At 43.8% G+C, this 141685-nt stretch overlaps 8 protein-coding genes across 25 annotated transcripts in view; 2 read left to right on the plus strand and 6 right to left on the minus strand.

Annotated features, from left to right (window-relative positions):
- Positions 1–1069: 1069 nt before the first annotated feature.
- On the minus strand, positions 1070–9537 carry ZNF502 (zinc finger protein 502). The gene is given in 4 exon segments (XM_036333103.1): positions 1070–3835; positions 3838–3942; positions 8077–8166; positions 9160–9537. Coding segments are annotated over 3 exon segments (1605 nt in total). The 5' UTR covers positions 8111–8166; positions 9160–9537; the 3' UTR covers positions 1070–2369.
- A 7879-nt stretch (positions 9538–17416) lies between these two features.
- On the minus strand, positions 17417–31127 carry ZNF35 (zinc finger protein 35). Of its 3 annotated transcripts, none has more exons than XM_036333105.1 (4): positions 31019–31127; positions 28718–29032; positions 26925–27069; positions 17417–22203 (listed from the first exon to the last, which is right to left on the minus strand). In XM_036333105.1, the coding sequence occupies exons 2-4, from the start codon at positions 28907–28909 to the stop codon at positions 20957–20959; spliced, it is 1584 nt and encodes a 527-aa protein (XP_036188998.1). In that variant the 5' UTR covers positions 28910–29032; positions 31019–31127; the 3' UTR covers positions 17417–20956. The 3 variants fall into 3 exon arrangements, with proteins under 3 accessions (XP_036188998.1, XP_036188997.1, XP_036189000.1); XM_036333104.1 differs by having other exon boundaries at positions 28718–29029; positions 31019–31124; XM_036333107.1 differs by lacking the exon at positions 31019–31127 and having other exon boundaries at positions 28718–30832.
- Positions 31128–36336: 5209 nt separating this feature from the next.
- LOC118668318 (zinc finger protein 197) lies at positions 36337–51384 on the minus strand. Of its 2 annotated transcripts, XM_036333101.1 has the most exons (6): positions 51284–51384; positions 45281–45750; positions 43962–44109; positions 43105–43196; positions 42729–42855; positions 36337–38929 (listed from the first exon to the last, which is right to left on the minus strand). In XM_036333101.1, the coding sequence occupies exons 2-6, from the start codon at positions 45668–45670 to the stop codon at positions 36624–36626; spliced, it is 3063 nt and encodes a 1020-aa protein (XP_036188994.1). In that variant the 5' UTR covers positions 45671–45750; positions 51284–51384; the 3' UTR covers positions 36337–36623. The 2 variants fall into 2 exon arrangements, with proteins under 2 accessions (XP_036188994.1, XP_036188995.1); XM_036333102.1 differs by lacking the exon at positions 51284–51384 and having other exon boundaries at positions 45281–46440.
- A 3520-nt stretch (positions 51385–54904) lies between these two features.
- Positions 54905–65961, minus strand: ZNF660 (zinc finger protein 660). Of its 2 annotated transcripts, XM_036333113.1 has the most exons (5): positions 65844–65961; positions 64698–64796; positions 63694–63785; positions 62172–62280; positions 54905–59013 (listed from the first exon to the last, which is right to left on the minus strand). In XM_036333113.1, the coding sequence occupies exon 5, from the start codon at positions 58833–58835 to the stop codon at positions 57840–57842; it is 996 nt and encodes a 331-aa protein (XP_036189006.1). In that variant the 5' UTR covers positions 58836–59013; positions 62172–62280; positions 63694–63785; positions 64698–64796; positions 65844–65961; the 3' UTR covers positions 54905–57839. The 2 variants fall into 2 exon arrangements, with proteins under 2 accessions (XP_036189006.1, XP_036189007.1); XM_036333114.1 differs by lacking the exon at positions 62172–62280.
- Positions 65962–69396: 3435 nt separating this feature from the next.
- Positions 69397–86181, minus strand: LOC118668317 (zinc finger protein with KRAB and SCAN domains 7-like). Its single transcript, XM_036333100.1, has 8 exons — positions 86095–86181; positions 82965–83481; positions 77832–77997; positions 76325–76416; positions 75145–75271; positions 73341–74078; positions 71849–72586; positions 69397–71095 (listed from the first exon to the last, which is right to left on the minus strand). Exons 2-8 carry the CDS (start codon positions 83361–83363, stop codon positions 70002–70004), a joined length of 3354 nt encoding a protein of 1117 aa, XP_036188993.1. The 5' UTR covers positions 83364–83481; positions 86095–86181; the 3' UTR covers positions 69397–70001.
- Positions 86182–89431: 3250 nt separating this feature from the next.
- LOC118668662 (zinc finger protein with KRAB and SCAN domains 7-like) lies at positions 89432–95455 on the plus strand. Its single transcript, XM_036333843.1, has 2 exons — positions 89432–89663; positions 93320–95455. Exon 2 carries the CDS (start codon positions 93331–93333, stop codon positions 94768–94770), a length of 1440 nt encoding a protein of 479 aa, XP_036189736.1. The 5' UTR covers positions 89432–89663; positions 93320–93330; the 3' UTR covers positions 94771–95455.
- Positions 95456–101343: 5888 nt separating this feature from the next.
- ZNF445 (zinc finger protein 445) lies at positions 101344–119072 on the plus strand. Of its 4 annotated transcripts, none has more exons than XM_036333122.1 (7): positions 101344–101471; positions 108219–108776; positions 111083–111251; positions 111625–111701; positions 112199–112325; positions 112830–113012; positions 113668–119072. In XM_036333122.1, exons 2-7 carry the CDS (start codon positions 108348–108350, stop codon positions 115842–115844), a joined length of 3162 nt encoding a protein of 1053 aa, XP_036189015.1. In that variant the 5' UTR covers positions 101344–101471; positions 108219–108347; the 3' UTR covers positions 115845–119072. The 4 variants fall into 4 exon arrangements, with proteins under 4 accessions (XP_036189015.1, XP_036189017.1, XP_036189016.1 ...); XM_036333124.1 differs by having other exon boundaries at positions 112830–112940; XM_036333123.1 differs by lacking the exon at positions 101344–101471 and adding an exon at positions 101603–101791.
- A 7725-nt stretch (positions 119073–126797) lies between these two features.
- Positions 126798–141685, minus strand: part of TCAIM (T cell activation inhibitor, mitochondrial) — a 22186-nt gene continuing 7298 nt past the window's right edge. For 9 of the 11 annotated variants that reach the window (XM_036333128.1, XM_036333132.1, XM_036333134.1 and 6 more), the window contains 9 exons: positions 140458–140593; positions 139727–139880; positions 138128–138380; positions 136549–136671; positions 134590–134687; positions 134231–134322; positions 131480–131712; positions 130765–130896; positions 126798–128376 (listed from right to left, as the gene is read on the minus strand). In XM_036333128.1, the coding sequence (XP_036189021.1) occupies positions 128136–128376; positions 130765–130896; positions 131480–131712; positions 134231–134322; positions 134590–134687; positions 136549–136671; positions 138128–138380; positions 139727–139880; positions 140458–140593 (1462 nt within the window). In that variant the 3' untranslated portion in view covers positions 126798–128135. Of the gene's footprint in view, positions 128377–128873; positions 129053–130764; positions 130897–131479; positions 131713–134230; positions 134323–134589; positions 134688–136548; positions 136672–138127; positions 138381–139726; positions 139881–140457; positions 140594–141685 lie in introns of all 11 variants that reach the window. The other 2 variants (XR_004971629.1, XR_004971630.1) reach the window with 2 other exon arrangements.

The raw sequence follows: 141685 nt of genomic DNA on the forward strand, positions 1-141685 counted from the left end.
TTTCTATCAACTATACATATTTTTATGAGCATAGGGTTATTTTGCCCATAAGGTATTTTATTCAATTATAAAAAAATTGCCCTGTGCCAGGTTTTGAGAGCATGCCTTCACAGCTGGAGAGAGAAGTGTATGTGATATCTCTCCCACATTCCCACTAATGGTAATTAATGGCTCAAACCAATGCTTACAAGGCAATTGCTCCTGAAAAGTCAATGCTGAGTTCCAGATAATCAACCATTCGAGAATCAACTTACTTTCATGGTTTTTATAGCCATATTTTAGGAACTGCATTACGCTACAGATTAGAGAAATGATTTCCTGTCAAAGGCCATCCTCACTTCATCTTCCAGAGCTGAATTTCTGGGTAGCAGTTAAGAACATAAAAAGGGCCCTAACCGGTTTGGCTCACTGGACAGAGCGTCGGCCTGCGGACTGAAAGGTCCCAGGTTCGATTCCGATCAAGGACATGTACATTGGTTGCGGGCACATCCCCAGTAGGATGTGTGCAGGAGGCAGCTCATCATTGTTTCTAACTCTCTATCTCTCTCCCTTCCTCTCTGTAAAAAATCAATAAAATATATATTTTTTAAAAGAACATGAAAACGGGGTTAGAGGGGAAAGCGGTCCTAATATATGGTGACAGGAGATTTGACTTTGGGTAGTGAACACATGGTGCAATATACAGATCTTGTAACACAGAAACCCAAACCTGAAACCTATATGTTCATGTTGACCAATGTCACCCCAATAAATTTAATAAACAACATGAAAAGGACTGAGGAATCAGAGAAAAACATGCTCTATCTCTCAGAATAAAATACCATCAGTCAGTGGTAACCTGTGATATTTTTATTTTCAGGAATTTAAAAAAGGTCATCTCTCAAACTCTTTCCCAATGTAGCTCATGAAAAGTATTTCCCTAGATCAGTGATGGCGAACCTTTTGAGCTCGGCGTGTCAGCATTTTGAAAAACCCTGACTTAACTCTGGTGCCATGTCACATATAGAAATTTTTTTGATATTTGCAACCATAGTAAAACAAAGACTTATATTTTTGATATTTATTTTATATATTTAAATGACATTTAAAAAAGAAAAATCAACCAAAAAAATGAGTTCGCGTGTCACCTCTGACAGGCAGATCATAGGTTCGCCATCACTGCCCTAGATACTCCTAATCTGTACCTAAGGGTAAATATCCAGGACAACATATACCCAATAAAATTAGAAACACCTGATATCTAACAAATCTGTATTATACCACCAGTGGCATAATTACATGAAACCTAGCCCTCCCAACTAGTGACCAACACTTTCATTAGGTCTGGTGCAGCATCCCCCAATTCCAGCCAATCTAAAAGTCTGTCTTCCTTCTTCGCTAACACTTTCTTATCCTTAAAGGCAAACAAACTGAGTCGAATCCCACTTGGTTTAGACAGTTAATCTTAGTGGGTTCCTCTCCGATTCCCTGTGAACCAGTAACCTAGCCAGATTTATAAGCTCAAGAGAAAAGTGTACACCTCTGTCTAGGCCAGTGGTATGCTGATGGCTTGCTCAGGCATAAGCAGGTTTCCTGCTCTGTGGCTTATGATCACTAGCCAAGCACAGGCCATTTCCATCCTGGATAAGCTACTGTTCCTTTCGAACAGAGGTTGGGCCTTCCTCCCCATGGCCTTCCCAGAAATGGCATCATTCAAGAAAAGTCTCTCTTGACCTATTTCTTTCCTCAGCTTAAGAGGATCAGGAAAGATCTCCCTCATTCTGATAAAAGCCTTCTTTACCAACGTCTATGTTGAGATCACCCGTTCTTGGTCCATATCTCATTGGTAAATGAATATGGACCATCTTTCACTTGTTTCTGTCTCCCCTTTATGGGACCACTTCCACAGGCTGAGCAGCTTCCCTCACAGTAACAGGGTCAGAGCTGTCTCAGAAATCTAGAGGCTACTTAGCACTACCTCAAACTGCTGCCACTTTCAAAATGACAGTGTTTGGAAAAGCATCTAAGCCAACTGATGAGTGAACATACATGATAATTTGGGAAGCTAGGTGAGTGTAGTAAGGGAAAGACAAACACTAACTTAACAAATGGCACCTCAAGGTATGAGAGTCACATGAGAAGAGAGGAGTGGCAAGCAGCAAGGATTTATCTGAAAAGCAGGAACTTCCTTTCTACCCTGTACTCCCAGATGCCCACCTGGAGTAGGCTCTGCATTCTCCAAGCCCCCACATATATTTCTGGAAATACTCTTATGAGGGCAGCATTTAAGGCTACTTCATCCTTCCTTCCAGGAACTATACCTGCCCCCACTTCTCAGCCAGATTCCTAGCCACTATTTCTTGAGAAACTGCCGTTACCTCATGCCAGGTTCATTCACCACTGTGAAGTTTCTGATGTCTGAAAAGCACTGAACTATGTCTGAAGAATTTTCCACATTCAATGCATTCATAAGGCTTCTCACCAGTGTGAATCCTGTAATGTTCGCTAAGGTGTGCATACTTGCGGAAGGTTTTCTCACACTCACTACATTTAAAGAGCTTCTCACCAGTGTGAGTTCTATGATGTTCAGTAAGAGATGAGCTATGAGCAAAGGCTTTCCCACATTCTTTACATTTATAGGGCTTCTCTCCAGTGTGAATTCTCATGTGCTGAGTGAGGCAGGTATTCTGATTGAACCCTTTCCCACATTCATTGCATTTATAAGGTTTTTCTCCAGTGTGACTTCTCTGATGCCGAATAAGACAAATGCTCTGAATGAAAGCTTTACCACATTCACTGCATTTGTAGGGTCTCTCCCCTGTGTGAATTCTCTGATGTTTCGTGAGTGGGGTACTCTGAGTAAAAGCTTTGCCACATTCTTTACATTTATAAGGTTTCTCTCCAGTATGAATTCGCAGGTGTTTAATAAGGGATGGACTCTGACAAAAAGCTTTTCCGCATTCCTTACATTTATAGGGTTTCTCTCCAGTATGAATTCTCTGATGCTGAGAAAGATTTGCCTTTGTTTGAAAAGTTTTCCCACAATCATCACATTTATGGGGTTTTTCCCCCGTGTGAATTCTCTGATGTTGTATAAGGTTTGAGTGTTTACGAAAAGAAGAGCCACATTCATTGCATGAGTAAGGTTTCTCACCAGTGTGGATTCTCTGATGATGAATGAGGTGTGTATTCTGATTGAATGCCTTCCCACACCTATTACATTTATAAGGTTTCTCTCCAGTGTGAATTCTCTGATGTTCAGTGAGATGTGAATGACTGCGGAAGGAATTCCCACATTCATTACATTTATAAGGTTTCTCTCCAGTGTGGATTCTTTGATGCTGAGTAAGAAATGATCGGCAACGAAATGTTTTCCCACATTGCTCACATCTGTATGGTTTCACTTCAGTGTGAATTCTTTGATGCTGGACAAGGAATGAACTACAACTAAAGGCTTTCCCACATTCCTCACATACATAGGGTCTCTCTCCAGTATGAGTTATCTGATGTTGAGTAAGGGATGAGCTCTGAGTAAATGTTTTTCCACATTTGTTACATTTCCAAGACTTTTTCCGAATGGAGAGGGTTGAGCATTTACTTTGATTTGAAATCTCATTGGTGTGTATGCCACTTGTCTCCCACTGATGTAGACTATCTTCTGTAGAAACCCTGAGATGAGTAACAAGGCTTGAGGTCAAAAGCAACCTCTTCTCAAAATTATATTCTTGGCTCATCATTTTAGGAAGTGCTTCCTTTCGGATGAAAGTTATTCCCCCAAAACCTTCTTCCTGGAAAAAGCATGACCTGGGCACCTCTTCAGGAGAGTTTTCCTTGATGCTCTCACATGCATATTTTTTTCAAATGTAGAATCCCGGGATTCATCCTCTTGGAGCCTGTTTCCTACTGTCCCCGGTGACTCAATTTCAGAGATATCCTGCTCTGGAGCAGACTTGTTCACCCAACCTGAAAGAAACCATCAGAATCAATCTCTCTTATGCATGGCAAAGTGAAGGCCCTTGAAGTTCTGGGACCTAACTTTGCAGGTCTCAGTAAAAAGCAAGTGGGACAACTAATTCAAAGTTGCAAGTGGTAGAAGAGATCTGTATCAGGATAAGGTGATCACCATTAATTAGGAATTCCATGGAAAGGGCAGCTACAGACACCCAGAGAGTGAGAGAACCAGAGACAATGGAGATAAGGGGAAAATAACAAACAACAACAAGCTAATGATTAGGGCAAGACAGGAAACATGGATGTTTTATATCTAAAGAATGGAGGATAGTGGGAGAATGTAAAATGGCAAATCCTGGGAATGAAAGAGATAAAATGAGTACAGGGGAAAAGTTGTCCCCAAGAGATACCCAGTTCTATCCCCAACGACCCTAAAGAGATGATAGTTTTATCGCCTGAGCTTCATTCAGTTTCTCTTGTAAAATTTCCAAAGCCCTGCTGCTTCTCCCACTGGTTGTACCTTGCTAACTCACCTGGAAAAATCTCTCTTCCAATCTCTCTTTTCAGCTCCTTGCATATTCAACATCCACAAATCTTCTCCTTGCTTTAATTATAAAACACTTCAAGGTTGGAAAACTGGGAGCCCTGCTCACAGGGAAACAGGTAGAGATGGGATATCACTGTCCCAGTAGACAAAAATGAGAAAGAGCTGTTGCCTAGGGAGACTAAATGACTCACACAAAACTTGTCAGGTGAGCAATGTGACTGCATCAACAAAAATCAGGGTTAGCCTATAGCATTCTAGGTTCACAAACTCCATCTGTCAATTCTCCAAGAAGTGACAGCTAGACAGAATGATATTATAACAAACACTCAAGTAATTGATGAATAATTAAGAATATTATTTATAAAGATAATTAAGAAGTGGACAGAAATATTCAAGTTAATATGTATCTGCTGTCCATTATACAATAATTTGTATGAAAAGTCAATTAATAAATTGAGAAGTTGTATGGGAGTCACAACAAGGCTAATGCATTAGTCTGATCCAGCCCTGCCGGGGTAGCTCAGCAATTGAGCATTGACCTCTGAACCAGGAGGTCATGGTTCAACTCCTGGTCAGGGCAATCTCTCCCTCCCTTTGTGAAATGAATAAAAGATATATTTTTTAAAAGGCTTCAGTTTAAATAAAACACTTTGTAAAGTAATTTTTTTACTTATAAAAGAGTTGAAAAAATAAAAGTAGTTTCTGTTGTTTGGAATGTCAAAATTCCAAAAGCTTATCCAAAAATATCTCTTCATATTCTTCATATAACCTTGACATGAGAAGTAGAATTGGCAGCATTAATTCAAGGAAAACAGAGACTTTTTTTTATATATACCATAATTGAAAGCTCAGAGGCATGAAAAAATAGACTGTGCCTGGTGAAGTACATAATCAGGCTGGTCCTGTGGACTTCTCAGGTCTGCCACCAAGATACATGTCCTTGACCAGAATCGAACCTGAGACCCTTCATTCAGTCCATGGGCTAATGCTCTATCCCCTGAGCCAAACCAGCAAGGTTGAAGAATCAATTTTTATTTTAAATTGAAATGTTTTTAATGCTAAAACTTAAGTCCAGTAAAGGTGCAGGGGAAGGAAGTTTCTCACACATTACCGGTGGGAATGTAACCTGGTACCATCTTTCTAGAGGTATTTGGGCAATAAGTATCAGATCTTAAACTTGTAGATTCATTTGCATTTGTGACACAGTGATCACCATTTTGTGGGTGTATGAACTAAGAAGAGAATACTCATTATGAGTATACAACACCTGCAGTGTATCTCAGAAGATGCTCAAAGTTATGGGTATATGTAATAAAAATGCCTATATTGTTTGGCCCACTAATTCCACTATTAGAGCATTCTCATAGTAAAGTAACTTTCCAGAGAGGAAAATGACTGAATCCTTTCATTAACTGCTAAAAAGAAGAAAAAAGCCCTGCAATGTTGTAGGAAACACAATTTTCTATCGATGAGACACCGAGGCTTAGCAAATTATAGTATTTCCACTTGGTAGAAATTATATAGGCATTAAGATTAAAGTAAAATATAAAAATAAGTGACCAATTGGAAAAATACTTATGGAAAAATGCAGGATATTCAAAATTCAAGTACAACATAACATCCTATATGTTAAAATATACATATGCCTAAGACCAAGAAGGAAAATTAATCTTCAATCACTATAACGATACAGTAAATTATGAATGATTTTGCCCTCTAGTTCCCAAATTTCTTCAATTATCACATTTTGTCTTATTTTTTAAAAACTAACTTAAGTCTCTAACTATGTATCACACTGTTAACCATGATCATCTCTGAGGAATAAGATTATGGTAAAATTTTGCTTTAAGGCCTATCTTTTTGCAACACTTGAAAGTATTCCAACCAAATAAACAATTCTTCTAATGAGAAGAAAAGTGAAAAATATAATCAGAGAAAAGCACAAAGATTTATGTACAAAGATCATCCTCTTACTATAATTGTAAAAAAAAAAAAAAAAAAAACAGGCAAAAACCACCAAAGTCATATAAATATGACATATTTTGGAACTATTAAAAATCATGTTTTCAAAGACAATTCATGAGAAAATACAATATATTAGAATAGGATACAAACAGTAAAACAAAAAATATGCACACATATACCAACATTAGTAAGCATTCAATAAACAGAAATTATTATTAATACACAGATATTTACAAACACACACACAAAGGATGGAAGAAAACCCATCAAATGCTAACACACCGATCTCTAGGACATTTATTAGGTTACTTTGTCCTTTACACTCTCTTATATATTTCACTTTCCCTACAATAAACATGCATTACTTTTATAGTCAGAGAAATCATTCTTTTGAAAATGACAGATCTCACCATAAAATAAAAACAAAAGGTAGATCCAATGGATATGGTATTGGCCTCCCATTCAGAGTAAGATTAAAGTGGATTAGGAGTCAGGAAACTTTGCTATGTCATAGCCCATGTAATTGGGCCTACACGATAGGATATTTAACTGAAAAAAGTGACAAATTAGCCGTAACCGGTTTGGCTCAGTGGATAGAGCGTCGGCCTGCGGACTGAAAGGTCCCAGGTTCGATTCCGGTCAAGGGCATGTACCTGGGTTGCGGGCACATCCCCAATAGGAGATGTGCAGGAGGCAGCTGATTGATGTGTCTCTCTCATCAGTGTTTCTAACTCTCTCTCTCTCTCCCTTCCTCTCTGTAAAAAATCAATAAAATATTAAAAAAAAAAGTTTAAAAAAAAAAGGTGACAAATTACATAATGTACATGAGTTCTTCCAGCTCTAACATTCTGTAAATCCTAGATAAATGACTTAATTAATGTAAAACATTTATGGCGATCTGCCACAATATAAGCACTCAACAGGAGTTAAGAGTTATTATGTTTAATCCTAAGGCCTAAAGAGAAAACAGGTTGGAGACAATACTCCCTTCTCCAACTGTGGATCATCGTAGCTGTCAGCAGTTTGTTTCTGTCAAACTGCAAACTGTTTTCTGTAAAGGGCTATAAAGTACGTATTTTAGTCTCCTGTTTAGGTTATATGGCCTCACTCTCTGTCACCACTCAACTTTGCCTTTACAGTCTGAAAACTGAACTAGAAATATGTAAACAAATGAACTTATCTGTTTTAATAAATCATTTTTAGCCCTGGCCAGTGTGACTCAGTGGCTAGAGTGTCGGCCTGTGCACCATATCAAGGGTACTATCTTGGTTGCAGGCTGATCCTCAGCCCCAGTTACAGGAGGCAACCAATCAATGTCTCTCTCTGGTGAGGATTTAAAAAAAAATTTTTTTTCATTTTTTATTTTATTTTTTTACAAAAACATGAACCACAGATGACCTACTCCCTGGGAATAAATTCCTCAGAAAGGAATTACAGGTGTTTCCACAAATGCCTAGTGTGGAATAATCTGAGTGTTGGTGATTTTAAGATGCTAAAAAGACTCTGTTTGAATCCAGACTTGGGCTTCGATGGGTATCATACTGAAAGGTAAAAGGAAATAAGCTTTAAATAGTTTCACCCTGTTAAAAGTAATTGGGAAGCTACAGGAGTATAAAACACAGCAGGACTCTTACAGGCACTACTGGAGAGGACTCTGCTGGCATTCATGGAGGGATACCTTGACTTCGACTTTTGAAGACTCCGCCGGGTGTGCTCTGCCTTTGCTGCTGCAGGCACAGAGAATACAAGTCAGATATCATGTCACTGAGTCTAAGACACTTGACTGTTCCTAAGAAAATGAAAAATCACTACCAACTAAACTATGGTATGAGTACAGATGGTAAAAAATAAAGAAGTACAGATGGTGAGGCTCATTCTGATATTATAAATATTAAAATGTGGGAGGAAACAGTAATTGGGCGTGGGCTTCACCCTCTACCTTGTAAGCTTTCTCCCCACTGCCATCTCTTCATCCCCTCAAAAATTAGCTGAAGTGTTCTGGGCAAGCCAGGTAGCTTTTTTCAAGAATTTGAAACCACAATTCTTTCACTAAGATCACACTTACATGTACTCTTCTCTGAAGCCCTTCTTGAATTGGTCAGTTGGCCAAGTACCATTCACCGAGGCTGCAGTTGCACAATGGATTTATCTCTGCTGCAGCTTTCGGGCATTTACTAGCAACTTATCTATTCTCTGTACCTCAATTTCCTCTTTCAAAACTACAGATAATAAGTTACTGAGAAGGTTAAATAAATTAGCACAACTGTTTCCAACAGTGTCACAAACACGCGCGCGCGCGCACACACACACACACACACACACACACACTTCCAGACCGGACGTATCTTCTCATTTGGCAGGCGCCAACGTCACTCTTTCTATGACCTGAATTCTGCGTAATATTTGGCAATAAGCAGATAGTAAAATTTTGATGGAAGACATTGACGTCTGCATACATGCTGTAACATACAATCTGTCAACTGAGCCTTGGAAAGGAAGGCAAGGATTACTAGACAGTCTAACTTCAGAGATCAACCAACAGCCTCTGTACCCCGTGAATTACATAACCAAGGTCTCGACACCCTCCACCGCGTGGGCTTAGCAGTACCTGCCGTCTCCTATTCCACGGTCCCTACAAAGCTTCTGAGCTGCAGGACTAATTGGGGGAGTAGGTGGTATCCAGACCCAGACCCGGGGTTTCGTTTCCGACCATTTACCTATCACTCAATCACCCGTTCGTTCACTCCATCTTCTCAAGCGTCTCCTCTGGGGTGGGCCCGCGGCCGGGTGCTGGGGCCCCGTGAGAGCAGCGCTGAGGCCGCCGGGAGAACGAGGCCGGCGCAGACAGCAATGCCGGGAGAAGGGGAGAACGAGGCCGGCGCAGGCTTTCTCTATAACCTCCGGCCCTCCGCCGCGCTGACACCCCTCTCTGGGCCCCGCCCTCTCACTGGGTTCCCGGAGTTGCCCCGGGGCGGTTACTGCGGTGCCAGCCAGGCCTGCAATCCCCGGGCGCGGAGAAACCTGCCTCGGCCGGAAGTGCAGTGGCGCGGCAGGAAGTGCGTCACCAGCGGCCCCGACACCCTCCCCCTTGCGCATCTCTAGGAAGCAGGAGGAGCATCTATCTCCCCAAAAGCCTTAAAGAAGGAAATTTAGCCCTGGCTGGTTTGGCTCGGTGGATAGAGCGTCTGCCTGCAGACTGAAGGGTCTCAAGTTCGATTCCGGTTGGGGGCACATGCCCGGGTTGTGGGCTCCATCCTCAGCGGGGGGCGTGCGGGAGGCAGCCAATCAATGATACTCTCTCATCATTGATGTTTTTCTCCCTTTTCCTTCCTCTCTGAAATATGTGAAAATGAATTAAAAAATAAAATTTATTTTTTTAAAAAAAAGGTATTCTGACCTGGTTTCCCTCCAGCTGCATCCTGATATCCCAGAAATACTACGTTGTCCCGGAACGCAGTGAGGACCTCGTCCCTCATTAAACTGTAGATGGGGCATTAGGGCGGGAAAGTGTGCTGGGTAGGAGTCACAATGGACCATCTCTGTAAGGGACTAGTAGATCCCACCTGCTAAAAGCCCCTGATGAAGAACCTTGAATGATCTACTTTTTAGTTAGAATAATGGACAAGTTTCCCAATCTAGGCCCCCACACACTGAAGTGTTACCTGAAGGGACAGTAAACACCGTTCACCACCCCACCCCAGCCTCTGGCAGCCACTCCAGCCCCAACAGCTGTTGGGTTCAAGGGCCATCTAACTGCTCCTGCCACACTCTTACCTCCTTAGACATCCCCTCACAGCTGCTCTGGCCTCAGGGTCACAGAACCATCTGGCTCCTCCCTTAGCAGTGGCTCCTTGGACTTCATTCTAAACAGATTCTACCTTGGTTGACCCGAGTTATGGCTTCACATCTTCCCTCTCTGACCTGTTACCATCCCCTCATCAGCCAAGGCCTCTGCTTATTACTCTCGAAGTTTTGGGTGAATATGTAACTCTCCCAGCAGTGGTGACGGATTCAGCCCAGTTCCCGGGGAAGGACTGTGCTAGACTGACGCCTTTGCTGGCTTCAGTCTCTGCCCAGTTCAGGGCCCACCACCACCAGGGGGCAAAAAGGAATGGCTGCTCAGAGTCTCCGGTCCACATCTATGCCAGAAACTGTACCCCCTGATCAACTGTGAAAGTAAAAATGTCTTTCCAATCAACTAAGGCTTCGTTTTCTTTTACCCATTCCGACCCTGTCCTCCAGCAGAAATATGGCAGGTCTGTGCAACTAGGCAGCCTTTCAATGGTTACAAAGACATTTCAAATCCACTTCATCCTAAGCTTAAACCCGAGTGGAGGTCGGGGGAGAACTGATGTTCAAAAGGGTTAGGGATCTGTCCTGGGCTGTTGATGAGTGAGGGGCAGGGCCAACCTAAAATGCTGCTTCCCCACCACAAGGTCTGAGAGACTCATCTTGTCCCGAAACATGGCCTGGTTTATGCCCCATCCACCCAATGCCAGATAAATCAGCTGGGCAGGAACGGAGGGTCTCAGGGTCTTGGAAGCCACCCAAGGATGGTCTGCTCCCCTCCTTTTCAACCCCTTCTGCCCCAAACACACACACACTGTCTGATTCCTTTCCCTACCATGTCTCCACTCTTCCCCTTCCCCATTGCCTATATTTCCCTTGCAGGCCCTGGCCTCATCCCAAACACTCCCATCACTCCCCATCCTTGTTGCAGTCTCCTCCTTCCCCTCACTGACCTCAGGCTACAGCCTCTCCTTTGTTTTCCCTCCCAAAGCTTGACTACAGCATCATCCTCCCTACCCATCTCTACCCTCACACCCCTCAGCATACCTTTGCTCCTCAGGATCTTCCCTTTTCCTCCACCAGCTGCCCTCTCCCCTGCCATCCCAATCCCCACCCCATCTCTAGCTCACCAAATGAGGAGACGGGCTCAGTGAACCTGCCAGGGCCCTGGCTGCAGGCTGTTGCTGGGCAGCTCTAGGGAGGTGTCTTCATCTGAGTTCCTCCCACTGAACCAAGGGGAAAAGGGGCGGAGGTGGGGCCAAGACCCAAAGAGGTCCTTACTCCAAAATGAACTTCAAATGGACCTACCTCAAAGTAGACTAGTCAAAGGGTTATGCCATGGAAACTTGTATAGTCTTGAAGATGGGAAGTCTTTGATTTGACACTAAACTGTAAGTATTAAGGTAAAAGGACTAACTATAAACTGGGGAAAATATTTGCAACACATATGGCAGATAAAAGAGTAATTTCTTTACTATAGTTTGTACAAATCATTTCTTAAACAGATCAACAACCCAACAGAAACTGTTAAAGAACATGAACAAGCAATGCAAATTCAAAAAGAAAATATACATGGCTTTTAAGCACGAGACACGATAGCCAGTTTCACTCATAAATGAACGTAAAACATGAGGGCATTTTTCATTTATCAGATCAGAAGTCCAAACAATAGTTTTACAGAGGACTCAGGGAAATGGGCATTTTCATACACATACTGGGAACCACAGTTGCATTTCTATTGAAGTATCAAATGCCCTTACCCTTTATCCATTTATCCTGCAAAGTGGCACACATACCAAAGGAGAGTGTGCCGGGATATTCAGCATGTTGCTGTTGTCATAGGAAAAGACAGGAAAGAAACTACATGTCCACCAACAGGGCACTCGCTACATGAATCACAGCACATCCACACAATGGAAGGTCACACAGCAGTGAAAAAAAGAATGAGGTAGATCTTATATAGGCTAATATAGAAACATCTCCAAGACATACGAAAAAGCAAGGTATAGGCAATGTGCATCATAAACTCCTGTGTGTAGGGAGGGGGTGTGATACAGAATATTGCAAATGCATGGACTATCTCTAGAAGGATCATCAATTTTTATTTTTATTTTTTACTGAAGTTATCTCTGGGCTGGGAGACTTACTCTTCACTGTTTGCTTTTGCACCACAACTTTAGATAAGGAGAGGGGTCCCTGGGGACACACTGAGGAAGTAACTTGGGAGAAAGGGGCTTTGGCTTCAGAGTTGTTCTAATCCTGACTGTGACTCCTGGCTTTGTAAATGGGATAAAAAGACTTCCCTCCTGAGGTGAGGGTTAAATGAGATAAAAGTCATATGGCATTTAGCATGGTGCCTAGCACACAGGAGCCCCTCAACTAATGGGGTGGTTACAACCTTGGGTTGCCTCCCTCGTCTCCTCCCAACATCACAGTTATGTTGGCCACTGTGAACACACAGGGTGGCCTCACTGAGGCCCAAGGAAGCCAGGGACGGTCAGGTCTGGGCAAGGCCCCATTTGTCACAGGTCACATCTCACCAGGATGTGGAGGCCTGGATTTCTGGCTTGGGAATTTTGCTTCTTGCCCCTAAGGCCTACTCATTCCATCTGTCCTTACTCTGACCCCCTGCCACTGATTAGGTCAGAATCCCACGGTCTCTTCTGGACTCTGACAAAAGCTGTCTGTGTGGTCTCCAGGGTTTCCTTCACCAGCCAAGCCTCCACACTCTGCTGCTCGCTCTACATATTCCACACTCCACCAGAACATCTCACCACTCTGCACAGCCGTGATCTTCCCCTTTTATTAATTCCCCCTTTCCTGATAAAAGATTCAGGCTCATTGTAAAAAATGTAGACAATACAGGAAAACTTAACCACTGTTAATACCCGATGTACTTATTTCCTTCAGATCTTTTCTATGTGTGTACAATTAAGAAAACTGGGTCTCAGTCCCAGCCAAGTAGCTCAGTTGGTTGGAGCATTGTCCCAATACACCAAGGCCACGGGTTCAATCCCATGAGGGCACATACAAGACACAACCAATGAATACGTAAGTAAGTGGAACAACAAATTGATGTTTTGCTCTCTCTCCCTCTCTCTAAATTCAATAAATAAAAATTTTAAGAAACTGGGCTCTCTTTTAATTTTGTAGTTCTGCATAATTTAAATGTTCTTTAAATTATGACTTTTAGTGACTGCATAATTTAATCATTCTATTACTGGTCACTTTGGTTGTTTTCAATGTAAAATAATAATTGACAGCCGAAACCGATTTGGCTCAGTGGATAGAGCGTCGGCCTGCGGACTGAAGGGTCCCAGGTTTGATTCCGGTCAAGGGCATGTACCTGGGCTGCGGGCACGTCCCCAGTAGGGGATGTGCAGGAGGCAGCTGATCGATGTTTCTCTCTCATCGATGTTTCTAACTCTCTATCTCTCTCCCTTCCTCTCTGTGGAAAATCAATAAAATATATTTTAAAAAAAATAAATAAAATAAAATAATAATTGACAAATATATAAAGCATTGTTACAATATTCACTTTCAGGATAACTTTCTGAAAGGGCACTACTGTATCAAAGCATAGCAACATTTTTTTTTTAATATATTTTATTGATTTTTTACAGAGAGGAAAGGAGAGGGATAGAGAGTTAGAAACATCGATGAGAGAGAAACATCGATCAGCTGCCTCCTGCACACCCCCCACTGGGGACGTGCCTGCAACCAAGGTACATGCCCTTGACTGGAATAGAACCTGGGACCTTTCAGTCCGCAGGCTGACGCTCTATCCACTGAACCAAACCGGTTAGGGCCAACATTTTTTTTAAAATGGTTGAGCTTTCCCTAAAATGATAATGGGTTAAAATGGTTCAAAATGTATGAATAACGATGATGGGATAAGATAAGCAAATTTCTAGAAGATAGAAAATGGGTAGGTGATCACTGAGAAAGCTGGGTGGAGGGAATACCAGCTTGGGACACTTGCTGAGGGCAATACAACTGAAGGAGGTAATACAAGTGAAGGGTGGGAGGGAAGTGGGGCTGCAACTAAGTCTGTACTAAGCCTTGATACCCTTCCCTCCCACTCCTAGAGAAGCACTTACAGCATCCAATCTCCAGACAAAAACATCAGAGAATTTTTTGCTAAAGAAATGTAAGAGGCCCAGACAAAAGATACCTTCGTTCTGGCATTTACAGGTTTCGGGAAACAACTTGCTCCCTACCAGTCATTTTAAAGGGAGCTAATCCCACTCCCACTGAGAGGTCTGGACTGGGCTTTCCATACGTACATACAAGTGCATCAGTAAAAATCATCATGTATTTGAGGAAAGTCCCCAATGAGTGAATAAGACAAAGAGACAAAAAGGACTCAGGCAGGGCATGAAGGGGGTGAGGTAATTCAGGTGACAGGAGAGGTTTTGTTTTTTTTTTAATATATTTTATTGATTTTTTACAGAGAGGAAGGGAGAGAGATAGAGAGTTAGAAACATCGATCAGCTGCCTCCTGCACATCCCCTAATGGGGATGTGCCCGCAACCCAGGTACATGCCCTTGACCGGAATCGAACCTGGGACCCTTCAGTCCACAGACGGACGCTCTATCCACTGAGCCAAACCGGTTTTGGCCAGAAGAGGCTTTTAAGAAAACTCTTGCCCTAGCCGGTTTGGCTCACTGGATAGAGCGTCGGCCTGGGGACTGAAGAATCCCAGGTTTTATTCTGGTCAGGGGCATGTACCTTGGTTGCAGGCACATCTCCAGTAGGGGGTGTGCAGGAGGCAGCTGATCGATGTTTCTCTCTCATCGATGTTTCTAACTCTCTATCCCTCTCCCTTCCTCTCTGTAAAAAAATCAATAAAATATATTTTTTTTTTAAAAAGAAAGAAAACTCTTAATTAGAATACTCAGATTTGAGAGGCATCTCTAAAATGAGGATAGTATGCTACAAAAAGAAACAAACATGAAAAAACTTAAAAACTAAACTAATTACTGCAAAATTGAAAAAATCACTAGAAAGGTTGAAAAATAATCAAAGTACTCTACCAGAAAATGGCAAAAGACAAAGAAATAGAAATAATCGAGAAAGTAGTTAAGGTTCAATCCAGAAGGTCTAACATTTGATTGACAGGAATTCAGGATTAACAGAAAGAGTAAAAATAGGGAAAAAATATATATGGAAAGGAAGAACTGCCAAATAACACAAGAAGAAAATTTCCAAGAGTAGAAGTACCTGAGTCACTAAATTGAGAAATTCCAGCAAGAACGTTAGGGAATTGAGTACACCCAGGATAAAGTGGAGACTTTAAAAGCTTCCAGCCTTAGAGCGAGGGAACAGGTCACAATGATGCAGATACTACTTACTGATTATCAAAGAAGTACGACTCAGACTGGAATCAGACATCCACAAACTCCTGAGGAAAATTTCAATCTAGAATTCCAGAGCCCGTCAAACTACCAATCAAGGTGAGGGCAGAGTTTGAGACATGGCTATGGTACTGGCCTCCCATTCAGAGTAAGATTAAAGTGGTGAGGGCAGAGTTTGAGATAGTTCTTACATTTATAGGGTTCTCTCCAGTATGAATTCCACAACTTTGCCTCTTTCTTGACAAGTGACTTGAGGATGCGCTGCAGTAAAATGAGGGAGTAAGGGAAGAAGGAGGAAGAGATGGAATTCAGGACACAACAGAGCCCTGTGTATCAACAGAACTGAAGGCAGAAAGACCATCAAGGATGGACAAGAGTAGGAGGCTACAGGTATCAGGAAGGCAAATACACGGGGAAAAAAGGGGACTTAACAGAGTAACTGGATGGAGAAGCTGAAAAAACACTGATGTACTAAAAGCAACCAATACAAGCAGGAAAGAAGGCAACTAGAAACTTCTGTGAAAACAAAACGCTGTTCCAAAATGGAAATATAACCAGAGTAAGCTACTCAATCTGCAGTGAACAACATGTACACTGTCATGAGTCATACTGCTTATTTTCAACTTCTAAAACAAATCAAAAAGCATAGAAAAAAGACTAACTATGGTTCCAGAACAGAATTCAAGAGCTTTCAGACGTGACATTGTCAGAGGCAGAGACGTAGAAAAGGGAAGGAGAAAGGGACAGGGTGCATCCCACATCTTACAAAGTGGGAACTGAGATTGTGTTTACAGTTAATACAATAAAAACGAAGTATGCAAATATAATAAATAACTCATTTTTTTCCATTATAAAATTCTTGTTCCTTATAGGAAATATGTAAATTACTTAAAAAAAAAACTTTTAATCACCCATAATTCAATTCTTCACAGGACCTGGGTTTGAACCTAAACTCTGCAATTTACCATCTGTATGGCTGTGAACAAGTCACTTAACCACTTAAAAACTTTTCTTCTATTTCTTTTAGGTAATTTATCTATATGCTTTTTGCTAGTATATGTATCATTATATAAGAAATGTACTATGTACACAATTTTGAATACAGATTTTTTTCATTTCAAAGCATAAAGTAAAACTCTGGATACATATCATGTCATGCTCTTCTATATTTCTAAATATATTTCTAAACATGCCCTTCACCATAGGACGAGAGGTTTCCCAAATCTTGAAAGAAACCTAAGTATGCTAAGTAGGCAGGGCTGGGCGGAGTGGTGGTGAGGTATTACAGGCACCGAGGACAGGGGGAGCAAAGGCACACAGAACAGCCAGCACATGCCTCCAGGCCGCAGTAAAAGGTGCACAGGAAGTAGAGGGTAGGGCAGAAAGAGACTATGAAGAGCTTAGTAAATCCCGTTAAGGGATCCAAACAGTTTCTCACAAAAGATGTGAGAAGAGGGTTTGCTAGACCTGTTTGCTCTGGAACCCAAGGTCTAGGACCATGTTTGCTACAAAGACAGTAGATAATTTTGTATATGATACACAGGAAGCCAGGAATGCCTCCTGGAGTTCTAGTCTGGGTGCTGGACCATGCCATGATTTGCTAAGGGAGGGAAGCCAGAAGCAAAATTCAGCTACCTTCATTTTTTAAAATGTCACTGGTGATGAATGTGCATCCCCAGGTGAGACTTTAGGCCCTAGAGCAGTGGTTCTCAACCTTCTGGCCTTTAAATACAGTTCCTCATGTTGTGACCCAACCATAAAATTATTTTTGTTGCTACTTCATAACTGTAATGTTGCTACTGTTATGAATCGTAATGTAAATATCTGATATGCAGGTTGGTCTTAGGCGACCCCTGTGAAAGGGTCATTCGACCACCAAAGGGGTCGCGACCCGCAGGTTGAGAACCACTGTTCTAGAGTATCCATGGATTGGCCTCAGGGAGCCTAAATGTCCCTGAAGTGAGCACAAAACTGAATGTGCCATCTGCATGTCTCCAGAAGAGGATCCACAACCTCCATCAGAGTCCCAAAGGGGCCGTGACCTCAGAAAGGTCAGGCACACTGGATGGAGCAAGTGGAGAAGCGACAGACATGGGAGGACACCTGCCTCGGCAGGAAGAGATGGGCTCCAGATCACAGAGGAAGGATTAGCTTTGCCCAAGCACACTTCTTCCTGAGCCTGGAGAAATTCACAGCCAACTGTGTTTGCGTATGCGTGTGTTGATCAAGTCTCTCCCCTACACTCCCAAAGTACATCCAATCGCATTATCACTTTCACATCACCGCGCTCCACTTAATCCACATCTGTTGGTCTCATTTAAGAATGAGGACAGGTTTCCCTGCTCCACCCTTAATGCCCATCACTAAGCCTGGCTCTTTGACAACTACAAGTCTGACAGCTCTTAATACAAAGAAAATGAGGCTTCAAAGCTCTCATCCACTTCTAGCCAGCCAAAGGAAAATGGAGAAAACCCCAAACGGAAGCCAGTTCTGCCAATGAGGATAGTCACTCCTCGCCCACCAAACTGTACAGAAAAAAGCGGGAGGTAATTTATTTTAGGATTGGAATTGAATTGGGAGGAAGAGTTATTAGTTGGGGAAGAGTACCTGTCTAGTACTCAATCCACTAGGTTAACATGATTTGTGCAGGATTGGGGGTTCTGAACCTGGGTGCAGGTCTGTGAAGTCTCAGATCTGGAGATGAAATACAAGCAGAAATCTAAAAGGTCATGTTGATAAATGAGGAACAGAAACACATGTAAAACCTAGTCTGCTCATATAAATACTTGATACATTCACTTAAAATACAAATAAAGTAAGTTAGGTCACAGAATCTTAACAAGGGTTAATAGAAGGACCCGAGGGCAGCCAATGGTTTTGCTGAAACCACTTAGAACACTGCATCTCCAGATCTTCCATCCCCGCCTCCCACCGCATTGGATTACACACACCTTGGCCTGCAGGCTTCACTTGACTGCAGTGGCTCATTACCTTGGTTGCACAATGGATCCCCTTCAGAGATTTCAAAATACGAGGCCTGGGAAACAGAAAAATTTTTAAAGAGCCCTAAGTGATTCTGACATGTAGCCAAGGCTGAAAACTACTGCTTTACTGCAAGGTTTGGTCACCAATTCCCAAACCTAGCTTTATATGCCAACCACCTGGGTGGCTTTCTGAAACACCTATGAATGGAAATCTTAAGCCAGGAAATTATAATCATCCATGACTGAGTATTCAATTATGAGGATGAATATACAATGTGAAGCTAAAACAGTTTACCTGTCTTAATGCTTAAAAATTCAAGGTGCTATCTTCCAGGAAAGTACACCATTGGCCTCTTGTGCTATCTTCAAGGTCAGAGACTTATCCCAAAACTTCACACTTGCTCTCCTCCTTTTCAGCTTCCTGATCGTGGTCAGCAGAGACATGTGGTGTTAACGCTGGGTCTCTCCACCCCCAGACAGGGGAACACAGAAGCCACGATCAGGATCAGTGAGCATTTTTTATTCTTACTTTTAAATCCTACTGATTTCTTGTGTTTGTGTCCATATGACTTAGAGTGGCACTGGGAAAGGAAGTTGCATGTGCTTTGATGAGACTATGTTGGAAGGGAGAAAAAGAGGAGCTGAATAAGCTTTCTTGCATATGTCTCCTGTATATGAAAGTGCCCTATAAACAAAGCCCCATGTTGATTAACATTCAGTCTTGCAGAAATGAGACAATAAATGTATGCACCAAACTGCTTACTACTAGGTGCAGCATTTATAAATGCTCTTACATGCTGAGAAGGGTGGTGGTGGACAGACCCAGAAATCAGGAGACTTAAATTCCAATCGGATTTGCTACTGGTCACACTGCCTAAGGCACACCCTGAAATCTGTCACCATCCCTACCTAAAAATAGACTACACACCCCTTTCTCAGGTTCTCCACAGATCTGGGTGGGGATTACAGGTGGTTGGACAAACAGCGTGGCAGAACAAAGAGAATCTGGATTTAGGTCTTAGATTTGAACATTTGTCACTTGTTACGTGGCCTTGCTTTAAATGACCACTCACAGGTAAATGGGGCAAACCCCTCTTTCAGTGTTGTAAGGATTAAGGTAATGATCTATGTAAAAACATGAGATAAGTGCTGGGTTCATGTTATACATGAAGGTACACAAAGAATAAAATTCTATATAAATACAAGGCAATATTACATAACTCTAGTTATTGCATAGTTTTATAAATAATTTTCCAGGAGTAAAGGCTCAGTGGTAACAAAGGTACCTTACCTTAGCCAGTTTCTTCATCCTTCCAAGTTTTCATATTCCAATACCTTTGAACTTCTCCCAAAAAATCAAGACCTTAGGAATTCCACTCTGACCCTCCCTCTCCTTCCCTTTCCCTCTTTGGCCCTCTCAGAATTAGAAGGGCTCCATTTTTTCTTCTAAAGACCACAGAGAAAGTGAGAAGGACACTGACTGAGCCAGTTGGCTGGGCCTGAGCAGTGAGCAGAGGAAACATGGGCAGGCTCTAGGCCAGCTTGTTCTTTGACTCCCCTACCTGGGATGGGGCCGTCAAGAGCAGCTCACTGAAATGGAATGCAGTGGGAGCTGTGGGTTCTTTGGAGAGCTGTTCATCTTAGCAAATGAGTACAGCCCAGCAGCATCTGTGGCCCGTGTGTAATCTCCATCAAACCTCAAGTGCTCGGCCATGCAGACTCGGGAAGGGTCAGAAGAGACTCACCAGAGCTTTCCCATCCAAGGTTCATGAGGTATAGAACGAGGGAAACAGCCATTTTCCTACTTCTGTCCATCTGAGGAGCAGTAGACAGTTAGTAGGTTTAAAAAATATATTTTTAATTACCTAGGGAATGGAAAGCTTATAAATATTCATAGGTGGGTTGTTGGTGAATTGCTACCCCAAGTGGTTTCCTTAACTAGTCACTGCTTAACCCCAAATGCTATGATACAAGGTTCAAAGCGCCAGAATTCCACCAGGCAGACCTATACCAATAAACTGCCTGTTGCTCAAGAAATTACCAGTTTAAAAAAAAACAAATTTAGTTTAAAAATACCTTTCCCCAAGTGGAATCTTCACCATTTAGCTTTGTATGACCCATTTCTAAGAAAGCCACATTCTATTTCCGACACCACCACATCTTAGGGGACAGTTAAAAACAAAGTCCCAGCCTTTAGGGGCTTAGCTTTCATTTTCTTTAAGTCAGCCTCTGAAATGCTTGTGTTTTGTGCTGCACTCCTGAAAACTATTATCTTTAAGACCGTAGCAGGCCTCATTTTTACAAAGGAGGAACACAGCAGTGGTGTCTAATTAGGGGGGTAGCAGGTATGATCAATGCCTGGAGATCTTCCTCTTCCTTTACGTTACTCAACGAGGTGGGTTCTGTGGTGTCGCATGAGGTGGGAGTTGGAAATGAAGGCGGCACCACACTTCTCACACTCATAGGGCTTCTCCCCCGTGTGGGTTCTCTGGTGCACAGTGAGGCTCGACCGCTGCCTGAAGGCCTTGCCACACTCATTGCATGTGTAAGGTTTTTCCCCATTATGGATTCTCTGATGAATGAGCAGGTACGAGCTGCAGGTGAAGGCCTTCCCGCACTCATTACACACGTAAGGAAGATCGCCACTGTGAATCCTCTGGTGCACGATAAGGCAGGAGAGCTGACTGAAGGCTTTTCCACACTCGCTGCAGTCATAAGGTTTCTCTGCAGTGTGGATTCTCTGGTGCACGATCAGGTGTGAAAAACAGCTGAAGGCCTTTCCACACTCTTTACACTCATATGGCTTCTCACCCGTATGGCTTCGCTGATGCACAATAAGATTGGCACTCTGGGTGAAGGCTTTGCCACAGTCATTACAGGCAAAGGGCTTCTCCCCGGTGTGGATCCTCTGGTGGACAATGAGGTTGGAGCTCCGAGTAAATGTTTTCCCACACTCATTACATTCATAGCATTTTTCTGTAATGTGGACTTTCTGGTGCCGAGCAAGTTGTGAGCTGTAACTGAAGGCTTTCTCACATTCACTGCACTTGAAGGTTTTTTCTAAGGAGTGGATTTTTTGATGGACAGTCAGGTTTGAACTCTGAGTGAAGGCTTTCCCACATTTGGAACAAACATAGGGTTTCTGTCCAGTGTGGATTCGCTGATGCACAACAAGGTTGGCACTCTGAATGAAGGCCTTCCCACACTCGTGACACTCAAAAGGTTTCTCCCCAGTGTGGATCCGCTGATGCACCACGAGGTTAGCACTCTGACTAAAGCCTTTCCCACACACACTACAAGTAAAAGGTTTCTGCCCAGGCTGGCTTTTCTGGTTTTTAACAGGGCCAGAACTACGGTTGTATCTTTCCCCAGATTTCTGACATTTCTGGTCTTCTTCTTCTTTGAAGTTTCCAGGTACGTGACAGTCCTTCACTGTCACTTGCCTGAAGTCTTTCTTTTCCCTCTTTATTCTCTGCCCCTTTAACATGTTCCCTTTTTCGAAGGCTTCTTCGAACTCAGGTCCTTGAGAGTCAACTTTCTGGATCCTTCCTGATATCGTGAAGGCTTTTTCTGCTTCATCACATATTTCAGTTTTGGGAACCAATAATTGTGGGTTCTTGGTCTCAGTACCTGAAACAACGAATACAAGTGTCAGCTTTTTCTAACCTAGAAAAAGAATAAGATCATAAAGTCATAAAGGTGAGGAGGTCTGTGACTTCAGTGTCTGTAGAAGGGCTTCATTCAAAGAAAGAATCACCTCTGGCCCTGGCTGGTAGCTTGGTTAGTTAGAACGTCGTCTCAATATGCCAAGGTTGTGGGTTTGATCCCTGGTAAGAAGGAACCAATGAATGCATAAATAAATGGAACAACAAATCAGTTCCTCTCTGTCTTTCTTACTTTCTCTCTCTCTCTCTCCCTATAATAATAAAATTAAAAAAGAATCCCCTCACATGCCACCTCTCCTCTGTAGGTTCCTCTGCCTGGCCTATGATCTCCCCCACACCTAGAGCAGAGTCCACTGATTCATGGTCTTTCCAGCACTTCCATTTCCCTCCACTAGACATTTAACACACGGCCTTATGCCAGGGAAGCCATCTCCAGACAGGTCTCCTCTGGCTGTCTGATGACTGATCTCACAATTAAGACCAGTTCTGCAGGACACCAGTCTGTCCCCAGGCTTGCCTTCTTACCTTGTCCACTTAGTGTGAACCTGCTTCCAACCCACCAGTTACTTAGAGAGATGCCCTACCTGTGGATGAAGATCTGGGCAACTTAGGCTTTTGTATATGAGAATGCTGCATATCAGAGAGAGAATAAGATGGACAGAAAGGGCCACACTGGCCAAACGCCTCCAAAACATTAAGTGTAGCAGAGCACTTAAGAACATGAATTCTGGCTCTAACCGGGTGGGCTCAGTGGATAGAGCGTCAGCCTGTGGACTCAAGGGTCCCAGGTTCTATTCCAGTCAAGGGCATGTACCTTGGTTGCAGGCACAGCCTGACCAGTGGTATTGTGGGTCACAGTGCTGGGACCAGAAGGAAAGATGAACCTTAGGGTATGGCAGTTGCTATGGTAATAGATGGCAACACTAGAAGGGACTAAAGACGACTGGGAACAGAGTAAACACCTTACCCCCGATGTCGAGGAAACAGCCTCGCCTTTGTCAGGGAAAGATGACCTTTTCGATTTAAGTGTAAGACATGAGGTAACCTGCTCCACAGTGGCAAAAAGTACCACGAGAACATCAAAGCTTCCTGAAGCATTAAAACTCTGACTAGCCCTGACCGGTTTGGCTCAGTGGATAGAGCGTCGGCTTGCGGACTGAAGGGTCCCGGGTTCGATACCGGTCAAGGGCATGTACCTTGGTTGCGGGCACATCCCGGGTGGGGGGTGTGCAGGAGGCAGCTGATCTATGTTCCTAACTCTCTAACCCTCTCCCTTTCTCTCTGTAAAAAATCAATAAAATGTAAAAAAATAAATAAATAAAACTCTGACTAGTTTCTGGTTGCTCTACATCAAGCATATCAAACTCACAGTCCGCGGCCCACAACGAATATTTTTGCGGCCCAGCCAAAATAATGGTATGTAAACCATAAAAATACTGGAGGAATCCAAAGGAAACAAAATCTCAGACATATGCCGAAGCAATTTCTTCACTGATACAGCTCCTAGGGCATTGGAAACTAAAGAGAAAATAAACCAATGGGACTACATAAAAATAAAAAGCTTTTGTACAGCAAAAGAAACCATCAACAAAACAATAAGAACCCCCACTGCATGGGAGAACATATTTGCGAATGTTATCTCTGATAGGGGTTTAATCTCCAACATTTATAGGGAACTCTTACAACTTAACAAAGAAAGATAAACAATCCAATAAAAAAATGGGCAAAGGACCTAAATAGACACTTTTCAAAAGAGGACATTCAGAAAGCCAAGAGACATATGAAAACATGCTCAAAGTCACTAATCATCCAAGAGATGCAAATCAAACAACAATGAGGTACCATCTCACACCTGTCAGAATGGCTATAATCAACATATCAACAAATGACAAGTGCTGGAGAGGATGTGGATAAAAAGGAACACTTGTGCACTGCTGGTGGGAATGCAGACTGGTGCAGCCACTATGGAAGACAGTATGGAGTTTCCTCAAAAAACTAAAAATGGAACTCCCATTTGACCCAGTGATCCCACTTCTAGGAATATATCCCAAGAAACCAGAAACACCAATCAGAAAGGATATACGCATCCCTATGTTCATAGCAGCACAATTTACCATAGCTAAGATTTGGAAACAGCCTAAGTGCCCATCAGCAGATGAATGGATTAGAAAACTGTGGTACATCTACACAATGGAATACTACACTGCTGTAAAAAAGAAGGAATTCTTACCATTTGCCACAGCATGGATGGAACTGGAGAGCATTAGGCTAAGTGAAATAAGCCAGTCAGAGAAGGATAAATACCACATGATCTCACTCATTTGTGGAATATAATGAACAACATAAACTGATGAACAAGGACTGATCCAGAGACGGAGAGGCATTGATTGGACTGTCGGGCCTTGGAGGAAAGGTAAGGGAGGGTGGGGGTAAAGGGGAGAAATCAACCAAAGGACTTATATGCAAGCATATAGGCCTAACCAATGGACACAGACAATGGGGGAGTGAGGGCATGAGCTGGGGGGTAGGGGATAACGTGGGGATAAGGACACATATGTAATATCTTAATCAATAAAAAATATATTAAAAAAAATTCAATTTGCAAAACTTGGAGCTTACATAACCATGAACCACAGACAAAGCACAAGTGTTCTCATGTTTATAAAAATATTTCAAGATGTTTGAATGAACTAAAAATAAGTTATGCATAAAGGCTTAAAAATTGGTTTTTAATGTAAAACTTTAATAAATTCAACATTGCCGAAACCGGTTTGGCTCAGTGGATAGAGCGTCGGCCTGCGGACTGAAAGGTCCCAGGTTCGATTCCGGTCAAGGGCATGTACCTGGGTTGCGGGCACATCCCCAGTGGGGGATGTGCAGGAGGCGGCTGATCGATGTTTCTCTCTCATCGATGTTTCTGACTCTCTATCTCTCTCCTTTCCTCTCTGTAAAAATTCAATAAAATATATTTAAAATAAATAAATAAATAAATAAATAAATAAATTCAACATTAATCAATATACAGAAAACTGTAGACACTCTCTCTCAAACTTTGAAAACCCAGTAACATGTCACAATTTCCAAAGCACTTTCATGTATATTATTTTAGCACCAAAATGAAGCTTCTCCTTCACTTGAGTGGGAGCCACAAAAGGGCAGTGTGTCTTATTTACTGCTGTAGCCCCTGCAACAATTGTCCTGCCTAGCACAGAGGAAACTGGCCCCCAATCAACCCTGTACATATCGAATGAATGCACTGCATTTACAGAACAGGAAATGGGGGTCCAGGAGCGAACAGATTTGCTCAAGGCCATATAATTATCAGAGGCAGGGCACCAACTACACTCAGATCTCTCTTACTTCTCAGAGCTCAGTGTTCTTGCTCTGACCTGCTGCTGTGGAAGTGGCTGGCAGCACAGAACAGTAAGTCTTAGCTGGGAACAGAGTCTTGAGGTAAGAGGCAGAGAAGGAAAATAAAGGCCATTCCTGGCGGACAGGTACAGTTGTGGAAGTTAAGACTATGAATGACTGATAAAGCAAGGACACAGAGAAAAAATGTTACACAGGGGAATACATCAGAGAGAATGGAATAGAAAGCAGAAAGTGAACAGAAGCTGCGAAGAGTTTGGGGAATAAGTAAAAAACGGACAAGAAGATGAAAGGCGGAGATCCCAACCTTCCTCACAACACTGGTGTAAGAACGTGAGTTGGACCACAAAAGCCTGAGGAACTGGCTAGTAAGGAAAATGGGTTCAAAATATTCAGACTCTGCCCTGTACCAGACAGACTCATAAAGTTGAGTGCCCAAAGGAGCCTTGGTAGATGTCCAGGGTTCGCTTCCACAACAGAGGACTCATGGCTACCACATTCTTCAGCCAGTTACACATCACTCCCTTGGAAAGCCTCTGCCACTGCTAGTTAGATATATAACACTAGAGGCCCGGTGCACGAAATTCATGCAAGGGGCTCAGCCCTAGCGGCCCTGGCTGGCTTGTGGCCCTGCCCACTGGTCATTCTGGAAGGTCGTTCTAGAACAGCCGTGGGCAAACTATGGCCCGCGGGCCGGATCCGGCCCATTCGAAATGAATAAAACTAAAAAAAAAAAAAGACCGTACCCTTTTATGTAATGATGTTTACTTTGAATCTATATTAGTTCACACAAACACTCCATCCATGCTTTTGTTCCGGCCCTCCGGTCCGGTTTAAGAACCCATTGTGGCCCTCGAGTCAAAAAGTTTGCCCACCCCTGTTCTAGAAGGTCATTCTGCTGTCCGGTCTAATTAGCATATTAGCTCTTTATTATATAGGATACCTCCCTTTCCTAAGTCCCAGCTTAGAGAACCAGATGATAAACCACCATATCCTTCATGAGGACCTAGTTTTGAACACCATTACAGCTGACACTACTGCTCAAAAGCCTCTAGAATGTGTAAGAAGTTCTAGGAAAACAGAACATCTCCAGGGCATTTTCTCAAAATCACCAACCTATGCTAAACATAAAGTATATGAAGAGGATGTGTACCCATATGTGTGAATAGATATGAAACCTGCTCAACAATAAATGTGATTAAAAGGTGAATCTGAAGTCCACCTGTGTTTGGTGTCTTGAGACTCTATGCAAAATAAGCCATCTCCTGTGACAAATGCATGGGCACCTTTCAGCATTCTGAATCAGGCTGAACTTACCTGGGGAGGTCATGCTCCCATGAGTCTCCAGTGTCTCGCTCTCGGCCAGACTCCCTGATAACGAGCAGCTGCTGAGGGTTGAAGCAGCAGGCACCTCCTGCGTGGCTTTCAGGACTACCGCCATGTCCCAGAACATACTCTGCCCCTAGAGACAGGCAGGCATAGGGGGGTTTATGAGAGGATGGTCACTGGGATCAGGGGGTGGAGGGTAGTCAGGTATGACGACAGCTTTTGAGGATGAGAATGTTAAGTACCTATTCCTGGAAATGATAAAACAAACAACCTTCCCCCCACTTTTTTTAAAAAACTGATTTTAGAGAGGGAGGGAGAGAGAGGGGGTTGGGGAAGAGAGAGAGAGAGAGAGAGAGAGAAAAAAAAAACATCCATCATTTGTCTCCTGTATGTACTCTGACTGGGTACTATATACCAACCTTTTTGGTACATAGTACAACATTCCAACTGACCCGGCCAGGGCTCCAAACATTATTTTTTTATAAAAAGGAACAGGAAGTTAAGGAAGCCAGTCTTTCCTAATCCCCATGATGAGTTAGGCAGAGAAGCAAGCCTGCCACCTTCTTCCCTGTCACTCTGATTTCACCTCAGTGCTCACTCTAGCATCCAAACTTAACTTGCCAGTGAGTGCATGACAAGACAAGAGAGCACATGGGGAGGCTTTCCAGAGTAGAATTTTCTGAGGTCTAAAGATCAAAGATCATATTATTAAAGAGGCTTTGGGGAACCTCATCTGGCCAATGATGGCAAGGGGTGTGTTTGAAAACACAAGGACAACAGTGTAGTACAAAGCCTCACGACTCTAAGTGTCCTTTGCAGTTTAAAAGAATCACATCACCTGAGAGCTTGTGAGAAATGCAGACTCTCAGGTCACACCCCACACCTGAATCAGAATCTGCATTTCAACAAGACCCTGCCACAGTGATTCCTATGCATGTTAAAGTTTGAGAAACAAAGGTCAGAATGATCAAATCCTGACTGGAATCAGCTAGAAGGTGTTTTTTTTTTAAAATATATTTTATTGATTTTTACAGAGAGGAAGGGAGAGGGATAGAGAAAATAGAAACATCGATGAGAGAGAAACATCAATTAGCTGCCTCTTACACACCCCCTACTAGGGATGTGCCCGCAACCAAGGTACATGCCCTTGACCGGAATCGAACCTGGGACCCTTCAGTCCACAGGACCATGCTCTATTCACTGAGCCAAACTGGTTAGGGCCAACTAGAAGGTTTTTAAAACTGGACAAGTCTGGGTCCTGCCCCCAGATACTGATTTAACTGGAATGCAGTATGGCATGGGCATCACAGTTTTATAAAAAGCTCCCCAGGTAATTCTGTGTAGGAAAGTTTGAGAACCACCAGTTTATAAAGTACTAGATGCCAGCCATGGCCGGTTTGGTTCAGTGGATAGAATGCCAGTCTGTGGACTGAAGGGTCCCAGGTTCAATTCCGGTCAAGGACACATGCCCAGGTTGCATGCTCAATTCCCAGTGGGGGTGGAGGCAGCCAATTGATTTTCTCTCATCACTGATGTTTCTATTTCTCTCTCCCTCTCCCTCCTGTTTGAAATCAATAAAAATGTGTTTTTGTTTTTTTTTAAAGTACTAGATGCCACATCAATCAGAAGAGAATGCTCCTTTATGTTCCAAAGGACTGAAGTCCAGAGCTCCAGCTGAGAAACAAGGCTCCAGGAGTGGCAGCAGAGGGACAGCAGCCCCTCTGAAACCCCTGGAGATCCTTCGGTCTCTCCTCCCTCATTCCTCCCAGACCATTATTTACCTTTTCCTCCTGCTCTGCCCCGTCAAGGCCTTCCCAGGGATCCTCTCCAGGAACCCCGGCTTTGATGTCCTCAGAATGCACTTGTTGGCTGGATGCCTGACCTAGGAAGCTTTCCTCTTCTTCCTCCTCCTTTTTCACTGTCACTGCGCCCCAAGGGGCCAGGGCCATGGCCTCTCTCAAATCTGCAGTCATCTTCTCTGCTTAGCAGAACTCCTGCAGCTGAGGGCTGCCCAGCAGAGGTCAAGCCCCATCTAATCTTTAATTTCAACAGTATCTTCTTGAGTTTCCTCCCAGGGCCAGGATGAGTACCGTCTACTGAGAAAGCAGAAAACGTTGTTAGCATCAAGCAGATGTTTGCCTGGCTGCTACCAAGCCCACTGGCCCATTTCACCAGTGCCTAGACAGGGGCCACTGCAGCACAAGGTCTGCTCTACTCCTCACACATAGGATGGAAGGGGTTGGACTGTAAACAGGTAATTTGTCCCCATGATAATTACACTGCAAACAGCTTTATATAATGTCTATTGATTTTTTTCTGATTATAAAGTTGATACATTTTTATTGTAAAGACTTGAAAAATACAAAAAATGATTAAGAAAAATCATCCCTGGTTCACCTCCAAAGAGGTAACCACTGTGTATGATAGGATATATTTCTTTTAAGAGAAAACTTCCAACCACATTGACAATTATGAGAAGTTAAACTTTTTGTTTTTAACTATGAGGATTCATATTTTCACAATGGTCACCATGGGGTTTTTCTGTGTATTTTTTTTTTTTTAAGAAGGGACATGACAACACAAAAATTTTAGTGCCAAAGGTAAATAATAGAATGATAATAGAATAATAGAATAATAATCTCAAGAAAAACCTGGGAGCCTAGACACCAACATATTAGGAGTGGTTATCGCCGGGTGATGTGATTACAGGTAGTTTTGAGGTTCTTTTTGCTTGTTATATTTTCCATTTCTTCCAAATGTCCCCTGAGACTAAGTATTAGTCTTAAGATAAAGAAGATTTTTTTCATGTTGCCATTCTTCACACTTATCATTTTTAGTAGCTACACAATAACCTAGGGTGTTATCATTCCCATTGAAAAAGGATCAATACAGAAATACACAGAATTAAATATACACACACACACACAAATTAGTGATCAGTCTACTTAATCTTTTCTCTGTACTGCCATACACTATATACACCTTCACACTTACTGTTTATTTTTCCACAACACATTAGATCATATATGTATACTGTTCAGCAACCTGTATTGTTTTTTGAACTCAATTTCTATATTTCACAATAGTCTAGTAGTCTCAGATAGACGTTTTAATGTAAGTACATTCAGAGCTATCTCATTCTGGCATAGTACTCTCAATTATAGCGATAATTTACTTAACCATCCCTAATTTATGAACCATTGCTTCAGCAAAAGGAGTTTTGATTGTTTCCACTTATTTTCTTAGTAATAATTAATGCTAAGATTTTTCTGTGCAAACAGAATAGAGGAATTACTGGTTGAAGGAATTTATGATTGACATGTACTGTCAAATTGCTTCCTAAAAGGACCACACCAAATCACACCACTAACTTAACAGTACCCTTTCATCACAGCCAAGCCAACAGGTTTGTTTGTGCTGTTGTTTTTTTTAAGTAACACAATTACCTTAACATTTTCGTTGGTTATGAAGAGAATGAGAGATTTCTATTCCCCTGCAGATGCTTTATTAGAATAAAAATGCTTTTACTAACCTTTTGTTGCTACTGAATTGTTGCTACTGAAGTGAGCATATGATTTTCCCCACGTGTTAACTTACTGTATACATTGAATTTCTTGAGTAACGCAATACTTGCACTCCTGCAACAAATTTTAATTCTGGAATATTACTCTTTCCTTGACTAGCCGAATTCTAGGTAGGAAGACCCTTAACACTCGTTTCACCTGTGACTAAGCAAGATTGGCCACTCTGAGTCCTGTCATCAGGCTGCTGAGCACACTCAGATCGGCGTCCGGCCCGTGACAGCACCGAGTCCCCATCCAGGGCTTTCCTTCCCATGTCCTTTCTTTCCAAACGTGGCAGCCCCTCTCCTCCATCTCCAAGCCCCACGCAGCCTGTTCCCGGTACGCCCGGCTCCTGGGAGGTTCGTGTCCCACCTCCCCGCGGCCAGGCCCTCCGTAGGCGGCAGCCGGGTTCCCGAAGCGCTGGGGCGCGGAGCCACCCTCGGACCGGGCTGGGGTCCCCACCACAGGGATGGCCCCTCCCGCGCCCCCGCCGCTCGCGCCCCCCCCAACCCAGCTCACCGTGCGCTGCTGAGAGGCCGGGCCACAGCACTCATGGGCTTTGGGGCCTCAGGCCGGCGGGCGGAGACCCCCTCGGCTAGCGGCTAGCGGCGCCAGAACAATGACCGGACAGGAAGTGCCTCGGGATGGGCTTCCGGCTCCCCAAGTCGCCATGCCGGCCTCTCTAGGAATCTGGGAGGTGCTTTCCTCTCGATGGGTATCCTATATTGCTGCGGATCTGGGATGCGAGCAAAAGCGCTCAGAAAGGGGGGTGCAGGGAGGGTGGGCATCTGCGGGCTGACAGGGGCAGTTAAACGAGGCGAGCACCCAGGAGCCCGAAGCTACAAAGATTTAATCCGTAGAAAGCCCTGATAATTTTGCTCCAAATGTTTTATTTTGAAATTATCAAACAGGTACAGAAAAGTTGAAAGGTACAATACCTGTAGCCTCCATCTGGACTTAATCAACCTTTGCTACGTTTGCTTTGTACCATACATACTGAAAAACATTTTTTTGAAAGTGGTAAACATCAAAACACTTCATCCCAAATACTTCAATATTCATCCTTTCATAATAATATTCTCCAAACACCATCATTATAGGTAAGAAAACTAGTAATTTCCTAATATTGTTATTCACATTTTCCCAACTGTCCTAAAATACATATTTCATAATTTTGTTTTTCCAAATCAGTTTCCCACACTGCATCACACTCCTTAGTCTCTATTTTTACTTTTTATTTTGACTTAAAGATTCACAGGAAGTTGCAAATATACTAGCCTCCCCAAACAGGTATATCTTACATAATTATATAAAACTCAGAAAATCAAGATTGGTACAATGTGTGTGTATAATTCTTGTCATTTTATCACAATATGTATAGATTTGTATAATCAACACAATCAAGATACACACAACTGTTCCAACACTTAGATTTCCCTCCCTCTCCCCTGCTCCCTCCCCACCATTCTCAACTTCTGACAACCACTAATCTGTTTTTCACTTACGTAGTTTTGTCATTTTAGAAAATTATGTAAATAGAATTATACTTTTTTACCTTTTGAGATTGGATTTTTCACTCAGCATAATTCACTTAAAATTCACTTGAGTCATTGCAGGTATCAATAGATTACTCCATTTTATTGCAGAGTAATAATTATTTCATCATATAGATATACCAATTTGTTTAACCACCCACTGAAGGACATTTGGGTTACTTACAAATTTTGATTATGAAAAAAACTGCTATGAACAGTCATGTACAAGTCTTCACCTGAACGTTAGATTTCACTTCCCTGGGATAAATGCTCAAAAGAGCAATACTGGGAAGAAACTGCCAAACTATTTTCCAGAGTGGCTGTGCCATTTAACATTCCTGGCAAATGAGATCCATTTTCTCCACATCCTTGCCAGCATTTGATGTGAATACCATTTATCTGTTTCCAAAGCGATTCTGTGCAGTTATTTTTAACTTGCATTTCCCTAATGACTAATAATGTCAAACAACTTTTCATTTACTTATTTGCCATCCATACTTTGGTGAAATGTATGACTTTTGCTCATTTTTAAATTAAATCCATTTACTGAGTTTGGAGAATTCTTTATATAGTCTAACTACAAATCCTGTATGGATGTACGATTTGTAAATATTTCATCCTCTTAAGAGACTTTTACTATATTTTACTTCTTGAGTTCAGAGAGGGAGAGGGAGAGAGTGACAGAAACATCAATGATGAGTCATTGAACTGCTGCCTCCCAAACACCCCTGGGCCATCTGCCCTGACCTGGAATCAAACCATGACCTCCTGGTTCATAGGCAGATGCTCAACCACTGAGGCATGCCAGCCTGGGCCTCTCAAGAGTCTTTTAAAGAGCAAATAATTTTTTCCTCTTATGGAGCATGTTTTTTATAAAAATCTAAGAATTCTTTGCTTAGTTCCCAATTATTCATTTATTTAGCCTATGGACATCCAATTGTTCCAGCAGCATTTGCTGAAAAGTCCCTCCTCTGCTGAATTCCTTTTGTATCTTTGTCAAAAATCAATTGGGCATTTGTGTGAGTCTATTCCTGCCTTAGCATCTTATTGCTCTTTGGTATCTTTTTTAAAAACATGTATTTTTATTGATTTAGAGGGGGAGAAGGAAATAGAAACATCAATGATGAGAATCATTGATCAGCTGCCTCTTGCACACAACCCCACTGGGGATCAAGCCTACAACCAGGACGTGCGCCCTGACCAGGAATCGAACCGTGACCTCCTGCTTCATAGGTTGATGCTCAACCACTGAGCCACACTTGCTGAATGATCTTTAGTATCTTTTAAACACAACTTCCTAATTCACATTTTATACCTTTTACTGTTAAATTTTATACATACTGTATATAAAAGCAGAGAACAGTACAATGAACTCTCAATACTCATCCAGCTTCAAAGATTATCACCTCTCCCCTTTTCATCGTCATTTTGAAGAATACAGTGCAGTTTTCTTGTACAATATCCCACATCTGAATTTGTTTCTCCTGATGTCATTTATCTTGTTTTTCTGCTTCCTGTAGGTCCTGTAAACTGGCAATTTGGTCCAAGAAGCTTGATGAATTCAGGTTATACTTTTAGCTTATTGCATCCCTATGAGGAGGCACATTATATGGGTTGTTTCAGCCTTAATAATGTTGCATTTTAATTGGTTAAGAGGTAAATGCTAGTTTTCTCCATTCTTAAAGAACATTTACCTTTGTAATTATTACATAATCCGGGGTGATTCTTCTGCAGCATGGATATAAAACAATTTCATATTCATTACCTTGTAATAACTTCATGAGGTATTCTTCCTCCTGCTTAACAGATGAGGAAATCAAAGTTCCAAGAAATTAAGGCATTTGTCCAAGTTGAAGAATCTAACTCATAACCAGGTCTTAATTTTTAACCTTGGGCCCATTCCAGTATTCACTTTTGGGTACCTTCATTCTAATGAGGAACCAGCCCTCAAGGAAATTTGGAGTTGAATTAATAATTATTATAATCAACATACCACTTCAATACTACTGGTAATTAGGAAACACAATCCTGACATTAATAGTCCAGCTGCAGAATTAGAGTTTTGAGAATGACAACATAAAATTATCAACTCAAAAATACAGGTTGAATTAAATTTACAAATGTACAAAAGGGAAAACTGAACAAATGGTTGCTTTACAGGGAATAATGGACCTAACGGCTCAGAAATGTATTCTGAATTGGTTTAATTAGAGCTTGAAGGGCTTGTTTCTTAAGTAAAAAGCTATCTCATGTCAACAATGATAAATTGAGGGCAATGCCAGGGATAATCAGCTCAAGGGTTGGGGTTAAGGCAGGGGTGGGCAAACTTTTTGACTCGAGGGCCACAATGGGTTCTTAAACTGGACCGGAGGGCCGGAACAAAAGCATGGATGGAGTGTTTGTGTGAACTAATATAAATTCAAAGTAAACATCATTACATAAAAGGGTACGGTCTTTTTTTTTTTTTTTTATTTTTATTCATTTCAAACGGGCCGGATCCGGCCCGCGGGCCGTAGTTTGCCCACGGCTGGGTTAAGGGCTTTTCCCTATGAACAAGGTAAGCAACACAGGACTGCCCTTCCATTCTGATACTCTACATACACTAGGTTTCAAATTTGAAGATTGAAAAGAAATTGTTTGCATTGGTATCAGTGTTAATGGGTGGATATATTATTTTCCCACAATAATTCAGTATTATTATGTAAAAACAAACTAGGGCAGTGGTTCTCAACCTTCCTAATGCCGCGACCTTTTAACACAGTTCCTCATGCTGTGGTGACCCCCAACCATAAAATTATTTTTGTTGCTACTTCCTAACTGTAATTTTGCTACTGTTATGAATCGTAATGTAAATATCTGATATGCAGGATATATTTTCAGGGGTCACGACCCACAGGTTGAGACCGCTGAACTAGGGTCTATTAACTCCCTTAAACATTTAAAAAATCATTTTCCAGTTGTTCAAGCAAACAACCTAAAATTCTTTTTTTTTTTTTAATTGATTTTAGAGAGAGAAGGAGGGAGGAAGAGAAACACTGCCTGGTTGCCTCCCATATACACCCCGCCTGGGGATCAAACCTGCAATCTAGGTATGTGCACTGACCAGGAATTGAACTGGCAATCTTTTGGTGTATGGGATGCCACTCTAACCAACTGAGCCACCAGCCAGGGTTCCCTTAAACATTTTTTGTGGGAGGAGTTAATCCTTACCTGAGGATATTTTTCCATTGATGTTTTTTTAGGGAGAGTGGAAGAGAAAGGGAAATGCAGAGAGAAACATCGATGTGAAACAAACAGACTGGCTGCCTCCTGCACAAGTCTTGACCAGGGCCCAGGCGGGGGAGGAGCCTGCAACCAAGGTACGTGCCCTTGACTAGAATAGAACCTGGGACCCTTTGGTCTGCAGGCCGATGCTCTATCCACTGAGCCAAACCTGCTAGGGCCCTTTAAATATTTTTAAAGCTGTATTTTTTACATCTTCTTAGAGAGCTAAATTCCAGTTAGCTATATACCACATTTCATCTTATTATAAAAATGAATGCCTTTTGAGGTTCACAGAGTCTGAATATTAATTAATGAACAAATATTACATTATGCCGTGTTCTAGACTGTGACTATAACCCTTTTATCCAACTTTACTGTCAACTAAATTACTTCACGAAGTACTTTCACAAAGATTCTTTCAGTTAACCCTCTTAACAATCCTGTGAGGTAGGCATTATGGTAATATTTGACTGACAGAGAAACTGAGGCTTACATGCTGACTCACACATTGGTAGTAAGAGAAAGGGCCAGGACCTAAACCTAGGTGTTCTGATTCCAAATCCAGTGCTCTTCTTGTATTATCCTCAAACAGCAGGCTCTTGCTCACCCAACTCCATGTCTGACATGTCTCAATCATATTGTCCATACAGACTTTCTGCAGCAGTAATTCTATCTTTAAAATGTATAATATACACATTTTCAGAAACTTCCATTTTTTAATACAAAGATATTTTTGCTACCGCTTATAACATCATTACATCCCATAAGACATAAATCCAATTTCTTCAGAGTCCTCAATTGCTCCAACGTCTCTTACTGAGTCATAATGAATGATCTGGAACAGAGTACAGTGGGGCCTTGACTTATGAGTTTAATTCATTCCGTGACCGATCTCGTAACTCAAATTACTCGTAAGTCAAATCTTAAAGTGAACGAGTGAGACACGTGATGCTGGGCTGATATTGTGGTGTTCACTGTGACGTTCGCTGTGCCAACTAGCGGTGGGGTATCTGAAGCTGGCTCGTAACCCGAATTTTAGCTCGCAACTCAAAGCAAAAAATCGGCCGAGAGACAGCTCGTAACTTGAAAAACTCGTTAGTTGGGACACTCGTAAGTCAAGGCCCCACTGTATACTTTAACTAGAATTTGGTTTGATTTTCTATTCTTGAAAATCTACAATAACCTTCTTTCACATGCAACTCACTTGAATATAATAGAGGCAATCACAAATTCTTTTAAGAACCATATATTGCCATTTCTCCAACAGTTACTTAAATAGGCAGGAATTCTATTCCATTTTACATGACATTACATTTTCTGAATCTCTAACTTGGACTCAGCTCATTGGCATTTTGAAGCCAAGAGAATTCTTCCATGGTATGGATTTTTTGTTGAAGATGAAGGTTTGAAGTTTGAGAGAATTCTTTGTCAGACTCATCACATTCACAGAGGTTTTCAACTGTATGAACTTTCTGATGCACAGAAAGGTTTTTCCGTTGCCTAAAAACTTTGTTACAATCATTACACCCATATGGTTTCTCCCCTGTGTGGATTCTCTGGTGGCCAACTAAATTCCTCTTAGAAGTAAAAGATTTTCTACATTTCTCACACTCATATGGTTTTTCCCCAGTGTGCATTCTCTGATGTACAACAAGGTTTTTATTCTGACTGAAGTCTTTTCCACACTCATTACATTTATAAGGTTTCTCTCCAGTGTGGATTCTCTGATGGACCATAAGATTTCTGCTAGAAGTGAGGACTTTTCTGCATATATGACATTCGTAGGTTTTCTCCCCACTGTGAATTCTTTGATGTTCTATAAGGTTTCTGTTGTAAGTAAAGCCTTTCCCACACTCACTGCATGCATAGGGTTTCTCACCAGTGTGGATCCTTTGATGGGCTATAAGGTTTGAGCGGTAACTAAAGACTTTCCCGCAGTCACTGCATTTATAAGATTTTTCCCTTGTGTGAATCCTCTGATGTCCAATGAGGCTTTTCTTCAGAATGAAGCATTTGCCACACTCATTACACTCATAGGGTTTCTCACCACTATGGATTCTCTTATGTTCAATGAGATTTCTGTTAGAACTGAAAGCTCTTCCACACTCACGGCATTCAAAGGGTTTTTCCCCAGTGTGGATTCTCCGATGTACCAACAGGCTTGAATTGTAACTGAAAGCCTTCCCACAATCCTCACATTTGTAGGCTTTTTCCTGTGTATGAAGTTTCTGATGGACCATGAAACTCTTGCTCATAATGAAGGTTTTCCCACACTCTCGACATTCATAGGGCTTCTCCCCACTGTGGAGTCTCTCGTGGTCAATCAGGTTTCTGTTAGAACCAAAGACCTTGCCACAATCTTTACATTCATAGAGATTCTCTCCAGTGTGAAACCTCTGATGTAAAATGAGGCTTTTCTTTAGAATGAAAACTTTCCCACATTCATTACATTCATAGGGCTTCTCCCCATTGTGGAGTCTCTGGTGGTCAAAAAGGTAAGCACTCTGAGTGAAGGCTTTCCCACAGTCAGTACATTTATAAGGCTTCTCTCTGCTATGCATCCTCTTATGGTCAATGAGGTTCGACTTAGAATTGAAAACCTTCCCACATTTTTTACAACCAAAGGTCTTCTTTTCTGTGTGTACTCTCTGGTGTAAAAGGAGGCTTTTGCTTCGAATGAAAACTTTTCCACATTCTTTACATTTGTATGGGTTCTCTGCACTGTGCAGTCGCTGGTGGTCAACAAGGTAAGTGGTTTGAGCAAATGTTTTTCCACATTCATCACATTTATAGGGTTTTTCCCCAGAGTGGATTCTCTGGTGCAGAATGAGGCTCTTCTTCAGGATGAAAGCTTTCTGACACTTGTTACATTTATAAGGTTCTTCCCCTTTGTGGAGCCTCTGGTGGTCAATGAGGTAAGCATTCTGAGAGAAAACTTTTCCACATTCATTACATTTATAAGGTCTCTCCCCAGAGTGGCGCCTCAGGTGTATAATAAGGCCCGAGTGCCTGTAGAAGCCCTTTCCACACTCCTTACATTTATAAGGTTTCTCCCCAGTGTGGATTCTCTGATGGTTTAGAAGGTAAGCACTTTGAGAGAAGGCTTTCCCACATTCATTACACTTATAAGGTTTCTCCCCAGAATGGTTCCGTAAATGCATTAAAAGGCTTGAACGCTGAATAAAGCCTTTTCCACACTCCTTACATTTATGAGGTTTCTCACCCGTGTGGATTCTCCGGTGGTTTATAAGATGGGAGATTTTACTGAAATGTTTACAACACATGTCACATTTATAAAACTTCTTTCCTTCAGTACCCATTAAACTTTCAGAAAGAGCTGAATCTAAAGTCAAGCTTTCTCCAAATTCCTTCCACTTCCGGCGTCGTTTTTCTGGTGGAGTCCTTTTCTTCTTGTCTCGCTCATAGAGAGAACATTTCTTCGATGTATCTCTTTCACTTGTTTCATTTCCCCACTGACTTGCCAAAACTTGCCATGCACACTCTTTCTCAAAATCAAGGACCTGGGGAATACCTCCTGGAAGTCTTTTTGATGTTCCTTTCTGAGAATCTGCTCTTTGAGATATGCTTGACTTTGCTGTTACCTCCTCATTCTCAGTCATGGTCTCCCATTCTGGTAAAAAGAATAAAAGTGTCTGTGTTAGTGAGAACAAATCTTCAAATGACTTTAACAAGCTAGAAGGATACACGTTTATATGCATACAAAAAGGAGAAACTCTTCATTAAACGCAGGTTAAAAACAGAATGCTATATTGACAGAATGTTGTAAATGGATTAACAGAACTCACTCTGAGATGCATCTAATGCTTTGTCTTCAGGGAGCAGCTAAAAATATCTATTAATGTTGAAAACATAGATGCAAGGAAGAATGAGAGAGAACATGCTATTTTATATAGGTGGTTCAGACTTGAGGAACAGGAAGTTGAATGGAAAAAGAAGAATCATTTGGCTTATAAAAAACTGTCTTTTTATTTTCTTCTTGCTAGGAAGATGGGAACTCTAGAAATAAAAAAAAAAGGAAAAGAAAAAAGAAAATATACCTAAGGATTCTGAAAGGCAATCTTAAAATTTGGCCCTAACTGGTTTGGCTCAGTGGATAGAGCGTCGGCCTGCGGACTGGGGGGTCCCAGGTTCGATTCCGGTCAAGGGCACATGCCTGGGTTGCGGGCTCGATCCCCAGTTGGGGGGCATGCAGGAGGCAGCCAATCAATGATTTCTCTCATCATTGATGTTTCTATCTCTCTCTCCCTCTCCCTTCCTCTCTGAGATCAATAAAAATATATTTTAAAAAAAATTTGAAGAGTCAAGTCCATAAACATTTTATAATTACTTGAAAGTAATTAACCTGAGGAAAAAAGTCCATTAAAAAGCAACTTGCCCGGGTCGGTTTGGCTCAGTGGATAGAGCGTCGGCCTGCAGACTCAAGGGTCCCGGGTTCTATTCCGGTCAAGAGCATGTGCCTTGGTTGCGGGCACGTCCCCAGTGGGGAGTGTGCAGGAGGCGGCTGATCGATGTTTCTCTCTCATCGATGTTTCTAACTCTCTATCCCTTTCCCTTCCTCTCTGTAAAAAATCAATAAAATATATTTTTTTTAAAAAATAAATTAAAAAAAAATAAAATAAAAAGCAACTTAATGCTGCCAGGCCAGTGTGGCTTAGTAAGTTGAACAGCGTCCCATGCACCAGGAAGTTACCAGTTCGATTCTGGGTCAGGATGTCAAAACAATTCAATAGGGAAAGAATGGTATTGAGAAAACTGAATAGCCATATGTATAAGAATGAAGTTGGACCCTTACCTTACACAAAAATTAATGCAAGATGGATCAAAGACCTCAATGTAAGAGCTAAAACTAAAAAACTCTTAGAAAAAACAAACATAAATCATCATGACCTTGGATTAGGCAATGGTTTACTAGATGACACATGCAGCAAAAGAAAAAGTAAATTGGAATTCACCAAAATGAATAACTTTTGTGCTTCAAAGACTATCACCAAGAAAGTGAAAAGGCAACTGACAGCATGGAGAAAATACTTAAAAGTCATATATTTTATAAGGTACCAGCATATAGAATATACAAAGAATCTGAATAGACATTTCTTCAAAGACATACAAATAGCCAATAAGCACATGAAAAGTTGCTTAACATTATTAGCCATCAGGAAATGCAAATCATTTCAGACAGACTAGGATGACTATAATCAGAAAGACAGATAATAACAAGTATTGTTGAAGATTTGGAGAAATTGAAACACATATACAGTTGGTGAGAGCGTAAAATGGTGTAACAACTTTGGAAAACAGTTTGTCAATTCATCAAATGATTAAGCGTTAAGAGTTTCCATGACCCAGCAATTCCACTCCTAAGTATATATCGAAAAGAAATGAGAACATATGTACACACAAAAACTTGTACACAAATGTTCATAGCAGTGTTATTCATAATAGCCCAAAGGTGGAAGCAACCTAAAGGTCCATCAGCTGATGAACGGATCAATAAAATGTTATATATCCAGATAAACAAATATATGCCCATAAAAAGGAATGAAGTATTAATATGCTGCAACGTTGAGGAACCTTGGAAACATTACACTGGGTAAAAGAATTCAGTCATAACAGACCACATATTGTATGATTCCATTTTTATGAAATGTCCAGAATGGAACTGGTTGTAGTTGTCTCCATCTCAATATCAAGAAGCTTATGCCATTCTCATACCAATTACTTTACTTTGCCTTATTATTCATTCTATGTTCATCTCCCAAACCATGGTAAGCTACTTAATGACAGAATCACATCATTTCCACAGTTGCCACTACATGATAGATGTTTAATGTGAAAGTACAAATAGCTAATAAATTTTTTAAAATACTCTTTAAAAAAATAAAAATACTCTTACTTTATTACTAATCAAAGAACTCCAGTTGGGAATATATAGATACTATAACTTTTAAAAATTATGTTAGCACCATAGCTGGGTAGCTCAGTTGATTAGCCTGTCATCCCCATATGCCAAGATTGTGGGTTCGATCTCCTTTCAGGGAACCTTAAAGAATCAACCAATGAATGCATAAATAAGTGAAACAACAAATCTGCTCTTTCTCTCTCTCTCTCTTCCTCCCTCCATCACTTTCTTCCTCCCTCCCTTCCTTTTTCCCTACCTCTCTATCTTTAAAATCAATCAATAAATTTTTTAAAATTATAATTGCAACAATTTAAAAGAATGAGATTACTCAGCACCAGTGAAAGCAGAACAAAAGGGGCATTCTTCTGTACTGACAGTAAGAGCCGGGATGACAGTGATCACTATGGAAAGCAATTTGGCAAGCAAGAGCCTTAAAACAATTCAAACACTTAGTCTAAGTAATTCTGCTTCCAAAAAAATAATCCTATATAATAAAAGCCTAATATGCTAAGTGTCCAACCATTCAACCAGTTGCTATGACATGCACTAACCATCAGGGGGCAGATGCTCCGACTGGTAGGTTAGCTTGCTGCTGGGGTCTGGCCAATCAGGATTGGGTGAGATGGGCTGGACATGCCCTGGAGTCCTCCCCAGCTGGCCAACCTCCGGTGGTCTCTCCCCGGCCAGCCAGCCCCAGCCAGCCCCAATTGGCCCTGATTGAGACTGAGCAAGATGGGCCGGACACGCCCTGGAGCCCTCCCATAGTCTCTCCTTGGCCCCAATCATGCAACGGTGGGGTCAGCCAATCCCCGCAAGCCAGGCCAAGGGACCCCACTGGTACACAAATCCATGCACCAGGCCTCTGGTGAGTAATAAAGAAAGGTCTTAAACATAGGTGATTAATATAGTAATTATCTAAAATAAGAAAATGGCTAACTGAATTATGGCACAAATTATGTAACCAGTATAGATAATATTTGCAAACAATTTTTAATAATATGAGAATGCAAAAACGGCAAGCTTTAAAACTGTACACACACACACACACACACACACACACACACACACACACTCTTATAACAATGTAAAAAAACCTCTAATAGCCCTAGCTGGTTTGGCTCAGTGGATAGGGCATTGGCCTGCGGACTGAAGGGTCCCGGGTTCAGTTCCAGCCGGGGGGCACATGCCTGGGTTGTGGGCTCAATCCCCAGTGGGGGATGTGCTGGAGGCAGCCGATCAATGATTCTCATCATTGATGTTTCTCTCTCTCTCTCCTTCTCCCTTCCTCTCTGAAATCAATACAGAAATATATTTTTTAAAAAAACAACCTCAAATACACAGAAAAAAGCAGAAATATATTAAAATTTTTATAACTGTCTATAAGTAGTGGGTTTAAGGAAGATTTTTTCTAACGTTTTGTTTTCCAAAATAAGTATACACTATTTTCATAATCAGAAAATAAGCAAAAGCTGATGATAAAGGTAAGAATCATGGGACGAAAGGTCCTTACCTAGGGAGGTCACATTTCCATAATTCTCCAGCATCACATCCCAGTACAAGGCCCTCTGAATTGGGCCCAGGCATGCCCATTCCTCTGCAGTGAAGCACACTGATACCTCCTCAAACATCACCAACTCCTGAAATAACAGGTATGTGTGGTTACCCACGCCCAGGAGCTCCCCTACTGAAAGGTTCCTTTCACATTGTGAAGTCATGAGGTGGGCAAGGGATATCAGCGATATAGGAAGACCCCACGGAGAGTCTGCATGGACCTTGATTTAGAGATGTGAACTGGACACTAAGCACTAGGATGGGAGAGGGCACTTGGTGGTACAGTTAGGTGGTTCAGATGGATCCTTAGGAAGGAAAAAGGATGCAAACCTCACCTGGGGCTGGGCTGTTAGGAGCATGAGTGCCATCAATTGATTTCTTGGGTTCTCTTCCTGGGAAAGGGCAGAAGCTTCAGGGGCAGGAGAATCTGAGGAAGGAGGAAAAGCAGCATTGAGATTTCTGCTGTCCCTGCCAACTACTCCAAGTCCACAGGTGAGGGGGCAGCACCAGGCCAACTCGGTTGCCAGGCGGGGCTGTGGGGCTGCAAGGCTGGGGGCACGAGCTGGAGCCCAATCTCTGCAGACCACCCCAAGGAACCCCACCGGTGCAAAAATTCGTGCACCGGGCCTCTAGTCTATATATATAAAAGCCTAAGCGACTGGCCTACCAGTAGCTATGACATGCACTGACTACCAGGGGGCAGGCACTCAACGCAGGAGCTGCCGAACTACGGTGCCTTGGCAGCTGCAGTTCTCGGGTGACGAGCCTGATTCTGGGGTGCATCACCCAAGAACTGCCCTCTCACAATCTGGAACCCCTCAGGGGATGTTGGAGAGCTGGTTTCGGCCCAATCTCTGCAAACCTGGCCTAGGGACCCACACCGGGCCTCTAGTCTTCTATAAACAAGGAATTCAGAATGACCCAGAACTCTCATGTCTAGGCATGATGGCTATAAAGTGACCTACAAACCTCCCACATACAGGGCTGGAATAACACAAAGAGCATTCATAGGGATGGATGAGAGGTCAGAGACCCAGAAAAGGACAAGAGGGAGAACAGAAAGAGCTTGTCACCATAAAGAATTCATTGAAAGGATAGGAGAGGAAGCAACCACCTGGGAGTAGAGGGCTAAGCCACAGTAAAGGTCCAAGAAAAGAAAGGAAATCCAAAGCCAGGGCTACTAAATAAGTACCATGTTGAGGATCCTGGAGGTTGAACACAGCTGGATCAGTAAGAGGATTTGGGCAAATTTCAGCTGATACGTGGCTCCCCGGGTGTGCCTGAGGATGTGCTGTTCCTGGCATGCTCATGGCCTCCTGGTCCTGGACAAGGACTGGAACCTGGGAATAAACAGAACAAAATAAGCTGGCTCTTCTTGTACCTCCAGAAAACCAACTCACCTAACCACTATGGACCTCTTTCTGCCCATAATCTAGAACCGTGAGATCAGAGACCCACCTCAAGTATGGAGCATCAAAACAGCAGAAAAACTTTGCCTAGAGCTGCCCTCAAGCCCCACTCAGGGCACTGGTGACCTCTCCCAGGAGAGACTGAACAGAACAGTGGAAACAGAAGCCAGCCCTGCGTGAGGGTTAAGAAGGGAATGGGAAGTAACAAGCAATAATTAAGAGCATGTGTTTTAGCTTCAGACCTAGTCTTAAATACTCTTCTACTTATTTACCCCTTTATTTATCCCTTCCTGCTCCAACAGAAGGAACACTAGAGCAGGAGTCTAAACATGTGGTTTTGCTGCCAGATAGCTGTCTGGCCTAAGGCAATCCAGTGAACACTTTTCTGCCTCTGTTTTATTATTTCTCAAATGAGGAAGATGCATTAGTGATATTTAATGAAATACATGGCTTCAAAATTCTTCATTTTTATGATGAAACAAGCCTATCTTTGGTGCCACTGCCAAGTTGAAATTCTGTTTCAGACTTCTAATAGAAATATTTCTAGTGGGCTACAAATTGACAGAGATCTCACATACACACACTAGGAACTATATAAGATCCCAACTTAATAGTCAAGGATATAAAATCTTATCAGAAGCAAATATCTCAACCCAATGCTCTGGCTCACAGAAACCCAAGTAGGGGCACACATGGCAAAGTCTCACCAGATCTAGAAAGCTTCATTCTTATTCTCTCACTGCCTTTTAACTTCAGGTTCACATCATCATTGCAAACAAAGAATACATATGCTTCTGTTCAGGAGAACACTGAGCAATCTTATGTTCTTCAGGTTCTTGAACCAAACTCAACATTAGCAAGCATCACCCAGGAGGACAGAGTGCAGTCAATGACTTTGTGCTGATTCTGAACTGGGCCCAAAGACCCCACTCATAAATTAATTTAACTGCAAAGATATCCTATGGTCTGAATAGCTCATGAACCAGTTTTAATTACCATTAGGGTTGCTATCATTAATGAAAAATCATAGGCTCGCCCTCCAGTCCTGCCTCAATTTTCTCCTTTCTTCTATCCCAAATTCTTCCCCCTCGCCCTTTCTCACTTTTAGCGCTGGTCCATCGAGGTCTTTCTGCAGCTCTTCTACGAGGGCCACGGCCTCCTCACCACTCCCAGGGCGCTGGATCTGCACCCAGGTCCGAATCTCCCCAGGCAAGATGCTCAGGAACTGCTCCAGCACCAGCAGCTCCAGGATCTGGGCCTTGGTGCGTGCTTCTGGCCTCAGCCAACGGCGACAGAGCTCCCGGAGCCGGCTCAGCGCCTCCTGGGGTCCAGCTGTCTCATGGTACCGTAACTGTCTAAAGTGCAGATGGGAGGTCTCCCAAACAGAGGAGCTGCTCCCTTGGAAGCTGGTTCCCCATTTCCAGGTATCATCCTTCCCCTTAACAAGACCCTCTTGTCTCAGAGCACTGTGGGCCCAACTTTCTCTTGTCATTGTCTTTAATTAAGAAAGCCTCTTCTCTGGGCCCCCTCAAGCCTTGCTTGACTTCTTCCTTAGAGCCTGGAGAACATCATCTACAAAAAAATCATTGTTAAAGGTAATGCAGTGAAACCACCAAGTTTTCCAGCCCCCAGTGATGAAGAGAAAATCCCTAAATGCAAGGTTCTAGGCTCGCAGCAGTGCCTCCTCTGACAAAGCCCCCTGCTCAAGGCTCTGGGGACATTGACACAGGGCAACCAGACCACTGCTGAAACCACAGACATTAAATTCCTATGGTTTTTATTCACAGTGCCTCCTTCCTTTATCCAGTACCTCAACAATGAGTGATTTTAAACAAGTTACCTCACTTCTGAGTCTGTTTTTTAACCTGAAAAACAGGGGTAATAACAGTTCCTATTTTATACGCTTGTTGTAAGAATTTGATGTCTAAATACACTTTCTTTACGTGTTTGAACAGTGCCTGGTATATAAATTCAAACGTTAGTTATCCTTCTGTAACTTGCATTCTTTCCTATGTTCTGTGGAGTCAACAAGTAACCATGGCCTTAACCCTGATACAATTTTCTTATTACAAAACAGAAAATTTGTAAAACCAGAAAACACACACGAAACCAGAAATAATTCCTGCTATGTTCAGTCCTTGCTCTCTGCACCAATTTGGAGCACAAGACTGGATCCAACTGTCCTGCTCTGTAACTTACTTTCCACACGTATTGTTGTGAACATATTAAGTAGTCATTTTTTTAAAATATATTTTTATTAATTTTTTTAAAGAGAGGAAGGGAGAGGGATAAAGAGTTAGAAACATCGATGAGAAACATCAGCTGCCTCCTGCACAACCCCCACTGGGGACGTGCCCACAACCAAGGTACATGCCCTTGACGGGAATCGAACCTGGGACCCTTCAGTCCGCAGGCCAATGCTCTATTTACTGAGCCAAACCGGTTACGGCAAGTAGTCATTATTTTTAAGAGCACATGAGTCCATTCATACTTACAGAGTCCCCTGTTGTTATACATTTAAGTTGTTTATAATTCCCCCAATTATAAATGAGGCAGCAATGACTATCCTTGCTAATAAAATTTGGTTACAAATCTGTTTATCTCTTCAGGAATAATTCCTAGAAAAATAATTGTTGGGCCAAAAAAGGTATAGTTTTAAATACCTTTTCATATATCACTGATTCATATATATGCATTATATCTGTATCAGTGATATATGACAGCACCTTCATTAATTTTATTTAGCACGCTTATAAATGAGCAATGGAGGCGGAAATATAAATACGATTTCAATATAATGTGTAAGTACAATTAATAGGAGGGCATACAAGCACAGAAAGAATTCATGAAAGTAATCTTGGATTGGGCTTTAAAGGAAAATTTTTTAAAAAACAATGGAATATTAGGAAAGCCATTCCAGGAAGAAGCATAATTTCAAAATCAAGGGAGGGACATACAGCTCTGTTAGAAATGTGCTTTGCAAGCCAAAAAAGGGAAGTAAGCTCTAGAGGGAAGGTTGCCGGAGTAGAGCAGAGAAATAAACAGAAGTCAAATTCTAAAGACTGTTGAGAGGCCAAACAAGAAGGTGATCATGTACTGTAAGTGACAAGCACCAGTAAAAAGGTTTTACTTTACATTTTTCTTTTTGTAATTATCTTTTCTCACAAATGACAGAACACCATGAATCCCGTACTGTGTCTTCTTTCCTCAATTAACAATGTATCTTAGCAATCTTCCTTGCTGGTACATAGCTCCTCCCTCTTTTTATGAATGCATTTACCCAACTCCAGCACTTCTCCAAAAATAAACAACTCATAAGCTGGATTTCATTAAAACAAAAAACTTCTGACCTGCAAAAAGCAATGTCAAGAGAATAAGAAGTTAGCCCTAACCGGTTTAGCTCAATGGATAGAGCGTCGGCCTGCAGACTCAAGGGTCCCAGGTTCTATTCCGGTCAAGGGCATGTACCTTGGTTGCGGGTACATCCCCAGTCGGGAGTGTGCAGGAGGCAGCTGATCGATGTTTCTCTCTCATCGATGTTTCTAACTCTCTTTCCCTTCCTCTCTGTAAAAAATCAATAAAATATATTTTTTTAAAAAAAGAGAATAAGAAGTTAAAGACTGGTGAAAACACATTCGCAAAAGACACTCATATCTGACAACGGACTGTTATCCTTTGTATATTTCATACAAAGAACTCTTAAAACTCAACAATAAGAAAACAACTCAATTAAAAAAATGGCCCTAAGATTTTAACAAATATCTCACGAAAGAAGATACATAGATTCCAAGTAAGTGTATGAAAATATGCTCCACATCGTATGTCATCGGGGAAATGCAAATGAAAACAATGATGAGATGCCACTGCACTCCTACTAGAATGGCCAAAATCCAGAACACTTACAGCACCAAACGCTGGGGAGCATGTGGAGCAACAAGAACTCTCATTCGTTGCAGCTGGGAATGCAAAATGGTATGGGTATTATGGAAGACAATTTGGCAGGTTCTTACAAAACTAAACATGCTCTTACCATATTACATAGCAATTGTACCTCCAGATCAGTGATGGCGAACCTTTTGAGCTCGGCGTGTCAGCATTTTGAAAAACCCTAACTTAACTCTGGTGCCCTGTCACATATAGAAATTTTTTGATATTTGCAACCATAGTAAAACAAAGACTTATATTTTTGATATTTATTTTATTGATTTAAATGCCATTTAACAAAGAAAAATCAACCAAAAAAATGAGTTCGTGTGTCACCTCTGACATGCGTGTCATAGGTTCGCCATCACTGCTCTAGATACTGGAAAGAGTTGAAAATATATATTCACACAAAAACCTGCACACAGATGTTTACAGTAGTTTTATTCATAATTGCCAACACCTACAAGCAACTCAGATGTCCTTCTGTAGGTGAATAAACTGTGGTACATCCAGACAATGGAATATTATTCAATACTAAAAACAAACAAAACAAGCTATTAAGCCATGAAAAGACAGAGGAAACTTAAATGCATAATACTAAGTGAAAACAGCCAATCTGAAAAGACTATATACTATTACTATATGGTATTTCTGAAAGGCAAAGCTATGGAGACCATAAAAAGATCAGTGGTTGCCAGGGGAAGGGGGAAAGAGGAAAGACCAGGCAGAGCAAAGAGAATTTTTAGAATCAGTGAATCTACTCTGTATGATACTACAGGGTGGGGCAAAAAGAGACTCACAGTTGTTCATATGGAAAATAAAACAATAATTAAATAATAATACAAGAGTAAACTCTGTTTTTTTGTACTCACAACTGTAAACCTACTTTTGCTCCACCCTGTATAATGGTGGATACATGTCAATATACATTTATCAAAACCCTTAGAATGCCCTAGCTGGTTTGGCTCAGTAGATAGAGCATCAGCCTATGGACCAAAAGGGCCCGGGTTTGATTCCGGTCAAGAACACATGCCCAGGTGGAGGACTCAACCCCCAGTAGGGGGTGTGCAGGAGGCAGCTGATCAATGATTCTCTCTCATCATTGATGTTTCTATCTCTCCCTCTCCCTTCCTCTCTGAAATCAATAAAAATATATTAAGCAAACAAACAAAAAGCACCATAGAATATACAACACAAAGAGTGAACCCTGCCAAATCGGGTGTTGACCCACAAACCAAGAGGTCACTGGTTAGATTCCCAGTCAGGACATATGCCCAGGTTGTGGGCTCGATCCCCAGTGCAGCGCATGTAGGAGGCAACCAATTGATGATTCTCTCTCATCATTGATGTTCCTAGCTCTCTTTCCCTCTCCCTTCTTCTCTGGAATCAATAAAAATATAAATTAAAAAAAGCGAACCCTAATGCAGTCTAAGGATTTTATATAATTCATAAATTCTAACAAATGTACCACCCTGGTAGGGGATGTTAATGTGGAAAAGGCTATGAATGAGTGGGGCCAGGGAGTACAGAGGAACTCTCTGTACCTTCTGTTCAATTTTCCTGTGAACCTAAAGCTGCTCTAAAAAAATAAAGCCTATTAAATACATGCATACACACATACATTTAGTCTGAAAAAAAAAATGGGTTTCTAAATGATGTTCTACAGTAAATTACCATTACTCTTATTTACTCTTACTTTGCAGGTGCAAGTAACAAATATTTAAACATACATTTTGTTTGCTTCTAACAAAACGTTTGTGAGCCATGGTTAAGAAGAACAAAAAAGGCTCAGGGTGGCTAAGTGATTCACTCAACGAGTTAAGCTGCATGAACAAGTTCTGAATTCAGGGGCTCTAATTCCAAAAGTCCAAAATAACGCCAACTGAGACAAGACTTCGGAAACCCAAACTATTCGGAAGCAATGGTTTCCTTCCAAATGACCGTTCATTATCAAGTTTTAATCTGGCAAGCTGTGAAACGGTAACAAAACAATAATTATGTACACACAGTCACTGACATATTGGCAACGACCTTTCTTGCAAAGGGCAACATTTATTCTGAGTTTTCGGGTTTCAGCAGTGCTAAATATAGGGCGTCCTAAAAAAATGTATACACACTTCACCAGCTCATAACTCACTGAGTTTCCACTCCTTTTCAGGTTTAACTGATCTGAAATCAGTTAAGCCAGACTAAGCTTTGAACAAAGAAAATTTATCCTAAAGTGCCACTAGATGTTTTTTTTTATGGGGATACATAAAAGATAAAGTTTACGGTACAAAACCAACAACAGTGGACGGATTGAGGGCGCACAAATACTGAACGAAATGATTCTTGATTCCATTGCTTCCTGTTATCAGCAGTGCCTGGACCAGAATGGTCATGTTTGAAAACAGGCATTGGCAAAAAAAAAAAAAAAAAAAAAGTATTCATTTCTGTAGAGTCTTTTAAATTGGGAAATGAACTGTATGTTAATAAACACTGACTTGCCCTGGCCGGTTTGGCTCAGTGGATAGAGCGTGGACTGAAGGGTCCCAGGTTCGATTCTGGTCCAGGGCATGTACCTTGGTTGCGGGCACATCCCCAGTGGGGGGTGTGCAGGAGGCAGCTGATCGATGTTTCTAACTCTCAATCCCTCTCCCTTCCTCTCTGTAAAAAATCAATAAAATATTTTTTTAAAAAAAATAAACACTGGCTTTATAATCACTCAAAGTGTGTATACATTTTGGGGGGACACCCAGTGTAGAGTATTTTCTGAAGTGATGGTGGCGCGGGTAGTCTAAGTTTGCTTTTTAAATACCATTATATTACAAAATTAAAGGATGGGACTGGGCCCCTCCCTCAAGGGAGAGAAAAAGGTGCCCAGAAGTCCGGGAGCCTCTGCTCCAGGCATGCCTCCAGGTGTTTCTGGGCATCGGCCTCCGGGAAGATTGGGGACCCTGGCCGCCCGGCTGCGTCCCCCCAGGGGCGACAGGGGCGAGGGGACTCGAGCACCGGGCTCCTCGGCGCTGCCCCCCAAACCTCCCCGCGCCGCAGCCGCCCAAGTCGAGGCCGCAGCGCCCGCCTCCACTCCGAGCCGAGGAGGGACCGCGCGGCGGTCAGCGGCGGGGACGAGGGCGGGCGAGGACAGCGCACCCGGGCCGCCCTCCGCGCATGCCCACCCGGCCCCGCCCTCCCCGCTCACCCGGGCTCCCGCGGCGGCTCCGGCTTCGGGCGCCGTCGCCTGGGCGCCGGGAGGTGACTTGAGAGCTAGACGCGCCGGCAGCCAGCGGAGGCCCGGTTAATGGGGAGGGGGGGGAGGGGGGTTCCGCGGGTTCCGCGGGTCCCGCGACTTCCGGCTGCTCGCCACGCCCACCCCAACTGTCTAGGTCTAGGAAGCCACATCTCTATGGTTCCTCGCTTTTTCCAGGGGAGGCTCCGCGTGGCTGAGCTTGGGGGCCCTTGGGTCTCGGTTCCCCCCAGCGAATGAGTGGGAGGGCTGCAGCGTTTCGGACACGAAGGATGCGGGGAGAAGCACACGGCCTATGCCCTCGAGACGCCTGTGGCCTCCAGAAGGAGCTGGGCCCGTTTTCATTTGCATGTAAATTGAGGTTGTTTGGGAGTCATTTCTCATATGGACCTCCTGGGCACCTTTTCCTCTCTATTCTTGAACCTATGCATTTCTTACCGTGAGTAATAACGTGGCTTATCAATGACCCCCTCGTAAATTCATTTACTTGTGGGTGTATCTCTTGCCCAAGTGATGAGATAATGTACCACCTTACCTCTGAGAAGTACGATCAACACAACTCCTGTGTTTGTGGTTTCCCTGTCCTACTCCGTCTTAACTTGGCAGGAGGGCACAGTTATCTCCCTTTTTGGGGAGGTAAGAATTATACCAGATCCTTTGTCATTGATCAATCACATACCAATTTGCATTAAAAGCAACCCTGGCAGAGTGGAGTTTGTTTGTTTTGGTAATCCTCACCAGTAGATATTCTCCCATTGATTTTTAGAGAGGGAGGGAGGGAGGCGGGATAGGGGTGAGGCACATCGATTGGTTGCCTCCACCACACGCCCCTACCAGGGCAGGCTCCACCCTGCAATCCAGGTACAGGTCCCTTGATGGGGAATTGAACCCGCAAGCCGTTGGTGTCAGCCTGACACTTTAACCACCGAGAAACACCAGCCAGTGCATGAGTGGAGTTTTATAGAAAGTTGAGAAACACCTTAACATTCAGACTGGGATCTCCATACTAGTTGATCAAGGTTCTGAGATCTTAGCCCCACCTTGAACTGTCAGCACTCTGCCTACAGCATCTTCTCAGATAACTGTCCCGATGATGTTTATGCTCTTATACCAAGCTAAACATAACTTTGTTTCCTCGGATAAGGTCCTATGGAAAATATCCACAACAAAGGACAAATCTCAGTCACCCCCAAAGGGCATTTATTGGGTTGACATATCCCTGAAGATACTTACCAGGGGTTTTCAGAGAAACAGAACCAATAGGAGATGGATGTAAGAAATTGGCTCACACGATTATGGAGGCTGAGAAGTCCCAAGATCTTCAGTCCACAAGTTTGAGACCCAGGAGAGCCAAAGGTATAGTTTGAGTCCAAGTCTAAAGGTCTTAGAACAGGAAAGCTGATGGTGAAAATCCTAGAATGAGCCCCAAAGCAGGAGAAGACCAATGTCCCAGCTCAAAAACAGGCAGAAAGAGAACAAATCTTTCCACTACATTTTTGTTCTAGTCGGGCCTCCAACAGATTGGATGAGGCCTACCCGTATTAGGGAGGGCAATCTGCTTTACTCAGCCTACTAATTTAAGTGCTAACCTCATCCAGAAACACCCTCATAGACACATCCAGAATAATTTTTAACCAAATATCTGGGCATTCTATAGTCAAGCTGGCCTATAAAATTAACCATCACATCTAGATTCCTCCAACGATAGTTTAGAGCAGTGGTTCTCAATCTTCCTAATGCCGCGACCTTTAATACAGTTCCTCATGTTGTGGTGACCCCCAACCATAAAATTACTTTCATTGCTACTTCATAACTGTAATTTTGCTATTGTTATGAATTGTAATGTAAATATCTGATATGCAGGATGTATTTTCATTGTTGTAAATTGAACATAATTAAAGCATAGTGATTAATCACAAAACAATATGTAATTATGTGTTTTCCGATGGTCTTAGGCGACCCCTGTGAAAGGGTGGTTCGACACACACACACCCCCAAGGGGTCGCAACACACAGGTTGAGAACCACTGGTTTAGAGTATTAGTTACAGAAGAGTTTATCTAGGCCCTGAAGGGCACCCATGGTGGATAGATTCTGGTCAGTGTCACTTAGAAGAACTCAGATTTGGATGTCCATCTTGGAGATAACCCCCACCCACATCCCCACCACCACCCACCTTTACATCCTCAGGGACAAATCTTGTAGGAATGAGGGAACTCATAATAAAGGGAAAGTTGAAAAAGGGGACAAGCCGCCTGAGAAAAGCCAAACTATTTCTATTCTAATTGCATCATGGTCAGTGTAGAGGACATCAGTGCACTGTCTGGATTCCTCTAACTTGTCCCCTTCTCCCCAGCTCAGTGGTGGTGCAGACTGAGAGCCCTCAATTGCCTGCCCTCTCCAGGAACTATCTTAGTTCCAAACACAGTGAACTGAAGAAGTCTACCTCACCCAAGATCATGCTTCCCCCTTCCTGGTAATGTGGTAGAGCTTGTATTCAATGACTTGTCAACCAAGGGGTATACAGGCTCAGACTTCTCAAGTTTGGACAATTTTGAAAGGTTATCCCAGTCTAACTGAGGCTGAAGCCAACACAGGCGACATGAGTAATTCTGTGACTGCGGCACAGCTAACTTCTCCCACTACTAATCCCACTTTCTTCCTTCCCTACAGCTGTTAGGCCCAGTAACACTCTCCAGTAAATTTGCTGCATGTTATCCGGTCTTGAGTTTACCCCCCAGAAAGCTCAACTGAAACAATGAGATAACTCAAAATTTTAAATTATGTTCATTTTTAAAATAACTGTTTCATGTATACTTAGAAATGTATGTGCCTAATTTCATGTTACTTTCACAGGGGTGTAGCCCTATATACATCTGGGCAGCTTCTAGAGATCTCAGTTCCAATTCTCCACCTCTTCAAAGCCCCAAAACTCAAATCCTGCCCTTGCAGCCGGGAAAATCTCAGTCCCTTGGACCAAGATCACTAAACTGCCTCATGTCACCCAAGGCATCATCACCCATTTCCTTTCTGGCTTCCACTTCATTTTAGCCTCTGAGGATTTATGTCACTTTCTTAGAAGTCCTTTTAAAGGATGTTTAAGTTTTATCTAGTATTTCAGATTGTTTGATAGCCACTCTCTGTAAACTGGTTGCAAATTTATCATGATTATACCAACTTTGGTATGTCTCAATTTTGTGATCCACAGGCTCTTCTGAGGAAAAATGAGTCATTAGTACAAAAACAGTCCTGTGAGGAGAGAAGGCTCCTAATGGAATTTTTTCTTCAATCCCCACTGAGAAAGTTTTGTTTTATACAGATTCCTAGGCCCTGCTCCAGATGTGCTGATTTGGTGGGCCCAGGGAAATTTGTTTGAATATATGAAATTACCTCCTGTGATTCCCAGATTTGGGGTCCACTGGCCTTAGTTTCAAAGACTGCTTACAGCTTTTGCATGTCTGCAATCCACAGACTGTGCCATGTGGACTTGAAATGGTCACTGGGAGGAGTGAGAACCAGTCGGGTCCTGTATCTACGTGTCAGAAAGGAGTCTGCCATCTCCTTTTTCACCCCTCACAAACCTACCTTCTGAAGCCAAAATGGACTTTGGGAACATGGCAGGTTTCATACCACCAAGGGAGGTCCACGTAATAGTACAGGTTTGAAACTCAGGTGAGGCCAGAGAGGAGGTGGGACAAGTGGCTGTACAAGTCCTCAAAGAAACTAACAGAAGACACAATCTAATGGTTCGTGAGGTTTCATTTACATATTTACAAGTATGAAAACAAGCTTGCATTTGCATCAAAAACAAACCAGAATCACTTCTTTATTCAAAAAATATCTGCTTAAAGAAAAGCAAACTGAACTGTTTGCTTCCCATTCTGAACAAAGGAAGGAAGCGAAAAGAAAAAGAAAAATCGGTGATATTTATAACAAGTAAATAACAACAGATATTTATTGGCAAAATTATAACTACTTCCTGCAAAACAGTTTTATGACCAGTTTTATGACTTCAGAGGTGATTAAAAACAGTCTAGTTTCTAAAAACAATCTAATAATATGCGGATACTATTTTATCTATATTCGATTAAAAAAAAAAAACAGTGAAGTCTGTCGCTGAGGATACAGAGTTAAAATGTAGTCTTCTGGGATTGAGATTCAACAGAATTACTCAGAAAAGACAAATAGCATATTCCTTATAAAACCATGATGAAATAACCACCTTTCACCGAAGTGGCTACTCAGAAGAATCCCAACTGGTCTCCCACTCACATATAAAGCCAACAGGGTGGGCTGAGGCACTTTGGTATAAGGAAGAAAGCACAGACTTGAAAGTCAGATCTGAGTTCAAATCCTGACTCCAACCACTAATTAGCCCATCGCCTAACCTCACTGAGACTCAATTTTCTTGTACAAAAGTTAAAAGGATTAAATAAGATAACACCTCCTCAAAAGTTTCTGAAACAATACATTACTATGTGCATAAGACAAATGGCATTAGGCTTAGGGATTCACTGTTGGCAAAGAAAGAGGAACAAATGGCCGAGTTAAGTACGGGGAGATGCTAAGTGTTTCTGGATGGATTTTGAGCTACGGACTTGAAAGTTTAAAATGCTGGTTGAAAAGGGTCTAAGGCAGTGGTTCTCAACCTTCTGGCCCTTTAAATACAGTTCCTCATGTTGTGACCCAACCATAAAATTATTTTCATTCCTACTTCATAACTGTAATGTTGGTACTGTTATGAATCGTAATGTAAATATATGACATGCAGGATGGTCTTAGGCAACCCCTGTGAAAGGATCTTTTGACCGCCAAAGGGGTCGAGACCCACAGGTTGAGAACCACTGGTCTAAGGCCTTCTCAGAGGGCTGGACCTAAAGAAAGGCAGAGGAAGCCAGTGAGCACCTACAGAAGTGACTGCTCAGCATCCCTTCCTCCTTCTGGAAAAGGCTTTCCTCAATGATAAAAGGAGAGAGGAGCCAGATGAGAAAGTCGCGGCCCCTTTCCTCAAGACATCCTGAGTTTGAAGGAGTTGTGGGAAGAGCTTGAAGCTGTGGCCATCATCCTGCAACCATGAGGCTGCAAGAAAAATGAAAGCCACTGTGCTAAAATTACGCAGTTAAGATGGAAGTTTGATAAACTGCTGAGTTGCCAAACAAAATGTGGAACTGTTTACCTCTAGACTTGCCCTTAAGTAAACAATGTCCTTAAGGTTTCAGTACTTGGCATCGTGTTCATTACACCTGAAAATATCCTAAATGCCACCTTAGGGAAAACTCTTCTGGAATCACTCTTGCCAAGTGTTTAGAAACACCGCTTCAACGTCCTACACTTAAGCAATTATTATTTACCGCATGCTGAGTTTGTCACGTTACACGCGTTATTATCTCATTTAATACGACAATCCTGTGAGGTAGGTAGTCAGTCCCTTTTTACAGATACATCTGAAGCTAGAAAACTGACAAGCTAGCGTGTCAATTTGGGAATAGAACACGTGGGTCTCTGAACCCAAAGTCTACACTTTTAGCTACTAAACTCTACATAACAGGTGGACGCATCTTCTCCTGCTTTTAGATTGTGCTATCTCTTGAAAACTTATGGACCTGCAATTGTTTCAGTTTCATAAGGACACGTGTTGCTGGTTTTGTAGACATATTGAGAAGATGGAGCCTTGGCGGATCTCTATTATCTGCAGATCCATCTACAACTGTGGGAGAGGAGGATACAGTAAATGTTTGCTGTGTTCTATGAACCTAACAGTGTGTAAATGGATATACATTTGATTGACAACTATAAAGTCAGCTTATCTTAAAGCTGACAAAGGCCAAGGACTGGTGTTTATGCTTTTACTAAACAGGAAACAGGCTCTAAAAGGATGGGACTTGCTCATGGTTGCACTGCTACCATGTGCCAGTGTGTGGATTTTAGAGTCTGTGTTCCATGCACCTTTCCTGTTTAGTGAAAATGAGCATGTACTCATTGCATTTTTAAAATACCATCTTTTCACCTAAATATAAAACTAGTACATTCTCATGGTAGAAAATCTAAAAAAAATACAGGAAAGTATAAAGAAGAAAATATAAATTATTTATAAGCCTGTCACCCAGAAATAATCACTGTTAAGACTTTAGTTTGGTATTAATTTCTGCTTTTTCCCTATACATAGATGTATTTTGTTTTGTTTATAATTTGGATATTTCTTTTTTTTTATCTTCCTCTTTATCCAGATCATTTCCCCCATGGCATTAAATATTCTTTACGAATCTTTACAATGGCTGCAAAACCATTCTATGGATAGACTGTCATTAATTTAAACCCTGTACTGTTAAAAACCTAGTTTTCTTCCTTCAATTATATACCTTGCTGGTATGAATTTCTCTTCTGCTAATCTGTGTCTGGTTCTGACTACTTTCCCTTTATGGATTTTCAGAAATAGAGTTAAGGTTGATGATACTGAAAAACTGCTTTTCTGAGAAGTAGCAATTAGTCTTCCTACCAACAATATATGTTATTTATGAGGTTTCTGTCTCCTCAGTATGTTTTCTCTGGTGTTGAAGAAGTTGTGAGCTATAACGATAGGCTTTCCCACACTCCCTGCATTTATAAGGTTTCTCCTTAGTGTGGGTTCTCAAATGTAGAATAACTTGAGAAGTCTGCCTGAAGGTTTTTCCACATTCGTTACATTTATAGGGTTTCTCTCCAGTGTGAACTCTCTGATGATCAATAAGGTTTCGATTAGAAGTAAAAGCTTTCCCACACTCATTACACTTGTAAGGTTTCTCTCTACGATGAAGTCTCTGATGTTCATGAAGGGTCTTCCTTAAGATGAAAGCTTTTCCACACTCATCACATTCATAAAACTTCTCCCCTGTGTGAATTCTCTGATGGTCCAGAATCTTTGTATTAGACACGCATGTTTTGCCACACTCCTTACATTTGTAGACTTTTTTCCCTTTGTGCATTCTCTCATGTTGAGTAAGGTTTGAGCTATGGCTAAAGGCTTTCCCACACTGGATACACGTGTAGGGCTTCTCCCCAGTGTGAACTCTGTGATGAGAAATGAGACCTGAACTCTGACTAAAAGCTTTCCCACACTCCTTACATTCATAGGTCTTCTCCCCACTGTGGATTCCCTGGTGGCGAGTGAGGTGGGACTTACCACTGAAAGATTTCCCACATTCACCACATGTGTAGGGCTTCAGTCCAGTGTGGATTCGCCGATGGACAACAAGGTTGGAGCTGTGACTGAAGGCTTTTCCACATTCCTTACACTTATAGGGTTTCTCTCCAGTGTGGATTCGCTCATGCACTATAAGGTTTGCACTCTGACTAAAGGCTCTCCCACACTCAGTACATACATACTGTCTCTTTTCAGCCTGAATTCTGTTGGTTGTTGCAGGCTCAGAGCACTGACTACCATCTTTTTCAGATTCTTGGTCACTCACTTCTGGAAGTGTCTTATTGTCTTTAACCGTTTTGTGTTTGAAGCTTCTCATCTTTCGCCTCATTTTCTCTTGCTTAGAGCATCCGGTGGCCTTCTGAGTCTTCTCTTTCCGTTCAGTGGAGCTTTCTAGATTTTGACTTCCTTGGCAATATCTCTGTGGAGATCTCTTGAATGTATGAGATTCTGATTTTTTCAGGAATGATACTTTGGGATCAATACCTCCTCAATTCCAGTTTCACCATCTGACAGAGGAAACAGAAATCTGACATGTCACCTGTTCTCCATACTAGTGGAAGGAGAATTGTCCTAGGATAACAAGATGTGGTAGACCATAGGGTCTCACATGGAAGGGTTAGTGTTCAAAGGCAAGGGGAACTGATTTTTAAAAAAATGAGAAAATGAGGTTAGATATACTAATAGAGGCCAAGGTAAAGGCTTATGGACCAATAGGCCCAGCATCAGAATGAGCAATGAGTAGTATAAAATCCACCCTGGTTTCTTCCTGTCTCTTGTTCTACTCCCAGAATTGGAGCCATCTAACTCCTAATCTAGTCCCAGTAGAAAACGAACTGAAATATCCTTAGTTCAGTAATTCAAATGACTAATCTTCAGATCACTGGCTTTTAGTTCTTGTTGACCTATGCCCCTAGTACTAGTGATACAGTGGCTGGCACAAAATAATTAGTTTCTCAAGGATTGTGTCTTAGGGTGTGCCGAAGATTTCATTTTTTTGCTCTAGTTACTAGACGCCTGTCTACCTTGGGCTCTGTCTTGATAAGGAGTAACATAATTCTTGAAATATTGGAACCAAGTCACACCATAGCCTACTCTGCAGGCCTGGTCCGTAACTGGATCCAGCTATATGTGCTAATTCAGACTGTCTACTTTGCTCCAAGCTCTCACTCTGACAGACTGAGTCTTACTGGGTGAACCTGAGAGGCTGAACAGGGAACACGATTAGTTAACGCACAACAGGGGAAAATCTCATAGGGATAGGGCCTCCTTGCAAGGCATTATGATAAAGTTTCTACAGAGGGCAAAAGGGTGAACGTAGGAGATAGTACAATCAAGAGGGGCTGATCATGAAACCAGGAATGATCAGGAATTTCCCTACAGATTTTTGCTTTTCATTTTTATTGCATTTATTGGGGTGACATTGGTTAATAAAATTATATAGGTTTCAGGTGTACAATTCTATAATACATCATCTGTATACTGTGTTGTGTGTTCATCATCCCAAGTCAAGTCTCCTTCCATCACCATTTATCCCCCTTTGCTCTCTTCTACCTCCCTACAGGTTTGATGTGAAACTCTAAACATATATGTAAACCTAACAGACCTCAAAGCTAGAGGAGTTTGGGTCATAAAAGAAAACTGAAAAATGACCTCATAATACTAACACGACTAATTTTCCTTTTACTATGTTCCTTTCCAGACTTGTCTATATTCATATTTGTATAGTTATAAGTATACAGTAAATATAATTTCACAGCTTCTTCCACTTAAGCTTTTTAAAGTATTTTCCCACATTGCTATTTAATCTTCCTATGATCATTTTATGATGACATATATACTGCAAACTTAATTCATTATAATTGACCACAACTTTACTAGTGTTAGACATTTGTTTGTTCCCTGCAGTTTAATCACTATCAATAATGCCATCCTGGTCACTTGCTACATATAGTTTTCTTCCTATTGAAACATATTCCTAAACAGTTCCAAAAGTGAGCTATTGGGTCACGAGGAATGAAATTGTTTTGGTTTACTGCCTACCGATACTCAAAAAAGTTGGCCCAGTTTCCAGTGCTTTCTGATAAACTGAGTTACATTCTCTAAAGGATGAACATAGCCTATGGTGAATGTTCAAGACCAGCAAGAAGAGAACTGTGAAGGTTGAGGTTCACATCTCAAGTTTGGGTACCACTGATGCCATTCACAGGCACATATACACAGACTCATGCCCAAAATAAAAAGGGTAGGCAGAGGAAATGGTGGAGAGAGTGGACTTGCCAGATCCTTAGTGCACTCACTGCTGCTAGGTCTCCTAATCAAAGAGGAGCAGGCAGGGGGCAGAAACTCAGTGAGAAGCCAGGGGACTGCAGAGCAGACTGGGATAGCGAGTGAAGCTGCCTGCAGTTCTCTCTGAGGAAGGTGATGCTTCTTTCTGAGTTTCTTTTCCATCTTCTCTGAAACTTTCTCTTTTCTTCATACATTTCCTAAACTTGTAATTATTGAGCATTCTACCCTGCACATAGTTCTGTTCTAGGTCAAAGGGAAAATTTTTAAAAACACTGTTGGAGAAAAGTAGAAAATAACTCTTTGTGATATGAATGAATAGTTGGATGAATAGGTAAGCAAGTTTATATCTTTACTGTTAACCAAGGCCTCCGGTTTTGCTGGCAAACTATCTTCTGCTAACTTGTATTATTTTTTTACCTCTTCTTTTTACAGTATTACTTATGAAATGTTGGAAAATTATTTTAGAGGAAGAGACACCCATAATTACTAGAATAAAGCATTTTAGAGACTGAGAATGAGACAGGCTCAGGTGTCTTGCTGATCCCAAGTGCCCCACTTAGCTAGTACCGGTACAGTAGCTATTCTGTCCTTAAAGGCTGCTATGGAAAAGATCAGTCTCCAGCCTTCTGGAGAGGGGCAGCCAGGGAAAATGTTAATAGCCAGATATTTACATAGCTCTGTCACAAAGCAATAAATACCATTACTGAATGCCCCCCAAAAATACTGTTAATCATTGAATGTGTTCCAAATTCATATGTTGAAGCCCTAATCATAAGGTGACTATATCTGGAGAAGTGATCTCTACAACGATAATTCAGGTTAAATGAGGTCATAAGGGTGGGACCCTGATCTGATTAGGATTAGTGTATCTTTATAAGAAGACATATGAGTACAATTTCACTTGCGATTCTACCCCATGTACAAAATGAGGAAAACCATGTGAGCACACAGCAAGAAGGTAGCCATTGGCAAGCCAGGAAGTGTCCCCACCAGAAACCAAATCAGCTGGTCACCTTGATCTTGGACCTCCAGCCTCCAATAGTGTAAGAAAATAAATGTCTAGTGTTTAAGCCACCCAGGCTGTGGTATTTTGTTACGGCAGCCCGAGCAGAATAAAAAAAGTATGAAATATATACTGAAGGAGCTTACAATGGAGTAAATGACAAAACAATAAGAAAGCAAATTATAAATCCACAAAGTCCCCAATCAGGAGACGAAAGGGGCCAGAGGAGGGAGTGATTACTGGGATGCTTAAAATGCTTTGGAAAAGGTGCTTTAAAAAGGCTAGACTTTGGCCATAGCAAGTTTGGCTCAGTGGTTAGAGTGTTGGCCTGTGGACTGAAGAGTCCCAGGTTCGATTCTGGTAAAGGACATGTACCTTGGTTGCAGGCTCCTTCCCGGCTTGGGTCCTTGTGAGGGCGCATGCAGGAGAATCCAATTGATGTGTTTCTCTCACATCCGATATTTCTCTCAGTCTTTCCTTCTCTCTAAAAATCAATGAAAAAATATCCTCGGGTGAGGATTTAAAAAAAAAAAAAAAAAAAAAAGGCTAGACTTTGGCTGAGCCCCAGAAGACAAGGAATTGTTTTTCTTGAAGTTAAGACAGGGACAGTGTAGTCAGAAATAAATGGGAGATTATACTATTACATGAAGCTTCATGAAGGCAAGATTTCTGTTCATTTTGTTCACCAATGTATTCTTAGCACCTCGCAAGCACTGAAAATGTTTTGTTGTTGTTGAATGAATAAGTGAAGGAATGAAAGAATCAAATTGCCTGAAATGATAGCATCTAGAACACTGAAATTATGGGGGGGAAATTATGGATATGATTTGATGGTCAATAGGAAACATATTCTGAACAGAGGAATGAAATCTATCTTTAATTTTCTTTCCCCACTCCACGAAAGCATCCCAGTTGGTAGGATAAATTTGTATCATCCTACCCAAAAATGAAACCAGAAAAAGAATACTTTAGGAGGATTAACCCAGATGGATTAAAGGTGAAAAAAAGAAGGAAAGAGGAAAGGAAAAGAGTTGGGAGGCAACCTTAGAATGCAGTATGGGTGACCATTAGAGGCCTGCCACTTTCTAGGTGCCCAGTAAATGTTTGTTGAAGAAATGAACACACAAATGAGATAGTGAGGTCGTAGGCTAGGAAAATGACAGGATGAGAGAACAAAGAAATTCAGCCGTTACAGGGAAGCAGACACATATATCAGACTAAATCTAGAGGATGACTGAAGAAAGAATTAAGGTCATCAGATCTAGGTCTGAATGGTAGTGTCACTAAGAGAAATGGGGATGTGGGAAAACACTTTTGACAAGAGGAGGAATATGTCAGGAAGGCAAATTTGAGAACGATCAGACAAAAGAAGTCACAAAAAATGTATAAGCTTGCTAAGATGGAGATCTTAGTTAGAAGGGCAGGTAGAAAGAAAGAGAAATGCACAAGGATGTGCTATACTGAAGCCCATGGTGGTTCTGAGGGACCTAACAAGGAAGCAAGACTTGTCAGGAGATGAGAGAGGACTAGTTTGAGGAAGTTTCATCAAAAGGAAACCTAACTATCTACCCTCAACCCAACTGCCTGGGAAATGCCCTTAGAAATCCTGGAATTCCCAGGGACTAGGGAGGTGGGGTCTTGGCTGGAGAAGTAGGAGGAGGAGCAGATGAGGCCAATGAGAGCAGGACATTAGGGGTATCCAGGCAGCTGTGCACACAAGCACAGTCTCAAGATAAGCAGCAAATGGATGAGGACCGATGAGTCCCCACAGGTCCCTGACCTCCCTGAGACTGATGGGTGAGAGTTCTGATCTCAGGACCACCATTCATTTCAGGCTATAAGGAACCCACAATGGGCAGAGTCCCGGCTCAGTGGATAGAGTGTTGTATTCTTTTACCTAGGGAGGTTGTATTCCTTCAATTCGCCAGGATAATCTTCCTGTTCAGGTCCCCCTGAGCTGTGGTCACATGGTCCTTGGTTACTGATTCACTGGTGAAGAATAAGAGGCAATACTTGAAAATAAATTCCAGAGAACCAGGTGATTAAAATGTAAAAATTGAAAGGAAGAAAAGAAAAAAAAGAGAAAGAAAATAAGTAACAGGGACTACTGGCTCAGGAAAGGCCTAAGCCTTAAGCATAAAACAAAGGCTGATGGCATAACAGCAAACTGATAGATGTGACCATATAAAAATTTCTATACTTCAGAAAACACCATAACAAAACTAATATAAACTAGAGTTGCCTAATACTATAACTTACTTGTGTGTATGTCTATGTCCCTCCCAACATTCCTAGGTGGCTCCCACCCACAGCCTGGCACAAAGAGGGCTCTGTAAATGCTGTGTGATTTGACATGTTCAATTAAACAAGCTCAGGATTTTACCGAATTCTATCCGAGGTAGGAATGGTGAGATCTCCGCACAGGACCATCACCACCCTTGTCTGCCTGGTGCATCCCTCTTGTGCTCCATATTGTTTGAACACCATGGCAGTGGATTTGCATTCTTGGCACTTCGGTCTCAACAGGGCCATCGAAGGGCCTAAATTCCCTAAGGGACTGACCTAGTTCAACTACTCAGATATTCTCAGAATGTCAGAGCTGGAAGGAACCTCCCAGGCCACTTAGAGTGGAGCTGGAACTCAAGTCCAAGTCTCCTGACAAATCTGAGTTCTATTACATCACCCTTACTCCCATCCCAAAACTCCACTACTCAAGGTCCAGAGGGCCCTCCCTCCCCCCCAATACAAGCATACTTCTCTCTCTCCTCCTAGACAGATATCCAGATATGCTCCCGTTCGGCCCTGGTCCCCACATTTTCTAGCAGGCAGGATTCCTGTCCACAGATGAATTAATTTCACAGTATAGGTCTCACTTGCCCAAGACAGAAGGGCATCACTCACTCTCTCCTATGCACAGCGGCCTCACTCCAGAGGATGTACCCAGCACAGATATTGCCTGATCTCTTCCTTGGGTTGGTGAGGAAGTTCCTAATGGAATCACTGTAAACAGACAGAAATGATTAGTTCTATTAGTGCTGTACTCCCAGTGGACACTCAGGGCAGTGTCCCCTCCCTGGGTACTCCCCTTCCTAGGAAGCAATGAGCAGTAAGGATGACCATTCCTATTTTAAAGATGAGGAAATGAAGCTCCCAGAGGTTGAATGACTTGTCCAAGGTCACATGACTATGAGAGACAAGCCTTCTGTGTCCATCACACCATGGTCACTCCCTTTCAGATGCTCCTTTTACACCCAAAAGTCTCTTCTAAGTGCAAAGTGCATTCCACTGAGAAGTTCTCTGCCCTTCAGCCTTCCAAGAAAAGTTTGCAGAAGGGAGAAGAGGGTCTTTGCTGAGTCACGTGCCTTTAGAGAGACAGGAGCAATAATATGGTTTTAAAAGGAGGCTAGAAGAATTTTTAAAATAACTACCCATCTCTTAGGGTCACCAGGCCTCCACATGTGTTTTGTTTCCCGCTCCAGATTCCCAGACTCTGCTTCTGGCTCCTCAAGGTTGTCCAATTTCTTCCTTACCGGAATGGAGCTCTGCGTGTGCACAACTGAAACCCAGGAGCCAGCACACTACTTAGGCAGGTGCTAAGTATTTGTGAAATGGATGAATGAGTGGTAACCCTGGGCAAGACGCTGCCTTCCTCTCTGGGTCCGTTTCGTCACAGGAACACAGCGGGGATCGGACGGGTGACCTAAATCAAACACTCAAGGCTGTAGGCTCGCTCCTTTGGGAGCCTGGGCTGGCTGAGACTCCTATTACCGGGGCGGCCCACTGGCCATGGGCGGGGGTGACACCGTTTTGTCACTACCTGCAGCCCGGTCCGAGCGGGCAACCTCGCCTCGTTGGGGACGAAACCCCAAGCAAAGGGAAAGTGCCGAACGCGGGGAGGAGGAGGCTCACGACCACGCGGGAGCTGCCGCATCCCCGTCTCCGCAGCGGGCAGCGGTGGAGAAGGGGCTCCCGGGGGCGGCCCCCCCCCCCACACACACACACACTCCCAGAACCCCGCCCGGACCCCCACGCCAGGCTGCCACGTACCCCTCGCCGAAAGCTCACATCCGGGAACAAAGCGCAGAAAGAATGCGTCACCGACACCCCACTAACTCGCAGGCCAGCCCTCTGGCTTTTCTAGGCACCGGGAGGTTTCCGCCTGCGCCCGGAAGGCTGGAGTCCTTTCGCCCCTTCGCCAGCCAATCGGGCTCGCCTGCGCTCTGGCCCCGCCTTCCGCTCAAGTTTTGCCCTACTATTGGCTGGGAGGACGAACGGGATTGGAGGGGTTCAGCCAATAGAAGTAGGACTCTGGAAGGGGTGGAGCCTGATAGAGAATTAGGTCTGGCGCAGAGGGGAACCAAGCTACTGGGCGGCCTGAGACTGAGGCTCCCTGAGGTCCCCGCCAGCTCTGCTCTGGCTGCTGAGCGGAAAAGTCATCTTTCCTTCCACAGGTCCCGCGCCTTTCAGTCTCAAAGCTAAGAGACTGTCAGCAGCATATAAAAATTACTTTTGGGGGTCTCCTGTTTGTCAGCAGCATATAAAAATTACTTTTGGGGGCCTACTATGCCAGTGTTCCAGGTTGTGCGGATACAGCAGGGAAGAAAATGAGCCCGCTGCCCCATGGAGCTTACCTTCAAGTCAGGAGAGACAGTAACTTGAGAGTTCAGTCATACTGTTTTTTTATTTTTTGTAATTATTTTATTTTTCATACTGTTTATTGATACTCTTTTTCTGCACTGTGGATTCACGGGAGGAGCAGAAGCTATGTGGTGTAACTAAAAGATTTCCATACCTATTTCAGGAATATTCTTCAGAAATGTGTGCAATAGCTCCGCATGATTGAGTTATTGCTCTCCAAAACCAAGACTCTCTAACCCATATGAATTTCTTGATGTCAAATAAGAAATAAACTATAACCACGGCATTCACACTCACAATGAGTAAACTTTGTAAGTGTAAACTCTCTGATGGGTGATGTTTTCTGTAACTGAATGTTTTCTCACACTTGAACTCAAGAATAGGTTCTTTTCCCAATTTGGAGTCAGTAAGGTAAAATAAAGGTTTTTCCTCCTTCAGTTCTTTTACAATAAAGCTGTTGGAATCAATAGAGAGCATGGAAGGAGGCTCCACTGGATCCGTAGCATTACAGCTGAGCCCAAAAGGTGAGATACAAAAGCTGGCTCTACATGGAGAGTTTTCAACCACATGAGCAAAACGCTGAGCTATTCCTTCACTTCTCACTGCGGAAGTACATATTAATAACGTAAATTTACAACTCACCTTCTAACTTCAGATCTATACAGCATTCCAGAGGACCCTAAAGGAATCAAAGGAAAACCCACTGCCCCTATTTTGGGGCAAATATCAGGACTGAAAAGCCTTCAAATTGACTAATGTGGGGGAAAATGACATATGAGGTGAATGAAAAGCCTCTACAACTTGAGGCAAGTAAAAAGACATATGAAAAAATATGTTCAAGAAAAACAGGGGAAGAAAGAAAAAACACTTAAAAAAGAACAACTGGAGTTCCAAATAAAACCAAAATAAACTTGATAATCATAGCACAAAAATTGAAAGGAAACTCAACTGTAAAACATTATGAAGATGGAGCTCTAAATACAAAAACAAAAGAGAGTAAAAGAATTTATAGAATACTAGGTGAAACTTTATCCCATCATTTGACAGCCTGGTAAAATGACGACTTCCAGATATATATTACCAAAATTAACAACGAGGTAGAAATCTAAACAGCGTAACCACTGAAGAAATAAAAATGTTGCTAGATTTGTCCCTCCCAATTCACTCCTCCCCAAGAATGGATTAGACCATTATTTTTACCCTTCAGAGTAATTCCCACATTACACAAACTCTTCCAAAATACTTTGCAAAGCCAACAAAACATTAATTTCATCTAGTTCTGTATTTTGAAAAAAAATCACCACAAATGGGTTTTATACCAAAAGTGCAAAGAAATTTCATTTATTTGGAAACTTGTCAAAAATATTACAAAAGTAAATGATATGACCCATAAAATTACACCAATAGATTTCTTTTAAAACGGGATAGAATCTAGCTGCCACCCTAATAAAAACAAAGTACAATAATTACTATAGTGTGTACTATGTGCCAAGCACTGGTTTTAAGTGCCTTATACTTACGAACTAATTTTATCCTAACATCCCTATGAGGTCGATTCATTTTATAGATGGAAGAACTGAGACACAAGGAAACCAAGTGACTTGCTCAGGATCACACACCTAAGAAAGTGATGGATTCATGATTGAACCTAGAGTTCAAGGCACAAAAATCTGTGTCCTTAACTACAATTCTACATTGCTTCTTCTAAACACAGGAATAGAAGGAAACTTTGCCCTAACCAGTTTTGCTCAGTGGATAGAGTGTCAGCCTGCAGACTGAAGGGTCCCAGGTTTGATTCTGGTCAAGGGCATGTACCTTGGTTGCAGGCACATCCCCAGTAGGGGGTGTGCAGGAGGCAGCTGATGGATGTTTCTCTCTCATCGATATTTCTAACTCTCTATCCCTCTCCCTTCCTCTCTGTAAAAAAACTCAATAAAATATATTTTTTAAAAATATAGAAGGAAACTTCATACATACTATAGAATATATATCAGAAACCAACAATAAAGTAACAGTAAGATTTCCAGAGGTACATGTAGAAGATATGAGGTCTTGGTATGTGATATTCTACGATGAGATGCCACTTCCATCTTGAAAAGCTTCTAGTCTGGTGGTGGAGACAGGGAGGTAGATTGTGCCCAATTTAAAGATGGTTCAATTGAAGAATAAGTTTTTAAAATATTGTTAACAACTAGTATATGAAAATTGTTTTCTACATACTAAAAGAAATATTTGCCGTACCCAACCTCAAAGACCCTACTACAAATTGGCATGAATGTATACACATAAGGATTAAGTTGAGAATAATTTACAAGGCAATTTAACAACAGTTGCACATTAAAGCACCAGCTAATTTAAAGTACTGAGGTCAAATGAATAAGAGGAATGAAGAAGCGTCTGAAGGTCTTTCACAGATGAGCTGGATCTAAAGGGATCTAGAAATGAGATTGATCTGGAAGATTATGAGGAACATAGATTAGCAAATGGGAAAAAGAAAAGGTTTTCTGAGTAGGGAATACTAATGTTGGGGTCTAGACTGGAGTAGAAGTTTAAAAAGTAAACAAAACAAAAAAGGTAAGGCCCTGGCCAGTTTGGCTCAATGGATAGAATACCAGCCCACAGACTGAAGGGTCCCAGGTTAGACTCCGATCGAGGGCACATATCCTGGTTGCAGGCTCAATCCCTGGCCGTGGTCCAGACACATGCAGGAACCAACCAACCACTGTGCCTCTGTCACATCAATGCTTACCTCTCTGTGTCTCTCCCCCTCCTTTCCACTCTCTAAAAGTCAACAGAGTCCTAGCTGGTTTGGCTCAGTGGATAGAGTGTAGCCTGCTGACTGAAGAGTCTCAGGTTCGATTCCAGTCAAGGGCACATGCCTGGGTTGTGGGCTCGATCCCCAGTGGGGGGGGAGGGGGGAGGGAGGGGGGCGGGGGGTGCAGAAGGCAGCCGATCCATGATTCTCTCTCATCATTGATGTTTCTATCTCTCTCCTTCTCCCTCTCTGAAATAAGTAAGTCAACAGAAAAATTTCCTCTGATGAGGATTAACACAACAAAAAAAGTAGGTAAGGAGGTATACAGCCAAGAGAAAGTAAAGAATGAATCAGAGTCTTGGAGAATGATTTATAAAACAGGAGATGTGGAATAGAATAAGATATAATCTCTGTTCTTGAAAAGCATATGATCATGGGATGCATACTGAAGAAATGAGATACATTTCTGAACAATTGAAAGAAAGAAAGAGAAAAAGAGAGAAGAGAAGGAGGAAGGAAAAAGAGAGAAGGGAGGGAGGGAAACGAGGGAGGGAGGGAGGGAGGGAGGGAAAACCCAACAAATACAAGAAACGTGTAGTCCACACTTCCCCAATAGCGGAGAAGGATTGCATTGTTCCTCCCACTCTCCACCTTCATGATCCAACAGACAGCATTTAGGGAATGGCCCACTTTGATTAATGGTTCCAAGAAGGGATAAGGGTAAACATCCTTCTTATAAATAAAGTTTAATTCAAAGTTCCTTGCTCTGTGTCTTAGAAACTTACACCTTAAGAACCTGATGAAGCCAGACCTCAGAGCTTCTCTCGAGTGTGAGTTCGAGTTCGATAGTGGTGGTTAAGAGTAGAAAGCTGACTGAAGGCTTTTCCACACTCAATACATTCATAGGGTTTCTCCCCAGTGTGAATTCTCTGATGTGCAATGAGGTGTGACTTTCGACCGAAGGATCTTCCACACTCATTGCATTTATAGGGCTTTTCACCTGTGTGAAGTCTCTGATGTCGAATAAGATTACTATTCTGACGAAAGGCCTTGCCACACTCATTGCACTCAAAAGGCTTCTCTCCAGTGTGAATTCTCTGATGGTCAATAAGATCTCTTTTAGAAGATAAACCTTTCCCACAGTCGTTGCACTTGTAGGGTTTCTTCCCAGTGTGAAGTAACTGATGTCGGAGAAGATATGTATTCCGAGAAAAGGCTGCTCCACACTTAATGCATTCATAAGGCTTCTCCCCAGTATGGGTTCTTAGGTGGTCATAGAGTTTGTAACTCACACTGTAAGCTTTTCCACATTCATTACATTTATACGGTTTCTCTCCATTATGGAATCTCTGGTGTTGAATGAGATTGGACATGTGCCGATAGGTTTTTTCACACTTGCTGCATTCATAGGGCTTTTCCCCTGTGTGGGTTCTGAGATGAGCCGTGAGCTGAGAGGTCTGCCTGAAGGCCTTGCCACACTCATTACATACAAAGGGTTTCTCTCCAGTGTGGATTCTCTGATGGTTAGTGAGGTGTGTACTCGTATTGAAAGCTCTGCCACATTCATCACATTGATATAATTTCTGTGTCTTCAGAATCTGATGTTCTGTAGGATTACAGGACAGGTTCTTATGTTCCCCAAGATCCTTATACTCATCACATCCATCTTCTGAAGATTTGTTTTTATCCTCACATGTTCTCTCCAAGAAATCACTTTCCAGTCTGCTCCCTTCCTCCTCTGAGGGTTGTGCTTCTAGCTTCATTAAAGTATCTTCACAGGCATTCCCAGCTTCTGGTCCCTCAGGAACCACCCCATGCAGGCCTCCTGATGTCCCATCAGATGACTCTGTTTCTTGAGAAATTTCCTGCTTTGGAGGCAACTCTGAATTTTCCATCCAAGTCTCACCTGATGCCAAAAGAAAGAAGAAAAAAGCATTTCTTATCCCATTGAGGAAAAAGAATCATCAGGAGTCTATTTACCTGAAAAAGCCTTCACATAAGGAATGAGGTAACAAATTGAGAACAAGAGAAAAAAATCAGAAATAGCTCAAATTTTTCTTCATGGACAAAAGACAAAGGGGGGAAAGGTCAGTGGAGGAAAATGGATGAAAATCTATCAGGATGGAGAGATGTTGAACCAGCAGTCAAGTGAGGAGAAAAATTGAAAGGCCAGAGACCAAAGCTGAAATGATGCGTGGGGAGAAGCCAAGCCTTTAGGAGCCACAGCAACCGGAAAGCATGAGGGAACAAAGGCTAATTGAGAAGGAGCCATGAGGGGAGAAAAGATTCAGAATAAAAACAATGGATATCAGTGGGAGGATATGTAGGGAGACAGCTGTGTTATGTTCCTGAGTCAACATAGTGTAAAATTTCATTTTCTTGCCCTAACTGGTTTGGCTCAGTGGATGGAGCGTCGGCCTGCGGACTGAAGGGTCCCAGATTCGATTCCAGTCAAGGGCATGTACCTGGGTTGCTGGCACATCCCCAGTAGGGGGTGTGCAAGAGGCAGCTGAATCGATGTTTCTCTCTCATTGATGTTTCTAACTCTGTATTCATCTCCCTCTCCCTTCCTCTCTGTAAAAAATCAATAAAATATATTTAAAAAAAAAAAAAAAAGATAAACCTTTCCCACAGTCATTGCACTTGCAGGGTTTCTTACCAGTGTGAAGTAACTGATGTCGGAGAAGATATGTATTCCGAGAAAAGGCTGCTCCACACTTAATGCATTCATAAGGCTTCTCCCCAGTATGGGTTCTTAGGTGGTCATAGAGTGTGTAACTCGCACTGTAAGCTTTTCCACATTCATTACATTTATACGGTTTCTCTCCATTATGGAATCTCTGGTGTCGAATGAGATTGGACATGTTCTGATAGGTTTTTTCACACTTGCTGCATTCATAGGGCTTTTCCCCTGTGTGGGTTCTGAGATGAGCCGTGAGCTGAGAGGTCTGCCTGAAGGCCTTGCCACACTCATTACATACAAAGGGTTTCTCTCCAGTGTGGATTCTCTGATGGTTAGTGAGGTGTGTACTCGTATTGAAAGCTCTGCCACATTCATCACATTGATATAATTTCTGTGCCTTCAGAATCTGATGTTCTGTAGGATTACAGGACAGATTCTTAATTTCCTCAAGATCCTTATACTCATCACATCCATCTTCTGTAGATTTGTTTTTATCCTCACATGTTCTCTCCAAGAAATCACTTTCCAGTCTGCTCCCTTCCTCCTCTGAGGGTTGTGCTTCTAGCTTCATTAAAGTATCTTCACAGGCATTCCCAGCTTCTGGTCCCTCAGGAACCACCCCATGCAGGCCTCCTGATGTCCCATTAGATGACTCTGTTTCTTGAGAAATTTCCTGCTTTGGAGGCAACTCTGAATTTTCCATCCAAGTCTCACCTGATACCAAAAGAAAGAAGAAAAAAGCATTTCTTATCCCATTGAGGAAAAAGAATCATCAGGAGTCTATTTACCTGAAAAAGCCTTCACATAAGGAATGAGGTAACAAATTGAGAACAAGAGAAAAAAATCAGAAATAGCTCAAATTTTTCTTCATGGACAAAAGACAAAGGGGGGAAAGGTCAGTGGAGGAAAATGGATGAAAATCTATCAGGATGGAGAGATGTTGAACCAGCAGTCAAGTGAGGAGAAAAATTGAAAGGCCAGAGACCAAAGCTGAAATGATGCGTGGGGAGAAGCCAAGCCTTTAGGAGCCACAGCAACCGGAAAGCATGAGGGAACAAAGGCTAATTGAGAAGGAGCCATGAGGGGAGAAAAGATTCAGAATAAAAACAATGGATATCAGTGGGAGGATATGTAGGGAGACAGTTGTGTTATGTTCCTGAGTCAACATAGTGTAAAATTTCATTTTCTTGCCCTAACTGGTTTGGCTCAGTGGATGGAGCGTCGGCCTGCGGACTGAAGGGTCCCAGATTCGATTCCAGTCAAGGGCATGTACCTGGGTTGCTGGCACATCCCCAGTAGGGGGTGTGCAAGAGGCAGCTGAATCGATGTTTCTCTCTCATTGATGTTTCTAACTCTGTATTCATCTCCCTCTCCCTTCCTCTCTGTAAAAAATCAATAAAATATATTTTTTTTAAAAAAAAAAAAGATAAACCTTTCCCACAGTCATTGCACTTGCAGGGTTTCTTACCAGTGTGAAGTAACTGATGTCGGAGAAGACATGCATTCTGAGAAAAGGCTGCTCCACACTTAATGCATTCATAAGGCTTTTCCCCAGTATGGGTTCTTAGGTGGTCATAGAGTGTGTAACTCGCACTGTAAGCTTTTCCACATTCATTACATTTATACGGTTTCTCTCCATTATGGAATCTCTGGTGTCGAATGAGATTGGACATGTTCTGATAGGTTTTTTCACACTTGCTGCATTCATAGGGCTTTTCCCCTGTGTGGGTTCTGAGATGAGCCGTGAGCTGAGAGGTCTGCCTGAAGGCCTTGCCACACTCATTACATACAAAGGGTTTCTCTCCAGTGTGGATTCTCTGATGGTTAGTGAGGTGTGTACTCGTATTGAAAGCTCTGCCACATTCATCACATTGATATAATTTCTGTGTCTTCAGAATCTGATGTTCTGTAGGATTACAGGACAGGTTCTTATGTTCCCCAAGATCCTTATACTCATCACATCCATCTTCTGAAGATTTGTTTTTATCCTCACATGTTCTCTCCAAGAAATCACTTTCCAGTCTGCTCCCTTCCTCCTCTGAGGGTTGTGCTTCTAGCTTCATTAAAGTATCTTCACAGGCATTCCCAGCTTCTGGTCCCTCAGGAACCACCCCATGCAGGCCTCCTGATGTCCCATTAGATGACTCTGTTTCTTGAGAAATTTCCTGCTTTGGAGGCAACTCTGAATTTTCCATCCAAGTCTCACCTGATGCCAAAAGAAAGAAGAAAAAAGCATTTCTTATCCCATTGAGGAAAAAGAATCATCAGGAGTCTATTTACCTGAAAAAGCCTTCACATAAGGAATGAGGTAACAAATTGAGAACAAGAGAAAAAAAATCAGAAATAGCTCAAATTTTTCTTCATGGACAAAAGACAAAGGGGGGAAAGGTCAGTGGAGGAAAATGGATGAAAATCTATCAGGATGGAGAGATGTTGAACCAGCAGTCAAGTGAGGAGAAAAATTGAAAGGCCAGAGACTAAAGGTGAAATGATGCGTGGGGAGAAGCCAAGCCTTTAGGAGCCACAGCAACCGGAAAGCATGAGGGAACAAAGGCTAATTGAGAAGGAGCCATGAGGGGAGAAAAGATTCAGAGTGAAAACAATGGATATCAGTGGGAGGATATGTAGGGAGACAGTTGTGTTATGTTCCTGAGTCAACATAGTGTAAAATTTCATTTTCTTGCCCTAACTGGTTTGGCTCAGTGGATGGAGCGTCAGCCTGCAGACTGAAAGGTCCCAGGTTCGATTCCGGTCAAGGGCATGTACCTTGGTTGTGGGCACATCCCCAGTAGGTGTGCAGGAGACAGCTAATCGATGTTTCTCTATCATCAATGTTTCTAACTCTCTATTTCTCTCCTTTCCTCTCTGTAAAAAAATCAATAAAATATATATTTTAAAAATATACATATATTTTCTTTTGTTGCTGAGGCTCCCAGGCTCCTCAGTCTCAATAAGGCCCTGCTTTCCGAAGTGTGGTCTAGCTGGTCAGTTTGTACAGGTTTCAAATAACGTAACTTATCACTTACAATAACTCGAGTGGCTCTCTAATTGTTATAAATACAAACTCTAACTAAATCACCCTAGCTCAATCCATTATGAAGTAAAGAGAATGTTGACAACTGTTAACGCTGGGTGATGGGCACAGAGAGGTTCATTATATTGTTGTTTTGTCTATGTTGTAATTTTTCATAATAAAAGTCTAAAAAGAAAAAATTTAGCAAAAAAAATGTGAAGGATGCAGATGCTAAGTTACCAGGGCACAGAATCATTACCCAGTGAGGCCATGCTACAGTTGGTTTCCAGCATGATGTTCTGGTACGGGGCTCTCTGACTCAATGTTGGATCTTCCCACTTCTGTTCAGTGTAGTCCACAGACAGGAACTTGTACACTGCAGACCCCTGCAATGACAAGCTTCTATTGCTCAGAGACAGTCCCACCCTGAAGGGCGGAGTCATCAGAGATACCGAGAGCACAGGGTAAGGGCCCTGGTGGGCAAAGAGGTGAAGCAGGGAGAAGCTAGGACACATCTAAAAGGACAAGTACAGGTCCAGAGAGAGTCCATGAACTCAGTAGGTGGCACCAAGCTCCAAGGGAAGCAAGAACATTGGAAGCCAGAGGAGCAATCTCAGAATGATCCAGTGCCCCTGAGATAAGCTCTAGCTCAGTGGTTCCCAACTTTTTTTTTGGCCATGCTGCACGTAAGCATCTCTAAAATCCTGATGCCCACCCTGTAACATATAATTCTTATTATTCAAAAAGTTAATTCTTATTCATATGGAGGAAGCCTAAAATAAAAGGCCATTAACGTGGTCTAAACAAGCTTCCAAAGAACATGGCATCCATGAAAGAGAAAATCAAAAGAACGAACGGACAGTTGAAGTACTGATGAAGAAATCACTAAGAAATTGTTAAAAAAAATAATAATATGAAGTGATATGAAAAAATAGCAGCCCTAGCCAGTATGGCTCAGTGGATAGAGCGGACGGAAGGGTCCCGGGTTCAATTCTGGCCAAAGGCACATGCCTTGGTTGCAGGTGCCTCCCTAGCCCGGGCCCTAGTTGGGCTCATGCAGGTGGCAACCAATCAATGTGTTTCTCTCACATTGATATTTCTCTGTCTGTCCCCCTCTCTTCCAATCTCTCTAAAATCAATGGAAAAATATCCTCAGGTGAGGATTAAAAAAAAAAAAAAAAAAGCAAATAAAGTTTTAAAACATATACAAGAGAACTGCAATGTGTAAATATGTCACAACACATATTTATATACTGTATATGAAGCCCCTAGAACCGTAAGAAATGCAAAAAATTCACTGTTAATAACTCATTCTCAAATTGTCCCCTCCTTAAAAATCAAATTGCCTGCTTGTGGGGCGTGGGGAACCACACTCTAGCTACTGGTATTCTGGGCCTCAGACTCAGGAACTCACAAAAGATAGACAGAACCAAGCTCACCTGGGGCCTGACCATCTGAAGCACAGTTTCTGCTGCTTGGTCTCCTATGTTCCTCACTTGGGGAAGGGCAGACACTGGGGAAGCACAATGAGCTGAAGGAGGAAAGAAATCTATGAGTGGACAAGCCCTGCCCTTGGCTTTAATAAGGTCAGTATCCCACTGAGTGGATTCAAGAGGACCCAGGCAACTCCAGTTTCTCATCCCTTGTCCATACAGGCATTATCCTAAGTGTGCTGTGAATTTTCCAAGGAGAGTGCAGTAGCAGGACCCTGGTCAAATTGAAAACTGGTCTCCCAGCCCTCACTCTCTTCAACCTCTCGTAAGGAAGCTATACTTCTGATGACTTCCTCTCCACATGGCTCCCCTAGCACCAGCCTCACCTGATTCCCCCTCAGATCTCTGGCCCCCCATTCTCTTCCTTCTCTGCCCTCTCATTTGGACACTCCAGGGGCTCAGACCGTAGTGCTTTGCTTTTCTCTCTGTCAGAGATCTCACCAACCCTCACTGTTCTAATTATGCTCTTAAGTTCTCGGTTCTTTCCTAGACCCCTTTCACAAGCTTCCAGTTGCCTGGACATTTCATTTGCTGCCCCACAATTCTTAAGTTCAGTATCTCAAATGCGTGTTCTTACCATCTTCCTTTCCTGACTTAAGTTCTGTCAATGATTCCAGACACTGTCCAAAACCCTTTAATTGCCCCTCTTCTCCCATACCCCATGGATTTTTCCTTCAAAATGCCTGTCGCATCTATCAGTTTCCACTCCATTCACCTCACATCTAATTTCCTACACTGGCCTCCTACTAAAGCTTCCCACCACTGGTCCACCCTTTGGATCAGTAGTGCTTACATGTGCCAGAGTAATTGTCCTGAACTTCTTACCCTTAACTCTAAGGCCTTGTACAAACAGACCCTAGGCTCTCAAATGCAGTCCTCCTTGACCCTACCTCAACAGGGTCCAAGGATTAACTACTTAAGAGTCTTTGTTTATATTCTCTTCTAGGTGTCCACCACCCATTTCCACCCTTAAAATTTCTCCTTGATTTTTCACTATCCAATACCACTGCTACCTCCTCCATGAAGCATCCATGTCCTACCCACCCCAGCTCACCAGTAACAATATCCACATGATCTTGCTTACAATTAACAATGTCCACATTGCTCGTTTGTGATGGCATCAGATGCCTGAGGACAGATATCACTCCTGTCTCTTAGGAGGTTGTCTCTCACACTATGACTGACTCTCTGCCTAGTAGGTAACTAAATGGCTCTTTGAAAGCAGTGACACTATACTATATATCTCTGCTGCCAACAGTGCCTTTGCCATGACAAAAACTTGCTAAATACATTAATGATTAAAGAATAAGCAAAAGGGAACAGAAAGTCACTAGGGAAGGAAGACAGAGGACAGGGCAATGAGGGATTCCAATAAGGTGGAGACGTGGAGATGAAGGAAAAGTGATTCCAGAAGAGAGGTGTGACTAGACACCAGAGCTGGAGAGGCAAGTACCGGAGTGCCCATTGGGGAGGCAGTATGCCCCTGGGTCATGAGGAGGCTCCAGGTGGGCTCCAGGGGCTGAACCGTTACTGAGTGAAGTAGAAAGAGATTCCTCTGTTGCACTCAAGGCTGTCATCTCCTCCAAATGCATTTCCTGTTTCTGTGCTGGAGCTGAAACCTAGAGACAAGGAAATACAATCAGGTTCAAGAGACCATCCTTGAAGGTACAGACAGAATCCAAAACCTCTAAGAAGCATACCAAGAAAGCAAGCCAGGGAAAGGAAAGCCAGAGTCTCTTTCCAGCCCCACCAGTACAGCCTGCTGGGGGAAGCAACCGTCTAAGCAGGATCTGCAGCTTGTAATCCTCATCCTTCCGTTGACCTTCCTGCTAGAAGCTCGAAGACCAGATTATATAACCACTTTCCCTCTGTGTCAGTTCCTCAGACACAAATTGCGTTCAGAATCATCTAGGAAAAGGAGGCAGGGAAGCAATTCAGTACATCCCGAGGACCTAAGCCTATAGAAGAGACCAAACGAAGTACCAGAAAATTAAAGAATGATAGCTGTGTATATCTGTATATGCACAAATAATGCGACTGAGGCTAACAGCTGAGGCAATATCCCAAAACAGTGGCTGACAAACCTCAAAAGAGCTTTTCCAATTTCTCTCAGCAAAAGTGTCTCCTCTTCAGAGAAACCATCCCTGACCACACTGACGAAGCACTGAGTCACTCTCCAATTACCTGATTATATTTTCTATTGCATGTATTAATCTATTACCTTATTTACACATGTATTGTATATGTCTCCCCCAATGAAATATAAGCTTTTTGTCTTGACCACTAGCTCCTAGAACAGGGGTGGGCAAACTTTTTGACTGGAGGGCCACAATGGGTTCTTAAACTGGACCAGAGGGCCGGGACAAAAGCATGGATGGAGTGTTTGTATGAACTAATATAAATTCAAAGTAAACATCATTACATAAAAGGGTATCGTCTTTTTTTTTTAAGTTTTATTCATTTCAAACGGGCCGGATCCAGCCCGCGGGCCGTAGTTTGCCCACGGCTGTCCTAGAACAATGCTGGGCCCAACATTGGTGCTCAATTAATAATATTTGCTGGCTGATTTCCTCTTGATATTTTGCTACGGGTTTTTAGGGTTATCTGCAAACTGTTTTCAATAGGGTCTACATCTCCTCAATAATTTATATTAAAGTCAAACAGGATCAGATAACATCAATTTTTAGAGACTTTGAGAATATCTCAAAGCATAGACCTTTTCTTTCTAACTGTTGCTGTTTTCATCAAATCAACTCCTCACAATCGCATGATTACTATTTTTACCAGCATCTAAATAAATCACGCTTATAAGCTCATTCACTCTGCATATACATAGTATATCAGAAGGAGAAAATAACTGCTCCTTCGATAAACCATACTGGACTTGCCCAATTGGGTTACATCTGCTGATGGGAGGGAACTTGCTTCTTTATCATATATCTCTCCAGTGTAGTGGTGGGACCAGGAGGTTCCCTGGGGTCTGTGGTGACCAGGGTCTGCACTGGGCAGATCTTATAAATGGGAGTTACAGTTCTCTTTAAAAATATATATATGTTTTTATTGATTTTAGAGAGTGCGTAAGAGAGAGAAACATCGATGGGAGAGAATCAACAATAATTGGCTGCCTCCTGCATGCCCCCTACTGGGGATTGAGCCTGCAACCCAGCACATGCCCTTACCGGGAATCAAACTGGTGATCTCTTGGTGCATGGTTCAAAGCTCAATCACTGAGCCACAATAGCTGGACGGGAGTTACAGTTCTTAAATAAAGCAGCTCTGGGAACTGCCAGAAGATGGACCTTAATTGCACTGTGACAACAAAACCTTGTAATTCACTAGCAATTAAATCCTGGCACACGTCCTATTCATTATCTAGGACTCATAGATTTCCTTTCCTCACAGACATGCAATTGCCATTCCAATTTTCATTCTAAAATGGCATTCCACAGCAAGACACTAGGGGAAAGCTAGGGACTCAGAACCTAGGGAGCTGGAAAAATCTAGTTCCCACACTTGGTGGTAATCAACAATAATCACACTTTGTCTAAGTCTCAGGGACAAAGGGAACACCTACTAGTTCTTTCATCTTAGATGAGTCAATTAACCTCTCTGTGCTCATATCATTTGTCAAATGGTGATAATGATTACTATTTTCATATTTTGTAAGCCTGCTAGGAGCTAAAAGGATATAAAAGCATTTTTCAAGTTGCATGATTCTGCAGCCCTCGAAGGACACCTTTTCAACCCTTTCCAGCCTCACTGTGCACACATGCACCTGCTCCCTCCTGCTAAGTAGACTTACTCTGATCTGCCCTGACATTCCTTAACTGCCCCATGCCAAACTGCCATGAGAAAGCTTGTTTATTCATTTAGCCATAAATACATATTATGAGCCTGTGCTAGGAGAGACAGCCCTGCTCTCGTGTCATTTTTGGTTAATCCTCATCTGAGGATTTTTAGAGACAGTTAAAGGGAGGGAGAGGGAGAGAGAGAGACACACTGACTAGCTGCTTCCTACACGCACCCCTACGGGGTCAGGGATTGAACCTACAACCTAGGTACATGCCCTTGCCTGGGAATCAAATCCAAGACCCGTCGGTGTGTGGGCTGATACTCCAACCACTGAGCACACCAGCCAGGGCACTGCTCTCTTGTCTTCACATCAGAAAGCTGATAATAGCGGCAGAGTAAGAAATGGAATCCAAAGACCCCACTCCTAGGTTCAAATGCCCTATCAACTGTTAGTCACTCTCTTTGGTTTGTGACTCAGTCATTTTTTAAAAAAAAATTATTTGTATTGATTTCAGAGAGGAAGGGAGAGGGAGAGAGATAGAAACATCAATGATGAGAGAATCATTAAACGGCTGCCTCCTACAAGCCGCACACTGGGGATCAAGCCTGCAGCCCAAGCATGTGCCCTGACCCGGAATCCAACCGTGAATTCCTGGTTCATTGGTCGACGCTCAACCACTGAGCCATGGAGGTTGGGCCTCAGTCTCCTTTTTCTGAGGCTCCCTGGATAAAAAAGATTGAGTTTTTTGTTTTTTGTTTTTCTATTTAGCCAAGAATCAGATTTAGTGTGTAAGGACCAATGAACTCAGAAATGAGACTGGTGGGTGCAGCCAAGGAAGGTCAGCTGGAGATGAAAAGGGCCCAGGTCTGCACGGGATGCACTTTAGGCTACAAAGATTGAGTTTTAATAGAGGGAGCATTTTCTTCTGCTTAAAGCGAAAGAAGTGAGGAACTAGGAAAATTTTTCTTCCACCCTCCTCACTAAATGGCACTCTACACAGTTCTTTAGCCATTTGTCTTTGGCCATGGTTGGGCCTACTTGCTCTCTAGACCTCAGTGATGGTTGATTTATTTCTGTGTGTTTGTTTACACAAGGAAATACTGGTTGACAATGGATTTAATAATGCCAAATGGGCACTGGCTAATACTCTTGGAAAACGATTTAGCCCTAGGATCCAATCAACTGGAAGTGATTCCCTAGGCGTAGGTATGTGATCATTTTTTTAAAAGCACTGAATAAAAGTATGTTATGGTATTTGGGAAATTTTATTTATTATTTTTTCCTGGTAAACTGCAAAGGAGTAAACACAGAGGAGACCCTAATTCACCCAGTTCAGTTACAGGGGAGCAATCTGAGACTCATCTGAAGGAACTGACCTATTCATAGTGTGGTCTTTTGATGTGTCTATTTAGCATTAATCTAGGTGTTGCTGTGAAGGTATTTTGTACAGGTGATTAAAGCCCATAATCGGGTCGAAACCCGGGTTTGGCTTAGTGGATAGAGCGTCAGCCTGCGGACTGAAAGGTCCCAGGTTCGATTCCGGTCAAGGGCATGTACCTTGGTTGAGGGCACATCCCCAGTAGGGAGTGTGTAGGAGGCAGCTGATCGATGTTTCTCTCTCATCGATGTTTCTAACTCTCTATCTCTCTCCCTTCCTCTCTGTAAAAAATCAATTAAAAAAAAAAAGTCCATAATCGGTTTACTTTAGTATCCTAGATAATTTGGATGGGCCTGCTTAATCAGTCAGAGGCCTAAAATTCAGAACTGATGGTCCCACTGAAGAAATTCTGCCTGGGGATAGCAGCTTCAGCCTGTGCCTGAGAGTTTCAGCTAGCCCTTCCAGTTGGCCCGCCCTACAGATTTCAGACTTGCCTTGCTAACTCCCATAACCACGCAAACCACTTTCTATCAATAATATAAATATGTATATAAATACGGAAAATAAATTTCTACTGGTTTTTCTCTTTGGCTGAACCCTGGCTGATATAAACGGTCATTGAGTGAGTTAGCTCCGTGGCCCTAGAAGCCAGATTTCTCCCTGTTATCACCCTTCTGACTCTCCAGCTTTTCCTCTAATCCAGCGGTTTTCAACCTGTGGGTCGAGACCCTTTCATAGGGGTCATCTAAGACGATCAGAAAACACATATATAATTACATATTGTTTTTGTGATTAATCGCTATGCTTTAATTATGTTCAATTTGTAACAATGAAATTGGGGGTTGTGGCATTAGGAAGGTTGAGAACCACTGCATCTGAATTACCTTGCCTTTAAATTTGAGAGATCCGAGGAAAATAGGAAAAATTGAAATTAGAGGTAAAGAGGCAAAAAGACCCTCATTGGGTTTGGAAAGCTAGAAAAGGAAAAAATGTTTATGAAGCCCCAAATGTCACCTCTCATAAGGAACCTAAAAGGCAGGAAGAGAGAGAATTGACTCTGAGAAGCCTGAGGGACTAATGAGAACTTCTCAAATGAGGACCCATGTTATCAGCACACCTGAGGTTTACCTCTGCTCACCACGTTCCCGCATTCTAACCAAAGTGCAGATCCTCTACCTGCCCGGAGTGCTGTGTGGATCTCCAGGCTGGAGCTGAGCTCACAAAACACTATTTGACAAAGTGATTCACAGCTTGGCTGCAATCTGCATTTCTGCTTATGGCTTGGAGCATAAAGAAAGTGCATGACTGGCTCAGGAATCCTAAGAGCAAACCAGACTAGAGCCTAAGGAATGGAGAATGCCTATTCCCAAGCTAACCTAAGCATTAGAGAATGGTTCTAGATGCCAACTACTCACCTTTCCTGATCCACTGAGGTGTCTCTGGAAATCCTCCACCACGGCCACGGCTTCCTCGCCACTCTTGGGGTGATGCAGCTGCACCCAGATCCGGAGCTGGCTGGGCAGGATGCTCAGGAACTGCTCCAGCACCAGCAGCTCCAGGATCTGCTCCTTGGTGTGTACCTCTGGCATCAGCCACCTACGGCAGAGCTCCCGGAGCCGGTTCAGTGCCTCCTGGGGCCCAGACATCTCATGGTAATACAACTGCCTGAAGTGTAGCCGGAAAATTTCACAAACAGGAAGGTGGTTCTTTTGGAGGCTGCAGCCTTGCCCCCAGGTCTGGCTTCCTGGCTCCTGCTTCTGGAGCACAGCACTCCCAGGGACGAGGCCTAAAGTTTCCCTGCCTGGGGTGGCCATTGTGACCCCAAGGAGAAGCTTGTTCCAGCAGCAGTTTGTCTGATTAAAATGATGGTCTATAATTCAGGTCCCAGGAGCTGTTTTTCAAAGTTGGGATGTAGGGTGAGGGGAGTGTCACCTACAGAAACATAAGAGAGAAATCAAAGTCCTCGGAGTGTTCAGCCCCAGGCTGATAACAGACCCTCCACATTTAAAAAGCAAAGCTCCATGCCGTAACCGGTTTGGCTCAGTGGATAGAGCGTCGGCCTGCGGACTGAAAGGTCCCAGGTTCGATTCCGGTCAAGGGCATGTACCTTGGTTGCCGGCACATCTCCAGTAGGGAATGTGCAGGAGGCAGCTGATTGATGTTTCTCTATCATCGATGTTTCTAACTCTCTCTCTCCCTTCCTCTCTGTAAAAAATCAATAAAATGTATTTAAAAATAAACAAACAAAGCTCCAGAAAAAAAAAGACAGCAAGCACACAGCCGGGGCAATTAAAGCATCTTTCCAAGTGACTTACCTTCTTAAACTTTCAGTGCCTCCCTAGAAGATAAAACCTAAATATCTATACCTTGCACTCTCGGCCCTTCACAACAGTCTTAGACCTCTGTTCTAGCCACACTCTCTACCACTCTTCCCAGGTACCCAATCTAGAAAGATAACAATGATCTTCAAATGTGGGAAATGCAAGATGATTCAAAGGGTACATAACACTAAGTTGTTATTTAACTCATATTTAGTGCATATTTTATAATATGCATTAAATTTGTAAAAGAGCACCTATCTTTAACTTACAAACAAACCTATGTTGGAAGTGTATGCTCAACACTCTTCTACTCTTTTCTATTGAGCTAGAAATGCACAATAAAGTTGGGACTAAAGCTCTAGAGACACAGCTAAAATACTCTTTCCCTGTTTGGATTTTTCTTCTTTTCTGCTTTTAAAAAAGTTTTTATTGATTTTAGAGAGGAAGGAAAAGGGATAGAGAAAAACATCAATAGATAGAATCGACTGGCTGCCTCCTGCATGCCCCCTACTGGGGATCAAGCCCACAATCCGGGCATGTGCCCTGACTGAGGCTTAGGGTGAGCTCCTGACTCAGGGGTTGCTGCTAAACTACTGGGCCACACCGGCTGGGCTTCCTTTCAACTTTTGAAAAACTCCTACTTATTTGTCAAGACCCAAATGCCATTTTCTCTTGAAGGCTTTCCTGATTGCTTCATACAGGAAGAGGGCTGGCAGCCTCCTTCTCTGACCTCTCACTATAACACTGTACTTTAACTAGTTTATATACAACCCAACACACCCTCCAAACTGCTGGATGGCCATCAAAGGAAAAGAACCTGACGGAGTCAGACGATGTCAGACCTTTTCTGTCCTGGCCAGTGTGGCTCAGTTGGGTGGACACTGTCCTGTGGACTGAGGGGTCGTGGGTATGATTCCTAGTCAGACACATGACCGGGTTGTGGGATTCAAGTCCCCGAGGTGGTCAGTGCATACGGCTGGTATGGGAGGCAACTGGTTGATATTTCTCTCTCACGTCGATGTTTCTTTCTCTAAAGTCAATGAAAGAATATCCTCTGGTGAGGATTGAAAAACAAAACAAAACATGCCCTGGCTGGTTTGGCTCAGTGGCTAGAGCATGGGCCTGTGGACTGAAGGGTTCGATTCCCAGTGGGGGGCATGCAGGAGGCAGCAGATCAATGATTCCCATCATAGATGTTTCTCTCTCTCCCCCTTCCTTCCTCTCTGAAATCAACAAAAATATAAAACACACACATACACACACACACCAGACCTTTTTCTCCTTAATCTCCCTTCCCTAGAAAACCTTCCTGATCTTGATCTGCCCAGGCTTAAGTGTGGTTATTGCCTCAGTGAGGCCACAGTACCTTTTTCATTCAAACTTCTACTAAAGCAGTTCTCCTATTTTGGGGTTTACATGGCTGTCTCCCCCACTTTCTGGGTGGACTCAGAGGGCAGGGCTGGTTTCCAGTCATCTTTGCATATGTGTGTACATGGCACACAGAAACACGGTTGGTAAACGAATGAATGTGGTTCATTTAACTAATACTGAAGTAGGGGGGAAACTTTTATTCAGTTTATATAGGGTGAAACTTTGAAAATCAGCCCTCTAGTGGTAACGAGGGCATCTGTGCTCTGCTTCCCATTCCAATTCTGCAACTGGGTACCCTGGGCAAGCTACTTCTCTCTAGGTCTCACTTTCTTTATAAACGACGAAAATAACCTGTGAGCTCTGGGAGCCCACACATATTTAAGGCATGGCCGTTTCCCACTTCCGTTACTGTTCCGAACGCTCAGCGGCTTATCTCATCTGGATTTCTGCGGGTCCAAGTCACACGCCACGTTTGAAATCCCGGCGGCGTCTGACCCAGGGTAAAGCTGGGGAAACGCCTATCTGCACTCTGCGCTCGACCAGGCGCCTGCGACGCCGCTCCCCGGGCCACGTGTGCCCTGTTCATCGCTGCACCCGCAGGGCCCGGCTCCGTGTCGGGCACAGCTGGTCAGGGAATGCGACAAAGAGGAGGCTGCTTCCGAGCGCCACAGGGACGGTACCGCCGGCCGCGGGGGCGAAGCGTGGGCCTGGCCAGCGTGGCCGACTTGGGCTGTGGGCGGCCGCGGCTCCAGTCTAACGACCCCGGTCCCAGCAGCCCCCCGTTCCCCGCCCCGGGCAGCCCCCCGTTCCCCGCCCCGGGCAGCCCCTCGTTCCCCGCCTCCGGTCCACTCACTGGGAGTACCGCTGCGACGCCGCCTCGGCGCACAACACCTTGCTCGGTGGTAGAAGCAAAAAACAATGGCCGAACCGGAAGTAAGAGAGGACCCACTTCCGGTCTCTCCAGGAACCCGGAAGTCTCGGCGTCGAAGGTGGGCTCGCGCGCGCCTCGGCAGCCGGGAGAGCGGCGGCAGCTGCGTTGCCGGGACTACTCGCTCCTCCCAGGCGGAGCCAGCCACCGCGAGGGGAGCGGAGCGGGGCCTCAGGCTGCATTTGCGGTCTCAGACCATTCAAGGTCTTGGGGACCAGACGCCCCCTAGCCCTGCCCCCTCCCCTCTGGGTGGCCTTGGTAAAGATACCCAACCTGTGCGTCTTGATACCCAACAATCTAGAAAATGCAGAGCACAGTGTGTGCCACATGCGGCTATGAGCACTGCAGACACTACATGGCAAACGGCCTGGCATATCCTGAGCCTGCAGCCAGTTATTATTATACTATATAGTTATTATTATACTATGTAGGTTAGCGATTTTCAACCGATGCGCCTCAAGAATTTTTAAAACATGCAATACTTGACTATTTAGTCAGGGACACTACCTCTTTCCCCTTAGGTTGTCAAATGGAGAAATAACAACAGCTAACACAATGATAGCCAACAGCCTGGATCCAGTGTGAATGAATCAGAATATACCTATTTTTGTCGTATTAAAAAAATATTTTGGGGGGGTGTGCCGCAAAATGTTAGTAATGAAATGAAAAAGGCTGAAAATCACTGCTGTATATGATGCTCAGGGCATTTTCACCTACTCTAAGTCTCAGTGAAGTGAACAACTTACTAATGAGGAAACAGGCTCAAAGACTGTGGTATTTTGGCCGTAGATGTGGTTAATCTTCCCTAAAACAGCACCCCAACTTTGGTGGCCAAGGAATGGATAAAAAGTGGGACAGTATGGGGGCAACATACTCTAGATGCAGTTGTCGAGTATCTAAGAGGCAGGAGCAGGTTATGAACAGTTTCCTACTGCTAATATGACTGAGCAGTTCCCAAGGGCACCATTTCTGGGTGTATTGCCATGGGTGAAGGGTAAAGGCTAAGACGAGCCACTTTCCAATGGAGTTAACTATGTATTTTACGTATCTCATTGTAGCCCAGCAAGTAGGTCCTTACAGGTTCTGAAATATCAGTTTCCTGGGATGTTCGGGGATGAACAATACCCCAAGTGTTCTGGGCCAACCTCTGGACCACCTGACATGTGTCCCTCACGTGTCTGCACAAGCCAAGACAGAAACAACAGCATCAGAAGACCTGCTGCAGAGCTTTCACAAAGTTAGAGGAGGTTTAGCCTAACAAGTGACCTTCTCATTTCAAGGTCACCCTCTACATTGGAAACCTCACAGGGAGATCTTGACTATCTGGTCCTACCTTCTGCCTGTCATTGCCATTGGACGTGGCATGTTAATCCATTAAGGCCTCAGGGACTCAGGGTTCTTGAGAAGGAAATCTCTTGAGGCCACACACGTAGAACTTGCTCAAGCTCTTCTGTGATGGAAAATTTTGTTTGAAATCAGATAAAACCCTGCCCGGCCAGTGACCCTCAGTGGTTGAGCATTAACCCACGAACCAGGAGGCCACGATTTGATTCCCAGTGTAACGTAGTCCACCGTGTGCTGCAGATAGCCAATTACACTAACACCAGGGTGCAGTGAAAGAAAGTGGCTTTTATTTACAGCTCTACACAATGGAGAAAGGACAGCTTGTGTTGGAAAAACCCAAACTCTCCCATCCAGGGTTTGGGGCAGGTTGTAAGGCTTTAGAGCAGTTCTCAACCTTCCTAATGCCGCGACCCTTTAATACAGTTCCTCATGTTGTGGTGACACCCAACCATAAGATTACTTTCGTTGCTATTTCATAACTGTAATTTTGCTACTGTTATGAATCATAATGTAAATATCTGATATGCAGGATGTATTTGCATTGTTACAGATTGAACATAATTAAAGCATAGTGATTAATCACAAAAACAATATGTAATTATATGTGTGTTTTCCGATGGTCTTAGGCGACCCCTGTGAAAGGGTCATTTGAACCCCAAAGGGTCGCGACCCACAGGTTGAGAAACGCTGCTCTAGAGGAACAGGTATGCAGAAACGCTGGAGGGGGAAGTTTTAATTGCAGGATTTTGGAGCTTGGCCATATATATATAGTATGTCAGCACCAGGTCTTCCTTGACAACAGACTCCTCACTTCTGAAAGGGTTCTGATATTCAAATTCTAGTGATGTCCCTGGAAAGGAACTTGGGGTAGTTCAGAAGGGTGGAGCAGAGCGCCTGAGAGATCAGTCAGCAACATGCAGGGGCTAGCGGCTAGCCACTAGGAAATACACCAGAAGGTAACAAAAGCAGCTACCTGGCCCTTCCACAGCAGATTATAGCAGCCTCTGCAATGGCAACACGTGCTTTATGGCATTGGCTGCACACCCTCCAGGGTCTCTGGTGCTGTCGGTAAAAGACATTTGCTCTGTTGGAGGCTGGGCAGTCCCCTGATCTTGCTTCAGCTTTTTCAAGCGGCCTATCCACCCACAAACCTACTTCAGGATTCCACATACTGGCCAATAGCATCATGTTCACAACTACATGAGCTGGTTAGAACTCACCCAAAGGAGAAAACAGGCAGAGGGGTGAGAAGGTAAAGGTTTGCGTGCCTGTGGCTGGGAATAAGAAAGTACTTCTCCCCCCCTACCGCCCCCCTCCCCCCCTCCGCCCGACCCCGGTTGTGGTGGTGATGAGGGAAGAGGCTAATCCTGGAAACTAGCATCTGGTTCCCCTCATTGAAGAGGGCCCCAGGGAGTGATGAGTGACCTCTTAACAACTCCTTCCTGCCAGGACCCATGAGCGGTCAGTTAGATCTCACTGGTCCGCAGCTATTTTGACCCCTAGCTCAGGATCCAATTCTTATCTGGAGGCAGGGAAGCGGGTGGGGAGCGGAGGGGAGGGAGGCCCCAAGGGCAGCCCTGCACATACATTGGGAGGGGAGTGGGAACACAGGCCAAGGCTGATAGAGCTGTGGGCCCGAATGGGCATGGGGGAGTGGAGGGCAGGCGCGTTGTGGGGGAGGTGGGGTGAGTGGGAGATGAGCCCCTGATGGCTTAGACAGCGGCAGCCCAGCACTGCCCTGGAACCGGGGAGAAGCCGAGACGTTGGCCCTCCCGGGTTCCTAGAGAGGCCGCCGAGGGCTGGACGGTGACGCGTGCGTGATTCGATCCCGCAGCGAAGCCGGCGCGCGGCGAGTGGCCAGGTGGGGGCGTCGGAAGCTGCCGTGCGGCGGGGTTGCGGGAGGGCGGCGGGGGCGCTTGCCTGCCCTGCGGGGGGTCGGCGGCGGCTGAGGCCCGGCCTGGAGGCTGCGCCCGGGGCCCGTTGGCTGGTCCTGGACCCCGTGCCCGCAGCGCCGAGGGCGGGTCTGGGAGCGCTTCGCCGCCCGGGGCGCCCCGCCCGGAGGAGACCATTTGGAGGAATGGTTTCCGCGCTTTCTCTCCTCTCCTAATTGTGCAAACAAAGCTGCTCATTGCCGACGGCTAGGGACGCGGGTGAGTGACAGAAAAGTAAAAGGAACTGCAGTCTGGCGATGTTTTCGTCGGGAGGCGTCCTGATACTGAAAATTTTACGCGTTGTTACGCAAACTCATAAACATATATTATGAAATGGGGTCCTACTATTGCTTTTAAAAACTGATTCTGTAAAACAATGCTGTGATGAAATATACATAGCATGTACCAAATGATACATAAATATTTACTATTTTAGCCATTGTAAAGTGTATAGTTCAGTGTCATTATGTACATTCATACTGATGCTTATAGGAAAATTATAGTATCTTCCATTTGTAGAATGCGTTTGTTCATATGCTGGTTAATTTTGGTGCTAGCATTATGATACCACGAAAACATGTTTCCAAGTAGAATTAAAAGAAAACATTTTGTTTGCTATTTATTTCCCCATAGTACACAGTGCACGAGACTTAAATGCTGTATTCACTGTTGTGACCTTAGTGCCTGATACATACTACTTGCTCATTAAATTTTATTAAATTAATGAAAGAATGTATCCCAATCAGAATAAGAATGGTCAGAATTTAATGTCCTTGATTGCTGAGTTAATCCTAAATTCAGGGTGAGGCAAAAGTAGATTTACAGTTGTATGAGAAATAGTTTCTTCTTCTTTTTTTTTTGTTTTACCATGCAACAAAACTTTTATTAACATTTTGAACAGATTCAGTCATTACTAAACTGGTAATTTCTAAACTTAAATTGGGGAAACAGTTTATTCTTGTATTATTATTAATTATTACATTATTTTACATATAAGTATAAACCTACTTTTGTCCCACCCTGTGTTTAAGATATAAATCAGAAAAAAAACAGTAACAACTCAAACTTCTTCAGTTTGAAACATTTAAATTTTGAGTAATTAGAGACTTACAGAAGGTTGCAGAACTATACAGAGTTCCCTTATCTTCTTTACCCAGTTTGCTGTAAGTCAATATCCTGCATAATCATACTACAACCATCAAAATTAAGAAATTTACAGTGGTGTAATACGGTTAATGAAGCTGATTACTTTAATCAGAATTCATCAGGTTCTGACTATTGACCCTTAGTGTTCCAAGATGCAGTCTAGAATCCCTCATTTAGGTGTCATGTCTAGTTCTCCTTCAAACTGGCAGGTCCTCTGAATCTCTCAGTCATTCCTTGTTGTTGTTTTTTTTGACATTGATATTTTGAAGTATTTCATATTTATATTTTTAGAATGACCATCAATTTGCTTTTGTTATATGTTTTCTTCTTTTTTGAGAATGATGTTCATATGTCTTAATCTAACCCTGCGGTGACTGCCAGATTTTACCTCTGTAAAGATAGTATCTTTCCCTTTGTAATTAGTATTTTGAGAAATATATGTGTGTGTATATTTATATATATATATACATATATATATATGTGTATATATATTTGCACACTAGAGGCCTGATGCACGAAAATTCATGCAAGAGTAGGCCTTTCTTCCCCCAGCTGCAGGTACCGGCTTCCTTCCAGCACCCGGAATCCAGGCTTCCCTCCTCCGGCCACCCGCAGGCACCCGGAACCTAGGCTGCTTCCCTCCTCGGATGCCCATAGGCACCCGGGACCCAGGCTGGCTTCCCTCCAGCCCTGGCTTCGTCAGGAAGGATGTCTGGAATGACATCTGGTCTAATTAGCATATTACCCTTTTATATACTAGTAGCCCTGCACATGAATCCGTGTGCCAGTAGCTCGCTGCTGCCCTCCTGTAGCTCCCCCTGTCCATCCTCCCTCCCCTCATAGCTTGCTGCCCTGCCCCCTCCTGTAGCTCTCCGCCGGCCCACTTGTAGCTTGCTGCCCCACCCTCCTGCTGATCCGTGATCCAGTTGTTAAGTGGTCGGTTGTAACATAACGACCATTTGCATATTACATCTTTATTATATAGGATAATTATATATATATATATATATATATATATATATATATATATATATATATATAATGTTGTTAATTCTCACCCAAGGATATATTTTCCCATTGATTTTTAGAGAAAGTGGAAGGAAGGGAGGCAGGGGCTGGGGGGGGGAAACATTGATGTGAGATAGACCCATCAACTGGCCCCCTCCCTCACCTGCCTCATTGGCCCAGGATGGGGATCAGACCTGCAACCCAGGTGCAACCCTTTGTGTGCACAGGCTAGTACTCTAACCACTGAGCACACTGGCCAAATCTCAAAGTGAAGATACTTTGAGATTTTGCATAGAAATATCCTCTTTGTCCCTACCTTTCACCAGTCAATTAGCATTCTTTGGTGGATCTTGCCTGCAGTGACGATTTCTGTAATGGTTTAATGGTGACTTTGATTTCTGTTATTCGTTCTATATTTATTAACTGGAATTCTTTGTGAGAAAGGGTTGTGCCTTCATCCCCTTTTGTTTATTTGTTCAATGAAGTTATGTCATTGTGTGACATTAGATGTGTAATTTTTTCTTTGGCTTATAGTGCAGCGCTGTTGTTCATTTTGTTTTTTAATCTGTTCCCACTTTGGCCATTGAGAGCTCTTTCAAGTTGCCTGTTTCTCTCCTGAGGTGTCCCCATCCTTTTCTATGTCTGCCTGATTTTCTGGCATCACAAACCACTCAACTTGTATCTTCTCTACTGTGGCCTGGCATCAACCACTTTCCCCCAAGGACTCTGGTTCTGTTTATTAGAGAAAGAATGGTCAAGTTTGGGGAAGTAGGTTTGAGCATCTTTCTTCCTTTCTTTTTTCATTTTTAAATGTTTTTATTGGTTTTAAAGAACGAGGAGGTGAGAGGGAGAGAGAGCAATAGAAACATCAATGATGAGAGAGAATCATTGATCGGCTGCTTCCTGCGTGCTCCCCACTGGGGATTGAGCCCACAACCCGGGCCTGTGCCCTGACCGGGAATCGAACCCTGACCTCCTGGTTCATAAGTCAACACTCAACCACTGAGCCACCCTGGACAGGCTTTCTTAATATTTATACACGTGCAGTATTAGCTCTTACCAGTCCAGTGCTCCTGGGTCTATAGGATTCCCACTCCTAGAGCTTTGCTCTCCCCTTCTGACCTTTGCCTCAGCATTTCTGAACCCATGGCTTTTCAAAATCTTGTCATTGTCCTGTCAAACCAGAATTGCTTCTTTTTGTTACTTTTTTCTAATCATACCCTCATAATGTAAATCTCCCTTCAACTATCATGTTTGCCTGCACTATTTCTCATATGTGATTGGATGTATTTGCTCTCACTCTCTCTCCCCAACGTCTTTGCTGAGAGTCATGGAATCATATAATGTCAAGGTTGGAAAAGACCTTTAGACTTTATTTCCTAAGGATACATAGCATCTGAGTGACCTCTGGAAGATCAGACATGCTTTACATCTGATCTCTTACCTTTTAATAACTCTGCTCACTCAACTGTGCTGACTCAACATCTCTTTGTCCTGATGGCTCTTCATCTACTCTCCACTGAACTTCTCCTCCTCCTTTGTCTTTCTTTTCATGAAGAAAAATTTGAACTATTTCTGATTTTCTCTCTTATTCTCAATGTGTCACCTCATTCCTTGTCCATATGTGAAGGCTTTTTAGGTACATAGACTCCTGATGATTCTGTTTCCTCAATAGGATGAGAAATGAGTAAAAGCTTTCTTCTTCTTTCTTTTGGGATCAGGTGAGACTTGGATGGAAAATTCAGAGTTGCCTCCAAGGCAGGAAATTCCCAAAGGAACAGAGTCATCTGATGGGACATCAGGAGTCCTGCCTGGGGTGGTTCCTGGGGGACCAGAAGCTGGAAATGCCTGTGAAGATGCTTTAATGAAGCTAGAAGCACAACCCTCAAAGGAGGAAGGGAGCAGACTGGAAAGTGATTTCTTGGAAAGAACATGTGAGGATAAAAACAAATCTACAAAAGATGGATGTGATGAGTATAAGGATCTTGGGGAACATAAGAATCTGTCCTGTAATCCTACAGAACATCAGATTCTGAAGGCACAGAAATTATATCAATGTGATGAATGTGGCAAAGCTTTCAATTGGAGTTCACACCTCATTGGCCATCAGAGAATCCACACTGGAGAGAAACCCTATGAGTGTAATGAGTGTGGCAAGGCCTTCAGGCAGACCTCTCAGCTCATGGTTCATCTCAGAACCCACACAGGGGAAAAGCCCTATGAATGCAGTAAGTGTGGAAAGACCTATCGACACAGCTCCCATCTCATTCAACATCAGAGACTCCATGATGGCGAGAAACCGTATAAATGTAATGAATGTGGAAAAGCTTTCAATGAGAGTTACAAACTCTATGACCACCAGAGAACCCATACTGGGGAGAAGCCTTATGAATGCAATGAATGTGGAGCAACCTTTACTCGGAATAAAAATCTTCTCCGACATCAGGTACTTCACACTGGGAAGAAACCCTTTAAGTGTAACGAGTGTGGGAAAGCTTTCTGTTCTAATAGAGATCTTATTGACCATCAGAGAATTCACACTGGGGAGAAGCCTTATGAGTGCAATGAGTGTGACAAGGCCTTCACTCGGAATAAAAGTCTGATTCGACATCAGCGACTCCATACTGGAGAAAAACCATACAAATGCAGGGAGTGTGGGAAAGGCTTCAATCAGAACTCTCACCTTGCTGACCATGAGCGAATTCACACTGGAGAAAAACCTTTTGCATGTAATGAGTGTGGTAAGGCATTCAGCCTGAGTAAATGTCTGATTCGACATCAGAGACTTCACACAGGTGAAAAGCCCTATAAATGCAATGAGTGTGGAAAATCCTTCAATCAAAATTCATACCTCATTATACATCAGAGAATTCACACCGGGGAGAAGCCTTATGAATGTAATAAATGTGGGAAGATCTTCAGTCATAATTCTAGCCTTATGGTACATCAAAGAACCCATACTGGGGAGAAACCCTATAAATGTGATGATTGTGGGAAAACCTTTAGTGACAGCTCACAGCTCACTGTGCACCAGAGAGTTCACACTGGCGAGAAACCCTATGAATGTATTGAGTGTGGGAAAGCGTTCAGTCAGCGTTCCACTTTTAATCACCACCAGCGAACTCATACTAGAAAGAAGCTCTCAGGTCTGGCTCAGTTTCATAAGGTGTAAGTTTCCAAGGTAGCCAGGAACATTGAATTAAGCTTTCTGTATAAGAAGGATGCTAATCCTGACCCTTTCTTGAAACCACTAATCAAAGTGGACCATCCCTACATGCTATCTGCTAGGTCATGAAGGTGGAGAGTGGGAGGAACAGTGCAGTCCTTCCCCACTATTGGGGAAGTACGGACTACACATTTACTGTTTGCAGGGTTTTTATTTTATTTTATTTTATTTTCTGTTTATAAATGTATGTCATTATTTTTGACATGCATCCTGTAATCAGATTGTGTACTTCTCAGGGACAGAGGTTAAATCTTCCTTATTCTATTCTACTTTCATTTCCCAATTTACATAAAGTCATTCTCTAAGACCTATTCACTCCTTTGTCCATTTCTAATTTTTATGAGTTTATTTGAGCCAAACTGACATGACTGAAGTAAGATGCAAATGTCCCTCTCTTTTTTTTTCTCTTTGCTGTAGCTCTTTTAAAATTCATCACTAGTTAAAAAATAATTTTTAAAATCTCAACTCTCTAATTGCACCCTTCATAAAGTGGGCATGAACTTTCCTCCCACCATTGGACCAACATTTTATAGGATATCACATGTGAAAAGCTCATTTATATGTTCTACATGTGCCCCTGTTTTTTAATTTTTATTTTTATTTATTTATTTTTTTAAATATATTTTATTGATTTTTTACAGAGAGGAAGGGAGAGGGATAGAGAGTTAGAAACATCGATGAGAGAGAAACATCAATCAGCCGCCTCCTGCACATCTCCTACTGGGGATGTGCCCGCAACCCAGGTACATGCCCTTGACCGGAATCGAACCTAGGACCTTTCAGTCCGCAGGCCGACGCTCTATCCACTGAGCCAAACTGGTTTCGGCTAATTTTTATTTTTAATTTCATAAAAATTTATTTGAACCGGAATTTTGAGGACATGCTTGGAACCCCTGAGAGTCTTACTACTATTATCTCAGCCTCAAAGAGCTAATGGATTTCTGCTTGAGTGTGCCGTGTGTGTGTGTGTGTGTGTGTGTGTGTGTGTGTGTGTGTGTGTATCTAGGTTTTGGAGTCCACCGATGCGTACTTTTTCCTGCACACTGACTCCAGTTCTGACCTACCTGGCTCCACCTGATGCCTAAATAAACAAGTTAAGAACTGCTTCAAAACTTACTGCAGGAAGACCTAACTTTCCTGGCTTTGGCAAAGATGATTCTAAATCCCATTTAGAAGCATTCTTGAAAGCTTGTAATTCATAGTGATCTAGTTTGTTGCAGATAATAGAGTTAAACGAATCTGATTTCCTCATCAACTAGTTCTGTCTTTTTCAACTGTCATCTAATTTCAAGCTGAGAAGTGTTTCCTTAATTATTGTTATTATCTTCTGGACCATCTTACATTCCCAAGGGCAAAAGAAATAGGAAATCTTTTCAGAGGATATTCTCTCCCTTTATAGTCATATATAAGACATAACCTTGAGCAACTTTATTCTTCCTTGGGGCAGGGCCCCACTACTGGGGGACCTTTGCATCGGGTGTTCACCCCCTTCCTCTTAGCAGGAAAACAGGATTGACAGTGTGACAAAGGAGGAGAAGGAAGTTAGAGGTACAGTGTTAGGTATGTAGCTTAGAGGGAAGAGGTTTTTGTGAGCTCCAATTTATGTCTCAGAGACAATGGAGAAGAAAGGGAAGAGAGTTGAAGCTCAAGAAAATAAGAATTAAATGTGATTCTGGGGGAGGTACCTCAGATAAGATTAGAAAGAATGTTTATTGGGGGCTTTTAAAAAAGAGAAATGTGAAGCTAGCTTATTTGGCATGCTAAATTACATGGGAAGCATTGTCTAAAAAATGATAATAAGCCTTAGGTTATATGTGTATGGATAAATGTTACTAATATAGGTAATCTTTTAATTGAAGTTCATATAAATTTGTCAATATTGTCATTGTCTAGTTGTTAATTTATTGTATGCCACAAAATAATTAAATTTTCTTATAAATGAACTCATAGTGTTAACCATGTCCATTTTTGAAAGTCTTTTAGTCATTTACAAACAATTACTGTTTACTCTGGTTCTTTTGCAAAAGTGCTTAATCTTCAGAGAGATTAATGAAAAGGACTCTGATAGTCTAGAATACAGGTTTCTGATTACTTTAAGATCACTTTAACTAAACTGGGTAAGAATTTCCAGAACTCTAATGGAAAAATCAGATTCAAGCAGAATAAGAATAAAGAACATAAGATTAAATGAACTGATAAGAATGATTGTAATTTTTATGACTTTTTGCTTGAAACATGCAAGTTCTTTAATGTTTCGTTTTTTAGATTCAAGAAAATCTTTTTCTTTTTTCTCTTAAGCTATAAATGAATTTGGTAACTTATATCTTTGAAAATAGAACTAAAACATTTATGTTTTTGCCCTGGCCAGTGTAGCTCAGTTGATTGAGCATCATCCTGTGCACAGAAAGGTTGCTGGTTCGATTCCTGGTCAGGGCACATGCCCAGGTTGTGGGTTCAATTCCTGGTTGGGGTATGTGCAGGAGGCAACTAATCGATGTTTCTCACATCGATGTTTCTTTCTTTCCCTCTCTATTCCTCTCTCTCTCTAATCAATTTAAAAACATAAAAAAACATTTTATGTTGCCTGGCTGGTGTATCTCAGTGATTGAGCATCGACCTATGAACCAGGAGGTCATGGTTTGATTTCTGGTCAGGGCACATGCCCGGGTTGTAGGCTCAATCCCCAGTATGGGGCTTGCAGGAAGCAGCCAATCAATGATTCTCTCTCATCATTGATGTTTCTCTTTCTCTCTCTCGCTCTCTCTCTCTCTCTCTCTCTCTCTTCCTTCCTTTATAAAAAATAATAAAATAAAACCAAGTTTCATGAGTTTCACAATCAGACAAGAATAGCTTAAACATGATGGTAACTAAGAGTGATACTAATATCGAGTTTTTGGTCACTTTGATGTATGAGAAGATAACATAAAGGGGAGAATTGTCAAAGTAATGACAGAGGTCATTAGACTGAGGTGGTGCTAATACTTTGGTGGCTTACCTAAGCAAATTGAAAGCTAAGCTAAAGTCAATTCCTGTGAATGCCTCCAGGTTAAGAAAAACAATCAGAACAGCCAACTGGGCTTTCCCAAATAATGTAACCATGCTCAGGCAACATGGCTCAGTGGTTAAGCGTTGACCTATGAACCAGGAGGTCACAGTTTGATTCCTGGCCAGGGCACAGGGCTGGCTTGCTAACTCGATCCCCAGTAGGGGACGTGCAGGAGGCAGCCAATCAATGATTCTCATCATCGATGTTTCTATTTCTCCCTCTCCTTTCCTCTCTGAAACCAATAAAAATATTTTTAAAAATAATGCAACCTACTTAAGCTACAGCCTAGCGAATAATTTGCCTTGCTTCCTCACTTCTATAAAAACCTTGTCCCTAGCTTCTGTTGATGGTGTTCCTAACCAATTCCAGTTTGGCACTACTTGACTTGAATTGATGTTTGCTCAATTAAACATATAAAATCAAAAAATTAAATGTGCCTCAATTGTTCTTTCAACAGTACATAGTGTTGGTGGTATTAAAGGGACATGGAAGCCATCATGTCATCATGTACTACTAGTAGAAATACACTTTGTATTTTAGTGAGAAATCTGGTACTTGGAGAATGGCATGAATACTCAATTTGGACATATAAAGGTAAGAATCAGAATTGGTCCCTGCAGTCCAGGATCTCTCAAGTCAGCAAAGGACATAAGGTCTATAAAAACATGCCTGGTACAGGATGAACGTAAGAAGTGTCACATGTTCTCATACTCTCTGGGACTCCGATAGGTAAAGGGATAGCAAATAAATGGCCTTTTTGCTACTATTCTCTTACTCTCTGAAATTGCTGTCATCAGAATCAAGGCTCATACCAAGTGGATTGAAACTGAGCATCAGGAAAATGCCTTGGCTGATTTTCATGCACAGGTAGCAGCAGCAGCAGCAGCAGAAACTGTAAGGGTTGTGGCATATGTAAATGAAGTCCTTTCTGCTTTTGAAAAAATGATCCCTTGTTATCCAACTTTTCCTTTTGTCATCCTGAGGTCCTTGCAACACAGCAGCAGTCATCTCCTGAATCAGAGAAATCAACAGACAAACTGGTTGTAAATTTAGTCAGGGCTATGGGAAATTAAATATGGCTGCTTGGTTCTTCCAAGCTTCCCAGCAAACCCCATCTACTGGTTTTTCCATTCATTAACCCACAATGGTGCAGCTGTCTTAAATAATAAGTAAATATTCGTGTGGAGACTGCTATAAAATTGTGAAAAACGGCCACCTTTCATGTTCATAATCCAGAGCCTCAAACCTCCTCCCAGTGGACCATTGGAGTACCTGCAATTGGACATCATTTCATCTGCCTCCTAGTATGGGTCACCAATATGTTCTTTATTTTTTCTGGATCTGTGAAGCCTCCTTCCCTTGCGGCAAGACTGGCCCCCCACAGTGGCAAAGAAACTGTTGAAAAATGTGTTTCCCACTTGGGGTTTACCCTCCACAATATCTAGTGACTGAAGCACCCACTTCACTGGGAGAATCATAGGAGCTTTAACTAAAACCTTACAAAGTTCTTGTAATCATCCCTGCTCCTTCTCACCCTCAATCATCAGGCAAGGTTGTAAGAACAAAGGGAATTCTTAAACTCGAAATCTCTAAACTCACTGAAACTACTCAACCTCCTTGGCCTCAGGTATTGCCTCTGGCCTTTCTGACTGTTAGAGAGCAAGATCTAAATTTTAGCCCGGCTGGCATGGGTCGGTGATTGAGCGTCTACCTATGAACCAGGAGGTTGCTGGTTGGATTCCTGGTCAGGGCACATGCCTAGGTCGCAGGCTCGATCGCAGTAGGGGGCAGCCAATCAGTGATTCTCTCTCATCATTGATGTTTCTATTTCTCTCACCCTCTCCCTTCATCTCTGAAATCAATAAAAGTATATTTAAAACAAAAATATTTAAATTTAAAAATTTGTGATTCATAAATTGGACAGCTTCCAGGCTAGCTGATAGGAGCTCTGAAACGTATGAGGCAAAGGATTCTATAGGCAGAAGGGAGCAGAACCAAGGAAGTTATACTAGGCAGAAAGGTGGAGTGATTATTGCAAGCTTCCTTTCCCATATCGGATGGATGGCAGGTATTTACCGGGCTGATTACCTAACTAATGGAATTCCTGATTGATTTACGATTTCCTTTTGGGGAGACAGCAGAACTGTAAGTTAAGTGTCTATTTGGTGACAGTGGGCTTAGCATCAGCAACTCCATTTGGTGTCTGTTGTCTTTAAGAAGTTATTCAAGCCAAAGCCTGTTTGGCTCAGCGGATAGAGCGCCGGCCTGCGGATTGAAGAGTCCCGGGTTCGATTCCGGTCAGGGGCACGTACCTGGGTTGCAGGCACTTCCCCAGTGGGGGATGTGCAGGAGGCAGCTGAACGATGTTTCTCTCTTCAATGTTTCTAACTCTCTATCTCTCTCCCTTCCTCTCTGTAAAAAATCAATAAAATATATTTTTTTAAAAAAAGTTATTCAAGAACTTCCTGATCAGCATTAATTAATTAGCCCCTGCTATCCCCTATACGATTTTAAAAATTTACTCAGTTGAGTTTTGTTCTTTAACAGAAAAAAACAGCTAGAGGCGTGGGGAGGTAAGTTTTGCGTGCCTGTGGCTGGGAATAAAAAAGCACTTCTACCCCCGCTTGTGGTGAGGGGGGAAGAGGCTGGTCCTGGAAACTAGCATCTGGTTCCCCTCATTGAAGGCGGCCCCAGGGTGTAATGAGTGATCCCTTATCTCCTTCCTGCCAGGACCCATCAGCGGTCAGCTAGATCTCTCTGGTCCCTGTTTTGACCCCTAGCTTTGATCCTATTATTCGCCGGGGGAGGGAGGAGGCAGGGGGTAAGAGGCCCCAAGGGAAGCCCTGCACATACACTGGGAGGGGAGTGTGTCTTAGTAACAAATTAATTTATAGAAAATTATTTTTTTGTGTGAAATCCTTGGGTGAAATATTAAAGAGTAATATTAAAGAGCACAGGGAATGACCGCTCTGGCCAAGCCCTAGCTGCACCATACAGATAAGACCATAGCTGAATACTACCCTTAGGAATGACGACGTATGTAAACCTGATAGACACCTTCTGGTTGACGCACTGTGATTGATAACCAGGTACTCTGATTCGCACTTGTGTGATGACGTATGTTACTGAGAGCCACCGGGACTGCCGTGGGCCAGCACAGGCTTAAAAAACGGGTCCCCGACTTCAGACATCGATCGTCCTCTTGCTCCACGCTCAACGCTGCCTTGCTCCACGCCCGAGGACAGAAGAACGGCCGAGCCTCTGATCGGGAGACAGAGTGGGAACACGGGCCAAGGCTGATAGAGCTGTGGGCCCGGATGGCATGGGGTAGTGGAGGGCAGGCGTGGTGCGGGAGTAGCGGCGAGTGTTGGGGATGAGCCCCGCCCCCCTCCGCGCCCCCCCCGCCCCCCCCATGACTCTTAGACCGTGGCGGGCCCGCGCTGCACTGGAACCGGGAGAAGCCGAGACGTTGGCCCTCCAGGTTCCTAGAGAGGCCGCCGAGGCCCGAGGCTGTGACGCGCTTGCGCGACCAGATGGGCGGTGAGGCCCGCACTGGGCGTGCACTGCGGCCGCAGGGCCGACGAGGAGGCCGCGGGAGACGGTGAGTGACCCGGCGGGGCGCGGGGCGCGGGGCGCGGGGCGCCGGAAGCTGCCGTGCGGCGGGGTTGCGGGAGGGCGGCGGGGGCGCTTGCCTGCCCTGCGGGGGGTCGGCGGCGGCTGAGGCCGGGCCTGGAGGCTGCGCGGGGGCCCGTTGGCTGGTCCTGGACCCCGTGCCCGCAGCGCCGAGGGCGGGTCTGGGAGCGCTTCGCCGCCCGGGGCGCCCCGCCCGGAGGAGACCATTTGGAGGAATGGTTTCCGCGCTTTCTCTCCTCTCCTAATTGTGCAAACAAAGCTGCTCATTGCCGACGGCTAGGGACGCGGGTGAGTGACAGAAAAGTAAAAGGAACTGCAATCTGGCGATGTTTTCGTCGGGAGGCTTCCTGATATTGAAAATTTTACGCATTGTTATGCAAACTCATAAACATGCATTACGAAATGGGCTCCCATTATTGCTTTTAAAATCTTACTGCGATCAAACAATGCCATGATGCAATATACATAGCATTTACCAAATGATACATAAACATTTACTGTTTTCACCATTTCAAAATGTATAATCGGTGCCATTAAGTCCATTCATACGGTTGCTTGTTGGAAAACTGTATCTTCCATTGGGGTAATGCAGTTCATATACTTGATTTTGGTGCTAGCATTATGGTAGCACTAAAACATGTTTCCAAGTAGAATTAAAAGAAAACATTTTGTTTGCTATTTTTTCCCCCATAGTACACAGTGCCCGAGGCTGTAAATAGAAACATTTTGTTTGTTAGAATTGTCTACAGAATGAGAGAGTTGTATGTAAAATGCAGTTTGTTAAGCAGGAGGTGCATCTCTAACCTAATGCCAGGGGTTCTGCCTCTGACCTGCATAGGCCTAGGAAGTCAAGGTGTCCTCAGTTAAAAGGGGTGGCCAGGAAAGAGCATCCGGTTTCAAACGGCTTGTGGTTCAAAAGTGAAGACTCATTCCTATTCGTCGGTTGCTTTGCAAGGAGTGTTTTTAGCTGTTTTTTGATTAAGGGTTTCAGGGAATTTCCATCTGTTAATACACACAAGTACATCCGCGAGGGACTGACCACCAGGCTGCTCTCTCACATGTTAGGTTAAAGCTGAAGATATCAGACAAATTTTGGTTAAAAAAGTAATCCTTGCCTCTGCCAGGTGGCTGGCTGGGTTGGTTGGAGCGCCGTCTGGTGCACCAAACTGGTTGTGGGTTCTATTCCGGGTCAGGGCACAATCCTGGGTTGGGGGTTCTATCCCCAGTCAGGGGGCTGGTATGGGAGGCAGTTGATTGATGTTTCTCTCTCATGTCATGTCTCTCTCTCTCTTTTTCACTCCCTCTCTTCCTTCCTCTCTAGAGTGAATAATCATATCCTTGGGTGAGGATTTTTTTAAAAAAGTAATCCTTCCTGTAAGCTGAAAAGATGGGAATGTTTTGGAGATAAACTTCTATATGTGCTTAAAAGGGAACTGGCAAAAGCGTAAGAAATACGAACTGTTCCATCTTTAAGTTTTCTGTGGCTCCTATAAGCATTCTGTGATGTCAGAGAGTTGCTTGAGAGTAAAAATGCATAAAGCATAGTAAACATAACTTACCATATTTTGCAGTCTCCAGTATTTTTATATCAGAAACAATCTGAAGGAGCGTCCTCTTTTTTTATTATACAACATAGCACCTGTCACTGTCTGAGATACCAGGTGTTTTATTAATTTCATTGTCTGCCTTCCCATAAGGTCCTCAGGGCAGTGCTTTTTGTCTGCTGTATTCACTGCTGTGCCCTTAGTGCTTAATACATAGTAGTTGCTAATTAAGTATTTGTTAAAGAACGAGTCCCTGTTGGAGATAAGAAATCACTGTGTTTTATGTCCCTGGATTGCTAAATTAATCCTAAATATCTAAGATAGAAATAAATCGAAAAAAATGGTAACAACTCAGACATCTTCAATGTAAAACCTTTTAATTTTGGTAATTGTAGACTTACAGAGGGTTACAGAACTGTACAGAGTTTCCTTATTCTCTTTACCCAGGTTGCTTTAAGCTAGTATCTTGCATAACCATAGTACAGTCATCAAACTTAAGAAATTTACAGTGGACAATCTGATTAATGAAACTGATGACTTTAATCAGAGTTCATGAGGTTCTGACTATTAACCCTTTGTGTTCCAGGATTTAATCTGGAATCTCTCATTTATTTAGTAGTAACCATGTCACCTTATTTATTTATTTATTTTTAAGTTTGTGGCAGTTTCTCAGTCTTTCCTTGCTTTTTATGGTGTTGACACTTTTGAAGTTGTGTTTTGAGAATGACCATCAATATGGTCTTGTTACATGTTTTCTCCTGTTTTGAGAATGATACTGATGTGTCTTGTACTGGTGATATTAATCTGATACTTCTGCATTTCTTAACTGAAATTTTGTGTGAGGAAGGTTTGTGCCTCACCCCCTTTTGTTTGTTTGGTCAATTAGTTATATCAGTGTGTGGTGTCGGAAGTGGAACTTCTTTGGCTTGTAATGCAGTGCTGCTGTTGTTCATTTTGTTGCTTAAGCTATTCCCGCGTTGGCCACTGAGAGCTCTCTCAGGTTGCGTGTCTCCCTTGAGGTGCCCCCTCCTTTTCTGTGTCTTTGCCTGACTTTCTGGCATCACAATTAGCATCTTGTATCTTCTCTCCTCTGGCCTGGAATTAACCACTTTTCCAAGGACACAGGTTCTGTTTATTAGAGAACGAACGGTATTTAGATGCCATTAGGTTTGAGGTTATTTCTTTAATCCTCGCCCGAAGATATGCTTTCATTTATTTTTTATTTATTTATTTTTTTTTAGAGAGAGAGATCCATTGGTTGCCTCCCACACGCACCCCAATCTGGAATTGAGCAATGCTCCAACAGGGCCACTTGGCCAGGGCAAGCTCATTTCTTAATTGAGATATTTGTAAGTATATTTTAACATTTTAAATACGTTCCGGGAGGGAAAGCTTTCTTTAGTGGCGATTATTGACAAACTTGTTTGCGTATTGTCCTTGTATAGCATAAACTTATGTACTCTCATATGGGTAAGAAAAATTTGAGAGTGAGAGACTACTTAATCAGGATTTTTAAAGGAAAACAAACAAAATTACATTGCATCTAAGTTGAAGGAGCAAAATGACGAAAAGAAGAAAATGTCCCTGAAAAATGGCGAGACGATGGCTTGGGATTTCCCCTGTACTTTTCAAAGCCATTTCTGTTCATTGTCGGAATGAGGTGGGTTAGGGTATAACTCTTGCTGAGAAGGGCCTGACCCAGCTCAGGTTGCTTCCTGGGCCCTGGGGGCTCACATCTGTGGTAGAACTTTAACACGTTGATGAATGAAGCTTTTCTGCTGTCCTCAAAGGCTAGCTGGGACATGAGTCATCCTGTGGCATTAGGATACCTGAATTTTACTGCGCTGGTTCAGTTCACTGGCCCCCGTAGCGTCCTGTGCTCTGGGTCTTTCATTCAGAGTTTGAAAGGCCCACTCCTGGACCTTTTACCTTTAGCTTTATCCAAGCTCATAGACCTGGAATCCTTTGCCATATTATCAGGCAATCACCCTCACTTTCCTGTTTGTCAGTTTTTTCACCAGCTAATTACAAACACTTCACTATCTCTTTGGACCTTTCGGCACAGCTCCTTTAGAATATGCCAGCTTGGAGGCTTATTTTTGGTGCTAATTTCACTGTGGGTCTCAATTCCCTGAGTTAGGTCATTCCCATGTATATTTCCTTCTGGTTGCATTTCTTCAAAATGTTTGTCTGGCCTCAAATTCATTGTCTTTAGCCTCACTGCCAGGTTTCTCTTCACTCTCAGCCTCACTTTTGTGTTTTCATTCTTGAGTTTTCTTGCTCTCTCCAGTCTGTTCTGCTAGTTTGGCGGGGAAAGCCACTCTCCTCCTCCTTTCTCTGACCTCCAGCTTCCTCTGAACGGCGTTTCTGCTTCCTGATTGTGCTGCGGGAGCTGGAGCCTGCCCCTCTGGCTCCTGAAGCGCCCTTCCCTCCCTGCCTTCCTTTGCTATGGTGTCTTCAGGTCTCCTTTTCCAGGCCTTCAGTTATTAATTTACTTCTCTTGTTTTCTCCAAATACTTCCTACCCTGTCCCATCCCTCTTTTTCCAAAGCAAGGCTTCATTCTTCTCTGCTGAAACTTCAGCAGCCTCCTCAGCTCGCATGACCCTTAATGTCGTTCTTTACCTGAATTCCTGCCCTGGAGCAGGGCTGGAACTTCTCCTAGTAGCTGGATGATGGCATTCTTTCTGGGTGAGTGTTCTTCCTGTGTCAGTGACAGTAAGTTCTTGTGGGCCTAGCAGTGTTACAGCAGAAGTTTGGTCAGAGGGGGAGACAAACTGCACGCACTCGGAGGGTCAGAAAAATCCGTTGTATTCCGCATCGGTGCTGGCCCAGCAGAGTCACCTCCAGAGGCTGAGCACAACCTCGTGGCCCACAGTTCTTTTCAAGGTGCGCAAATTCGTGCACTGGGCCCCTAGTCTTCTATAATAATAAAAGGGTAATATGCTAATTAGACTGGACATCCTTCCTGACGAAGCCAGGGCCAGAGGGAAGCCAGCCTGGGTCCCAGGTGCCTGCGGGCGGCCAGGGGAAGGAAGCATCCTGAGTTCCGAGTGCCTGCCGGCAGCTGGAGGAGGGAAGCCTGGGTCCCAGGTGCTGGAGGGACCCGGGCTGCCAGAGGGAAGCTGATGCCGGCAGCTGGGGGAAGGAAGGCCTACTCTTGCATGAATTTTTGTGCATCGGGCCTCTAGTTGTTTTATAATGAATGTAGGAGAGGAAGGCTTTGTTTTAGTATCATGGGTGAAGGTAGTGGTTTCTTTCTTTCTCTTTTCCTTTCTGTTAGGGAAAAAATGGGGGGGGAGGACAACAGTAATTTTCATAATTCACAGAAGTTAGCCCAGAAGAGAAGGCTGCGTCCTTGCCACTGGCTGCTGTGGGTAGTGGTTTCTTTAAATTTGCTAACGGTGGTAAGGGATGGAGGGTGCCACGGTTTCAGGGGCGACGACCATCACCTGAATCTTGGTGACTTTGCTTCTGGTGCCAAGGCCTGCTGTCCATCTCAAACTTTGTAGATTTTTGTTTTAACGCTTTTCTTTTTTTTTCTTAAAAAATGTCATTTGTATTGAGGTAGCATGGGTTTATAACACTGTGTTTCAGGTGTGCAGCATTATAAAATGACATCTGCATGTAGTACTTCATGCTCACCACCGGAATCTAGTTTCTGTCCGTCACCAAGGATTGACCGGTCTTACTTGTTTCCCCTCCCCCTCCACTCCCCCTCCCCCCTGGTAACCGCCAATCTGTTATCTGTCTAAGTTTGTTTGTTCTTTTGCTTGTTGGGTTTGGGGGCAGCATGTTCCTTTTTTCCTTCTCTGCCTCACTTCCCAGTATTTGTCTTACATTGTTCTCTTTGTTCAGCCAGCCTGGTCTGATTTGGTTGCTGAGTGGCTAAAACAGAGCTAAGGTCACCGGGATTTTTCCTCTTTTTTCCAGTCGCCTGAGCACAGCCACTGTTTGCACACAAGTTCCCTTCAAGAACGCGCTGCCCCTTTTCCTCAGGGCCTTCTCTTCAGTCCAGGGTGGCATTACTTGGTGGCTTTGTTTTTTAAGCAGAATTATCATTGATTATAGTTATTGATCACTACTCATTATAAGAGTAGTGCCTAACAACGCAGGAGACAAACAGGAGGGGAGAGCCCTCTCATTCTAGCCGCCTGAGAAGATAATGGCTGAGGACTCGGTGCTGAGGCTTAGGAACTTGTGCATATGCAAACTGCTTTAGTTTTGTTCATCTCACGACTAGAGTTCATAACTATAATTCATAAAAGTTTGGATTTTGTCAAATACTTTTCTGTGCCTATTGACATCATCATGTGATACTTGTTTTTTATTTTACTGATATATTAAATTACTTTGATTACTTTAATCTTGCATTCCTAAGATAAAGTCATAGGGTATAATTTTTCTTAGATGTGGCTGGATTCAGCTTGCTAGTATTTTGTTGAGAATTTTTGCATTTATATTCCTAAAAGAGATTGATCTGTTTGGTTTTGGTATCAGGTGATACTGGCCTCGTAGAATGAATTGGGAAATGTTTTCTCCTGTTCTATTTTTTGAAGAGTTTGTGAAGAATTGGTATTATTTTTCTTTAAATATTTGGTGGACTTCAGCAGTGATGCCTTCTGGGTAGTTTTTGACTACCAGTTCAGTCTCTTCACTTCTTACAGATCTAGTCAAAATTGGTGTTTCTTCTCGAGTCAATTTTATCAGTTTGTGTTTTATAATAGTTTGTCAATTTCATCTAAAATATTTGTTTGCAAAAATATATTTTAAAATCTTTTTATTTTTGTAAAGTCAGTAATATGTTTCCTCTTTCACTTCTGATTTATGTAATTTGAGTCTTTTTCTTTGTCAGGCTAGCTTACGATTTATCAATTTTGTTCTTTTTCCAGTGTCTTAAGATGGAAGGTTAGGTTATTGAGTTGAGATCTTTCTTAATGTGAGTATATCCGATAAGGCCCTGTACATATTTACTGTATTCTGGGATATTATCTCAGTTTACCCCAAAGTATGACCATCTAGCCGTGCTGATACTTGGCAGGCCCCACTGTGCAGATGCTCAGATGCCCTCTTCTCATACATCCAAGATGATCTGAACTAACAGGATCAAGCTCCACCATCCTTCTCACATGCCTCCTGGACTCTAATATTGGTTATTTCATTCTCTTGCCAGTGACGTCTGATGTCCCAGTAAATGGCATTGTCTGCTACGGTGCTGAAAAGATACTCCCAACGTCCCAGCGGCGGCACGGCTAACCTGGGCTTGGTTTGCACTCTGCTGTGGACACCCTAAGCAGGAGTGATGCCTCCAGGCAGGTGGTATGCGGTCCATCCAGCGCAGGCCCAGGCTTCACGGGAGCGAGAACGCCTTCAGCTGGTGAAGAAGGAAGAAGAGGATGAAGGCTACACTGCAGTGCAGGCTCCTAGGCCCCAGACACTCAACCTTCCTGGCCAGGAGCTGTTCCGCCAGCTCTTCAGACAGCTTCGCTACCACGAGTCTTCTGGGCCCCTTGAGACTCTGAGCCGGCTCCGGGAGCTCTGCCGCTGGTGGCTGAGGCCCGACGTTCTCTCCAAGGCCCAGATCCTGGAGCTGCTGGTGCTGGAGCAGTTCCTGAGCATCCTGCCCAGTGAGCTCCGGACCTGGGTGCAGCTGCACCACCCTGAGAGTGGCGGGAAGGCTGCGGCCCTGCTGGAGGAGCTGCAGAGAGACTTCAGTGGGACACCATGGACGGTGAGTTGAGCAAGTGTGCAGTGCCCAGTGAACTCTGCCTGCCAGTGAGCCAGCTTGTTTGGGGGTAGGGTTGGCCTCGGAACCTTCAGCCCTGAGGAATGCAGGGGAAGTCTTCCCTTCTCAGTCCCGTGGCACGTGAGCAGCTGAGAACTATACCCTAAGCCAAGGACCTTATAGCAGGCAGCCCTTCCCGCCTTCCCAAAGACGATCAGCTGCAGGAAGAGTATCCATAAAACAGGAACATATTTTTGGACACAGTGACTTAGGGTATACAGAGTCCATCTCCACCTATTGTCTAATTGCTGACCTGTTAAGTGGGGGTGATGTCTCTTGCTTGTAAGGAGAGGAGTAGAGTCTGGACTCGTGGCCTCTGAGAACACGTTAAGACCTGAAGAGCAGCCTGCATGTGCCATAAGCCTTTGAGGGTTGGCTCTGTGCAGGGAGGAGGCATCCCAACCTCAGTGTGCTTGCCCACATTGTTGTTCCTTTCAGAGCCTCAGTTTATTGAAAAGAAAATGCAAAACTGATCTAACAGTGAGAAGTTGCTGGGTATGTATTTGCCTATCATGTGCTTGGCCCTGGCCTTGGTGCTGGATGTGGGGCTGCCAGTCCCAGTGCCGGTGCTAGAGCCACAGGTCAGTTCAAGTGCACTCTGCCTCTCAGCGCTTCCTACGTCTTTGGATGCTTTTAAAATAGCATTTATCATTTTTGTAGGCTTCTTTAAAATTGTTATTTCTATAAAAATATGTATTTCTATAAAAATATCTTATTTCTAAAAAATAATCAATTCATGCATAAATAAAAGTTACTTTCAAGATTTCTGACACATATTGACATACTTCTCCCCCAAATTTAATATAAAGTTAGACCAGTCACCTAACACACCTGAAGATAGTCTAACAGCCGTAAGTGGTCATACAGCAACACAAGGGGTGACGATTACAAAAGAAAACCTCTTGGCTCAACATTGGGTCCTATTTTTAAAAAATCTAAAAGAGCAGTTATTCTTTTTATTAAAATAATGAGATCAAAAAGATCTAAAAAGTGATTTATCAGAGCAAATAAGGTACACCTCAGGTATAAAATTGTGGCTTGGTTGTATGCAACTCATTTAGGTCTAGATGTGAGGTTTTACAACCCATGAAAACATTGCCAACTGAGCAGAGAGGGCCAATCTGGTCAAAAGCAGTTAGAAATTAGAAAACATAAAACAGATGGGGAGAAAGCCTCCCAGATTCTGAAAAATAACAGAAATGCTCAAGATGCATATAAAGGTACAGTGTCACTCTGGGGTTCATCCAGATGACCAAAATGTGAGAAACCTAAGGGGAGGGGTAAGGGGGGGTGGGCCCTGCAAAAGCTTATCCTCCAACTCATTTGGCGGTGCTTCCATGGTCTTCCTGTTTCTTTATCCTCCCTTTGCGGGGTTTTGGAGGACTAGGAGACAAATTACTGCGATGAGTTGATCATCTTGAGTCTGTAGATCAGTCTCAGATGTTTCATGGCCTCAGCTCAAGTTCCATCTGTGTCAGTGTAGATAATGAGTTGGCCCCAGGGCCCGAAAACTTGAGGTTCACTGGCTGTAGTTTTCTGTTCTCATTGTTACACCAGGGACAGCCTTGCCTCAGACACCAGAGCTACTTGAAGGCCAAGGCAAAGGCTGCCTCATTCTACTCGGGTGGGCACTGTCATTGTTTGCACCTGAGACTTTTTCTTCTGCGGTGCCATGGCTGCCCCTCACAGTTAGCTTTGCCTCTCTGTCATTGTTACTACTTCCTCAGGCTTACAGGCTGGGAGTCCTGCCCCTTTGGGGTCCCTTTGCATATGAGCGCCTAGAGCAGTGCCCTGTACTGGGTAGACATTATGCATCTGCAGCTCTCCTGTGAGTCATTATCAGTTCAACTCAGGGACACATGTCTTTCGTTTCTAGGTTCCAGGCCAGGGGTGGGGGCTGAGGACTAGTGGGGAGGGTGTCCTGTGGCACCTGCGGCCTGACCACAGTGTTGTTACTGACTTGCCAGCTACTTTCTTTTCCCTTTTTTATATCTTTATTGTTGAGAGTATTACAGATACCCCGTCCCCCTTAAAGTCCCCCAACCAGCAACGTTCTGGCTCCACCTGTCACCCCCTGGCCCACACTAGAGCCCAGGGGGGCTGAGGGGTGAGGGGTCCTCCCTGGGCTTCCTTCTCCTTTCCCCTCTGCCTGTAGGTGGTAAGGGGCCCAGCTCACCCTCCTCTGGGCTCTGAGATTGGCCAAGTTGCTTTCTAATCCCCGTGGGGATCCTCTCCCGTTTTCTTCTTGCCAGGACCCAGCCCCTGCCCAGAGCCCAGATGTGCAATGGATGGGTACGGGAGCCCTGCGAGCCGCACAGAAATGGCCCTCTGCTTCACCTCCCAGGAGCGGCTCTGCTCGGGGGGACCACCTGGAGCCTCCCTATGAAATAGGAGTGCGTGACTTCCTGGCTGGGCAATCCGGTACTCACCGCCTGGCACTAACACCCCACCTCACCTGAAGCCACACTTCCCACATTTCCTGTCGTGTCATCTTTTCGCCACCTGCCCTCCCACGACAGTCCCTTTCTATCCTGGCCCTTAGCTCTGTGTCTTTTTTTCTTCTTCTTTGTGTTATTGCTGTTTTGTTTGTTTCTCATTCGTTAGCTCTGTGTCTTTTCTACCTCATCTGTGACCCACGTTAGCCTGGCTCCTCCTCCCGTTGTATGCCCTGCCCTCACTTCCATTCCCTGGCCTCCAGCAAACACAGGGGAAACATGAAATGGGTTACAGCAGTCCCTGCCTGCTCGTGGGGGGAAGGGTGGGCTGCCCTGTCTCATGGCTCTTTCTTCTTCAGATCCTCCTGCTGCCCAGGTGCCTGCCCTTCCCCAGGAAGAGGGCTGCCCTGGAGATGGGGCGACAGCCCAGCCTCAGGTGAGCCACAGAACCGGCTGTCCTTCGTGACGTCCCAGTGTTGCTGCCTGACAGAGTAGCTGCAGCTCCCCCTCGTCCTGCCTCTGTCCAGTGACCACACATCCAGAGGCTCGCAGACCAGACTCTCCCCCAGAGCCCAGGGCTCTTCTGCTGGATGATGGTCTTCTCTTTCACCCTGACCAGTCCATCCTGTTCTCACTCAGAGCAGCCCATTCCCCTGCCTCTCCCTGACAGCCAGGGTCTGTGGACTGGCTCTAAGGCAGTGGTTCTCAACCTTCTGGCCCTTTAAATACAGTTCCTCATGTTGTGACCAACCATAAAATTATTTTCGTTGCTACTTCATAACTGTCATGTTGCTACTGTTATGAATCGTAATGTAAATATCTGATATGCAGGATGGTCTTAGGCGACCCCCGTGAAAGGGTCGTTCGACCGCCAAAGGGGTCGCGACCCACAGGTTGAGAACCACTGCCCTAAGGTCTCCTTCTGTTTCTTAGGAGGCTCTGACCTTCAAGGACGTGGAGGTGACCTTCTCCCAGGATGAGTGGGCCTGGCTGAACCCTGCTCAGCGGAACCTCTACAGGGATGTGATGCTGGAGAACTATGGGAGCTTGGCTTCTCTGGGTAAGGCATCGCTGTCCCCATGCTCTGCCCACCTTTACTGCTGCCTTCTTAGTCTTCATTATGGTGCATCCGAAGGGGCCTGACCTGGGTGTACGTCCAGCCCTATAACTGCTAACCAGGTCACTGAGTCTGTCATCCAGTCTTTCCTCTTGAAAAACAGGATAAGAATGCCTGGTATGCTGGTTACTGTAAAGACGAAGTCCTATGTGTCAAGTTCCTAATGCATTTAGGCATCTGCAATAGGTTAGCTGATTGAATTGCTCTGTGGTTCCCATCTCCAGAGAACCCTGGTGATGCTTTTGGCTGTGATTTCTCTCAGCCTCTCTTGTCTCTGCTCAGGGCTGTTAGAGATGGCTGTCTGGGCCTCCTGCCTTAGCTCCACCCCCCCCCCCCCCCCCGCCTCTCTGGCCTCTCCCTCCTCCCACCCACAACGCCAGGCGTGCGAGGGTCCTTGAGACTAGTTCTGTGTGACTCAATCCCGTCCCCTCCCCTTCTCCTCTGCAGTGGGGCCACTCGCCAAACCTGCTCTGATCTCTTGGTTGGAGGCAAGGGAGCCGTGGGGCCTGAATGTCCAGAGAGCCCAGCCTAAGGCGAAGCCAGGTGCTGCCCCGGCAGGTGAGTTCCAGAGAACCTACCAGATCCTGCTCCTCCAGCGTCTGCTCTCTTTCTTACCATCTTTCACACCAGGTCAGTCCTGGGGAACTTACTCCATTGTTTGCTAGAAGGAAAATCCTTAGTACTGTTGCTAAGGGTGCCGGGCCCTGGGCTTCTTCCCTCCAGACTGGCCTATTAGACATTCATTTCTGGCTGTGCCCCTTTCCCAGAAGCCCTTTCAGTATCATGATTGCTCACCGGAGGGTTTCACCGTTCCTTCTCGTTTCCCGTTCATTGATGCTGCACTCCCGTTGAATCCCCAGTGCCTGCCCCTTCCTGCTCTGAGGAGCCCTCATTCCACTCCTGCTCCTCCTCTCTGCTCCGTCCTCCCCTGTGGTAGGCTTGCTCTCCAGACCTTTTAGCCGGCTCTCCTCCGAGCCCCACCCTTGGCCCTGTCTTGTGCTGTGGGTCCTCTCCCCTCTCTTGCTATTAACACTTGCCTCTCAACCCTTTCTTTTTTAACTGGATGTGAGTTCTGCACACGTCTAGCTCCTGTGCCCATCTTGCTTCTCCTCCCTTCCCTGTCACCTGGGACGCCCTTCCACTTTGCCTTGCTGTGACTGTTTTGTAGACGTATTGGCAGTCAGGCACAAGCCACACCACCCAAGTTTGTGGCACCTTTTTGCCCCTTGGTGCTTTTCCAAGTGTGGGGAAAGAGTGCATTCTCTTGTGTTTTATTTTGTGTCAGGAGGCGAGCTCCAGATTAAATCAAGCAAGCTCATCCTAAACCCCAAACCTTTGGAAGATGCACAGGCCTTAGCTGTGTCGTCAGGATGTCGTGTGATGAGTGTTTCTGAGGAAACAGGGCCCAGAGAACTTGTGGAACAGAAGAGCCCGTTACAGGAGGGAAGTGGCAATCCCACACACGCGAGTGCTAAGAGAAAAGAGGCCAGTTTCAGTCACCGGACAGGAAAGGAACCGGAAGACTCGGGCGGCGGTAGTAGCGTCAGTCTCAGACACGTATATTTTCGAGTTCCCAAAAGAAAAAGGAAGCATGGCTGCGGCCGACACTTCAGAGGGAGCTCATACCACTATGACTACAAGGAGTACGGGAAAGGCCTCAGGCTCATGATCAGCGGGTTTAACCTACATCAGAGAATTCACGCTGGACTGAAAGCCCCCTCGAAGGATGCGCACGGGAAAGACTTCAGCCTCGGCTTGCATCACCAACGCAATCTTCACGTGGTGGGGACTTTCTATAAGTGCGCCGACTGTGGGAGGAACTTCAGCCGTAGCTCCTACCTCGAATACCATCAGAGACTCCACACTCAGGAGAAGCCCTTTAAATGCCGAGTGTGTGGGAGAGCCTTCAGGTGGAGCTCCAACCGCGCGCGACACGAGAGAATTCACACTGGACTGAAACCTTATAAATGCGATTTATGCGGCAAAACTTTCCAGCGCCTGTACGCCTACCACCTGCACCAGGAGTCCCACGCCAACCAGCTGTATCTCAAAACTAGGCGGCGTCAGGAAGCGCTCGCCTACGGCCCCCGGTTGGATCATCATTTGCAAGACCAAGGCGGGGAGAAGCTCTTTGACTGCAGCCAGTGCAGGAAATCCTTCCACTGTAAATCGTATATCCTGCAGCATCAAAGGATCCACACGCAGGAGAAGCCCTTTAAATGTACCAAATGCAGGAAAACCTTTCGGTGGAGGTCCAACTTCTCTCGCCACCAAAGAATGCACCAGGAAGAAAAGTTCTATAACCCAGACAGGGGCAGCGAAGACTGGAGGGAGGCCCCCGGCTGCAGTCAGCCCCAGAGCGACCCCCCTGCGGAGGAAGCTTTCCTGTGCCCGCAGTGTGGGCAGACTTTCCCCGGGAGGAAAGCGCTCCTTAACCATCAGAGGACCCACACAGGCCAGGAACCCTACCGCTGCGGCGAACGTGCGAAGGAGTTGACGCACAGGTCGAAATTGATCGTTCGTAGGAAGCAGCATGCCCTCAACAGAAGCCCTGATGACCGGCCCTCCCGCAGCCAGGACGGAGCGCTCCAGGTCCCCCCGAGCAGCCTGGCCCCGAGCAGCCCGGCCCCGAGCAGCCCGGCCCCGGAGAAGCCCTTCACGTGCAGCCAGTGCGGGAAAGGCTTCCAGAACCACTCCTTCCTCCTCATCCACCAGCGGGTTCACACCAGAGAGAAGCCGTATCAGTGCAGGGATTGTGGGAAAGCTTTCCGGTGGAGTTCCAACCTCTCGCGACACCAGAGGAGCCACTTTCTGGGAAAACGGCTGCTCCTGTACCGTGACAGCGGGGACACTTCCGATGTGCAGCCACAAAGCCTGGAGGACGAGAAGAAAGCCTTCTGGTGCCAAGAATGCGGGAAGAGCTTTACGCGTAAAAGAACCCTCTTAGATCATAAGGGGATCCACAGTGGAGAGAAGCGCTACAAATGTAACCTCTGCGAGAAATCTTACGATCGAAAGTACCGCCTGGTGAATCACCAGAGAACCCACACGAAAGAGAAGCCTTTCAGATGTCAGTGGTGTGGGAAAGACTTCATCGCAAAGCACACCCTCTGCATCCACCAGAGGAAGCACACCCGCCTGGCGCCGTCGGAAGGCAGCCTGGCCGGGCCGTCTTCCTCTCAGGACAGAGGGCCGAGTTTGCAGGAGTTAAAGCGGAGCGGGGAGAGGCCCGTGGAGGACCGTGAGCAGGGCTCCGGGCCCAGTGGACCACAGGACTTACCCGCGGAGAAAAAGTGTCACAAGTGCAGCACGTGTGGGAAAGCGTTCAGCAAGACCTCCCAGCTCATCAGCCACAGGAGATTCCACACTCGCGAGAGGCCCTTCAAGTGCACCAAGTGCGGGAAGACCTTCCGGTGGGCTTCCAACCTGGCTCGGCACATGAAAGGGCACCTTGGTGATTAGCTGGGGCCTGACGGAGGGAAGAGGCGGTTCCCGGAGGACCTCAGAGGGAGGTGCTGCGGGAAAGTGCTCCCAGAGGGCCCAGCCCTCTTCATTGTGGAAGCTGGTCGCAGAGAATCCCGAGGATTCAAAAGCTCAGAGGCCCCTCGTTTTACCTGCTGGGGATGAGATGCTCTTTGGGGACCTTCCGGAGACTCGGGCCCTCAGGAGTGGCCTTTGTGCCATGGCCTGGAGCTCCCCGGCCAGGTCTTCTTCCGTAACTAAAGGGTGATGTAGGCCAGTGCCCTTCTGGGTTGGCGAGGCGGGCCGTGGCTGCTGGGAAGGGGCCCTGAGGTTTTCCTCGGAGTTTGATCTGTTCTGGTTCCTATTCTGTTTGACCTTAAAGCAACAGCAGCTGCAGGAACTCCTCCGAGTCACCCCATATGCCTCCTGGGGAGCTCTGGCTGCAGCTTCAGCCTTCACAGCTGGCTTGGATCTCTGCTGTGGGCGCCAAGTGGAGGAGAGCAGGTGTCGGGTCCCTCACTGGAGCGTGGAGCTCTCCCATCCCGTCCCCATCCCATTCCCCAGGTGTGCAGCTCTGTCTGTTAAACAGAAATGTGCTGAGCTCCTCCCACGTGCCAGAGACACCGCAGTGACCCGAATAGTGCCGTCTTGGATCTTTACAGATAAACATACGAGATCCATAAACGTTTGGGTTGGTGTGTGTGTTGTGGGCAACACGCATCGGAGAAGCGTCAGAGGGCATGCTGGATTGGGAGGTGGGTTGTGGTTTTAAACAGGCTGGTCATGAAGGGCCTCGGCTGAGAAGGTGACATTTGAGCAAAGACCTGAAGAGTCGGGAGTGGGCCCTGGCGGTCTCTAGAGCCACGCACAGGAGGTGGGCTCCTGTCTGGTGTCTCAGGGAGTGACAGGGGGCCCCTGGGCTGGAGTGGAGTGAGCCAGTGGAAGAGAGGGGGCCAGAGAGGCGGTGGGCAAGCCACAGGGCATCGGGGGCCTCACTGGGCCTGGACGATATAAAAAAACATATATATTTATTGATTTTAGAGAGAGAGGAAGGGAGAGGGAGAGAGAGAGATAGAAACATCAGTGAGAGAAAAACATCATCAATCGGCTGCCTTCTGCATGCCCCCACCGGGGATCGAGCCGCAACCCAGGCATGTGCCTGACAGGGAATCAGTGACCTCTTGGTGCACGGGACAGCGCTCAACCACAGCCACACCTGCCGAGTGCTTTTGGATGATTTGAGTTTAGAAGTGATGTGGTCTGAATGTGAATTGCATCTTACAAGAGTTAACCACAGACCCAAGGACTCAGTAAAATGTCGAAGCTGAAAATGTTTTATGCAGTTATCCCTGCTGCCTGTTTCTATGCGTGAACACCCCCCTCCCTACCTGCCCCCATCAAGTATCTGAATATTCTGAGACCAGCAGCTCTCCCCCGGTGTAAGCAGTTGTGATTGCAGCTCTGACCTCTGCAGGCTGCCGTGTGCTGTCTCCCTTCACCTGCAGTGCCACACCCGTCCATGCTGGCTCAGGACCTCACTCTTCCAGGCCCAGCTTTCCCTGACCCTCGTCCCTTGAAGCCCTCTCCCCTGCCCCGCCTTTCCTGGTCCCTGTTTCGTGCTGTCTTAGGTGTTGTCTGGATTTGCAGAAGTTACGCTCACCACCACAGCCAGACTGAGGCCAGGGCTGAGTGCTTGCTTACCTGTTGGCCACGCAGAGATTTTGCACAAAGTTGCCTCTGTTGAGGAAGATAGAGCTGAGTTTAGTTTAGCTGAGTCATGATTGGAGTCTTTTGAAAGGGTTCTTGAGTGAAACGTCGACTGGAGGCCACCCACAAGTGCACTCCTGTAATTAGGAGCCCGGCTCTGTGTGGTTCCGAGCCACAGGCACCAGTGAACAGTTTCCGACGGCCCCAGTCACAGTACCCATCTCGCACCCCTCTCTGGCCTGGAGGGCACACCCCCTTTTCCAACCCTGCCCTGCCTTCTCTCCCCAAGAACTGAAGTTGGGGCTGAAGAGAGCCAGGTGGGCATCAGCAGGTCTTTCAGTCAGCTGTCCGGTGTCAGCCCAGCCTTGCTGACCGAGACCGTCAGCCCACAGAGTCGTGTACAGAGAAGAAAGCCCAGGAAATGTGAATGAAACGGACCATCTCACACTTACCACGCTGGCAAATTGTTCATGTGGGTGTGTGGGCCCTGGGCACTGACTGCTGTGGGAGCGGGAACTGATGACGGTTGTGCGAAGCGGTTTGCAAAATCTTGTAAAGTTGTGTGTACTCGGTCACCTAGTAATCTGCTCCTGGATAAACCACAGAACAACGGCTGTGACACAGGAGATGCGTGTGAGCCTGCATTGCAATACTGTTCGTTGCAGTTGGCAAGATTGTTGAGATAGCGAGATTGGGAAAAGCCTACATTCCCATCAGCAGAACAGAGAAGTCAGTGGGTTGTTTTGGAATTTTGGGAAGCGAGTGTGAAAGAGCCGGAGTCGCATCTTTCACGGATAAATAAAACGACGCTGAGAAACTGGTGAAGGTACAGACAAGTACCGTTTCTGTAAAGTTCAACGCTGTATCTGTGAGTCCGTTACTTAAACGTCTTTGTGTTTCACTTTTTCTGTAAAATGAAATATTTGTGCCAACCTCACAGGTGACTGGGGTTGGGGGTAGTTAATGAAATGGTGTAAGTAAAGTGGTTAGAACAGTGGCTGCCGTGTGAGCACTGGTGGCATATAGTAAACCATGTTGTTACTGTTCTGCACTATATATTTCAGTGCTTCTCAACCTTCTGGCCCTTTAAATACAGTTGCTCATGTTGTGACCCAGCCATAAAATTATTTTCGTTGCTACTTCATAACTGTAATGTTGCTCCTGTTATGAATCGTAATGTAAATATCTGATATGCAGGATGGTCTTAGGCGACCCCTGTGAAAGGGTCGTTCAACTGCCAAAGGGGTCACAACCCACAGGTTGAGAACCGCTGATATATTTCCTGTGGACGCAAATTATATGAAACCAGAGTATGAAATCGTGTATTGGAACGATGTGTGAATGTCCTGCTCTGCCCTCCCAGGGCAGGGGTTGCTGATGAAATTGGAGGCTTCGCTTGTGTTTTCTTTTTAAAATTACTGTCGATGTTGGTCAGCATGTGGATTTAGTAGCATAGTGCGGTGGGTGCTTTTTTAACTGTCTGCTTAAAATCCTTAAAAATAAAAAGTTTTTACGCCTGGGCTCTGACATTTTCTGATTCACAGAGATCCTGGCTCTGCTTCACGGGGTGTTAGAATGCATCACTAATCGCTCCAGGTTCCAGGTTCCTCACCTGCAGCGTCGGAGCAACACAGACGGCCCCGAGGAAAGGAGTGGTTAACAGCCCTGCTCCTCGGGGTGGACACCCAGCAACGGCTACAGGGGAGGATGTTCGCCACGCGTGGACACGTGATCTCCAAGATGTGTGGTTTACAGGAAATCATAGGCTCAGTTTCCTTTAGCTCCTCCTTGCCCAATAATAAGTAAAGTCAGAAGCTGTAGACTCAAGTTTAAAGATGAAATGGGATCTGTGGACGGAGGCGCTTAGTCATTCATCCCACTTTTTTGGTAGGTGAGGAGGGTCATGAGCTCTCACATACCAGCCACCACAGCCTTTAAGTTCATGCCAACCCTGCCAAGAGGAGGAAAGGCTTTGCATCAACCAGGTTCTAGTCAGGGGCCAGAAACCATACCAATTGTTTTAACGAGAGCTTCATAAAGAATTGTTCACTAGCCCTGGCCGGTTTGGCTCAGTGGATAGAACATCAGCCTGCTGACTGAAGGGTCCTGGGTTCATTTCTGGTCAAGGGCCTGAACCTCTGTTACAGGTTCCTCCCTGGCCCAGGACCTGGTTCAGGGCACCTGCAGGAGGCAACCAATTGAGGTGTTTCTTTCACATCGATGTTTCTGTCTTTACTGCTGTCTTCAACTCTCTAAAAATAAATGGAAAAATAGCCTCAGGTGAGGATTTAAAATAAATAACTATATTATTTTAAAAAAAATAGTTCACTAGATATATCTGAATAAAAAGGCAGAAAGAAAATGGGGAGGCATCATGGAGGTGGTAACTGAGGAGCAGCTAACTCCCCCCTCCCCCACGCCCCCTGCAGGACTGCGTGAGCTGTAATATGAGGCTGACCCCCTTTTAGACGTTTGACCACTGATAACTTGAACTTTCAAGCTCTTTCTCTCACATCTGGGCAGGCTAAGCTGAAAGCCCAAGCACGCCTCAGCTCCAGAGAGGAAACGGGCATTTTTCATTGCACTGGAACCCTCACCCCTATCTATCTAAAAGCCTAAGTGATGGTTTGACCGGTAGCTATGATGCACACTGACCACCAGGGGGCAGACGCTCAATGCGCAGGCATGGAAACATGGAACAGAATGATGAATGTCCGAGGGAAGGGGAGGAGAGCAGGAAGAGATTAACCAAAGATCTTCTATACATACTAGAGGCCCATGCATGGATTTGTGCACCGGTGGGGGGGGGGTCCCTCGGCCTGGCCTGTGGGGATTGGGCTGAAACCGGCAGTCTGACGTCTCCTGCGGGGTCCTGGGAGGGTGCAGGGCAGGCCAAGGGACCCCACCAGTGCCCGAATTCATGCACGTGGCCTCTAGCCCACAATAAAAACAGCAGCTCGCTCCTTTCTGTCAAGGCAAACCAGCTGGCGTGTCTGTCCTCTCCCCAGGGAGCCTCATTACGTGAGTAATAAACTTTTCTGTAACCTGTTGATGTGTGTGATGTCATTAGTCTGGACATCTGAACCAGTTTAGGTGGTGATACAGTATCGGTCCCACCTCCACAGTGCAAGCTACAGAGCAGGAACAAAGAGGAGTGGTTAGAGTTGTTCACAGATCAGACATTGGCAGAACCCCTGTGAGCTGAACTCCGACCTATGAGGGGGTGAGCGCTGGGGCTGGGGCTCATCTCTGCACTCAAGAAGCGCCCCATGTTGGCCAGTCTCGAGCTGGACTGCACTGCTGCTCCCCGAAGAGGCTGCGCTGCTGGGGTGAGGGCCTTGGCAACAGGACAGGAAGGAAAATCCTCCTTGCATTGGGAGTCTCCAGAGAAACCTCAATGGGATGTATGTGTATATGTGGAAGGAGGTTTATGATGAGGAATTGGCTTGTGGTTATGGAGCGCACGCTCCAGCCCCAGTCCGATGGCTGGCTGCCGGGGACCCAGGAAAAGCCCACAACACGGGTGAAATCTGACGGCTGCCTGCCTGAGCGTCCTTTCTGGCCTGGGAAGGCCAGTCTTTTTTTTTTTTTTATATATATTTTATTGATTTTTTACAGAGAGGAAGGGAGAGGGATAGAGAGTTTGAAACATCAATGAGAGAGAAACATCGATCAGCTGCTTCCTGCACACCCTCTACTGGGTATGTGCCCACAACCAAGGTACATGCCCTTGACCAGAATCGAACCTGGGACCCTTGAGTCAGCAGGCCGACACTCTATCCACTGAGCCAAACCGGTTTCTGCAGGGGCAGTCTTTTTGTTTTGTTCAAGCCTTTAGCTGATTGGCTGAGGCCCACCCACATTATGGAGAACGATCTGCCCTATCATAGTCCACCAATTTAAATGTTAATCTCATCCAAAAACACCCTCACAGAAAAGCCCAGAATAACGTTTGGTCAAATAGCCGGGCACCCATGCGTTAGGACTCGCAGAGCCAGGGAAAGGCCCTGAGTCTGAAAATCTAAAGAAAGAGGCAAGGCCCTCCAGTGTAACAACTGGTAAAGGTTTGTTATTAAGGGAAACGGATTTGCAGCATTGCTCGGGCAGTTGCAAGATGAAAGGAGTCCCCGCACTGCTCAGTTGGCGCTAGAGAACGATATGGAGCAAAAATAAGGAGGCTGGGGCGGTGGGGAGGCAGCAGGGAATAGTCACATAAACGGATATGTGACTGTTTCCAGGTGCGGGAAACTGCCTTACATGCTTGACCAGGTCAGGACAACCGGAATGTTTTCTAGACGCAGCGCATTCCAGAGGGCGGGGGGGGGGGGTGCGGGGGGGGGGGGTGCGGGGGTCGGTGCTGGTTAATGTCAGGCAGACATGATCTCCATCAGGCTGTCTCCGGGGGCGGGGAGGGGGCTGGGATGCAAACAAACCTCTTGATGGCCCGGGTCCAGCAGCGCTCAGTCTCTCCTCCTCCGTACCCTGGCCAGGAAACTGACACACAAAATTGATCATCCCCATCCCACCCCTCCAGCACTGCCGCCTCCTTAAATGCCCTGGCGGCCAGGGAACCAGCTGGCAAGGCAGAGGTGTGGACTGGGGAGTTCCCACCCCTAGGCATCTGTAGAAGGCTGGATGTGAAACAGATCAGTTAATAAACTGGCACCACTTTTCTGAATCATTTTATTTAAAAAATTCCTAGGATGTTGGACTTAAAACTTTGAGGCCAATAATATGTATTCAGGGAATTATGTGTGTTAAGTTGTGGACAACTGCTCACTTAAAGGTGTAAGTTATGCCAGAAGCAGTTGATTTTACCCATTCACCTGGTAATAAATAGCTGTTGAACGTGACCTTATTTTGCTGCAATGAACCCAGACTTAAAAACCCCAAGAAGAGTCTGAGAATTATCTAAGACTCCAGTAACCACTTGGGAAAATATTCTGGCAGTCCTCCAACTGTTAAGCAGAGTTACCATATGAGCCAACAAATCTCATGTAAATGTCTCGTGGTGGTGCCCTAACTGGTTTGGCTCAGTGGATAGAGCGTTGGCCTGTGGACTGAAGGGTCCCAGGTTCGAATCTGGTCAAGGGCATGTACCTTGGTTGTGGGCACATCCCCAGTAGGGAATGTGCAGGAGGCAGCTGATCGATGTTTCTAAGTCTCTATCCCTCTCTCTTTCTCTCTGTAAAAAATCAATAAAATATATTTTTTAAAAATGTCTCGTGGCCCTTTAAAACTTACAGAACATAAATATCGGAAACAATACAAAGAATGGAATTTTGGAAAACCCGGTTCACCCTGGCCACGTTGAGCCGAGGGCATTTCCCACACTCTGGCATGTTACGTGGCTAACCCCCATGTTTGGAGCTGGCGCTACTTCCTACAGTGGGCTGAATCTAGGCTGGGATAGGCTGGGAAGCGCTTGACACAATAAAGACCAGGTTGCTAGGAGCCCCCAGTCTTCTAAGGCTCCCCCTCCTCTCTGAAGCTCCCTCCAATGAATCCTCCACTCCAGACCTTTCAGACAGGTGAGCTTCAAACTCCTCATTCCTTTCCAGTCCCCCAAGTCCTGGCCATCTGTTGAGCCCACTGTGCCTTTGCTATCAGCCACCCGGTTCTGGGCACACTGGAAGGAGATGCTGACTTGCCCATGGCCTTGGGGACCACCAGGGGATAGTGGGCAGACCCTCTCTGCCTGGGGCAAATTGGAGCTTCTCCTGGGATGCAGGTGTCAGGACCTTGAAGACGGGTTGACCTAGTTGATCGTCTATGCCAGGGGTGGGCAAACTTTTTGACTCGAGGGCCACAATGGGTTCTTAAACTGGACCGGAGGGCCGGAACAAAAGCATGGATGGAGTGTTTGTGTGAACTCATATAAATTCAAAGTAAACATCATTACATAAAAGGGTACGGTCTTTTTTTTTTTTTTTTTTTTTTTTTTTAGTTTTATTCATTTCAAACGGGCAGTAGTTTGCCCACGGCTGGTCTAGGTAGTGTGCCTTGACATTTCTCAGAGGGGACAGTCGCTGTCTGTTCTGAAGAAGGTGAAGTACCAAGCATGACAGAAAGTAGGACGAGTCCCCCAGACCTGCCATTCGGCCCACACCAAGGCGGCTTCCCCTGAGGTCAGGAAGCTGCAGCTTTGCAGCCCTGCCTGGCACTGGTCCTGGGCAAGTGCACGGGGGCAGGTGAGGGTGAGTTTCGTTGCTGCTGTGACTCAGGACCATGAACGTAGCTGCTTGGAACAAGAAACACTGATCTCCCAGAGTTGTGGGTCCTGAGTCCCTCGAGTAAGGCGTGGGACTCTGCTCAGGTCTCACACATCCAACTAGCGTTTTGTCCACCCTGAGCTCTTATCGGAGACTCTGGGGGAAAACCCAGTCCCAGCCAGGCTCACTGGTTTTGTTGACAGAATTTTCCTTCTCATGGTTTGCACTTGGCTTCTGGCATTATCGGGCCAGCAATGGCAGGCGAGGCCTCCTCACTCTTAGAATCCCTCTCACTCCTTGGGCAGTATCCCTCGGACCCCAGCCAGAGAAAGCTCTGTTTCCCAGGGCTCAGGTGGTTAGATTGGGGCACCTGGATAATACAGAGTACGTCCCTCGTGTAAGATCTGTGGTTTTAATTATATCTGCAAAGTCCCTTTGTCATGTAATGAAACACTATTACAAGGTTCCAAGGATTAGGGCATGGCCACTTTTGGGGGACCATTCTGACCACATATGATTATATTTTTGTAAAATTTATGAGTGATATTTTTTTTTGTAAGAAGATCCAGCATTCTCCATTCTCCTCTTAATCTAAGAAAGGTATTTTTTTCCCCCCCAGCTATAGTTTGTAATCATTGTCACTTCCTTTACAAAATGAGCTTAAGGAGTGGCGACCAGCATTTTCTTAAGGGATATAGCCGAATTGCATTGCATGGAAAATCGCATAGGGAATGTTGCACACAATCATTTGTGTTCCATGAAATTGCTAGTACACACACACGCACATACATCTGAACTAGGTCCAGAGGTACAGTATACGTCTTAAGTGTACTTGGCTAAGATTTAAAAAGACATTAAGACCCTAGAATTGGAGCCTCCAGTTAGGCGTGCGCCTGGTCCTGGGAAGTTTCTGGAGCCTCTGGGAGGGTCTCCCTGGCAGGCGAGCACAGGTGGCTCACAGAGCCCAGGGGAGGCCTCCTCCCCACCGTGGACCACTGAAGGCGCACCTGTGTTGTCCCCTCTCCCCTGTAGCTATGTCCCCGAGTCACTTTGAACAGAGGAAGAAACCTCTCGATACGTTCTTCTGGGTAAACGAGATAACCGGAGAAGTCACCTACCCGCCGCTGAAGGCGGATGTGCCTGCAGCTCCTCTAGAGAAGCCCCAGGAGACCCCCGAGTGCCGCCAGCGAGGGAGCGCGCAGGGGGCTCCTCCCAGCGCCCAGGGCCGGGCCAGCTCGCCTGCGTGGAAGGCGGACTCTCCATCCCCTCCTATGGCTTCACTCAGATACCGAGGCTCTAGGTACACCCTCCCACCTACGCTGACCCACCAACTGGTCAAAGCTGGAGCCAGGAGCCCCTCGCGGTTCCCAGCGGCTCCTCTCTTACCACCAGGCGGCGCTCCGCCACTATTCCACCCGCTGGGGCCAGCCCCTCCTCCACCAGCCCCTACCTTTCCTTCCTGCCCTTCTGTCCTCTGGGCCTACACCTGCAAGCTGAAGAATGTCCTCACTGGGAATAACCGATTTTCCTTTTGAACTTGACAGTGTTTGCCTGGCCACGCCCCTTAAGAGCCATCCGTGGCCAGAGCAGCCTGCCACCTACCTACACCCCTGCATGTCCTGGGAGGACCCCTGGCCTCCCCTAGAGGCAGGCACACAGGACTCTGCCAAATTCTTATGCGAATGTGCCCAATGCTTTCAAACTCCATATAAATTGAGCTGCGATTTTGACACACGACGTTTTCTAGACTTCCTTTACCTCCCAGGCCAATCTGGTGTTTTACTCTCAACTCTTTGGGTTCAATAATTCGATTCTGATGTTGGCGTCACAGCAATGTTTAGTTCCCAGCTGGAGCCAGAAGGAGGCCGCCTTGGCTGAGATCGGAACAGGCCCAAGCCCAGGCTGTTGTTCCCTGTGCTTCTGACACCCCAGCAACAGGTCAGAGGTCCCCAGGCCGCCTCCTCGGGTTCGATTCATTTGCTAGAACAGCTCACAGAACTCAGACACCTTTTACTTAGATCTCTGGTTTGTATAAAAGGATGTGACTCCGGCAGGAGCAGCCAGGTGGAGCAAGTGCACAGGGGCAGGTAAGGGGAAGGGCTCGGGCATCTGTGTGAGCACTCCACTAGCACCACCCCATTCACCAACCGGAAGCTGTTTTGGGTTCTTATGGGGATTCATGAGATAATTGACCATTGGCGATTGTTTCAACCGCCAGCCCTTCTCTTGTCCCCCGGGGCCTGGGATGGGACTGGGTGTTCCAACTCTCTAATCACATGGTTGGGTCCTCTGTCAACCAGTCCCCATTCTTAGGTGGGGGTGGGGGTCCCAAAAGTCACCTCACTAACCTGACAGAAGATACCCTCTAGGCTCCCATTACCTAGGAAATTTCAAGGATTTTAGGAGGGCTACACGGTACTCTGGGGCGGGGGGAAGCCCCCAAGGAAGAAAAGGCTTGGAAGGGGGTCCCCTCTCCAGTCCTCATTGGAAAAGGCGTGGCTGTGGCCCTGGATGGCAGTGAAGTTGGCTGGGTTGCCCAGGGCCTGGCTCTCTAGTCACGGGGTAAGCAGGAAGCAACACTCTGGGGCACCAGCCAGATACAGGCAAGGCAGCCGATGGACAAGCGGGGGTGTCAGTGTGAACAGAAGGCCCAAGCGCGCAGTGTGTGTCGAGGGCATGCGCTCTGAGCCCACAGCTGGGGCAGGTTTCCACCGAAGCTATCACCCCATGCCTCTGACCAACGGAGCAGCTTGCCTCTAGCGCCCTCTACTGAGAAAGCCTACCATCTCGCTCACTCTAGGAATCGGTTCATGGGTCAGAGCCCTCTGAGGGTGGGGGCGGAGCTCAGGTCTCCCTGGAGCCTCTTTCTGACCTGAGGCTTTGCAGTGAGCGGGTCGGATCCTGTGCAGGTCCTCTTCCTTACACTGGGAGGAAATCAAACAGGCATGCACAGGCCGTCAATTTCTTCTACTTTCCTATTATGTTGAAATAGTTGTAAAACTATTAGTAACTGAATAAAAAGAGAAAACAATGGTCTGATTAATATATATTTATTATGTAACAATTAGTTTCAAGACAAAGTCCAATTCAAAACACATTACTGATTTTACAAAAGGTATTTAATCCAAACCCATTTTTCCAATAAATTTTCTTATGTAACCTCCCACCGTCTGGCTCTGGAAACAACATTTGCTACATTAGAAAAAAATGTAAGTACAGCTCTTAGGCACAGTGTTAAAGGGATGACACACACACCCTGGAATAATTACAAATCAGTATTTCTTTTGAATACACATTTGAATTTTAAGTTTAAATAACCAATGTTTTAGATTAATTTAAAACATACTTCAAGAATGGTTTTAAATACCTTTCCCTTGTAATGCACTGTGGGAAAAAATTTCTCTCATTTCTTCTGCAGTAAGAGCTACAAAAACGGTGTCCCACACAGGATTCACTTTGTCCTCTTGAGAAACAATGAAGAGGTTTTGGAACTGGTTAAAAATATCCTAAGAGAAGTATCTGCAGAGAGAGAAGCCCTGTGTCTAGAGTGGCCACGCCATGCCCCTTGCGGTGGGGCTGGTTGTCCCCACAGCTGTGGACCAGGGGTGGCTCGGAGGCCTGAACCAGGACTCCAAACACTGGTGGGAACAGGAAGACCCAGGCTGCAAGGGGTGACAGAATCCTGCCTGACTGGGACCACGTTACACTTGACCCTACCTGCTGGGAATCTTTGGGAAACAAGAATTTTTCGGGGTAGTGTTTTCCATGGCCATAAATGAGTCACCTCATTAAATGAATCGGAAAAATTCACTGTCTGTTGGCTTCATGCTACAACTACACTATTTCAATGGGAAGGAAAACTTACAGGTTTAAAACTAAATTCTCTGTCACTGAAGATGTTCAATACCATATATTCATTCAATGGCTTTCCCCTTCCATTCTTTCTGTTTGGCAAAATTTCATTATCTAGCTTTTGCTACCCATCAATCTTGTGTTTTGGACATCAACAGTCCACACTGGTTGCAAAATACATGTGTGCACTGATACAGGGGGTGTGACTGTGAAGATGCATGTTGAATTGGGTTACATATTTACCCACATTCACTCATACACAAATATGTTCTTTCACGCCAACAGCTTTTTACCTAGTCTTGCCAATCAGATAAGAAACACCATAAGATGGAGAGTGAAAACTTTTTTACAAACAAGTTTCCCAGCAGAAATTAATTTTAAAAAATAAGTATACTTTCAAAGCAGCAATCAGAAACTTTGTTCTTGTAGTAGGTAAATAATACTGTTATAGCAAATTGTGGACTTAAGTTTAAGTTAACAGCTTCGTTCTTAGTTCTTTAAAAAATAATACAGGTTTGTGTCACTTAATGGCTTCTCCATTTTTCCAATTCCAAGGAATACAGAGGTCTCCGTCTTGCATAACGGAGTAAAAATGTGAAACGCAGAGATGCATCCCTTGTAGGTAAGGCAGCGACTGCCCCAGAAGTCTCTTACAGCAATCCACCATCTGCTTACTAGAAACGCTGGGCTCCTTATAGAACTTTTCCAGGGAAAATTTCTTTGTTGAAGCCTGTATCAATTCATCTTCAATAACCTTTAACCTGTTATATCAAAAAAAAAAATCATTGCCACAGCAAATAAAAGAACATAAACTATAAATACATTTTTAGATACGGGGCTATACCTTTCTGCTCACAACACTGAAAATGGTGTCCACCAAAGCCAAATTATATGCTTAGAACATACACCAGTGGTTGTCGTGCAGTGCCTGTTATTTCCACACATACCTCTAAAAGTACTTGTGAAACCTTTGCAGCAGGAATGGGGTAAAAGTAATACATACTTTAGGAAGCTCTTATCCTGCCTCACCCAGAACTAGCTGCAACTGAAGGAAGCAGGAAGCTGAGCGTGTAGACACCTGGGTTTGATCCTTGGGCGGTAAGCAATGACTTCTAAAGATTCCCAAATAAAAAGCAGACTCAGGGCAGTGAGGGCCTGGGGCGGGGGCGGGCTGGAGGAGGTTAAAGGGGGAAAACAGGGGATGTATGTAATAGTTTCAACAATAAAGAATTAAAAAAAATAAAAAAGGCAAGCTCACAACAATGGCAGGCACCCGAGGCCATGCCTTCTTCACTCTCACTCTTCTAGGCCAGCACTCCCTCCCCTTTGCCTGAGGCCACAATGTGTCTTCCATCAAGGGCTTGAGTTAAGATCTAGAAAGTAAACAACTCAAGGCAGAAAGATGTCTTCAATCCTTCCTCCCACAGGTGGCAAGGGCTAGGGAAGGAATGTAGTAAGAGATTCAATCCCCAAATTGCCACGGCTTCCCGAGTGAACATCACTCGGGAAGCCCATAGAGGAGATGAGGAAAGCCACAGTGCTGTGGCCAGGTCCTGAGCTAGTCTAAGTCAAGCTAGTTCCAAACACTAACTATCCTCTTCTCCCCAAGCTTCAACTGTGCAAGAGAAGGGCGAGGATGGTAAAGCACCCATAAACTAGGAGAGTCTTGGAAACAAAAGTGGCTGCTGTAGTTGGTCTGCAGTTTGTGGTCTGTCCTGACTGAATCCCTTTCTGCAACAATATCCAGGTCCCTTCCACGCGTTTTCTCTGTGAGGTTCCTCCTCCTGACCAGGCTGCTTAGAGGCAAGAAGTGGGCAGGGTTAGGGTTGAGAATTCCCACTCGGCGCAGGATTGGAAGGAGGAACTCTCAGGTACCATCGATAGCAGGGGATGACAAACTTCTTCTGTAAAGGGCTTTTCTCACTTGCTCTAAAAAAGACACTCGAACAGTCTGGCTTGGAAGAGAAAAGCCGTGCAGTATGGCCAAGTCGCAACAACTCACCCCTGCACCCATCTAGGTAAGCCCTGCATTCCCACTGCTTCCACGAGAAGCCTCTGGTCCCATCCCAGAGTTGCCCTGATCCTGGGGCCACGCCTCTGTGATCAGGAGGGCCCGTCAGTCTCGAGGGTACAGTCTTGGAGGGGCATCGAGCCCGAGAAGGCAGCCCTTGGTGAGGTTTCTCTAGGGCTGTGCTGGTGGCTCTACTGCCTGTAGCAGATTAACTTAAAAAATATTTTAAAAAATTGTTTTTTGCCTCTCCTTTTAATTTCTTTGCTTGATTATACTCAGACCTAAAGAAAAAAGGAGGAAAAATGGAGGCACAGTACAAACAGGGAAGTACCGGGACATGGTGGGTGTGGCTGGTGGGATGTTCTCTTTCTTTTCTTCTAACACTAAGAAATGGGCCCTTGCCGAACCCGTTTGGCTCCGTGGATAGAGCGGACTGAGGGGTCCCGGGTTTGATTCTGGTCAAGGGCATGTACCTTGGTTGTGGGCACATCCCCAGTAGGGGGCGTGCAGGAGGCAGCTGATCAATCTCTCTCATCAATGTTTCTAACTTTCTATCCCTCTCCCTTCTTCCCTGTAAAAAATCAATAAAATATATTAGAAAAAAAAATCAATGGAAAAATGACAAGAAAAAAACAAAAAAGAAATGGGTCCAATATTTCCCAAGGGAATGACCCTTCTCTCTGACAAAAATTATGTCTATTTTTTTTTTAACACAAAGTTTAACCTTTCTGCCTCTGACATCTGAATGTGAGTGCCACAGGTGTGTCTGTCCATTTTCACCGTACCCTGCTAGGGACTTTCACAGTGCCATCTGGGCACCAAGGTTCTCGACAAACATTAGTTCAATAAATGAACACTCTTTTAAATGGTGGTTTCTACTATATGCAAGTACAAAAATTATTTAACCATTCTTTTATTGTTGTACATTTCTATTATGATGGTAATGTAATCTAGGTTATTAGAAAACAGCCACAGCCAATCCCTGGCAGAACAAGATAGGAAGAAATATGGAACGTCCTCCAATCAGTCAATTCCTAAGTTAAGCACAGTGTGAATGTCCCACTCTTCTGAGTTCAGAATACCTGAATTTTTAAGTTAGACTGAGCAATAAGACCTTACAGGGGCTGACAACACTCACTCGTCTTTCCTCTTCATGTTCTCTCTCGCCTGCTGGGCTCTGGTGAGAATGAACCACTTCAGGTTGGCTAGGTCACAGAGCGTGGGGATGTTAAAGTGCCCGAGTTCATGCAAACTTGGAGCGTATCTGTCACTGTAATGACACACATGAGAGCAAAACCATTGATCCCTTCCATCCCCCACTGCACCCTAAAGAAAACATTCTAGGAGTCTCATTAACAGAAAAGGAATTCATCAAGGAAATCTACCCTGAAAGTACATACATATATCCCAACTGACTTCAAGTTCTGCTGTGCCCAAAGAGGCTCACTACCAGGATGACCACACACTTCCTGACCCTGGGACCTTCCCCATCTGTAAAATGGGCAGAGTAACCATTTCATGGTGAAGAGCTAATGCATTTAAACTCCAAGCACAGAGCATGGAAAACAGTGTATGAAGTATATGCACAAGAAACGTTGGCTACTGACTTAACATCAGTTCAATCCTGCAGGTTTTCCGCAGGGCGGACCGCACCGTCCGTGGCGCTGTAGTCACAGAGCGTGCAGAGGTTCAGCCCTTCAGCTCTCTCACGCTAGCTTTCTTTTCTTTCTTTTTTTTTTTTTTTTATGCTAGCTTTCTCCTGTGCAGAGTGTTGCTAATCGATGCAGAAACACACTGAGATACAAAACAATCTGTATGAATAAAGAAGGGTCGTTCTTGTTTGAGGTATTTACCTGTTGAGAATCATCTGCAAGCCACGCAGACTTTGCGGGTGGAAAGGAACTCTGTTTTTCAACAGCCTCTTATAGAACACGTCGAGAAGAGAGTAATACTCATCCAGCGTCAGCACTGGCTGGAGCTCTTCGATATAAACCACCTGGATGTCCCCCAGGAGGCGGCTTATTTGGTTTTCTAGGAGCAGTAGCCTCCTCTGAAGGTCAAAGTAACTGGGCAACCTTTCAAAAAGCTGCAGGGTTTTTAAAAAGGAAAGAAATGTCCTAAGTCCTAACAGTTAGATGTTTAGGTAAGAATCTCGACTTAGTTTAGAACGATTGAATGGTAAAGAAGGGTTTTAGAAATAAAGTATGTGTATGCATTTCAAGTCTAACAGAATTTACTTAATTCACCTACATTAAATTAAATGCAATAAACACTACCCTCCCATGTACTTAAGCACTACACTGGCCCCTGGAGTGAATGGATTACAAGGATTTGTCCCTCTTGGCCAGGGCCCTCAGTCAGGTGAGTTAGGTAATTGTGATTCATACATCATTCACCCAGTTTCCCCAATGGCAACATCTTGGAGAGCTATCCTGGTTGTGTACTGTCACAACCAGGATACTGAGATTTCACCCAATCCACCAACCTGATGAGATTTCATTAGTTTTACTCACACTCACTGTGGGTGTGTATTTAACTGTGTGCGATTTTATCACATGTGTAGATTCATATGACACAACCATGGTCAAGAGTCCTGCACAAGGACCCGCTGCGCTACACTTTCACAACCAAACCCTCTGTTCCCCTCCTCCGCCTTGGTGATCACTGACCTGTTCTTTCTGTAACTTTATTACTTTAGGAATGTTGCAGAAGTGGGATCATACAGTCTGCAATCTTCTGAGGTGGACTTTTCTCACCAGCACAACGCCCTTGAGACCCACCATGCTGCTGCAGGCGTGGGCAGCTCACTCCTCCTTCTTGCTGAGTGGTGCTCCGTTGCACAGACGTGCCACCCTTTGTTTAACCACTCAGACACTGAAGGGCATTAGGGTTTTTTTTTCTAGTTTTGGGCTATTATGAACATTTGTGTATAGGTTTCTGAGGGAACATACTTTTTCTTTTCTCTAGCATAAATGCCCAAGAGTACCACTGCTGGACCACATGCTGAATGCTTAAGGAACTTCCCTACTCTTTTCCAGAAGGCCTGCACCATTTTACAGCAAAGAATGAGTGGTCAGTTTTCTGCATCTTCGCCAGCACTTGATGGTGCCATTATTTTTTACATCGAGAAGAGAGTAATACTCGTTCAGCGCCAGCACTGGTGCGAATTCTTTGACATAAACAACCTGGATATCTATTATGATAGGTGTGTAGTGATATCTCATTGTAGTTTTAATTTGAGTTTTGCTAGGGCAAATCACGTGGAACATCTTTGTATGTGATTATGTGTCATCTGTATATGCCAGTGATGGCAAACCTTTTGAGCTCGGCGTGCCAGCATTTTGAAAAACCCTAACTTAACTCTGGTGCTGTGTCACATATAAAAATTTTTTGATATTTGCAACCATAGTAAAACAAAGATTTATATTTTTGATATTTATTTTATATATTTAAATGCCATTTAACAAAGAAAAATCAACCAAAAAAATGAGTTCGCGTGTCACCTCTGACACGCGTGTCATAAGTTCGCCATCACTGGTATATGTGCTCCTGTGACATGTCTGTTCATGTCTTTTGCCCATTATCTAGTTGGGTTATTTGTATTTTTTACTGTTAGGTTTGAGAGTTCTTTATATATTTAGATATAAAGACTGTTAGATACGTGGTTTGCAAATACTTTCTACCAAATATTGACTTGAACCAATATGTCACCAACGAAGATGTGTGGATGGCAAATAAACACATAAAAAAGATGCCAAATGCAAATTAAATCCACAACGAGCTAGTACTGCACACTTATTAGAAAACCACAGCAAGTCTTAAAAAGTTTAAGTGCCCTAACATATTCAGCTATCCACTTTTAGGGATTTACTCAAGAGAAAAGGAAATATATGTCCATAAAAACATTTGTAGATAATGTTCATAGAAGCTCCATTTCTAATAGCCAAAAACTGATCTAACGCAATGTCCCTCAATAGGTGAGTGGATTAAAAGCTGTGGTGAAATATTACATAGCAATAAAAAGGAATTATTTCCTTGATACATACAACAGCATGGAGGAATCTCAAAAATAGTTAAGTGAAAGAAATCAGATACCCCCCACGCCAAAAAGTATGTGCTCTGTGATTCCAATTTATAAAACTCTAGAAATATAAACTAATCTATTCCAGTGATTGGCTGGGAGGGGGTGCTGGGATGGAGGAGAGTGTTGACAAAGGGACGGACTTTTGTGGGTGACAGCTATATTCACTATCTTGAATGTGGTAATGGTTTCACAGGAATTCACATATATCAAATCTCAGATTATACACACTAAATATACAGTTTATGTCAATTATGCCAGAAATGTGTTAAAGTTAAAACAAAACAACAGAATACAGGCCTTTAGGCAATACTTCAGAAAAGAATAAAATTTCTAAATAAAAGCTGAATTATAAATCTGTCTTCTAAATATTTTAAACTACATGATATTAAACATCTGATCTGAAAAGAGCTGTAACTATAATTAAAGTTTTTTAAAGTTTATTGACATAACAGCATAGTTTGAAACAAAATTATGTTGATGACAAATCAGAGATTTTTTTTGCATTTCAGCTTTTTCTTACCTTTGTCCAGTGATGATGGACATCCATTGTTCCCAGCATCACATGGCCCACTGCACTGATCCCAGAACGGTCTGTAAATATTACTGTACATCCTGATGATAAAACAAACCCTCTGGTCACTGTACAGAGATGCTTCATCCTTTCAGCACTGTGCAAATAATTACTTAAATTTAGTGTATAAATTCAGGGTTAAATGCAGAAGTGTAAAGGCTAATTTTATGTCTCTGATTTATTCAAAAGAACAGATTTGAAAATTCAGCTATGATAAGTCACATCTGCAAAGACTTTCAACACTTTTCTTCTACACTTTAGAGATGTGTATAGCAGTAATATTTTAAAACAACATGGAAATTGTTTACCTTTTGCATTTTTAAGTGTTTCCAAGTTCTGCTGTGCTAAGCGGCCTAAACTATGCAGCTGGCTACAGCGATGGGCGAGGCCCCAGCTCCGCTGCCACCTGGTCCAACAGAGAGCACAGGCACATTAACAACGGCACCCCTGGAGGAGGAGGCATGCATTCACCCCAGTGCTCAAGTGTGCACCCAACATGTTTCTAAACTAGCTCATTTTTCAAGAAACAACCAAGTAGAAAATGAATTGTTGACCAGAGGGTAAAAACATTACTACTAATGTTCAGGTATCCAAAGATTTAAAACGAGCAAAGACACTATGTTATTTCTATTTTAAAATTAGAGGATGAAATAACCCGCCTCTGAATGCTAATTCTGGGATTTACTACCTCTGGGACCTTGAACAAGCTGCTTCTGGCCTTTCTAAGGTTTCTCTTTCACACACACACAGTGCGGGCCTTTCCTACTGCCTGGCAGTCTAAATCAAAGGAGATATGAAAAGCTACGGGAAACCATAGGTTCTTCCTTCATCTATCTGAACACTGATTCTCATGAATGCCATTTCTGATACAATGAAATTGGCTTAAAAATTGTTCCCTTTAAACCACAATTGAAAAACTGAGATATAATTTTTTTTTGAGATATAATTTTAAAGAATTAGTTATGATCAAGCAACTAAATGCTGTTCTTTATTAACAAATAGTCTTTTTTTTAAAAAAATATATTTTATTGATTTTTCACAGAGAGGAAGGGAGAGAGGTAGAGAGTTAGAAACATCGATGAGAGAGAAACATCGATCAGCCGCCTCCTGCACATCTCCTACTGGGGATGTGCCCGCAACCCAGGTACATGCCCTTGACCGGAATCGAACCTGGGACCCTTCAGTCCGCAGGCCGACGCTCTATCCACTGAGCCAAACCGGTCTCGGCAATAAACAGTCTTTTATAGGCTGTTTAGAATCAGTCACAATGTCACCAGTCACCATGTTTCCATTTATTGAGCAGTCACGGCCATGCCCCCTGAGCCCGGTTGTACTCTCAAACACCGAGAGCCCCAGAGACCCTTTGTTTACATGGGTTACACCTACTGACATTTACTATAGTAAGAACGAAAGCTGAGGGATTTCTCCACAATACTGTAAAATCAAGCTTATTTCCTTTCTTACTAATGCGTCTGCTTTGATAGATCTTTTAAAGCTTATACTAGAAAAAGTTATTTTCATGTACATAGGACCAAAACAGCATCCATTTTCTCTCTTTTTCTTTTTAAACTCGATGAAGGAATGATTATTCTTTATATATTATGTGTATATGAAAGGATATTTTTCTTATAAACTATGTAAAAAAGTTCAACTAGCTACAAATATGTCATTATCTAAACCTTATTTCATTATGTATGATTGGTTTAGAGAGAGGAACATCAATCGTTTGCCTCCTGCAACCTCAGTATGTGCTCTGACCTGGAATCGAACCTGCCAGCATTTGGTGTTTAGGATGATGCTCCAAACAACTGAGCTACTCAGTTAGGGCCTTATTTCACTATTTTAAACAAGAAATTATCGTTTTCTTAAGCAAATGAACATTTGATTACTTTCATAAAAAGATAATTGAAGAATATTTAGTTATCCAAATAATTAAAGTAAAAGATGCAAATACAGTGGGGGCCTTGACTTACGAGTGTCCTGACTAACGAGTTTTTTTTGAGATACGAGCCGTTTCTCAGCCGATTTTTTGCTTTGAGTTGCAAGCTCAAAAAAATTTGGGTTACGAGCCAGCTTCAGATACCCCACCGCTAGTTGGCACAGCGAACGTCACAGTGACTTGACATACGAGTAATTTGAGTTATGAGCTCCGTCACGGAACGAATTAAACTCATAAGTCAAGGCCCCACTGTATTTAACTGCTGAAAAATTTTACCAACTGGTAATCCATGTTTATTCTAATCTCCAGATTAGATTCTCTTCATTACCTGATATCTGAGAGCTGCAACTGATGAGACAGTTCATCTTTTAAACGATCTAGTTCTTTTCTAAGTGGCAAACTATTCTCCAGTTTTTTAATAGCACGTTTCCCATTGCTGCCTAGCCAGGATCTAGAAAGAAAAAGACATACACATTCTAACTACAACACAAACACTCCTACTATTAGAACACATATGCATTGCTTTATAGTAGTGCCAATGTTAAAAACTCCAATTAAAACTTGACCAAATTATAAAAAATAAAGGAGGGGAGGTGAGTGTAGACTGAAGTAGTGGAGATGAGACTTCAACAGGGCACTGGGTTGGCGGGAAGCAATGGGGCTGGGAAGGAGCACCAGGGCATTCAACATTACACAGCATATCCAAAAACGTAGATCGGAATCTAATTACCAGATGTAATAGGAAGATAGATTAAGTGGAGCTTTTATGTAGTAACTCTTCTATTTTGTGTTTGATAAAACCCAACTGATTTATTTTCAAAATTTTTGTGTTTTATTTCACAATAGTAAGAAACTATTTCAGTCTGTACTTGTCAACAAAAACAAAATTATTTTCAAAATTAAAAGTCTATACTAAATAATACTGTTATTATATTTTCTCTTGTTATGCCCTGAAATATTAGAAATATCTTAACATGCTTTCAAGAAAAAATTCTGATCAGGTGAATGAAATTTATTTTATTTAAAAAAATATTTTTTATTTATTTATTTTTTTTTAACCCTCACCCAAGGATATTTTTTCCATTGATTTTTAGAGATTGGAAGAGAGAGGGAAAGACAGAGAGAAATATCGTGGTGAGAGAAACACATTGATTGATTGCCTCCTGCACGAACCCTGACCAGGGCCCAGGCCAGGGAGGAGCCTGCAACCAAGGTACGTGTCCTTGACCAGAATCGAACCCAGGACCCTTCGATTTGTGGGCTGACACTCTATCCACTGAGCCAAACCAGTCAGGGCTTAAAAAATATTTTTATTGATTTCAGAGATCAAAGAAGAGGGGAGAGAGAGAGAAATATCAATGATGAGAGAGATTCATTGTGTGGATGCCTCCTGCATGCCCCCTACTGGGGCATTGAGCCTACAATCCAGGCATTGCCCTGACCGAGAATCAAACTGTGACCTCCTGGTTCACAGGTTGATGTTCAACCACTGAGCCACACTAGCCAGTCCTCATGACATTTTTAAACGCTGTTTCCATGTATTCTTATTATGTATGGGTCATTACATTAAAGGACTTACTACTGACCTCTCCAGAGAAACTGAAAATGCAGAACCCATGAAGAAGCATATTTTTAAAAAAAGATTTAGATATATCCTTTCTTCATATACCAGGGGTAACTTGAAGAGAATTTTAAACACTTAAACAATCTCCTGTATGTGTCTGGGTTGAAAAGATAAAAAATTTAATACAGTTGGAAGTATTCTGGCAACTAAGAAACATGAAATATCTTTTTCATAATGGTTACTGAGTTAACTGTACTGATAGGATTTCTTTTCCTAGAAAGTTAGACTTTAATTTTAAAGGCGAACTACAAAAAAGTTTAGTTAAATAGAAACTTTTACGTACGTTAGGGTTGTTTCCATTTTTGAGACATGCTCGAGGTCTTCATCTGGGTCTCTGAATCCAGTAAAGGAGTAGTAAGACTTGTCCCATTTGATGGGCCTGTCAGACATCCTCTTCGCCTCTTTGGGAGGCTGGGGACGCACATTGCTATTCAAGCTTTGGACATGCTCAACTGATAAACTGCAGGAGTTGAGAATATATAATACTGTGCTTAGCAGATCTCTGGTGTGCAAAGTAAATTTGACCGCTCGAAATCCTAGAGGATGTAATTCCCCCAAACAATAAAGACAGGTGATTATTTGCTTCATTTAAAATTTTGTCATACAGAATTTACAAAATAAAAATCTTTTAAAACAGTCCATTACCGATTAAAACTCATCCTATTGGCAAATCATCTCTCAATGGCACACTACTGCCTTTCTCCAAATCTATACCAATACCGTCTACCTTCATGAATTCCTCTAATTGTCAGTTCCTTTTCTAGTTTGGTACCAGTGACCAAACCCACCCAGCCCAAGAAGGGAACTCAGAATATTTTCTTTCCTTTTTTGGTTAACCCTCACCAGAGGTTATTTTTCCACTGAATTGTTAGAGAAACTTGAAGGGATGGGGAGAGACAGAAAGGGAGAGAGGCATCGATGTGAGAGAGACACATGGATTGGTTGCCTCTCACATGGGCCCTGACCAGGCGCGGGGAGTGAGCCTGCAACCGAGGTACTGAATCTGGGACTCTTCACTCAGCAGATCAACGCTTATCCACTGAGCCAAACTGGCTAGGGCTCAGAATATTTTCAATGCTGCCCATAAATTTGGTCTCTACAGTCTAAGACAGTGGTTCTCAACCTTCCTAATGCTGCGACCCTTTAATACAGTTCCTCATGTTGTGGTGACCCCCAATTTCATTGTTACAAATTGAACATAATTAAAGCATAGTGATTAATCATAAAAACAATATGTAATTATATATGTGTTTTCTGATGGTCTTAGGTGACCCCTGTGAAAGGGTTGTTCGACCCCCAAAGGGGTTGTGACCCACAGGTTGAGAACCGCTGCTCTAAGAGATGGTAAAGCTCTCCTACGAGCAAGTGTCCACCAAAGGTAGTTTCGAAGATGAAGGGGGAGCTATAAAGGGGGCTGCCCTGTGACAGTGTTTCAGAAGAGAAGAGGAACCAGACAACCTAGTCTCAGTGATGACAGAAACTCATCTAGAATTTTCTCTATGATTGAAAGAGACTGTCCTGTCCTCATAGTTGCCCAACTAGCTAGTAACTCAGTATTTTCAGAAGTGATTTAAAATTTCTAATTGCTTAACTGTGCTTGACAATCTGATTTCGATACTGGGTAGTCATTGTGCTAAGGTTAGTAATCTAACTTGTTAAGTCATCAATAGAAAATCCACTGTTTTTTTAGCCCCTTTACTGGGTGGTTCTTAGTTAAATTACATAACTTTTCAACCAACACTCCCACCAACTGTGCCATTATTATCTCTCCTTTCAAATATGAACAAAGACTCAATCCAAAGGTATTCTGGCAATGCCAAACTGAATGAACCTATTTAACATGAAGCTTGCAAAAAGACCAAGTAGAAATAAGAAAACGTACCTAAAGTACTAAAGGGTTCCTGGCCTTCGGAGGAATTCTGGTCTGTTTCTCTTACATAAAATGTGAGCTGAGTTGGTTTTAAAGACTTGGAGCCTGGTTTCTGAAGGTTTTCTAAATAGACACTTAATTTCTGAAGAGAATTTTCATTGACTTCCTGGAAAAAATATTAAGGGGCATTTACACACAAATTAGAAAAAGGAAATAACAGAAATTATATCCTGACCTTTTTAACACATTTGAGGGTATTAAATACTACATTATTAAAAAATGTTGAAATTTCATCACATTGGTAGAGGAGGAAAAACATTTATCTACTATTAGGCTTAATTTTTCATACATGTTAGATTTACAAACTTTAAATTGTTAAAATAAATATTTAATTACATCCCCAATAATCAATACGTCTTTTCAAGGTAATATTTTTCTGTTGATTCAATTGACTAATTACAAAAAAAAAAATCCCACAAAAAAACAACATACAAAAAACACCATTACTAATACTCTAAAGAGTTTACATGCTAGCTTTATTGCCTGCATAAAACATGTCAGATTTCATAAAAAACAACATATTTTCCAACTGCGGTATCTATATTTCAAATTAGTTCAAAGCATTGATTATACCACAATGACAGAACAATGCGAATGTAGAGAACTCTCTGTATTAGCTTATAACTAAGGCAAATAAACTAAACAGGAACATAGATTAAGATTTAAAAATAATAAATATTTACCCTTTCTTTGGGGTGTTGTCCAAAGAAATCTGGATGCACCGCAAAATAGAATGGCCTCAAGGCATTTACTGCTTCAGCCCCCGAGAATGCTCTTGAGCAAAAAAACCAGCGTGGAGACACCTTCTCCAGACATAACCTTTTAATAAGATGTGAATTTATTATTTGTTGAGGCCCTGATGTCCACACAAATCCCCAGTGTAGAAAGTGATGGCAACATTAAAATTACTATGTATGAAAAAATTAATATGTATGGAAAATGCCATAGGACAAGAAACCAAAATACAAAATTTTGTGATTTTCTGAAATCTACCAAGTTTTAACAAGCAGTGAGTACCATATAGTTTATAAAACCACATGACATAAGTTCTACAATATGAAAAATAATATTAAATACTAATGATACAACTTCCCCTCAAAAAACCCACTTGGAAATGTTAACTGGCTTCACTGCAAAGGATGTGATTTTCTGTATCAAATGTCATCTTTTTATACTGAAAAATATTCTGAGAATAATAATGCTTAAAAAGAAGATTCAGACGTCTCTTCATTTCCTCATTGCTGGCGTGCTAATATTATTTTGAGAGTGTTTTTTTTAAATGTACTGTTTTAAATCTAAATGAAATTGTTTGCAGTTTTGGGGAAGCACTTCTCTGACAACTATTTTTGCATGTTATAATTTACATAGGCACATTTTTGTCTCATACATCACGTACACTGAGTCTTTTGAAAAGTTTTCTAGTTTTAAAATGGTAGGACTATAGAGTCATTTCTGCAGATTATTTTTAACAATCTGGAGACCACCAACATATTTTCAGATTACCCTTTGTGTTTTTTGCATGTATTCTAACCTTTTATAAAGTCAACATATAGGCTGCATATTAGGGATAAAATGGAAGTTTGAACAGTGAAGGAAATAGTGAGCTAGGTGTGAAAGTCCTTGATACGAGGCAGCAAAATGGAGTAACAACTCCATTTTTTCCCCATCTGAATGTTGGTTCTCATTTCCAAATGTCTGACAGACTCTTAGCTCTCCCGCCAGCTGCTCAAATTTTACAAGTCTAAAAAAAGGAGTAGAGGTCATTATTGTCCTTCTAAACTCAGCCTGGAAATAGAAGGTAAGGCAGCAGTTAGTTCAATCCAGGATTTTTCTCAGTGTTGCCAAACCACACTTGTCCTTAACACAACTTGTTCTTGCCCTCCACCATAATATAAAATAACATTTGGGCAG

Source organism: Myotis myotis, unplaced genomic scaffold, assembly GCF_014108235.1.
Source record: "Myotis myotis isolate mMyoMyo1 unplaced genomic scaffold, mMyoMyo1.p scaffold_m19_p_13, whole genome shotgun sequence".
NCBI classification, from domain to species: domain Eukaryota; kingdom Metazoa; phylum Chordata; class Mammalia; order Chiroptera; family Vespertilionidae; genus Myotis; species Myotis myotis.

What these genes read in the sequence shown, in the direction of transcription:
- LOC118668662 (XM_036333843.1), top strand. Translation starts at nt 93,331, where the DNA reads ATGGAAAATTCAGAGTTGCCTCCAAGGCAGGAAATTCCCAAAGGAACA.
- ZNF35 (XM_036333105.1), bottom strand. Translation starts at nt 28,909, where the DNA reads ATGACTGCAGATTTGAGAGAGGCCATGGCCCTGGCCCCTTGGGGCGCA. An exon ending in GGGCAGAGCAGGAGGAAAAG is followed by an intron (nt 27,070 to 28,717) that starts GTAAATAATGGT and finishes GCCTGTCTCTAG; the next exon opens with GGGCAGAGTATGTTCTGGGA. An exon ending in TGGGAGCATGACCTCCCCAG is followed by an intron (nt 22,204 to 26,924) that starts GTAAGTTCAGCC and finishes TCGTTGTTTCAG; the next exon opens with GTACTGAGACCAAGAACCCA.
- LOC118668317 (XM_036333100.1), bottom strand. Translation starts at nt 83,363, where the DNA reads ATGGCCACCCCAGGCAGGGAAACTTTAGGCCTCGTCCCTGGGAGTGCT. An exon ending in CCTCCCCAATGGGCACTCCG is followed by an intron (nt 76,417 to 77,831) that starts GTACTTGCCTCT and finishes TTCCTCCTTCAG; the next exon opens with CTCATTGTGCTTCCCCAGTG. An exon ending in CTGTAGCATGGCCTCACTGG is followed by an intron (nt 74,079 to 75,144) that starts GTAATGATTCTG and finishes TTTTGGCATCAG; the next exon opens with GTGAGACTTGGATGGAAAAT.
- ZNF445 (XM_036333122.1), top strand. Translation starts at nt 108,348, where the DNA reads ATGCCTCCAGGCAGGTGGTATGCGGTCCATCCAGCGCAGGCCCAGGCT. An exon ending in GGGCGACAGCCCAGCCTCAG is followed by an intron (nt 111,702 to 112,198) that starts GTGAGCCACAGA and finishes TCTGTTTCTTAG; the next exon opens with GAGGCTCTGACCTTCAAGGA. An exon ending in TGGGAGCTTGGCTTCTCTGG is followed by an intron (nt 112,326 to 112,829) that starts GTAAGGCATCGC and finishes TCTCCTCTGCAG; the next exon opens with TGGGGCCACTCGCCAAACCT.
- LOC118668318 (XM_036333101.1), bottom strand. Translation starts at nt 45,670, where the DNA reads ATGACAAGAGAAAGTTGGGCCCACAGTGCTCTGAGACAAGAGGGTCTT. An exon ending in TCGATGGACCAGCGCTAAAA is followed by an intron (nt 44,110 to 45,280) that starts GTGAGAAAGGGC and finishes GTTTATTCCCAG; the next exon opens with GTTCCAGTCCTTGTCCAGGA. An exon ending in CCTCCAGGATCCTCAACATG is followed by an intron (nt 43,197 to 43,961) that starts GTACTTATTTAG and finishes CTCCTTCCTCAG; the next exon opens with ATTCTCCTGCCCCTGAAGCT.
- ZNF660 (XM_036333114.1), bottom strand. Translation starts at nt 58,835, where the DNA reads ATGAGGCGAAAGATGAGAAGCTTCAAACACAAAACGGTTAAAGACAAT.